Genomic DNA, 144,179 nt, shown 5'->3' with positions numbered 1-144,179 from the left:
GGGTCATATGGTAGTTCTATTTGTAGTTTTTTAAGGAACCTCCATACTGTTCTCCACAGTGGCTGTATCAATTTACATTCCCACCAACAGTGTAAGAGGGTTCCCTTTTCTCCACACCCCCTCCAGCATTTATTGTTTCTAGATTTTTTGATGATGGCCATTCTGACTGGTGTGAGATGATATCTCATGGTAGTTTTGATTTGCATTTCTCTACTGATTAGTGATGTTGAGCATTCTTTCATGTGTTTGTTGGCAGTCTGTATATCTTCTTTGGAGAAATGTCTATTTAGGTCTTCTGCCCATTTTTGGATTGGGTTGTTTGTTTTTTTGTTATTAAGCCGCATGAGCTGCTTATAAATTTTGGAGATTAATCCTTTGTCAGTTGCTTCATTTGCAAATATTTTCTCCCAATCTCAGGGTTGTCTTTTGGTCTTCTTTATGGTTTCCTTTGCTGCGCAAAAGCTTTTAAGTTTCATTAGGTCCCATTTGTTTACTTTTGTTTTTATTTCCATTTCTCTAGGAGGTGGGTCAAAAAGGACCTTACTGTGATTTATGTCATAGAGTGTCCTGCTTATGTTTTCCTCTAAGAGTTTGATAGTTTCTGGCCTTACATTTAGGTCTTTAATCCATTTTGAGCTTATTTTTGTGTATGGTGTTAGGGAGTGATCTAATCTCATACTTTTACATGTAGCTGTCCAGTTTTCCCAGCACCACTTATTGAATAGGCTGTCCTTTCTCCACTGTACATTCCTGCCTCCTTTGTCAAAGATAAGGTGACCATATGTGCGTGGGTTTATCTCTGGGCTTTCTATCCTGTTCCATTGATCTATATTTCTGTTTTTGTGCCAGTACCATACTGTCTTGATTACTGTAGCTTTGTAGTATAGTCTGAAGTCAGGAAGCCTGATTCCTCCAGCTCCATTTTTCGTTCTCAAGATTGCTTTTGCTATTCGGGGTCTTTTGTGTTTCCATACAAATTGTGAAATTTTTTGTTCTAGTTCTGTGAAAAATGCCAGTGGTAGTTTCATAGGGATTGCATTGAATCTGTAGATTGCTTTGGGTAGTAGAGTCATTTTCACAATGTTGATTCTTCCAATCCAAGAACATGGTATATCTCTCCATCTATTTGTATCATCTTTAATTTCTTTCATCAGTGTCTTATAATTTTCTGAATACAGGTCTTTTGTCTCCTTAGGTAGGTTTATTCCTAGATATTTTATTCTTTTTGTTGCAATGGTAAATGGGAGTGTTTTCTTGATTTCACTTTCAGATTTTTCATCATTAGTGTATAGGAATGCCAGAGATTTCTGTGCATTAATTTTGTATCCTGCTACTTTACCAAATTCATTGATTAGCTCTAGTAGTTTTCTGGTAGCATCTTTAGGATTCTCTATGTATAGTATCATGTCATCTGCAAACAGTGACAGCTCTACTTCTTCTTTTCCGATTTGGATTCCTTTTATTTCCTTTTCTTCTCTGATTGCTGTGGCTAAAACTTCCAAAACTATGTTGAGTAAGAGTGGTGAGAGTGGGCAACCTTGTCTTGTTCCTGATCTTGGTGGAAATGCTTTCAGTTTTTCACCATTGAGGACGATGTTGGCTGTGGGTTTGTCATATATGGCCTTTATTATGTTGAGGAAAGTTCCCTCTATGCCTACTTTCTGCAGGGTTTTTATCATAAATGGGTGTTGAATTTTGTCAAAAGCTTTCTCTGCATCTATTGAGATGATCATATGGTTTTTCTTCTTCAATTTGTTAATATGGTGTATCACATTGATTGATTTGCGTATATTGAAGAATCCTTGCATTCCTGGAATAAACCCCACTTGATCATGGTGTATGATCCGTTTAATGTGCTGTTGGATTCTGTTTGCTAGTATTTTGTTGAGGATTTTTGCATCTATGTTCATCAATGATATTGGCCTGTAGTTTTCTTTCTTTGTGACATCCTTGTCTGGTTTTGGTATCAGGGTGATGGTGGCCTTGTAGAATGAGTTGGGGAGTGTTCCTCCCTCTGCTATATTTTGGAAGAGTTTGAGAAAGATAGGTGATAGCTCTTCTCTAAATGTTTGATAGAATTTGCCTGTGAAGCCATCTGGTCCTGGGCTTTTGTTTGTTGGAAGATTTTTAATCACAGTTTCAATTTCAGTGCTTGTGATTGGTCTGTTTATATTTTCTATTTCTTCCTGATTCAGTCTCGGCAGGTTGTGCCTTTCTCAGAATTTGTCCATTTCTTCCAGGTTGTCCATTTTATTGGCATAGAGTTGCTTTAGTAATCTCTCATGATCTTTTGTATTTCTGCAGTGTCAGTTGTTACTTCTCCTTTTTCATTTCTAATTCTATCGATTTGAGCCTTCTCCCTTTTTTTCTTGATGAGTCTGGCTAATGGTTTATCAATTTTGTTTATCCTTTCAAAGAACCAGCTTTTAGTTTTATTGATCTTTGCTATCGTTTCCTTCATTTCTTTTCCATTTATTTCTGATCTGATTTTTATGATTTCTTTCCTTCTGCTAACTTTGGGGTTTTTTTGTTCTTCTTTCTCTAATTGCTTTAGGTGCAAGGTTACGTTGTTTATTCGAGATGTTTCCTGTATCTTAAGGTAGGATTGTATTGCTATAAACTTCCCTCTTAGAACTGCTTTACTGCATCCCATAGATTTTGAGTCGTTGTGTCTCCATTGTCATTTGTTTCTAGGTATTTTTTGATTTCCTCTTTGATTTCTTCAGTGATCACTTCGTTATTAAGTAGTGTATTGTTTAGCTTCCATGTGTTTGTATTTTTTACAGATTTTTCCTGTAATTGATATCTAGTCTCATAGCGCTGTGGTCAGAAAAGATACTTGATACAATTTCAATTTTCTTAAATTTACCAAGGCTTGATTTGTGACCCAAGATATGATCTATCCTGGAGAATGTTCCATGAGCACTTGAGAAAAATGTGTATTCTGTTGTTTTTGGATGGAATGTCCTATAAATATCAATTAACTCCATCTCGTTTAATGTATCATTTAAAGCTTGTGTTTCCTTATTTATTTTCATTCTGGATGATCTGTCCATTGGTGAAAGTGGGGTGTTAAAGTCCCCTACTATGAATGTGTTACTGTCAATTTCCCCTTTTATGGCTGTCAGTATTTGCCTTATGTATTGATGTGCTCCTATGTTGGGTGCATAAATATTTACAATTGTTATATCTTCTTGGATCGATCCCTTGATCATTATGTAGTGTCCTTCTTTGTCTCTTCTAATAGTCTTTGTTTTAAAGTCTATTTTGTCTGATATGAGAATTGCTACTCCAGCTTTCTTTTGGTTTCCATTTACACGAAATACCTTTTTCCATTCCCTTACTTTCAGTCTGTATGTGTCTCTAGGTCTGAAGTGGGTCTCTTGTAGACAGCAAATATATGCATCTTGTTTTTGTATCCATTCAGCCAATCTGTGTCTTTTGGTGGGAGCATTTAGTCCATTTACATTTAAGGTAATTATCGATATGTGTGTTCCCATTCCCATTTTCTTAATTGTTTTGGGTTCGTTATTGTAGGTCTTTTCTTTCTTTTGTGTTTCTTGCCTAGAGAAGTTCCGTTAGCAGTTGTTGTAGAGCTGGTTTGGTGGTGCTGAACTCTCTTAGCTTTTGCTTGTCTGTAAAGGTTTTAATTTCTCCATCAAATCTGAATGAGATCCTTGCTGGGTAGAGTAATCTTGGTTGCAGGTTTTTCTCCTTCAACCCTTTCAATATGTCCTGCCACTCCCTTCTGGCTTGCAGAGTTTCTGCTGAAAGATCAGCTGTTAACCTTATGTGGATTCCCTTGTGTGTTATTTGTTGTTTTTCCCTTGCTGCTTTTAATATGTTTTCTTTGTATTTAATTTTTGACAGTTTGATTAATATGTGTCTTGGCGTATTTCTCCTTGGATTTATCCTGTATGGGACTCTCTGTGCTTCCTGGACTTGATTAACTATTTCCTTTCCCATATTAGGGAAGTTTTCAACTATAATCCCTTCAAATATTTTCTCAGTCCCTTTCTTTTTCTCTTCTTCTTCTGGAACCCCTATAATTCGAATGTTGGTGCATTTAATATTGTCCCAGAGGTCTCTGAGACTGTCCTCAGTTCTTTTCATTCTTTTTTCTTTATTCTGCTCTGCAGTAGTTATTTCCACTATTTTATCTTCCAGGTCACTTATCCGTTCTTCTGCCTCAGTTATTCTGCTATTGATACCATCTAGAGTATTTTTCATTTCATTTATTGTGTTGTTCATCATTGTTTGTTTCATCTTTAGTTCTTCTAGGTCCTTGTTAACTGATTCTTGCATTTTGTCTATTCTATTTCCAAGATTTTGGATCATTTTTACTATCATTATTCTGAATTCTTTTTCAGGTAGACTGCCTATTTCCTCTTCATTTGTTAGGTCTAGTTGGTTTTTATCTTGCTCCTTCATCTGCTGTGTGTTTTTCTGTCTTTTCATTTTGCTTATCTTACTGTGTTTGGGGTCTCCTTTTTGCAGGCTGAAGGTTCGTAGTTCCTGTTGTTTTTTGTGTCCGTCCCCAGTGGCTCAGTGGGTTGTGTAGGCTTCCTGGTGGAGGGTACTAGTGCCTGTGTTCTGGTGGATGAGGCTGGATCTTGTCTTTCTGGTGGGCAGGTCCACGTCTGGTGGTGTGTTTTGGGGTGTCTGTAGACTTATTATGATTTTGGGCAGCCTCTCTGGGTGGGGTTGTGTTCCTGTCTTGCTAGTTGCTTGGCATAGGATGTCCAGCACTGTAGCTTGCTGGTCGTTGAGTGAAGCTGGGTGCTGGCGTTGAGATGGAGATCTATGGGAGATTTTTGCTGTTTCATATTATGTGCAGCTGGGAGGCCTCTTGTGGACCAGTGTCCTGAAGTTGGCTCTCCCACCTCAGAGGCACAGCACTGACTCCTGGCTGCAGCACCAAGAGCCTTTCATCCACAGGGCTCCTTAATTTGGGCTGATTCATTGTCTATTCATGTATTCCACAGATGCAGGGTACATCAAGTTGATTGTGGAGCTTTAATCCGCTGCTTCTGAGGCTGCTGGGAGAGATTTCCCTTTCTCTTCTTTGTTCTCACAGCTCCCAGGGGCTCAGCCTTGGATTTGGCCCCACCTGTGCGTATAGGTCGCCGGAGGGCGTCTGTTCTTTGCTCAGACAGGACGGGGTTAAAGGAGCCGCTGATTCGGAGGCTCTGGCTCACTCAGGCCGGGGGGTAGGGAGGGTCACGGAGTGTGGGGCGGCCCTGCGGCGGACCTGCAGCGTCAGAGGCCGGCGTGACGTTGCTAGCCTGAGGCGCACCGTGCCCTCTCCCGGGGGAGCCGTCCCTGGATCCCGGGACCCTGGCAGTGGCGGGCTGCACAGGCTCCCCGGAAGGGGGTGTGGACAGTGACCTGTGTTTGCACACAGGCCTCCCGGCGGCGGCAGCAGCGGCCCTAGCGTCTCATGCCCGTCCCTGGGCTCCGCACCTCCAGCCGCGGCTCGCGCCCGTCTCTGGAGCTCTTCCAAGCAGCGCTCTTAATCCCCTCTCCTCGTGCACCAGGAAACAAAGAGGGAAGAAAAAGTCTCTTGCCTCTTCGGCAGGTCCAGACTTTTGCCCGGACTCCCTCTCGGCTAGCCGCGGTGCACTAACGCCCTGCAGGCTGTGTTCACGCCGCCAGCCTCAGTCCTCTCCCGGCGCTCCGACAGAAGCCGGAGCCTCAGCTCCCAGCCCCGCCCGCCCCGGCGGGCGAGCAGACAAGCCTCTCGGCTGGTGAGTGCTGGTCGCCCGATCCTCTGCGCTGGAATCTCTCTGCTTTGCCCTCCGCACCCCTGTTGCTGTGTTCTCCTCCGCGGCTCCCAAGCTTCCCCACTCCGCCTCCCGCAGTCTCCGCCTCCCGCAGTCTCCGCCTCCGAAGCTCCCCCACTCCGCCACCCGAAGTCTCCGCCCGCGAAGGGGCTTCCTAGTGTGTAGACACTTTTCCTCCTTCACAGCTCTCTCCCGCTGGTGCAGGACCCGTCCCTATCCTTTTGTCTCTGTTTATTTTTTTCTTTTGCCCTAACCTGGTACGTGGGGGGGTTCCTTGCCTTTTGGGAGGTCTGAGGTCTTCTGCCAGCGTTCAGCAGGTGCTCTGTAGGAGTTGTCCCACGCGTAGATGCATTTCTGGTGTATCTGTGGGGAGGAAGGTGATCTCCGCGTCTTACTCTTCCGCCGTCTTCCCGGAAGTCTGTCTTATATATCTTTGTTGCTTATTTATTTTATGTATAGTAGTTTGTATCTCAATCCCATACCCCTGTCTTTCTCCCCTTTCCTAATCCCAGTGGTAACCACAAGTTTGTTTTGTATATCTTTCTGTTTTGTTATGTATATTTGTTTTATTTTTTAGATTCCACATACAAGTGAAATCATAAGGTATTTGTTATTCTCTGTCTGACTCTTTTTCACTTAGCACAATATTTTCTAGGTCTATCCATGCTGCTGCAAATGGCAATATTTCATTCTATTTTATGGCTGAGTAATATTCCATACCACATCTTATTTATTCACCTGTTGATGGATATTTGGCTTGTTTCCATATCTTGATTATTGTAAATTGTGCTATGAGCTTTAGGGTGTACGTGTCTTTTTGAAGTAGTGGTTTCATTTTTTCTGGATATATACCTAGGATTGGCATTGCTGGATCATATGGTATTTCAATTTTTAGTTTTTTGAGGAATCTCCGTATTGTTTTCAACAGTGGCTTCACCAATTTACATTTCCTCCAGTGGTGTACAAGGATTCCCTTTTCTCCATATCCTTGCCAACATTTGTTATTTTTAGACTTTTTGATGATAGCCATTCTGCTAGATGTGAGGTGGTATCTCATTGTCATTTTGATTCACTATTCACTATATAATTAGCAATGCTGAGCATCTTTTCATGTGTCTGATAGCCATGGACAGGTTTTTTTTTTAAAGTATCTCTTTAGATCTTCTGCCCTTTTTTTGATTGGAGTTGTTTATTTTTGATATTGAGTTATATGAGCTGTTTGTATATTTATCTTTATATGACCTTGTTGGTTATATCATTTGTAAATATTTTCTCCCATTCCATAGGTTGTCTTTTCATTTTGTTGATGGTTTTTGTTGCTGTGCAAAAACTTTTGAGTTTAATTAGGTCCCATTTGTTCATTTTTGCTTTTATTTATTTTGCCTTAGGAGACAGATCAAAAGGTATTGTTACAGTGTATGTCAAAGAATGTTCTGCCTGTGTCCTCTTCTAGGAGATTTATGGTTTAAGGTCTCACACTTATGTCTTTAATCCACTTTATTTTTGTATACAGTATGAAGAATATTCTAATCTCATTCTTTTACAAGTAGCTGTCCTGTTTTCCTAGCACCACTAATTGAAGTGACTGTCTTTTCTCCATTGTATATTGTTGCCTCCTCTGTTGTAGATTAATTGACTGTAGGTGTGAGGGTTCATTTCTGGTTCTATATTGTCTTCCATTGAGCTATGTGTACCAGTACCATGATGTTTTTAGAACTGTAGCTTTGTAGTGTAGTCTGAATTCTAGGAGGGTGATACCTCCAGCTTTGTTCTTTTTTTTTTTTTTCAAGATTTCTTTGGCAATTTGGGGTCTTTGTGGTTCCATATGAATTTTAGGATTATTTGTTCAAGTTTGTGAAAAATGTTATGGGTATTTTTACAGGGATGGCACTAAATGTGTAACTTTTTTTGGGTAGTATGGCAATTTTAACAATATTAATTCTTTCAATTCAAGAGCATAGGTTGGCTTTCCATTTCTTTGTATTATCTTCAATTTCTTTCATCAATGTTTTATAGTTTTCAAAGTATAGGTCTTTCACTTCCTTAGCTAAGTTTATTCATAGACATTTTATTCTTTGATGTGGTTTTAAACAGGATTTCTTTTTTACTTTCTCTTTCTGTTAGTTCATTATTAGTGTATAGAAAAGCAACAGATTTCTGTTTATTAATCTTATATCCTGCAATACTGCTGAATTCATTTACTAGTTCTAATCGTTTTTCTGGTGGATACTTTAGCAGTATCATGTCATCTGCAGATAGAGTTTTACTTCTTCCCTTCCAATCTGAATGCCTTTTATTTCTTTTTCTTGTGTGATTGCTACGGTTATGACTTTCAGTACTATATTGAATAGAAGTGGCAAAAGTGGGCATTCTTTTCTTCTTCCTGAATTTAGTGGAAATGCTTTCAGCTTTTCACCACTGAGTATGATGTTAACTGTGTGTTTGTCATTAATGGCCTTTATTATGTTGAGATATGTTCCCTCTACACCCACTTCAATGAGAGTTTTTATCATGAATTGATGTGGAATTTTTTCAAATGCTTTTTCTTCATCTATTGAAATAATCATGTGATGTTTATCCTTCCTTTTGTTAATGTGGTGTATCACATTGATTGATTTGTGAATATTAAAACATTGTTGCATCCCTGGAATAAGTCCAACTTGATCATGGTGTATGTTTTATATATTGTTGGATTTGGTTTGCTAACATTTTGTTGAAGATGTTTCAGTAAAAGTTATTGACCTGTAATTGTTTCTTTAAGTGTCTTTGTTTTGGTATTAGAGTAATGGGGAATGATAGAATGAATTTAGGAGTGTTCTGTCCTCTTCAATTTTTTGAATAGTTTGAGAAGGATATGTATTTGCTCTTCTTTATATGTTTGGCAGAATTTCCTGTGAATCCATCCAGTCCTGGACTTCTTTTGGTGGGACTTTTTTTTTTTTTTACATCTTTATTGGAGTATAATTGCTTTACAATGTTGTGTTGCTTTCTGCTGTAAAACAAAGTGAATCAGCTATATGTATACATATATCCCCATATCCCCTCCCTCTTGCATCTCCCTCCCACTCTCCCTACCCCACCCCTCTAGGTGGTCACAAAGCACTGAGCAGATCTCTGTGCTATGCGGCTGCTTCCCACTAGCTATCTATTTTACATTTGGTATATATGTGTATATATGTCAATGTTACTCTCTCACTTCGTCCCAGCTTACACTTCCCTATTCCCGTGTCTTCAAGTCCATTCTCTACGTCTGCATCTTTATTCCTGTCCTGCCCCTAGGTTCATCAGAACTATTTTTTTTAGGTTCCATATATATGTGTTAGCATATGGTATTTGTTTTTCTCTTTCTGACTTACTTCACTCTGTATGACAGACTCTAGGTCCATCCACCTCACTACAGATAACTCAATTTCGTTTCTTTTTATGGCTGAGTAATATTCCATTGTATATATGTGCCACATCTTCTTTATCCATTCATCTGTTGACAGACACTTAGGTTGCCTCCATGTCCTGGCTATTGTAAATAGTGCTGCAATGAACATTGTGGTGCATGACTCTTTTTGAATTATGGTTTTCTTAGGGTATATGCCCAGTAGTGGGGTTGCTGGGTCATAGTCCTATTTTTAGCTTTTGAAGAAACATCCATACTGTTCTCCATAGTGGATATATCAATTTACATTCCCACCAATAGTGGAAGAGTGTTTGGTGGGAATTTTTTAATTAAAAATTCAGTTCCAATTCTAGTAATTGATCTGTTAAGATTGTCTGTTGCTTCTTGATTCAGTCTTAGTATGTTGTATGTTTCTAGAAATTTGCTCATTTCTTTTAGGTTGCCTAATTTGTTGGTATATAACTGTTCATATTATTCTCATGTTTTTTGTATCTCTGTGGTATTGGTTGTTATTTCTCCTCTTTCATTCTTTATTTTGTTTATTTGGGTCCTCTCTTTTCTTCTTAATGAGCCTGCCTAAAGATTTATTAATTTTTTTTTATCCTTTCAAAAAACCAGCTCTTGTTTTCTTTGATCTATTCTATTGCCTTTTTGGACTCTAGTTCATTTATTTACTCTCTGGTCTTCATTATTTCCTTTCTTCTTCTTACTTTGAGCTTGTTTGTTATTTTTCTAATTTCTTTAGGTGGTAGGTTAGCTTGTTTGTGATTTCTTATTTCTTTCTTTCTTTTTTTTTTTTTGAGATTTCCTTATTTCTTGATGAAGGCCTGTATTACTACAAACTTCCCTCTTAGAACTGTTTTTTTTTGTGAATGTCATAGATTTTGGAGTTAGTTTTGACATATTTTCTGATTTTGTCTTTTATTTCTTCACTGATCCATTGTTTTTTTGATAGCATGCTGTTTAGTTTCCACGTTTATACTTTTCCCATTTTTCATTCTGTATTTCATTTCTAGTTTCATACAGTTCTGGTTGGAAAAATGCTTGATATAATTTTAATCCTCTTAAATTTACTGAGACATGTTTTGTGGCCCATGATGTGATCTATCCTCGAGAGTGTTCCATGTGCCCTTGAAAAGAATGTATTCTGCTGTTTTTGGATTGAATGTCCTGTAGCTATCTATTAAGTCCATCTGTTCTCTTGTGTTATTTAAGGCCACTTGTGCCTTATTGATTTCCTGTCTGGATGATCTGTCTATTAATGTAAATGGGGTGTTAAAGTCCCCTTTTGGGCTTCCCTGGTGGCACAGTGGTTGGGGGTCCGCCTGCTGATGCAGGGGATGCGGGTTTGTGCCCTGGTCTGGGAGGATCCCACATGCTGCAGAGCGGCTGGGCCTGTGAGCCATGGCCACTGGGCCTGCACGTCTGGAGCCTGTGCTCCGCGGTGGGAGGTGCTGCAACGGTGAGGGGCCCACATACTGCAAAAAAAAAAAAAGTCCCCTTTTATTTTTGTATTATTTTCAATTTTTCCCTTTATGTCTATTAGTATTTGCTTTATATATTTAGGTGCTCCTGTATTGGGTACATACATATTAATGAGTGTAATATCCTCTTCTGGTACTGATTCCTTTATAGTAATATAATGCCCTTCTTTGTCTTTTGTTACAGCCTTTGTTTTAAAGTCTATTTTGTCTGATATCAGTATTGTTACCCCTGCTTTCTTGTTATTTCTGTTTGGATAAAATATCTTTTCTATCTCTACACTTTTGGTGTGTGTGTGTCTTTAGCTCTGAAGTGAGTCTCTCTTATGCAGCATGGAGAAGGGTCTTGTTTTTTGTTTTTGCGGTATGCAGGCCTCTCACTGTTGTGGCCTCTCCCATTGTGGAGCACAGGCTCCGGACACGCAGGCTCAGTGGCCATGGCTCACGGGCCCAGCTGCTCCGTGACATGGGGATCTTTGTGGACCGGGGCATGAACCTGTGTCCCCTGCATCAGCAGGCGGACTCTCAACCACTGTGCCACCAAGGAAGCCCGGGTCTTGTTTTTGTTATTCCAATCAGACACCCTTTGTCTCACCCTTCATCTTTTGATTGGAGCATTTAGTATGGGAACCATTGTTAACAACCTGAGCACTTTCCATGTGCTCGTCACCATGCAAACAATTTGTAGGCCTCACCCTACCAAATTATTATGATAATTCTATGTAGTAATACTATCACTTTTCCCTAACTTGTCCAAAGAGTTAATAAGCTTTAGAGTTAATATGGGGAAGAGATATAAAATAATTCAACAATGACTCGAAGGCTCATCTTCTAATAATTAAATAATTATTCTATGTATTTGTATGAAGAACAACAAGCTCGTAATAAAGCCTAAGAAACAGTGTTTTGTTTTGGAAGATGATGCTGGTTTGGGATAAGTTAGGTAATAAAGAATAGAGGTATAATGGAATATAAGAATTTGGGGAAATCCAAGGACTTTTGGAGATGTTGTAGGTGGAGGAAACAAATAAGTACCCAGGTTGAGATGAGAGACTTGCCTTAATGAAAATCAGTGAAAAGACAAGCACTCAGAATCAGGAAAACTCTATCCAGAGACATTATTTCCAATCCCATTAGTCACTGGAGAGTTTCTTAAAAGAATATACCTGCCTGTTCTCAATAGCTGACTTTTTGGGAGAGAGACCAGGACATCAGTATTAGAAATAAAACTAATCAAAGCAAAGCTGTTCATTTGATTCCAAAGTACAGATGATTAAAAACTTCTGCCTTAGATTTACTCAGTGATATTCAAACTAAACTTCTATAGGTTCCATAAGGTGCCTGAAGTTTACTGAAGAGTAGGTAGGAGTCCACATTATTCATTCTTTTTAGTTTCATTGGCTCCATTTTAATATGTTTTATATATTGGACCTCTGTATAAGATTTCATTTGAAAAAACAGGTTTATAGTAAAAAATAATTCAAAACAGATGACTTTTCATCTTTCTACCCCCTCAGTTTAAAATAGGAAACTGAGGTGTAAAGAGGCTAATACAGAGGCTGCCACAAGATATGTTCAATTTAAGAACATACAGCTGTGGCTTTGATCAGAGACCCTAAAGATACCCAGAGATGAGGCTAAAGCACTGGACACTGCAACACTGTTGCAGTTCCACCCAACTTTTCCATAAATGTCCTAATTAGTAATGACAGCTGAAATAACAGAAAAAAGCGCACACCTAATTTAGCCTTGGGCAAGTGTCTCTAATAGATGGAAATTTGCATCCAGAAGCCTATATGAGAAGTATAGTATTTAACTTTTAAGTCTTTGAAAACTTCTTTCACATCTAGGGAGAAGATGGAATGGATGCTAAGTACAAGTTTGCCGTATCCACCACACCAGGTTCCACCATGTTACGATTCTTGCTCAATGTCACATAATTTTTTATAACAGGCCAAAAAAGATTCATGAAAAAAGCAGAAAAATAACTTAGCAAAAAGGATTTGGAAATGGGTGAGAAAACAAAACTGAGAGATTTTAAAACATTGCAACTGAAAATATTTGAAGAAAGTGAAACAATATAAATTAAGAGACATACTAGAAAGTTAAAAGGGCAAAAGAGAAAGTTCTGTAAGGTGTTTATTTTCATTTACTGGTATTCTGTTATTTGCCATTGGGTAAAACCTCATCACAGGGACAAGATCTGATCTTTCATCTTATAATTACCACTGAGAAATATTGAAGATAAAATGTAAGAAAATATTTCCATAACTGTATAGTTCAAAGATGAAATGAACCTTAAATGCTCTTTTATCTACCTTTACTATTGCTAAATTATTATCCTGTCCATGCTTGATTTATTTAAATGTTTACTGAAGGAATTCTATATGCTAAGCACCATGTTTGGTATTGAGGACACAAATGTGAAGAAGACAGATCTAGTTAGTACTTGCTTCATGGAAGTATATTCAAGTGCAGGAAACAGAGAAGACAAGTAAAAGTATTATAAAGGAGAAAAATAGGGTACTTCCAATAGAGAATGAATGGATAAGAATTGTGAATTACTTTAGATAGTGTGGTCGGGGAGTGATGACAGATCAATATTTGCAGTGGTGAGAAATCACTGTTTCCAAAGGTATCCCATTCCTCGTAAAAAAAAGTATGGGACTTCAAGATACCAAAGTCCAGATGGCTTAAACAGATTATAACAGAGTGTGGCATGGGATGAAACTGGAGATGGCCTTGAGAAGCATATTAAGAAGTATACACTTACTGGAAAAGTAGTTAAGAGTTGAATCTTAAATTTGGCTTGAATTTTTAAAGATAACTCTTATTGTGTTATAAAGAATAAGTTTGAGAGAGGCATGTTTTTGTAATACAGGTGAATAATGATTCAGGCTTGGACCTAGAGTGGTGCCAGTGGAACTGGAGGTAAGTGGATTGATATGAGATATATTTAAAAGGTAGGACTTAATGATTTGTTGCAAGTAAAGGGTACGGGAAAAAAAGTAGTTGAGAATGATCCCCAGGTTTTTGATGTAAGCAACTGTCCTCTCAACAGTGGTGCCATTTATTGGTTGATTGGTTGTAATTTATTGTATGTCAATTATACTTCAATAGATAAAACTTTAAAAAGATAAAAGGTTAAAAGAAGATGCTATTAGAGAGTAATTAGGGCTATGACAGTGATATAGCAGGTAAAGTGATTGGCAGTGCCTTGAGAGAGGTGCTATATACTTGATGGCAGGGGTGCCATGTAGGCTGTTGTGTAGTTGAGGCAACTTTGATAAAGTGAAACATATGAATTTTTACCTGAATGATGATAAAAGGCCAGTTTTACAAAATTTGGTGAGTATTTTTCCCAAGTTGAAAAAGCACTTAGGGAAAAACGCCTGTGGCAAGAAGAAACAGAAAAAAAGACCAAAATTGCTGAAGTCTGGGGTTGGGAGTAAATGAGATCAGACATAAATGCAGGAACAAAAACAGGTGGAGTCTTCTAGGATGTGGAGTGATGCCGTTTACTGATTTTTTTAAAAAAAATTCTGTAAATGTGTAAATTTTTTCAAAAAAAGAACAAAACCCAAAACAAACAAAAAATCTGGAGAACAAATTTAGATGAGTTTAATCATGTTAAGTCCAAAGTACCTGAGAGGCAATCCAAGTGAAATCACCCAGGGGGCTGTATATGTACGTATGACCCTGGCACTTGGAAGAAAGGTCCAATTGGCACATAGATGTAGTAATTAAACCATGGGAATTGAAATTGGCAGAAAGTGTATAGAGTGACAAATGTTTCTGGGACAGAGCGCTTAGGGATCCAGCAAATTTCAGTGAGTGATAGAGGAACAGCCAAAATCAAAGGAGAAAAAGCAGGAGAGGGTGTGTCATGGAAGCTAAGGGAGGAGAGAGACAACACTCAAGAGGAATATATATATCAGATGGTGATAACTGTTATGGAGAGACATTAAGCAGGTTAAAGAGGGAAATAGGAAAGCTGGGTGGGGAGAGCACATTGTTTTCTTTTTATATGCAGGGACAAGGAAGGCTTCACTCACATTTGAGTAGAAATGTGGACAGAAGGGATAGTCAATAGTGTCCAATATTACTGAGAAATTAAGCAAGTTATAGGCTGAAAAGTGGTGATTTTGCCAGCTGTTTTATGTGATGGGAAAATATGCAGCAGTTAAAAATGCTTTTGAAGAGTAAATGACTTAGAGAAATTACTATAATTGCAAGTGAACAAAAAGCAGAAATTTATATGTAGTATTATTCCAAATATGAAAAGTAATTTAATTTCCAGAAAGAAATATCCTGTTCTCAGGACATCTCTGCATGGTGGGATAATGGATAACACTTATCATCATCTATACTTTGTTCAAAATTTCTGCAGAAATGTTTTAATTAAAAAGAGTAAAATAGCTTTATTTTTCTGTTAACAAGAACATGCTAATGAAAGATAAAGAAGAAAATAATTATTCAAAAAGCTACCACTCAGATGTAAGTACTGTTAACATTACAATATCCAAATATTTTTCTACATTTTCTAGATAGATGGAGAGACAAAGATATATGAGCACAAAAAAACTTGTAAAAAAAGTATTATTGTATTTGCTGTTAACTGGCTTTTTTCCTTCCTACATGTCATGAGGCCCTTTCCATTATCAATCAGTATAGATCTTACTCTTTTTAATGGTTATACATTAATGTATTTAACTAAGTCCTTATAACTGGACATAAACATTGTTTCCAATTTTTCCAAATTTTGTATATTCTTTTATTGTTTTCCAGGATAAATTTATAGAAATTAAATTGTTGGTTTTGGTATGAATTATTAAGCTGCCTTCAAAAAATGTAAAAGGTTAATCACATTGAATGAATTTATTGATCATTTCATCACTGTTATATTAGTTGCTCCATTTTGAACCTCTTGGACTTTATTTTCTTTATCTCTAACATAGAGTTGATGATGGTAGTAGTTTTTTCTTATCTTAATGAATTGAGGTTTTAAAATAGTAATAATATATAAGGATTTTTTAATCATAAAGCACTGTGTCCATTTTAGCAATCGTAGAAGGTATATTATGGAAATAAATTGAATATTTCAGCTCTTCTTTAAAAGAAAACAATGTAGAAGTCCAGTTAAAATAATTTTTTTTCAGAAGCCAAAAAGCTCTTAAACTCACACTTCCAAGTTGATTTTCATTCAACATTTTATTATTATAAAATATTTAGCATATAATAGCTGAGTAAAAAGGTGCTGCCTAAGAGCTCAGTGTTGGTAAACTAGCAGTTGTTTTAGGCTTCATGTCTCAAAATATATTATTGCCTTCCCATATTGCTGTAGGTTGAATTATGTCTCCCCCAAAATTCATATATTGAAGCTCTAACACCAGTATGGCTGCATAAGGATGTAATTAAGGTTAAATGAGGTCATAAGGGTGGAACCCTAATTCAATAGAATTAGCATCCTCCTAAGAAGATGCCAGAGAGCACTCTCTCTCCCATTCCCACACCTTGCCCTCCCTGCCCTCGAACCCCCAAACATATGAGGAAACAATGATAAGGCAGCTGTCTACAAGCGAGGGAGAGAGCCCTCATCGGAAACAGAATCTGTTGGCATCTTGACCTTGGACTTCTCAGCCTCCAGAACAGTGAGAAATAAATGTATGCTGTTTAAGCTACCCAATCAATGGTATTTTGTTATGGCAGCCCACATAGACTAAGAAACATATTTCTTTTTTTATCATTATGATAGCCTTTAGGATGAGAGGCTCAAAATTTCCAGTTAATCAAAACTGAGGCCTGATTTCCTTCTGCTGTGTGTGTAACCCTGCTGAGGTAACTTGTGACTGTTGAATATTAATCTTGTTTCATAAATGGTTACATGATATCTCTCAAATATGCAGTCTTGTCAACCAAACAGAAAATGGAAACCCTCAATTTTCCTGTATCTTTTTTGGCATATAGATTTGTACCATCCTTTAGTCTTGTTGAGAGTTCTCTGAAATTAACATTTGGGACAGGTATTCTAGATTTCAATTTGTCCTGTTTCACGTTAGGAATATTCTTCTCCTTTTGTCCCAGAGAGGACAACAAAATAATGGTTACTGGCAATCTAGACTTTCTGGCTCAGTGCCAACAGAAAGGAACACAGCAGAGTCTTCTGAGCAGTTCATGGTAACCATGTATAAGTCCTTCAGAACCTTTGTAGCAATCCTTAATTCTATGGGAGTGCTGTACGCTCTCAAAAAAAAGCTAGAATTCTTAAGCTTCATTAGTGGAAACATGGCTTCCCAAACTCAAGTTGGAAAAATTCTGAACAAAACACATTGAATGAATTAGTCCATACTTATTTTTCACAGAATCTGTATTTGTGAATTTGTTTACTAAGGTTAGTAACCCCCAAATCAAAACTAATGGCCCATTCATGGGTATGTGCATGTGCAGAGCAGCAAAAAAAATTTGTCATCTGACATGTATAATCCCTGATGAAGTGGAACACGGTGACACCCTATCTTGTCTCAGTTCTCATACTGTAAACTAGTGTCCTTTTCAGGATATATTTAGTGTGTTTTTTGCAATTTTGTGCTTTTTATGGGTGATTTTGCTCTTTAAAATGGTCCCTAAGTATAGTGCTGTGTACTGTTCCTAAGTACCTTACAGAGAAAATATGTGTTAGATAAGATTCATTCAGGCTATGAGTTATAGTTCTGTTGGCCATGAGTTCAATGTTAGTGAATGAACAACAGATATTAAATAAGGTATCTTAAAATAAGGTGACACCCTAAGGTTATGTATTCATCTGTTGGTGACAATAATGTGACCAGAGGTTTGCAGAAACCTAATGCTATATTTCTCCTAGGGACAATGATATAGTATTCACTAATTCAGTGTTTGAGAAACTTTAAAGAACATAACTACCACCAGTAACAAAAATCAACTAGATGTAGATATGTAGCAGTGAACTAAAAAATTAGAATCTATAATGGAATAATGTGTGCTATTACAGATTTTTTTATAGTTTGCAAATTATAAGTTAAAAAATTTAGTACAAAGATAAAAGACCCTCCTGCTCATTATTCAACTCAAAGTATAGGTTTGACTGTAGTGCTTTTTTTTTTTAGACCAAATTAAAATTTAATATGACATCAAGTTGCCACCAAACATGCAAATATCAGTTATTTAATTAACACCCAAACCTGATTAGACAGAGCTACTGAGAGAAATACTCCAGAAGACAGGCATACAACTCAAGTTCACATCAATGACCTCATTGAAGGGTGAGTGAGCCCTACTGTAAAGCTCCTGCAACTGGTTACTGGTAGGTCCAGTCACAGGGGAGAAGGCAGCTGGGTCTCTGGCTGGTTCCCATCCCTTGGACAAGTCCTGTTTCTGGGTGTCTGGACAGGAGATTGGAAAGGAGAGGGAGCCAGAGAGAGAGACAGTGACAGAAACAGACAGAGGGAGAAGGAGAAGGGGAGAGAGAGAGAGAGAAATAGACTGAGAAGCTAGGCCTAAATAGAGTCAAAGAAGCAGAAATACAGACAGGAAGATATCAAGCAGGAAGAGAGAACATATAGAAGATAGAGTCAACAGAGAAAGAATGAGGAAGCCAGACTTATTTTTAAAAAGAGAGAGAGTTAATCCAGGAGAGAAGATGACAGGTAAGGACACAGAAAGAAATAAAAACCAAGAGAACAGGGAGATGGCAAGACAGATCAAGAGATACAGAGAGGTAGAGAGAGAGTCAAAGAGAAATACAGAAGGAAAGGCATCCCTCTGACACAGGGATGCCTGCTGTCAACATCCTGTGGTGCCCCGGGCTCCCTGGAGGACCACTGGCCCATTCACACCTGGAACTAAGTGCTCTCTGACTGGCCAGCCAAGGCTGAGTCACCTGGGCCCCAGCACTGGGGCTCATCCTTACCCAGCCCCGTTTAAGCTGCATTCCCAGGGCTCTTCCAGGTATCTGGCATGTAATAGATGCTCAACGGACGGAAGAAAGGGGGAGAGAGAGGGATAGAGAAACAGAGGAACACAAAGAAAAGGGATTCTCACAAACTCCTGGGTGGGAGGCCACTTGCCCATCCCACTTTGTGAAGGAGCTGAGGTTCACAGCGGCTTAATTATCTGTCCCCAAGTCATACGGTGGGTGAATCACACACATTCCAATCCTTGGGCAGATGACATGCACACACTTTCTTCAACCATTCATGTTTCATTAGATTTCTCTCTCTTTCCAGACACTTCTCGGAAGTGCCTTATTTTTGATGTTTAATTCAGTTGGAACTATAAATTGAAATATTCCATTCCTCTGTATTACCTACCCATCAAATATAGGTGTGGCCCTTAAGGTTTAACCTCCTTTCCTTTTCTCTTCTATTTCCTATCATTCTTTCCAGGGTGATTTCTCATGGCCTCAAATACCACCTTCAAGTCAGAAAACTAAAACCAAAATTTCCAACCATGACATCTCTGCTGGCTCTGGACCTGAATCTCTAAATACCTGTCTGACTTATCCACAAATGTCCCTGTCACAAATCATGCTCAACATGTTACAAACAAACTCATTTTCCCCTGCATGAGCCATTGTTTTCTGCAATATGTAACTTACCTGAAGTAATGAGCTTTCTTCCTTATTATATAAAGTTTATCCTCACAACAATCTTCTAAGTAGGTGCTGTAGTATGGATGAGGGCAGGGTTGTACAGATGACATGAATTAGTCTTGAAATCATATTTGGTTCTGATACTTACTGTGTGGTCTTAAGCCAATTACTTTTTTTTGAGCCTCACTTTCATGGACAGTAGATACAATGTAGGTTTTATTATCGTTCTACTTGAAAGTATGGTAGGTACCCAAAGTGGCAGCATCAACAGCCCACAGGGACTTGCAAGAAATACAGAATATCAACTTTACCCTAAACTTGGTGAATCAATACCTGTGACTTAATATGATCTTCCCAGGCAAATGGTTTGCATATTTAAATTTGAGCATCGCTGGTCTTGCCCACCCTTGCTAATACAAGGGTGTCATCACCTTCAGGGGAGTAGATCATTCAAGAATAGAAAAAGTCCTGTCTATAACTTACTAGAGCTACTGTTCCAAGTATTGCCAATGCTCCTGTTTATCCACCCATTATCAACTATATATAGCTGCTGTAAATGGATCTTTGATTTTAACCAGAAACCTTGAAATATCTAATTTAAATTGACTCCATGTTTATTTTATTCACTAGAGAAAGGCTCATTCTTCATTTACCATTTTAAATTGTACTCCCTCAACATTTTAAAATTTGGATTGTTCAATCTGAAGTTTTCTTTGTGTCCCATCCTTACAAGGAAAAATAGAAGTACCAGTTCTCACCTGAAATATTTGGAAAATGCAACCAAATCTTTGATTCAAATAGGGATGCCGCAATAGCTTACAATTCAAGCACAAAATCTCTCATACAATAACACTGCTTAAGCAAAACTGTTTCTAGATTCTAATACTACTTAACATTTATTAAACATTCATAATATACAATGCACTGTGTGAACTGAGAAGGCTTATAGATGCTTAATAATACATTTTATAATATAATCTTGTGTTGCTATTATCCTGACATACCACATTTCTAACAAGCTCCCAGGCAATGCTTATGCTGCTTTTCTGAGGACCATACTTTTCAATAAAAAGATTGTGGAACAAGAAGTATTACACGGAAGTCTGAGAAAGGAAGAACAAAAACAGTGATGGGGAGGAGGGCAGTAGGTGGTGGTGAGAGAAGAGAATTTGGCTTCTCTCTCTTTGAGAGTCAACTGTTAGCTCCTTAGAATCCATTATGGTAAAATTCAGTTGGGAAAAATCTGTCACTAAGAAGTTAACCATGGCACTTAGAATAGCTTATATTGAAGTAAATCCACTACTTAGAATTGGAAGGTAGCAAAATTTAGAAAGTCCAGTAACTATGTCTTTCTTATGTGCATATTCCATTCTTCATCTAGTGTTTTCATTCCTAGTTCCTTGACTTTTGTACATCCATCACATAACATATAACTCATAATGTCCTTATTGTTGCAGATCCTAAATTATCACATTTATTATAATCTCCTCTTTGACCCAAAGGTAATTAATAACATTAAAAAAATTCCAAATATGTGATTTTTCAGCATTTGGATTTAGTTCCTAGGCTTTTTTGCAATGTGATCATTGTGCTTTCTAGAAATATATTAAAGTTTTCCCTGCACCTTAATATGTCACTTAGAAATGTTTCAGGAAAATCTGAAAAGAACGCAAATACACACACCTTTGAATTACTTAACTACTCCTTAACTATCTCAACTTTTCATTTACTTGACTTATTAAAGATTGTAAGTACTGAAGTCATAGTCCAACAATTTTTGCCATGTGTATTTTCTTTAATTAAAGGATTACTTTATTAATTTTAAGTACCTAAAATGTACTAATTTAAAATGTACAATTTTTTAAAACATATATACATCAGTAAAACTATCACTCACATGAAGGTATTGAACATTTATTTTACATATGAATGCCATGTTATTTGCCACATAAAGCCTCTTAAATGTTACCACCTGTACTGTACGTTTTATAAATATGTTATAGCTTGAGTTCTAATAAAAATATTGCTCCCTACTTCCATTTCTATGACTTAACGTTTCCATTATCTTTAAACTCTTTTATCCTTTGCTTTATACAAATGTGAGTATCCAGGGTTATAGATTGATTTTTGACCCAATTTTAATCTCTTTAAATAGGACTATTTAACCTGTTTACGAGTGTGATGACTCATCAGTACCTGTGTCAATCTATCTTATGCCAATTTTAATGCTTCCTTGTTGTTTTTCACCACTTCCTCTATAATCCAAACAATTGGAATATGTGCTCTATTTTTATTTGTAACACATCTCATTGTCAAATTCACTTACAATGATCTACTACTACATGAAGCAGTAGGTATTGATTTTCTGAGGGCAAGATGCACATAAAACAAGGTTTTAATTCATGATCTCTCCAATGAGTAATTAAAAAAATTTTATTTGTACACTACCAGTATTAGCATTACACACAAATTTGCTACTTTTCCCCCTTCTATAATTAAAACTAGGGAAAACAAAACTGTACTGACTGGTTTTCCCATTTTGCCAGATTAACATTTGGTATGCCTTTATTCTACAGGTTCTGTGCACAGTGACAAAGTCCTTTTATTTTACTTATGTTTAGCTTAAGAACATGAATATCTTTATCTACATTGCATGCTAAAAATAAAACAGTATTTATTTGCTCTATATATTGAACGTTTAGCATGCCTTTTCACAGTTTATAAACTGAAATTTTAGACCCAACTTACAAATTTTAGCATTTAGTTTTATAACTCTACCTAACAATGTAACCTTAATGCTGTTTAACTAATGCTTACCACTAATTTTTTCATACAATTGCCTCCTTTTATGTTATTTTAATTCATGTTCTTTGTTGGCTGCAGTACATAATTCAGCAAATTTTTCAAGGATGGTACATACTTTCTCAACCCCTGCGTATCTGTGAATGTCTTCTAGTTGCCTTGGTACAGAAATAATTTGGCAGGGTATATAATTGGTTTAAAATTATTTTCCCTTAAAACTGTAGATATTGTTCTACTGTTTTCTGGCATTTACAGTTGCAAGAGAAAAATCTGAGGTCAGCCTAACTGTTGCTTTCTTTTCATTAAATTTTAATGGTACCCTGTGAACTTTTTCAATTTGCAGATCTAGCTCCTTCTTCAACTCTGGACATTTTTCTTCAGTTAGTTCCTTATAGTTTCAGCTTCATTTGCTTTGTCCTCTGTTTCAGGTATCCCTATTCGACGTAGATTTTATGTCCTGGGCAGGTGCTCTAGGTCTCTCTTCTTCTCTTTACTTGATTTCTTTTCTCTTTTTTTCTGCATGAAAATTTCTCTTGTTTTGCGTTAACTTCAGTAATTCCATTTTGTGCCCTATGAGGCTTGCACATTTCTGTTATCTCTATGAGCTTCCTGATACTTTTCAATCTCTCTGGCAATAGCCTCTTTATCATTGAGCATAGGTCTTTAGGCTCCTGTGTGATATGATACTCAATCCTTACTACCTCATCTATTTCCACCGCTATATTCAAGAGGCGGCATTTTCTCAATTACTTAGTTGTCTTTCTTCCGAAATGCGGTATTACGACCTTGAAAATAATAAACAGAACTTAATTCCCGACTGTTTGAATCAGCACAAAGATTCTCACCGATAATTATTCACGGTTTTATTGAAATGTTTTATTTTTCCTTCTTACCTTTTGAATAGTACTTCTTAGCAATGGGACCAAAAGTGGTCCCATTAAAATAGATGTTCCGAAGTACCGAACAAAACAAAACAAACGTCCAAAACAGTGCTCCTACGTCATCTCTGCCCGCCTCACGTCAGGGCCAATAGACTGGTGTAGCTTTATTGCTGAAGGGGCTGTAGCGCGGATCAATTGCAAGGCTGCAAACTTCAGCCTGCTAAGACAAACCCCAGCACGCCATCGCGCTCCACCCCCGCCCCGCCCCGCCCCGCCCCAACCTGCCCCGCCCCACCCCGCCCCAACCTGCCAGGCCCTGCCGCATCAGCGCGGGTCACGGGAGTGCGCACGCGCAGCATCCGGTTCTTCTTCCTCCTCTCTCCGATGACTCAGCTTAGATCCGGTACCGCCTTGAAGGCGGGGCTGGATCCTAGCTGCGGCCAATGGCGCACGGGGTGAGGGTTGAAGGGTGGAAGGTGCTCCTTGCCGGTTGTGCTGGTTCCTTTCAGCAGCTGTGCTGGGTTACCTGGTCGTCATGGAGGCAGTCTTGACTGAGGAGCTTGATGAGGAGGAGCAGCTGGTGAGAAGGCATCGCAAAGAGAAGAAGGATTTGCAAGGTGACGGGGGAATGGGAACCTAGAAGTCGCCAGGACCCAGGGAAGGGTGCGTGGCGGGTCGCTTCTGGGAAATCTTGAGGGGTTTCTGATCTGGATCCTCCAACGCTTTTTCAAAGTAGCCAGTGGTCTCTTCCTTCCCGCCTTTCCAAGATCCCTTAATCCCCCAGACCTTCAGAAGCTTCCTCTTCTCCGGTCCGTCGCGTTCCCCCTACCCCGCGCCGCCGCCCGGGTGTGGGTTTCTGAAAACACCGGGAAGCCACCGTCTTGGACCCAGACCCCCTTTCCTGTCTCCCCTTCCTGTTCCTACCCTACTTGCCGACACTTGCCCTACTCGGTGCGTTTTGAAATATCTCACCTAAATTTTGAGGACTCGGAAGGGGTACTTGAAAGATTTAAAAATCTACTTTTTTTTTTTTAAAGTTTTTCCACCTCCCACACCAAACAAACTCACGGTTATGTTAATAAAATTTTTCTTTTTTTTTTTTGAGGGGGTGTCTTAGCTTCATCTGGACCCTTCTCTGTAACTATCTGTTGTGTAATTACTCTTCTTGCTTTCATAATTACTTTTTCTAAACTCTTCACCGTTTACCATCCCCTTATTGTTACTATTTCATATTTATTCTTAATCCCAGGGTTTATGACTTAATGGTTTTGGTGTCTTTTCAGCCAAAATTCAGGGTATGAAGAATGCTGTCCCCAAGAATGACAAAAAGAGGAGGAAGCAACTTACTGAAGATGTTGCTAAGTTAGAAGCAGAAATGGAACAGAAACATAAAGAGGAGCTGGAGCAATTGAAGCAGACTTCTAAGGAGAGTAAAGTAGGTGAAGTAATGTTTCTCTTTGTCTACCTTTGAAAGCAACTGCCACTTCTACTACACTGTTTATTATATAAAATCATAAAATCGGAGGGAAAGAAGTCACTTAGTCACGCTCATGCCATCACCTTTCACTGATATTTTTCCAACCAGGTTTACATGGTAGTGTGTTTTTTAAGGAAGGCCAGCAAAGAAAACTATTGCCCCAAAGATGAACAGATTGATAAAATGGACTAAAGGAAGCTTTACCAAATGAAAGTTGGAAGACCAGTCTCCTAGTCTCAGAATTGCCATTAAATAGGATTGTAACCTGGGCAAATTTACTTAATCTTCTTGAGCATAAGTTCTTCACATATCATATGATACCAATAGTACTGCTGTTTAAGCACAAGATTTTTTTTAAGAAATGGGATAACAAATGTGAAATCATTTTTTAAGTTAAAAGTGCTTTATGAACAAGTTGTAAAAGATGAAATTTACTGATGTTTCTTGGGTAAATTGTAGCATGTTAACTGTCATCATTTTAGCTAATATTTATTTCATCATTGTAGCCATACACAATGTGTTGTATGCCACACACTTTGTTTAATATATTACATTAATTTTCTCATAATTCTCATAATAACACACTATAAAGTATTACCTCTGAAGTAAGTGTAGATAATCCCATTTTTCAAATGGGAAACAGACTCAGAGAGATTTAAAACTTTGTTCTAAATTTATAACAGCCATTGAGTACCAAAGCCTGAATTCAAAATGAGAGCTGTCTTACTCCAGAATGTGAATACTGAATTCTGTTATAATTTTATCTAGAGTGGTAGCTTATTACATGGGTTTTAGATACCAAAGATCACAGACTCCATAACCTCATTCTCATTATTGATAGTTAGAAAGTTCTTATGTCTATGCAAAATTTTATCTACCATAAATAAATTTTATTTTATTTGGTTCATTTTTGGTCTGCTGTTGACGGGGAAAACAGCTTGTCTGTACTGATTTACAGTTATTGTATTAAACATAGTTTTATTTTCTTTAACTTTTTTGTCAAGAGCCTGGCTTTCCGTGCCTTTTATTTCCAAGTAACAAGGCATGATGCTCTAGGTGTTTGTGTTGTTACAATCATGGTATTCCTAATTGTCTCCCTATCTTTTCTATTAGTGAGATTTGTTTGCTCTCTCAGGCCTTTCAATTTTGAGATTTCTTTCCTAGTTTTCCAAGGACAAAAATGTTTAATTGTTAAGCTACATATTGTCCAACTGTTAAAATACAAACTCTCATTTTACTTTATCTTTTTTTTCTTAAACTGAAGCCTGTTTTCTTTCTGAATGTCACCTGAATTCTTTTGTCACTGCTTTCTCCTTTTTTTTCTAGATGCTTTTTTGTATCTTGCCTGTTGTCAGTATGGCAGTTTGTAAAATTAGCACATTCCTCTGAAAAATATAAGAATCCTAATTTCACTAAAGTTGATAACTGCTCTTTGAAGTCTTAATCTGATTTTGATATTTTAATCATTTGGTCCATAGCCTTAGGGACTGCTGACTCTGGTATTAGAGGCCTTGATATGTTTCATGTATGTGTCATACTAAAAACTAGCTTAACTTATACTTGTGGTAATAAACTACTAGCTACTAATCCTGATAGTTTTAAGTCTAGCAGTTTATTCTTTAGCAAACACATAACAGCCATTTGTTGATTAAGATTAGTTGTAATATCCTAACAATAATTATAGATTAAATTTTCTACCTAAAAGTTTTTCAGTTTGTAGATGGGAAAGGATAGAAAAATCTCAACTTCCTACCAGGGTCAAGAAGCAGTGCTCATCAGGTTCTGGCTAATTAAGATAGAGAAAGGCCTTTGCCACCACATTTGAGGTTATGAAAGTAGTAATGACAGAACCTTACACATTCTATAAGTATAACATTTAGAGAAGGGAAGGGTGGAATGCTGAATGAGTTGTGGCCCTTATAGGAAGTATTTAGATGAATGGAGTAGGCATTCTAAGAAGGAAGGAAACCATGCAGGAATGAGCATTGTCTCTGAAGAGCTATAAGGAAAGTTCTTGGGAATCTGACAGTTCTCCCTTAAATACAGAGAAAGTAGACAGAACCATGTCTCATTTAGTATTGTGCTGTATCTAGTGCTGTTATTCAAATTTGAATTGTGGGATGACACATATTTGTGACTTTTGATAATAATTTAATAATATAATACTTTGAATAATAACTTAAAGGTATTTTTCATTAACTTGTTAATGTTTTTTGTTTCCCTCAGATAGATTCTGTTGCTGTCAATATTTCAAACTTGGTTCTTGAGAGTCAGCCGTTTCGGATATCAAAAGCACAAAAGAGACGGGTATGAAAGTCACCTAGTATTTGTTAGTGCTGTGTGTGTAATACTATCTTAGGTGTTGTATTGGAAGTGAATAGAAAAAAAATGGAGTTCCTTGCCAGAGGACCTGAACTAATATTTATTAGGCTTTAGATTATATGAAATCTCATTTAGTCCCGACAGTAATCCTGTGAAGTAGGATTTCTTATCCCCATTTTATAGAGAAGAAAATAGCCCTGAAGCAGTATAAAATAACATGTCCAGTTTGCAGTTCTCATAGGAGAGTGGGGCTAGGAAAGGGGATGTGCAAAGGATAAATTTTTTTTTTTTTTTTTGCGGTACGCGGGCCTCTCACTGTTGTGGCGTCTCCCGTTGTGGAGCACAGCCTCTGGACACGCAGGCTCAGCGGCCATGGCTCACAGGCCCAGCCGCTCCGCGGCATGTGGGGTCTTCACGGACCGGGGCACGAACCCCTGTCCCCTGCATCAGCAGGCAGACTCTCAACCACTGCGCCACCAGGGAAGCCCACAAAGGATATTTTTTACAAATATGTTTTTCCAGACTTAATTCAGAATTTGAAGAGTGTGAGCCCAGGTGATACTGATGTATAGCTTTGGTTAAAAACTATGGTATTAAGTGGTAAAATAAGAATTTGAATCTAGAAGTTAAGCAAGATATAAAAATATCAGAATTATGTAGTTATATATGTATTGGTTAGTTGTGATGAAAATTCAGAGAAGGAAAAATTCATTGTACTAAGTGTTACATAGTTGGTATTTAAGGAAATATAGTTATTTAGTTAGGATATTTAAAGTCAGTGAAACAGCATGCACAAAAACAAATATGGGAATGAAATTTTGCCTCACCAAAGATCTGTAAGGAAACTGATTTATTGGACGTAATAAGTTTATGATATCAAAATTATGGGCGTGAGATTAGATAGGTAAGGGCTTTTGAAAAAGAACAAGGGGTTTAAATCCAATCTTTCTTTCCCAAATATTGTTATTAACACTTGATGTTTTCTAGGATTTAAATGTTTAAACGAGCTTTGCGTCTTATAATTTAGTACATAATTTAATAGAGCATGGAATTTGGTGTCAGTCAGATGGAGGTTTTAATCCCATTGTGGTGGCTTTGGGTAAGATTCTTAACCTTTTTAAGCTTCAGTTTCACATGTATAGAATGGGGGAAAATAATACCTACTTCATAGAGTTATTGTGAATATTAAATAATTTACTGTTTCCAAAGCCCTAAAACAACATTTTTACTATGATTTGGGTCAAGTGATAGTATTGTTCACTGTGTTAAATACTGCATAGTACACCTCTTAAGAAATTCAACCTAAGACAAGTTTTTTTGTTTGTTTGCTTGAAAGTTGCTTAAGTTGCACCTTGTCAAACATTTCTCATACTATTGTAAAATTTTGTTCTTGAGTAATTATTATAACTGTGAATTTCATAGACTGATGAAATTTAGGTTTCATGGTATTTTGGAGGTTATTTAGTTCACCACCTCTATACTTATGATATGTATTCTGTTATAGCCTTATTATTGTCATCTATTTTCTATAGATCAAAAGTGAAGGGCAGAAGTTTTGCTTGGCAGAAACATAACAAAATATTTGTTGGAGTTGCCTCTACCTAGTAATTGCTATATCTTAGAGTAGCAACTATTTAATTCTGGCAAACATGACACAACTCTTTCCTGTCTTTATCAACACTTGTTCACCCTACCTGGTCCCTTAGGCAACAAAACAAACTAATTCCCTTACGTTTCTCAAACATTTTGTTACTTTTCTCCTAAAATATTGTATAGCTGAAATGTGTACCTTTTCCAGCTATACTCTCAAAAAATGTAGTATCTTTTATAGTCAGCTGCTTGGCAACACTTCTCTGCTGAGTCAACACTTGGCAGAGAAAACACCCTATAAGTAATGGCCAAAGTTTCTTATTGCTTTGTTATATTAATAGGATTTGGGGACAGAAAACACTGAAAGTTTATAGTATTTAAGAAAATGGAAACTGAAGACAGGGTAGATAATTGGGTATTAGACTTATGCCAAACCACTTTTATTTTCCCCCAGAGGCACCAAGGAATGAAAAGTCAGCTAACTAATGATGTCATCTATGGGAGAGATACAACTCTCTGGTAGAAAAACATGACAAAATGTTATGAAGGTTTATTATTGGAATATTGTAGAGCAAATCCCGTATTTTCAATCTAGAAAAGCATAGGGAGTATTTTATTTACTTCCAAGAACTTCAGTGAAAACTTATTGGTATGGTGGAAAGAGCCCAAAGTAGAACTTAGAAGAACTGGGGTCCAAAAATAAGAAATTTGAGAGCTGGAATGAGATCTAGTTCAATTTATTTTATAAATGAGAAAGCTGAGGCCCAGGTTGTCTCAGTGGCATGCTGAAAGTTTAATACAACCCCTGCACTAGTACCCAGCTCTTAAGATTTCTCTTCAGAGTTGTTTTTGCTGTATTACTATACTATTACCACATGGCTCTAGTTTTACTGACAATATATTTATGATTTATGTGCTATTTTCATCATACATACATTTTCACTAGAATTTATTGGTGCCATTCTACCTCCAGGACTAGGGTTGTAGAAAGGAAAGTGCCTCATGCCACTGGAAAACTCTGCATGGTTGGGAAAACAATGCAATGTGTTTCCCACCTAGTGCCCTGAAAAGGAAATACAATTGCTTTGTAATATTGAAGCAGAGCATGAGGGAAAAAATGAAATGATTGGATTAGTATTTTAGAGGCTTAAATTAAGGTTTTACAGATAGTATAAAGTTCCACTCTTCCAGGAACTAGTACCTGACGTCATTAACTCCAGCTCCCATCTACTCCAACTTTTATTCTGATTCAGGTGCCTGGATAGAAGGAGCTCTCTGTGTTGTCCTTGGTCCCTGCTCTGCTTCTAACCAGCTGTATGGCCTTTGGAAATCTTTCTACGTGCTGTTTCCTCAGAAGAGGAAAATGAGGGGTTTTGGATTAGATGATATTCAAGGTGCTTATCCTTTCTCTCCCCTCTGAAAATGTTTTTTATAGTCTTTTAAAAAGTAATAGTGCCATCTTGTGTTTTAAGATTTTATGCCACTGTGATCCACAGTTGTAGGTATGCAGTGAAATAAATTGTTTCATGGTATTTCTGGCATGGTTGGAGTTGGGAAGAAAAAGCAAATAGGTTTATGTTTTATTAAGAAGATAATACTGCTTTTGATTCAGGTAACTTAGAAATCACTTTAGGTTTATCTGGCACAGCACATAACAGGCATGTAGTAGAAGCAGGTGGCATTAAGTGAAATTGAAAATTGCCTTTCCATTCACATCTTCTGTCGTAAGGAAAGGTTAGATTGGGGAAATAAAAATCTTTACCTTTTCCTTCTTTTTCTTGGCTTATCTAAATGCTTCACTGTAGTTTGCTACCAATATCAAGATTTATGTTGATAGAATGTAGTTTAACAATTTTTATTCTCTTAAATTGAAAAGCACTTGCTCCCAGTATACAAGTAAAACATACCATAGAGAGTTAGAAAGATGTTCACACACACAAACATGCAGGCACACACACAAAGCAAAATAAACTTATTTTGTAATCCTGCCATCCAGAGAAAAGCACTGTAAATATTTTGTGTATCTCCTTCTAGTGTTGTTTTTTAAACTATGTATGCATAGACTTAATATATATTAACTGTATACCATCGTTTTGGCCCCCCAACCTCATCTTTTGACACTTTTATCTGGTACTCTAGCTATATGAACTGTGTTCAGCTATGAAACATATAGTGCTTTCTGTCTTTTGATCCTTGCTATTCCAAGTGTCAGGAGTTTTTTCTCTTTTTTCCCAACCTTCCCACTCTACTTCTTATCCACCCTTCATGTCACAAATCTCTCATTACCCTCTCCCCATCCCATTATAACATTTGAATAAGGAAAGCAAGCTGCAGAGTGTAATGTATGATAGGACTTTTGTTAAAATACTGTTTTCTGTACATTTTCTATGAGTACATCTGTATTTATTAAAATACATAGAAAAAAAATCTAGAAGGATACACATCAGACCTCTAGAGCAGGCACTGGGATTGGCAGGGGAACTTTAGATTATCTATAATATTCTAACTTTTTTATAGAGAAGAATATTTTTATGTTACTTTAGTTAAATGTGTGTGTGTTTGTATGTACACATTTTTTTTTTTAAAGCTGGATATATAGAGCTCCTATACCCTTCTAAAGACCTTAGCCATCTAATGCCTCGCTGGTGAGCTGGTGATTTAGCACATTAAGACCTCACTGGTGGAGTGATAAGTTAAAAAGTTTGGATTAGCTTGGACTTAAGTATGACAATGATGTTGCTTTAAGGCCTAGGACAACTCAGTCCTAAGATAGTACTTTGAAATCGGTAAGTAAAGTTTGTAGATACTTGGCATGTAGTTTTTTTTTTTAAAGAAGATGTTGGGGGTAGGAGTTTATTAATTAATTTATTTATTTTTGCTGTGTTGGGTCTTCGTTTCTGTGCGAGGGCTATCTCTAGTTGTGGCAAGCGGGGGCCGCTCTTCATCGCGGTGCGCGGGCCTCTCACTATCGCGGCCTCTCTTGTTGCGTAGCACAGGCTCAGTAGTTGTGGCTCACGGGCCTAGTTGCTCTGCGGCATGTGGGATCCTCCCAGACCAGGGCTCGAACCCGTGTCCCCTGCATTAGCAGGCAGATTCTCAACCACTGCGCCACCAGGGAAGTCCGGCATGTAGTTTTTAAATAGACTTCAAAGAAAAATTTGAGGGCTTTCTTTTGTCCTAGTACAGAGCTAGGTGCTGTACACACAGATGAGAAATAACATTTGCCTTTAAAGGAGTTCACAATATAGAAAATTCTACAAGTGATGAGATCATCAATATGATAATGCTTGTGGGAGATGGGAGAAAAATGTTTCTGAGAATTTTATATTTCATCCCCATAATAAATGTAAATTAGTCCTAATTATTAGGAATTAACCTTCCTACACTGTCCTCTTCATAGGACAAAAAAGCTGCACTGGAAAAGGAGCGGGAAGAAAGGATAGCTGAAGCTGAAATTGAAAACTTAACTGGAGCTAGACATGTAGAAAGTGAAAAACTTGCTCAAATATTGGCAGCTAGACAGTTGGAAATTAAACAGATTCCATCTGATGGCCACTGTATGTATAGAGCCATTGAAGATCAACTGAAAGAACAGGACTGCAGTCTGACTGTGGCTGCCTTAAGATGTCAGACTGCTGACTATATGCAAAGCCACGTGGAAGACTTTCTGCCATTTTTAACAAATCCTAATACAGGAGATATGTATACTTCAGGTAATTTATTTTTCTTTACTATGTCTTGTTGTGGCTGTGGTGGTTGTTAAATAAAGTGCTTCCTGGAACTGATAATAAAAATAACCTGAATGGTCCTTATGGGGGAAAAAAATCTCAACATTTAGGCAAAATTATTTTCTATAACTTTAATAGATACTAGCACATTTTGGTTTATTAAGATCTTTTAAGTACTTAACTATTTTGTAGTTAAAATATATTAATCTTTTATCTAAGATAGGAATAGGAATCATTATTACTATTTTTAAAAGTGTGTTAATAAGTTCTATTTCACAAAGTTAAGCTTTGACTAGTTTCTGGAAGTATAGGGCCTGAAGACCACCAGTATAGAATGATTAGGAAAACTAATTCCTCCTTTTATCCTGTAGTTTGGGAGATTTAATTTTATTCTCAATAAGCTATAATATTCAGGCAAAATTTGACTTTGCAAAACCAAAAACAGATGAGTTAATAACCTGCCTTATTATTCTCTATAATACCTTTGATAGTTGGGAAGGTAAAAAAATGTACAACGAGCAAATAAAGGAGAGAGCAAGTGAAAATCTGAAAAAGTTTCTTAAAGAGAAAGGGGAGTAAGGGAGAAAGTTAGTCCTTGAGATAAGACAGCAGGTGTGTCAGTATCTACTGGGAGCAAGTCATATGGCCAGGATGTATTGAAGAGGGAGGGGATGGTTAAGGGTGACTTGTTTAATGGAGTCCCCAACTGCTAGTTGTAGGGCAGTGGAGAGGAGGTGGCAACTCAGCATGGTGAATCAGAGAAAAAGACAAAAGACTTAATTACCTTCATTCCTTTAGACTTTAGACAATATTTATTGAAGGCCACAGTGTGGCAAGAACTACTGTAGGCACTGTTCTGAGCACTGGATATGAGACAGTGAATGAGACAGATACACGGGACATATTTTCTCCTAGATGCCCATAATTCTTTCCCCTTTCTCTAAACAGGAAGTTAGAGGTGTTAGTTTCCCATGTTAACTTTCTGTATAAAAGTGTGTATGCTCAAGATATGCCATTAAACTCTGCAGTTAGGTCTTTTATGTCCTCTCAGGACTGATCTAGGAAGACCCTTCTTTGGCTAGAACTGATACTGATAACAAATAAAGTAGACGTTTCCAAAATATGTGAAGGCACTATTTGATGCTATCACTGGGAAAGGAGTTTCAACTCATTTTACTTTTACTCTGATTCTCTTCTCACATTTCTTACAGTGTCTTATAGTGAACCTGATATTATAAAGGATGCATTTTTTAGTCTTTCAACATATTCCTTCAGATGCAGATTTGGACTTTAAAATGTGAATATGGTGGCAATCTTGGGGTCATTGCTTGGGTCAAGAGAGAGGCAGGCTTATAATGTAGTTGAGGTCGCTGGGCCTTAGGCTGAGGGAGAGAAGCAGAGATGAATTGCTTTGCTCTTCGATGGAAAGTTTGAGTGAATTAAATTTGGATTGGGAAATGGATTAAATTCTGGAGAATATAGGTAGAGAAGGAGGAAGTTCATAACTTGGGCAGTTTCATCAGAAATTGTGGGAGGTATAAAAGGGACTAACATGAGTTCTAAAAATTATTAAGTGCTATATTCTGATCTATTTTCTACAGAAGAGTTTGGAAAATACTGTGATGATATCATAAACACCGCTTCATGGGGAGGTCAGCTTGAGGTAAGTTTGTTATTATTCATAGTGGCATTGTTAAATTATTTTAAAAAATCCCTTCTGTAGTTTTCAGACATATTTCTCAGATGATCCAAATTTCCCTTTCAAGGTTCCTTTTCTTTATATATTTGCTGTTTCTCTACTGAAGCATTGAAAAAGGGAGTTAATATTCTTAGGCCTTTAATTTAAGTATGTACCTTTGGGAACTGAAGCACTATTTCATTTTAAATAGCCCAGTGTTTGATCATTGTGTTGGTGAGGCTAGTGTTGCATCTGCGTATTTCCATTTGTGATATTGCTACTGGCCATATATTTGAATTTATGGACATATGAAAGTGAAGATTTTACTCAAGTACAGTAAAATTTACCCAAGTGGCTCAACTGATGAAAATCACTATTGGAAAAGTAACATCTCTTACATCAGAAATAGAAAACAATATTTTAATGTGAGAATACACGTCAAATCCTCCCACAATACATCAATTACAATTGTGTCTTGAGTTCCTAGTCGATACTGACTGACTTGAAAGCAGTATTTGATGCATTAAAATTCACTTGTAAGAAAACAATATATTTAGTCACTTGTAGGGAGTTAATTACGATTTTTTTTAAGCTCTAATTATTTATCTTACTGTTAACTTTGTTTCATTAAAGCAAAATAAAACACCTAAGTGGTCCAAGTGGTGATGAGATAGCCTGGGGTATTAGAAGTCAGGGAGTAAGGGGGAAAGACTTGGGGCTAGGTTGTGGGTTTTTTTTTTTTTTTTTTTTCTGTGGTACGCGGGCCTCTCACTGTTGTGGCCTCTCCCGTTGCGGAGCACAGGCTCCGGACGCGCAGGCTCAGCGGCCATGGCTCACGGGCCTATCCGCTCCGCGGCATGTGGGATCTTCCCGGACCGGGGCACGAACCCGTGTCCCCTGCATCGGCAGGCAGACTCTTAACCACTGCGCCACCAGCGAAGCCCTAGGTCGTGGTTTTTCCTTGTGCTTCTCAGTTTTGTGACTTTGGGGGAGTCAGCCAACCTCCTGAGCTCCATTTTCCTTATTGAATGGGGATAATAAAACCCCTATGTGTATATGGTAGGCCATTTGTGGATATTAAATAAGGCAAAGAGTATATGCATAGAAGTTTGTAAGCTAAAGTGCCAGATAGATGAATCTAGCAGTATAATTAATATTATTGTGTAATTATGATTAGTCATCTTAAATAGTTTGTGGCTCTGACTATTTCACTTTAAGAACTATGTTGTTTGGAGATATGACATAATTGCTTCTTCAAAGTCTTTTTCTTAGCAGTGCTATATTTGTACCTCTTCTGAGCCACCAGAGGGAACTGTGTCCACTTGTTTTGTATGCCTCTCCTGGGTCTCTGAAACTCGAGAAGGTTACCTTTGTGACTACATTAGGAGTAATTAAAGATGCTTGAACTTTTTAATAAGAATCTCAAATTAATTTGAGTTCTAGAGACCTAAGTGACTCTTTTTAAATTGAGAAAAACCTTTTAAAACATCTTTTGAAGGACATTTTCTCATAAATTGTTTGTGAATTCATTTGAAATGAGTTTCTGTTTTCACAATGGGGTAAATTTAAATTATTAAAGAGAAATTCTTTGTATGATTTCTGAAGACTTAGATGGGATATTAAGATTTCCAGAGCTTGTTTTGCACCCTCCATTCCATGCTGCCTTTTAAAAAATGTTATTTGAGGTATAAGAAAAAAGTACCTCAAAGGAATATTTTACGAGATAGAACATGGGATTAAATTTGCTACTGTGTAGCACAGAACCTTTTCCATATTCTTGAATTAATTTCTTACCTTCGTTTAAAATTTCCTAAAAGGTCCATGTTCTGTTATAATGGGGCAGATAAACAGATCAGTGCATTATGACTGAAAACTGTTAAATGATTAATTTGTTTATGAACTTGAGCTCTAGAGTCAGACTTCTCAGTTCAGTTGCAAGTCATTTTGTTTCCTTGTGCTTGACTTCTGTTAACCTTTCTCTACCTGTAATTATAGTCTTTAAAATGTATAACAGTAGTACCTATCCCGTAAGGTTATTGTGAAGACTGAATGAATTAATACACATAAAGCACTTAGAATGCTTGGTCAAAGTAAGTCTAAAAAAATGTTACTACCAATATTCATTATTAACTATTATTCATCCAACTTTAAGCTCTAATTTTATATCATGTGTCATGAACTTAAAATTATATGTTAATCAGTTGGAAATTCCATGAAAGGATAGTGCAGTTCCTAAGCTCATTCTACTCATGCCTTGAAAATCATAGAGCAGTTGTTCTCAGCATTAGTACAATAGAGTCATCCGAAAAGCTTTTAAAAAAATAAACCTCCTATTCTTTCCTGCTTCCTCTGTCCTTCCCCTACCCCCTCTCAATTGTAATTGATTTGATCTGGTGCCTGAGTAACAGTATTTTAAAAAATCCTTTATTATGGAAATTTTCAAGGCATATTCAAAAGTAGAGAGACTAGTATAATGAATTCAATTTACTCATCCCCATGCTTCATTAACTATGGCATAGATATTTCCAAAAAGCTGTTGTACATCCAGGGCTTGAAACTTATGCATTTGATTTAGTAAACATTATATTTATTTGATTTTTAACAAATACGTGTTAAGTGCCCACTATGTGCTGGGCTCTTGGTGTACATTAAGGAAAAAGAGTAGATCCCTGCTCTGACTGCTTGCCCTATTCATGCATAAATTCAGTAGTTTATGATTTGAATAAGATTTACCTCTTTATTTCCCTTACTAATATATATATTGTTTGTTTGTTTTTTGGTTTTACATTTTCTCTTTTATAGCTAAGAGCCCTGTCTCACATTTTACGAACACCAATAGAGATAATACAGGCAGATTCTCCTCCTCTTGTAGTTGGTGAAGAATATCCAAAAAACCCATTAATACTTGTGTAAGTACCTAGAAATTCCTACTATTAATATTTTTCATGATTAAGACAAAAAGGATTATGAAAAAATTTTAGGTTATATATGTTGATTAATCGAAACAAGTCCATCTTCAGCAGCATTAATTATGCTTATTTTATGTAAAAGGCAATTACAGAATTAGAAAGCATTGTCAAAACATGTGATTTAGATAATTGTTTAAACCTCTAATGATTTAATCTTGTATATGAGTTAAGAATAAAGTCATTTCTAAAGGTTACAAAATTTTAGGATTAGCTCTCATGTTGTTCTGGTTTGACAGTAATGCTAAAAGTTTCAACAGGTGTAAAAGCTGAAATACATTCATGTTGCCTGATGGTTTATTCCTTAGAGATTTTTTTCTTCATATTGTAAAAACATGTTACATAATTGAGAGTTCTCTGAAACAGCATGGAGAGTTTGCCATTGGCTTTAGTGTTCATTAGCTAAGCCTACTAAGGTAGTCATTAATGGCTTGGGTTTAGGTAATAATTTAAGCTTGTTGAGCACTCAGCATCTCAGTTTTTCCTTTTTCACTCCAATGATTGTGTTTTACCTGACAAACTCAGCAGACAGAGTTATTGAACCAGATCTTACTGACTGCTGATGCTTTTCAAATAGTGTTGAACTTTTAAGTAATGAAGTCTATTGAATGATACCCTGTGAAGTGATTAATTCAAATTACTTGGTTTTATATACATAATAAACATTTATATACAGTGAATTGAATTACTTTTATCTAAATTACTTATTTCTCCTTTTTTTATTTCAGTTATATGAGACATGCATATGGCTTAGGAGAACACTACAATTCTGTTAAACGGTTGGTGAACACAGCTAGTGAAAATTGCAGCTAGTCTATAAAATGTTGCTGTTATGTTTTAGTACAGCGTGCTGATCTGAGTATTAATACCAAGTGTTGGATTGTTCTAAATGTTTCTGGAAAAAAAACAACTACCTTAAACCAGTTTTATGGCAAAGCTACTAACAGGTTTTTTAAAAATGTGTCAAAGATAAACTTTCACCAATGTCCCCTTAGTGGTGTTTTAAAAAACAGTTGTAAGTCCCTTGTGGAGAACATAATTTATAGACCAAGATGGTACCCTGTTTGCTGATATTTTTATTAAATATAGGATCCTGAACATTCTGTTCTGTGTTGAAATAGTTAAAAAATTTTTTTCTGCCTATTACTGAAAGCTTTCAGTAACCGTGTCAGTGTAATTTTTCTTGAAGAAGTGAAATGACTCAGTCTCTTTGACATTGCAATAATGTGGTGATGGTGATAGCAAATTTAATGAGTGCTTATAAATGAACGTGATTGCAGTAACTTTGGTGTTGATGGGATTAATGCTCTGACGCTTTTTATATAGCCCCATCAAAGTGCAGCTAAGAAGCTTGCTTTAATAAAGAATTAAAAAATATTTATTCAGATGGGAATCAGTTGTTATATTTTAAGAAATGAGACAAATTCATAGGTAAATATGTTTCCAATCAGATTTAAACCTCTAAAGAAGTACAGATGTCTTTTATTTGTATATAACTTAAAAAGACTCAGCAGATTATTGCTTTTCTAACTCATTTGTTATTCCTTTCTGTTTCTTAACTTCAGAATGGTTGTACCATCATTTCTTGATTATCTTCTTAACTATAAACTTTTATATCTTTGTTGTATTTTCTCCATCACTACTCAGCTACTTTGCTTGCCTTGCAGTCTTTTACACTAAGAAATAGTTTTTAGTTTCCCTTATTCTTTAACTTGTGAAAATTGAAGGAGTAGCAATATAAAAGGGTCCAAGGCCAAATTTACTTCAAATTCTTCCTCTTTTACAATTTGTCTTACAAGATCTCTCCCTTTGCTTCATTCTCTAGGATTACAGAATGCCTTCGTTAACTTATTTTGTTAGCCTTATTAATGTCACCTTTCCTCAAATATTTGAGAATATTTGTCTCAAGTATTTGGGCATTTTTTATGTGGCTGAAAGCCACTGTTGAGCCAAGACTGTATAATAAAATCAGTACAATACTTTTCAGTTGAATGATTTGTCTAGCTCAGATTTTAGGTTACTTGTAACAGTATTCTAAGAAGATAGTACCCATATGTACAAATGTGTCTGATAATTTGTTATGTAAGGGGGTATTATAAAAATGAAACCTTTCTGGTTTGATCTGTTTTTCTCAAATAAGAAAATAACTAGTAAGATTTTGCATCAAGTTTATAAAATTTGAATTTTTTCTCCATGAATGCGACTAATTTTTATAAGTAAATATTGGGTTTTATAATATTAAAAACAGGGTATCAGTATCACATGCCCAGCAGGTGACTGTGTGGGAACCTGGCAGGAGCTGTTCTGGTCATCTAGAGCAAATAAGTACTACATGAAGGTATTCAACTGCCAAAGATTAAAACCATTCTGCTTGCCAAACAAAATATATTCTGAAGGCTGCTTGCTTTGTAATCCTTGATCTGAATTTTTTGAGGGGTCTGAAATTTATAAAATAATGATATTGTAAAATACTAAGCAGCTTGGCTTTATTTTGAAGTAATCTGTTACTTTAAAAGAGAAGCATTAAGAAGTAATAAAACAAGATACAAAGATATCTAGTTATTATAAATTCCATCTATATTTAAAGTATTCTAAAATAACTTATTGGTAGCTATTTTTTTTCTAGCAGGATGAGTAGAATTGTCTTGATTGTAGATATATTTTTTAATTTTTATTATTTTTTAAATGGCCAATATGGTAATGAACAGGGTTTGTATGGTCAGCTTCTCTTCTTTCTTAAAACTTGAGATAAAAATTATTTTAGCTGTAACCTAAACACTAAAATTAAAGTCTTTAAAAAATGGCAGATGTTAACTTAATAGCAGCATATACTAATTTAATTTGCTGTATGATGCTGGTCTCTTAGGGAAGTTTGATAAGCTTTCTTTTGTCCTAACTCAGAAAAGTATATGTTAGCGTTCTGGAATATGTCTTTAGCCAAGAATTTTATCCACTTAAATATGTTTTTTAACTTATATAAAGCAAAAGAGAATGTGTGTAACTATAGTGAGCAATAAAATTTTGTTCATATTATCTGATGTTTGCTAAAATAAAAGATGAGTGAATTAAATCAACATTTGTTCAAATTGTTATTCTTTAATAATTTTAGAAGTAGATAAAACTTTTGTTTTAGAATTTTATTCAGCTTTTATTTTGTCCTCATATATAATTGAAAATAATAGTCACAGATTCTAATATTTATAACATTTATATTATTTTATTATTTTAAAATTATGAAAGGCAAATTAATTAGAAAAATATCTAAGACTATTGGGTGTTAAAGAAGAAAAGAAAAATGAATAAACATCTGTGTGTAAGAATATGAAGCAGTAAGAAGGAAATCTGTGCAAATTAGTGCTGCCACATATTTGTTAATACATTGTCTTGGTATAGATGGTCATGAACTAGCTGAAGGACAGTTTTTTTCTGAAAATTTAGTTTGTAATTTCATACTGTTTTTACTTTTACTGAACAAATGAGAGAGGGATGTTTCTTCATGTCCGTGTGTTTTTACATACGTTGATTCTTCTAAGTCTTGTTTGAAATATATCTTTCTCTATCTTATGGAAAAAGTAGAACTCACAGGGTTTCTAATTCATTTCTTAAAGTAAGTTTTAGAAACATCAGTTCTTGTTCTTTACCCCATCTTGTTCCCTCCTGTAAGACCTTTGAACTGACATTCGGAGTTGGGTGCAACCTGCTTCACCTAGCTTACTGTCCCGGTCTCAGCTTAAATAGCACCGACCTAGGTAAGCTCCCCAGAGTTCTCCTACCTGGGCTAGGTTAGGTACCCCACTTGATGCATGTTGCTTTCTAGTAACTATACACTTATAATTAGTTATTTACATTTAGTTGTTTATTATTATTATTGTTGTTATTATTTCCCCTTAGTCTTTAAGTGCTTAGAAACAAGGACTTGCTGATTACTATTAAAATATGTAGCACATTGCTTGGCCTATATATTAAATGCTTAATGTTTGTTGATTGTTGTAAGATCAGCTGAGAGGATAGGATATGACTCTGAGGAGTTTCATTAGGCTAATGGGCTGTTAGGAATAGGACAAGATAGTGACTTAGAATTCTGCTTGCTCACAGAAGGGCTGCTTTCTAATTTATATTACCCTTGGATGAATTCTTAAGTCTTCTAGTTAGTTGAAAGGAAGAATGGAACCCAAGAAAGGAAGAATGGAACCCAAGAGAGCTTTCTTTTTTCTTAACTTCTGATAGTGTGTTACGGTTAATTTACCTTCATGTGTCAATTATGACAATTTGATTTTAACGAATCTAAAAAATATAATGGTCCTCTAAAATAAGTATACAGACCAAAAAGAAAACCTTGGTTAATATACTGACCAGGAAGAAGATTACAGTTGTCTTATTTCATTGTAATCAGGATGACTAGTATACCTTACTGAAACAAATTACTGCCTTTGTACAAGCCTGCTGAGTTTATTATTTTTCTGAACAGGAATGACTTATAATCTTTCTCCTGATTTTGCTTAAAATACCAACCCCTGCCTTCTGTAAGGATTAAATAAGTCCACTTATATAAAGAACTTAGTACACTGCCTGACACAGTAAATTCTCAGTAAAGGTAGTTATGTTTTCTTTTGTACAGCTTCACATAGACATTTAAATCAAGATCTTCACCTTTTGTTAAATCTAAAGTGTGCAAGTACTACTCTTGGGACTGATAGAAGGTGCTAACATATGCCTCTTGCACCAAGGACTTGTCTCCCTGCTGTGTGTTAGGTTGAAGTAGTGGTGGATAAGGAAGAGGATAGTGGAGCTAAGGTCCAGCAGGGGTTGGTTTGCCCAATACCCTGTTTTCATAGATAATGGGGATGAGACTTGAAGAGGTTAAGAATGGATAACTTGCTAAACCATACTGCTAGTAAATGGCAAGGCTGACCATAGAAGACAGGCCTTTGAGAATCCAAAACCCTTTAAATATAAACTTCCATTTCCATATTTAAACAGAAAACCAAGAGAAATACAATACCCTTGTTTATTACAGAAGAGAGAATTTCTACAGTAGATTTCTAGTGCATGAAGCATCTGCTTATGTTTGGAAACTTCTACCTGTGCCCCAAGTCTCAGACCACATTTTCATCACAAAATAAGCTTGCCAAAACAAATCAAATAAGTGTATTGGTTTCTGCCATAACCTGTATTTATGAACTCCAGTTTTCCATGCATTTTTGTAGCATTCAAAGCCTTTTTAATTTGTCATAGGGACCCCTATAAGAGTAGGAATTACCCAGGTTCTCTGTATTATAGAGTATAAATAAATGGAACAAGCCCTCTCTGTGTTAATAAAATTAGTGAATTTTTTAACTTTAAGGTCCTTGAGATTCTAGAATGCTGTATAGTTTAGCATTCTTATAGCACTTTATCCTTCCACAGTAGTTTACAGTCATTAGTTAGATATTTCTCACACATCTCGGTGGAATAGTTTGGTATTCTTTCTTGTTGTTTTACTGATGAAAAGACAGATATAGCTTAGTTTGACTGACTTATTTAAGTTTCCATAATAAGTCAATTGCGCCGTTTAGATTAACATTCAATTTAAGGTTCCTTGTCCTGTGCTGAATTCACAGGATGATGCTGTCTCAAAACCTGGTGATTTTTCATCAGATTATCCTGCCAAATAGATTGATTTCTGGTTGCTAGGAAAGCTCTGGATGCTGACATTCCACAAAGCTAACACATACAGCAAAGAAATTAGCAACCCTTTCAGCTGGGCTTCCATAGGGAATGCGTTTAAGATGCAGGTCAAAACTCAAAACGTTGAAATGGTAAACCCCATCTTTTTTACTTTTCCTATGTCTTCATAAAGCTGGACCTGTGCCACAGCCTGACCCTGCCCAACTCTTATTTCCCCACTCACATCCTAAATTATGGTTCACCCCATCTAATGTACCTATGAGATCAGGTTCTAGTCACAATCTTACCCACATTATGCTTTATCATTTCCTCTCTATCCCTTTTTCTCTTTCACCTAGAATAGTACAGAAGCCTCATAATTGCTGTCCCTCCTCCAGTCTTAACTCTCATAAACTCTCCCTTCATGCTGCTGTGAACTGCCAGAAATGCAAATCTGGCTACTGTTTTCCCTACCTAAACTTTCCAGTGGCTCCCCATTCCTATGGGATGAAGTCCACATTCCTTATTGTGGCATTTAAAGGAGGTCCTTCACGACTGGTCCTACATACCTCTCTAGCATCAACTTCCATCACTCCTTTCTTTAGACTTACGCACTAGAATTATTTATATTCCCCATGGCCCTGTGTATATCATGCCATGAACATTTTTTCATGCTCCTTTTGTTTAAATTCTTTCCCCCCTCACATTTATTTCATCAACTAGTTAGTCCTTTTAAACACATTATGACTGGACTCAGCAGTCAACAGCAGGAAATCTTCCTTGAACCAACAAATCAGATTCTTTGCCACTTTGTGTATTTATTTAAATTAGCATTTATTATATTGAAATGTTGGCTTCATGAAAGAAATGACCTATCTTGTTCCTTACTATGTCCCCCATGCCGCAGTGCTGTAATGTTGCCTAGGCATGTAATGGGCACTTGATAAATATGTGATTATTGTAATATTTGCAACATATACATATACCAAAGCATTATGTTGTACACCTTAAACTTATGTACTTACAATGTTAACTGGAAAACTTACAATGTTAACTGGAAAGCTTACAATGTTAACTGGAAAAACTGGAGGCATCTAGTGTTAATATCACGCATCCTGTTTCTAGTCTACTGGCTCACTTCACTAGTGTGAACTAACAGTTGAGCCTGTAGCTTCTCCCACTTCTGTTGGATATTTCCTTAAGCATCTCAGTTCTGGGGCAGGCATAGCACCAGACACAAAAGCAACAGACCTACACAGATGGTTTAACCAGCTTCTATAATTACCTAAGGTCAAAGTCTATATGATTCCTAGTTGGTCTTTTTCTCTGATTGAACCCTGATACAGAATTTGCTGCTATAACAAATTATCTAAACCACGTAATGGGCTTTGGGACTGGGCCTCAGGTGTAAGTAAGAAAGGCCTTGAAGAGATTGTTAGCAGGGGCCTGTTGTCAGTCCAGGAGGCTGTTGGTGAGGGTTTAAAGGAATATGAGGAAAATGTTATTGGAACCTGGAAGAAAGGTGACTTCTCTTACATAGTAGAAGAAAGTTTAGCAGTGATGCCAGCAGCATTAACATGGAAAATAAGAAGTATATCTCATCAACTGGATGATCTACCTAAGGAACTATCTGGATTCTTCTAGCTGCCTATAGTAAATGACGGAAAAGACAAGCAAGATGACAAATTATTAAATATAAATGAGCCACGAATTTTGGGGTTTGAAAAACAAAACAAAACTTTCTCATTCCTAGCCTCTCCAGACAGTAAATGATGCTAAAATTAAGGAATGAATTCCAGATAGGGAACTGTCACGAAAATGAACTCCAAAGATGAAGCCAAAGGCATGACTGTAAAACGCTTTGTTAAGACCTCAGGAAGATTAAAGACATTTTCTAAACAACAGGTGAGAGAGCTTCTAAAATTCTTAAGGCTATTGTCCAACAGTAGTTTCACATGGGAACCCAAAATAGAGAAGGGCTATTGCAAAGAGATTTGGGGGTGTTGCTTTTGTCTGATGGAGTGAATTATGAACTGTTTCAAGGCAAATATACAAAGTTTTTAAAGGGATTGTATCAGTTTGGGTCAAAAGTGACAGTATAAAGTGAAAAGATGAACCCTCATACATTGCTGGTAGCAATATAAACTGATGCAGCCACTTTGGGAAACAGTCTGACAGTTCCTCAAAGGGTACCATATGACCTCTCCTATATATATGCCCAAGAGAATTGTACACAAATGTTCATAGCATTATTTGTAATAGCCAAAAAGTAGAAACAATCTAAATGTAAGTCAACTGATAAGTGGATAAATATAGTATAGCCATATGATTGAATATTTTTAGTCAATAAAAAGGACTGAAGTACTGGTACATGCTATAACATGGATGAGCCTTGACAACATTATGTTGAATAAAAGACATATTATATGATTCATCTATATAAAATGCCCAGAACAGGCAAATCTATAGAGACAGAAAGGAGAGTAGTGGTTACTAGGGCTGGGTGGACGGGAAGAATGGGGAAGTGATTGCTAAAGGATCCAGGGTTTCTTTTTGGAGTAATAAGAATATTGTAAAACTGATTGTGGTGATGGTTGAACAACTTGGTGAATATACTTAAACCAGTGAATTATACATTTAAATGGCTGAATTGTATGATATGTGAATTATAATTCAAAGTTGTTACAAAAAAATAAGAAAATGAGGAGAGGCCTTTGGACTCCTCTATGGACAGGAAGCAGTCTGAGGAAATTCAGCAAACATGGGCTGTGTTTTATGGAAAGAGAAAAACAATTCAAGAGCCCTAATCAAGGAACTGACAACATATATCTAGCTGGGTTCCAGAATTGCTATGATCCAGTGGCTGCTTTGTGCCTCTAATTTTCTCCTTTTTTGAGTGGAACTGTCTATTGCCTGTTCCATGTTTCACCAGTTGTTAAATTCTGGTTATGTGGGGACAGATATCTTGGCTCTTTAGCTCATAGGTCTTCAGATCAAGATGAACTGTACTTGAGCTGGACTTAAGGAACTGCCCCTGAGAAGCCACATTCACTTTGTACCTGATTTAGATGACAAGATTTTGGGATTTGATGCTCTAAATAACTGAAACTTTTGGGGAGGTGGGCTCTTGGTAGAAGGCAACTCTATTTTGTGTGTTGGAGGAATGTATGTAACTCATGGCCGGGGATAGACTGTTTTGGGTTTTAAGACATGTCTACTTACCATCAAGAGTCTGGGTCTAATTCTTCTTCCTTTGAATATGGGCTGGCCTCAGTGACTTGTTTCTAATGAATAGAATGTGGCAGAAGTGATGCTGCATGACTTCTGAAGCTAGGGCAATATAACTTCTGCTCCATTTTCTCTCTTGGGATGCTCTCCATTAGAACCAAGCCACTGTGTTGGGAGGAAGCTTAGGCCACATAGGAGAGGCTACAGGTAGGTGTTCTGGCTAACTGCCCTAAAGTTCCAGCCAACAACCAGCACCTACCACCAGATATGGGTGAATGAGCCTTTAATTTCTGCCCCAGACCCCAGCTGTCACCAAGAGGAACATTGACAAGCTGTCCCCATTGAACATTAAAATAAATGTTTTAAGCCATTAAGTTTCACAGCAGTTTGTTATTTAGCAATAAATAACTGGAACAGGCAGTATTAATAGGATTGACTGCATATTGGAAGTAAGACAGGAGGAGGAATTAAGAATGTTTACCAGATTTTCTGTGTTAAGCAAATTAATAAAAAAGCAGTATTCGATTGTGGTGGCCTCTTTACCCATTTAAAGCATGAAGAAATCACCAGTGTTTAGATAGTGTCAGCTGCGGTACAGGCCATACAGTGTTACTTTAGAGGAGATGAGTGTCCATGAGACTTTTTTTTAAAAAAAAAAGAACCAAAGCTTTATGATCACTTTGTTTAGATAGTAATAGCATGATTGTTCTTAGGAAACTAAAAGAATATCAAAACAAAGACATTGGAAGATAGGTTTGGAAGAGATAAAAAGAGCAGTGATTAAGTATCTGAAAAATGATTTTATCATTTTAGCAATTGGAAATCTATTAATCAGCACCTCTTTTTTTACTGTTATATTGATGTTCATTATAATAGCCTGTTATAAATTTAATGATTCTTCTTTAGGACTTTGGCACTTGCTTTGCCCTCTTATTGGAAAAGCTCCTGTCTCTAATAGTATCCTCGCAGTAAAGCCTTCTCAGGTCATCCTAAAATTGCAAACTCCTCACTCCCACACTTCCTAGTTTTTTTTTACCTGTTTTTATTATTTTTTCCTAAGCACCCAGCGCCATCTAATGTACTAAGTTTACTTATTTATCTTGCTTTCTTTTCTCCCCTTTCTAGAATGTAATTTCATTGAGAGAGGGGTTTTTGTCATTTTAATTCACTCCTCTATCCCCAGTGTCTGGAACAGTGTCGCACATAGTAGCTACTCCTAAATGTTTGTTGAATGAATGAATAAAGGGATTTGTGAATTACAATGGAAGATGGAATTGTGTTCTGACTACTTTCAATGTGGAATACATTTTACAGTATTCATGTTTTTGAAAATCAGCAGTCTAAATGTGATATACATATGTAGCCCAAATGCCTCCAAGCCTCATAACTGGCCCAAATGGGGTTCTAATCAAATATCATTGGCTTCATCTCCTCTCCCGTAACTCTTTTGTCTTTGTCCGAATCTTTCACTTGGAAATTTTCCAATATTATACAAAATATAATAAGAATAGTATAATCAACCCCTATGTACCCATTACTGAGCATCAATAATTACCAATGTTTGGTCAATCTTATTTGATCTGTTTCTTCCACCCACGTTTCTGCCCTGCTTATTTAAAAAAAAAATTCAAGACATCATGGCTTTTCACTTGAAAATTCAGATGCATTTCTAAATGTTAGGTACATTAAAAAAAATACTACCACCATGTAATTATTACACATAACAGAAGTAGCAGTTCCTATCATCTGATACCCAGTCCATGATCAAATTTCCTCAGTCGACTTAGAAATATTTTTATTCAAATAAGGATCCAAACAAGATTCACAAATTGCATTTGGCTGTTACTTTTCTTAAGTCTCATTTCATAACAGTTTCCCCTTCTTTTTATTAATGACATTGATTTGTTGGTTAAACATTGTGTCATTTGCCTTGCAGAATTTCCCGTGTTCTAGATTTGGCTGACTGCTTGTCTGAGATTAATTTAGCTTGTTTTCTAGTCCTCATATTTTCTGTAAATGGTATTTCGATATAGAAGCATGATTAAACTCAGATTCAGTTTTTAGGCAAGAATATTTTATAGGTGGCACTGTGTAATTTTTACTGTATGACATCATGAGACTTAAAAACAATATATGATTGTCTCAATTTTAGTGGTGCTAAAATTGATTAGTAGGTTATTAGCCTGATTTCTTACTTGCAAATTTCCTCATCAACCTTTCACCTAATGCTTTTAGCACCCAATTATGATCTTTACGTATATCCATTATTTCATTAGATTTACCAAAATGGTGATTTTTTTCTAAATCATTTTTTTTCTTCCTCGTTTATTGGCTTCTATTTTTCTATGAGTAAGAACTTTATTAGGTTACACCAAAATGCAGTTTGTACTGGAAAAGCAGAATAAATGCTTCATTTTTTTTCCTTTATCATTTTTCAGTCTTATGAGTTGGTTCCCTAGCAAGTCCCAAGGTAGTCAATGGGTTTCTTTTATTTTTATAATACCATTATGAGTTCTTAGATTTTAATTATTTTGATGTTTCGGTCCACTCATCATTCTTTCTGATACTCAAATATTCCCATTTTAGACTAGTGGGAGCCCTTAGAAGTGGCTTCTGTGTCCTTTGATGTGATCTCATTAGTCCTTGGTAACTTTTGTCTCTGGCACAAGATATTCTAGGCTCATCTTGTACATTTCCTGCCCCAAACCCAGAATCAGTTATTTTCCCTCCGTACCTTTTACACAGGAAACTATCTAATGCCTCCCACCTTCAACATGGTAGATCTCAGAATGTTTTTGTTTCCATGACACACCAATTCTACAATTAGAGGTTCTAAAGATGTGTAATAAGGAAGCTATTTCTCTTCCAAGCCCATGGCTGAAAAGTTGTTAATAAGAGCACTGAAAGGTGGTAAAAGCACTAAAATTGTTACCTTAAATGGAAAGAACATGACAAAGATGCCCTCAATGTTAGAAAAACTGCCTGGCTTGAAGACTCTACACCTTCAGAATAACCGAATCCCCAAAGTGTGCCCAGAGATAAGCACCTTGACCCAGGTGAGGAACAGCATTATCTTTTTCAATTGAGGATGGAAAATAGGAGGAGAGAAAAGAGTTGAGAAAACAAGAAGCCTTCAGTCTCTGGAGACTTAGCTCCCTGGAGACTAATGTGGATGGTTGCTGGAAAGGGATCAGAAGGCTTTCTCCCTTAGTGAATTACATATGGTAGGGAGAGAAGATGTTTCAACTTATCCATGTGTTCTATGACCCACATTTGGAATCAGAGGGTTAGGTCTCTGCTATACTCATCTTTCTGGAGGCTGCCATCTGGAAAGGGGTGGGGAGCCTGGATCTACTTGTCTACCTTGGGGGTTCCATCTGGAAGTGGGTTTGAGGATCCTGGAGATGCTGTTCACCCTGGGGACCATCCTGAAGCTTTTGCATATGGAATGAAGAGATATTTCTGATGTAAGAAAGGAGTTCTTTTCAATTTCCTGGAGCAGGCTGAACATTGAAATGGAGTGTTGGCAGGAAATGGGAAGGAGGGAACATTCATTTTTTCTGAAGTAGTCTTTAAAAGAAGGTTAGTATTTTAAATAAAGAATATCCTTAAAGAACAACAGGATGAATCCCAGATGCTTGTGTTAAACATTTCTGCTGAACAATGTGAAACTCCAGCTGCTAAAATCTTGAGGTTGGGAGAAGGCAAGGGATATTAACTTTGCAGTTTTCTTTTTCTTCACTTCTAAACTGTCATCAGCACTGAAACAACCTTATAACCAGCCAAGTCATTGTAGTTCATTATAGTTCATTACTTTTGAGTTCAGAGTTACAAAAAAAACAAAACAAAACTCTAGTTTCTTACCTTCACCTACCTCATTTCCTCTTAGGTTTCCAAAATTATTTGAGTTTGTAGTCTGTGGCCATATCTTTCCAAGAAATATGGTAATACTCAAAAACTCCCCCTTTAATAATAACTTCCAAAAGTGCATTTGTAGAACAGATTTGGACTTTTTTTCCCCTGAATTTTATTTATTTATTTTTATACAGCAGATTCTTATTAGTTATCTATTTTATACATATTAGTGTATATATGTCAATCCCAATCTCCCACCCCCCCACACTGCTTTCCCCCTTTGGTGTCCATAAGTTTGTTCTCTACATCTGTGTCTCTATTTCTGCCTTGCAAACCCGGTCATCTGTACCATTTTTCTAGATTCCACATATACGCATTAATATATGATATTTGTTTTTCTCTTTCTGACTTACTTCACTCTGTATGACAGTCTATACATCCATCCACGTCTCTACAAATGACCCAATTTCATTTCTTTTTAATGGCTGAGTAATATTCCATTGTATATATGTACCACATCTTTATCCATTCATCTGTTGATGGGCATTTAGGTTGCTTCCATGACCTGGCTACTGTAAATAGTGCCGCAATGAATATTGGGGTGCATGTGTCTTTTTGAATTATGTTTTTCTCAGGGTATATGCTCAGGGGTGGGATTGCTGGGTCATATGGTAGTTCTATTTTTAGTTTTTAAAGGAACTTCCATATTGTTCTACACAGTGGCTGTATTGGTTTACATTCCCACTAACAGTGCAAGAGGGTTCCCTTTTCTCCACACCATCTCCAGCAATTATTGTTTCTAGATTTTTTGGTGATGGCCATTCTGACCTGTGTGAGGTGGTACCTCATTGTAGTTTTGATTTGCATTTCTCTAAATATTAGTGATGTTGAGCAGCTTTTCATATGCCTCTTGGCCATCTATATGTCTTCTTTGGAGAAATGTCTATTTAGGTCTTCTGCCCATTTTTTGATTGGGTTGTTTGTTTTTTTAATATTGAGCAGCATGAGCTGTTTATATATTTTGGAGATTAATCCTTTGTTGATTCATTTGCAAATATTTTCTCCCATTCTGAAGGTTGTATTTTCATCTTGCTTATGGTTTTCTTTGCTGTGCAAAAGCTTTTAAGTTTTATTAGGCCCCATTTGTTTATTTTTGTTTTTATTTCCATTACCCTAGGAGGTGGGTCAAAAAAGATCTTGCATGATTTATGTCAAAGACTGTTCTTCCTATGTTTTCTTCTAAGAATTTTATAGTGTCCGGTCTTACATTTAGGTCTTTAATTCATTTTGAGTTTATTTTTGTGTATGGTGTTAGGGAGTGTTCTAATTTCATTCTTTCACAGGTAGCTGTCCAGTTTTCCCAGAACCACTTATTGAAGAGACTGTCCTTTCTCCATTGTATATGCTTGCCTGCTTTGTCATAGATTAGTTGACCATAGGTGCATGGGTTTATCTCTGGACTTTTATCCTGTTCCATTGATCTATATTTCTGTTTGTGTACTGGTACCATATTGTCTTGATTACTGTAGCTTTGCAGTATAGTCTGAAGTCAGGGAGCCTGATTCTTCCAGCTCCATTTTGTTCCCTCAAGATTGCTTTGGCTATTTGGAGTCTTTTGTGTCTGCATACAAATTTTAAGATTTTTTGTTCTAGTTCTGTAAAAAATGCCATTGGTAATTTGATAGGGATTGCACTGAAACTGTAGATTGCTTTGGGTAGAATAGTCATTTTCACAATATTGATTCTTCCAATCTAAGAACATGGTATATCTCTCCATCTGTTTGTGTCATCTTTGATTTCTTTCATCAGTGTCTTATAGTTTTCTGAGTACAGGTTTTTTACCTCCTTAGGTAGGTTTATTCCTAGGTATTTTATTCTTTTTCCTGCAGTGGTGAATGGGATTTTTTCCTTAATTTCTTTTTCTGATCTTTCTTTTTCAGTGTATAGGAATGCCAGAGATTTCTGTGCATTAATTTTGTATCCTGAAACTTTACCAAATTCATTGATTAACTCTAGTAGTTTTCTGATGACATCTTTAGGATTCGCTGTGTATAGTATCATGTCATCTGCAAACAGTGACAGTTTTACTTCTTCTTTTCCAATTTGTATTCCTTTTATTTCTTTTTCTTTTCTGATTTCCATGGCTAGGACTTCCAAAACTATGTTGAATAATAGTGGTGAGAGTGGATATCCTTGGGATATGGACTTTTCTAATGAGACAGAGGAGTTTCTTTGCAAAGGAATTTAAAATTTGACTGAACCAAGAGCCAATTCTCCACCTCTGCTTGAATTTTTTTCCATTAAAGTAACAGTGCATTGTTTTAAGAAAATCAAATAATATAAAAGGTTTATAATAAAAAGTAGCTCTCTTCTGTTCCACTCCCTCTCACCCACAATTTTGACCTCTATTTATAACCACTTTTAATTTTTTTGTTTTCTTGATTTGTCCATTTTAGATATCACACTCCTTCATCTTCCAAATATATTTATATTAATATGTTTAGTTTCTCCAGTTATCTTTTATATTTAATATTATTACACCTTTGTTTCTTTTTTTAAGTTAATTTTTACTGGAGTATAGTTGATTTACAATGTTGTATTATTTTCTGCTGACAGCAAAGTTAATCAATTATACATATACATATACCCACTCTATTTTATATTCTTTTCCCATCTAGGTAATTACAGAGTATCAAGTAGCGTTCCCTGTGCTATACTGTAGGTTTTTATTAGTTATCTGTTTTACATATAGTAGTGTGTATGTGTCAATCCCAATCTCCCAACCTTTGTTTCTTTCTTCATCAACTACAATCTCTTTTTATTCCCCACTTGGTAAGATGGCAATGTTGGCATCTGTAATCCAGTTTCAGCTCTCCTTCCCTCCTCCTCTTCACAAATTATAAACTTCTTACTTTTATGAGATGTATAGTATTTATAATCTATTCAGTTATCACCATGATTAAATCTTTGTCTCATGGAGAATTCTAAAATTCTAAAACATATACTGTTAATAAGTAAATCTCATTTATATGGAACCAATTAATATACTATGATTATATTTTCTTCCTCATATACCATTTTTGTTTCCTTGGGGTTTCTAATTGTCTTTCACTTATTCTTGTGCCTTTGCCTTTATCATGGCCTCATTTTATTTTAAATGTGATCATATTACATACCCTATCAAATGTGCTTTTTCCTTGAGTAACTTCCTTCCAGGAGCCTCTGTCCTCCTGCCCCAATTTAAGCTGCTTACTATCTAGGTTTGCTGAATACTGTCAGCCCGGATATCCCTTTGCGGCTCCTGACTTGGACCCATTGTTACCTAGAACCATGTTTTCCCTCTTTTTTGGTTTACTCACTTATTTTGTAGAAATAACTCTCCAGATAGCACCCTAGTCTAGGTATGTGGTAATTAAATTTTTTGAACTCTTGCATATCTGAAAACATGTGCATCCTTCTCTCCTGTTTAATAGTTGTTTAGTAAAAAAGTTACAGATTGTAAATTATACTCCCTCAGGAAAAAAAGCCGAAGAGTCTGATCATTATCACTTTGTCTTCTTGTGGCTCCCGCATTACTCTCCTCCTCATCCTTTGACTATTTAGGAGAGATCCTAAATTTTGACTTCCCAATTCAATTTCCTTAAACAGGGTGTTGGCTCAGCTCAGCCCTTACTTTGAAAGAAGAAGTCACATTTTACTTTTAAAGAAGAATTCAACTGATTAGAAACTAGGCTTCTTGTGGTCTATCTTTAAAGTGCTTTACAAGTCAGACTCAGGCTAATGGCATTATTGTTTCACTGCTATGAACTAGCTATTTTTTTCATGTAGAGTTTCCAATGTTGTGGAGTTTTGAAGAAAATCTGTTTTCCCTTTATAATGGGAGTTCTAGAAGCAGCTTGAATAAAATGTGCTAGAAACCCTCAAAAGATGGATAGAGATTATTTACACAGTTCAGAAATACTGCTCATTCTCCCAGCTGCTAATAGAAAGGGAAGACAAAACTCTCAGAAAAGAGAGAGCTTAGAGAGCTGCAAAGAGCCCTGGAAGAGTGTCTGCAAGTCCTGATACTTCAACCTTTTCAGCCACTCACCAACTAAACATAAGATATTTAATCTCACTGGGTCTCAATTTCTGCCTTCATTTATTCAAAGCCACACTTAAGTATTGAGCACCATCTATGTCTCAGGTAATTTGGCAATTAAAAAAAAAAAAACAGATGAAAATACCTGCCTTCATGGAGCTATGTTCTAGTCAGAAGAGATGCAAGAAAGAAACATGCAAAACAGGTGGGAGGTAGTATTAGTGCTAAGGAGAAAAATATAGCAGATAAAGCAGGCAGGGTGCATTGCGGCATTCAGCTGAAATGCTGCCAAGTATCCTTGTGGTCTTCATATCTTGATGATACTTATGTCATAGTTCAAAGATGATCATGATTCTTACTCTAACAATTTTCTATAAAATCCCCGAATGTGTTTTTTAAAAGTTAGTTTGAATTCTTTCTTGTGGTGCTACAGGTCGTGCTTTCAATAATGATTGAAACTCCCCCTATCTTTTTTTTTTTTTCTTTTGGGTCTATACTCTGCTTGACTTTTGGGTTAGTCTTTCTTTTATCATTATAGGAAGTCCAGTTTGCCCCAATATACTGATTTTTTGGGTTATATTTGCCACAGAATGCACAGCATTAAAATAGTCTTGATATTTAACTTCCTAAAACAAAAGTAATACTTAGAAAATTTTTGCACTCACAAAATGGTATCAAATGGAATAACGGCATCCACCATACACTGAGAGCCAGGCACAATGCTAGGAACTCTTTGTTCATTTTCAAGGAAGTTATAATTATCACTCTCATATGGTTAATAAAATTTATAATTCAGAAAGGTTAAGTCATTTGCCAAGGTCAACCAGTGAATACATGTATAAAATGAGGTCTCTCTCTTTTTTTTTTTTTTTTTTTTTTTTTGCGGTACGCGGGCCTCTTACTGTTGTGGCCCCTCTCGTTGCGGAGCACAGGCTCCGGACGCGCAGGCTCAGCGGCCGTGGCTCACGGGCCTAGCCGCTCCGCGGCATGTGGGATCTTCCCGGACTGGGGCACGAACCCGTGTCCCCTGCATCGGCAGGCGGACTCTTAACCACTGCACCACCAGGGAAGCCCTGAGGTCTCTTTTGAGGTTGTTTTCAGCTGTATTGTCTTATTATTCTATACACTTAGTGTGAAATTCACCAGGGTGTGTTGTTCAATTTATAGTTCCTAAAAACAAAAATTGGATTGCCTAAAGGTGGCAGGTTTGAACAATACATGAATTGTTCCCACTCTCCATTTGTTTAGATATCCATTCTTTTGACAAATATTTACCATTCATCTTCTTGTGTCTATGGTGGTCCTGAGGACACAGATGTGAAAAAAAAGTAAGGTCTTTGTCTTCATTTGGGAATTAAATTAAATGTTAATATATGTAAGCTCAATGCCTGACACTGAAACTCTGAAATAAATTAGAGTTGCTATTGTGGTCTAACTAGCAACATGAAACTTTGAAATAAATTAGAGTTGCTATGGTGGTCTAACTAGCAACAATGATAAAATGGAAGGAGATTCTTTAGAGAATACAGATTCTATTCTTTTTTTCTTTGCTAATTTGACTAATGAAACTGGAAATTTTCACTCACTTCTAATGACATGATAAAAATGGATTAATGTCCTATAATTTATGGTGAATGCATTTGGCCTAGGACTAATGAAGTGCTGGTATATCAACAATTTTCAAAGATGCACTTTATTATAACTCTTGAGGGTGGAGACCTTTGTCTTGTTCCTAGTGCCTGGCACTTAGTAAACCATCGAATGTCAGTTTGAGTGAAATGGGATGTAAGCCATTTTCAAAGTCCAACTTAGTCAAACACAGAGCTATCATGATAGGTTTAAAATCTCCAAAGAAACAAATAGCCATTATCTCTAATTGTGTACAGCATTGTTGACATGCATCATAAAGTCCAATGGTAGTACAGCAATGTTCACCTTAAGTGGTTCACACGTGTAGCTGCCCAGGACAAAGATGTGGTCTGCCATAGCTTTTTATTTGACCATAAACAATTGACAGTAAATAAAGGCAACTCTAAGCAGAGTTGGGTAGTCTGTAAATTGTTATTGCATCCCTAGTCTCTCCTTTTCATACTTTTACTGTCCTTTTGGATGACCCCCTAACCCAATCACCCCCCTCCCTTCCTCCTTCCCTCCCTCCCTTCATGCCTTCCTTCTTTTCTATGTTTAACAAATAGTTATTGTACCTGCTAGTAGTAGACTAGCACTCTGCTAGATGCTGATAATACAAAAAGGAATGAAAACATCATGTGTCCCAACTCTCAGGTTTAGTGGAAAAAGGTAATCAAATATACAAATACATGTAAAATTATAATTGTGAAAAGTGTCATGAAGAAGAATTATATTGTGTTATGAGGAGTTGTAGTCAGAGAAATCAGGGAAGGTAGACCTGAGAAGTGCAACTGAGATAAGATCTGAAGGATGGGAGTTATGCAGAGGAACACAAGAGGAAAAGCATATGCAACAACTTTCCCAATCTCTTCCTCCTTGGGCATTCTGGGTCTCACTAAGTCTGGCAGAGAGAAAGGATCTGACATTGTTTGTACTGTTTGTCAGCATCAAGCCTGTCCTTTCCCTGTCCCATCCACTGGAAATGCGCTCTTCCTCCATCAAGTAGGTAACGCCTCCTGTTTTCTAAGCCTGGCTTTGCTATAAAAACAGAGCCTTCTTATACTTGTTTATTGTATCCTGTCCTGGCACACAGACACCTAGTGAATTCCTTCTCTCTACACTACTTTCATTCCTCCTTTGCCTCTGCTTTTATGCCCAAGCCTGCATTAAGCCTCTTGAACCCCTACTGGAACTTCTGCTTCTTCCTCTAGCTGTCAGATGTCTAGAAGAGCCCCAACCCTCTTCTCTGACTTGCCAACTGAGCACATAATCTCTCTGTGCCTCCCTTGATTTATCTCATGTATAGTGTCTTAACCATGTTGGTTACTCAGAAAATTTTAGCCTCTACCCCAACTCAAACATCCAAATGCTTAGTTTTTCCAAACACTTGAAAGTTTTACATTTTACTTGAATGAGTTTTGTGTTGCAATTCCCCTTTTCCAAGATTTGAAACTCTTATCCTTGCTTCTTTAGTCTTTCCTTTAGAAGCTTCTGACAGGATGCTAAAAGGTAATGCCTTGTTAATGCTTCTGCTGTGAATGCCAGAGATTCCTTGTAATACTGTTGAGTAGGAAGTGCCAATTTCATGACACTGGGATTAATTTTGGGTTCTAAGGGAACAGGTCTTAGGGGTCACAGGGATTCTCTAGAGATTAGATGGACCTTGAAACTATTTCCAATGAAACTATAATTGTTTTGAGAAATCTGACTTGATGTATTGGGTTGGCCAAACAGCTCTTTCATTTTTGTTTCTGTAAGATGACTCTAGTAGCACTTAGTTGTCTTTAACTTCATTCAAGACAACTTTGTTAGACTGTATTGTGACAGCTGTAATATCAGCGTGCATTAAAAAAAAAAAACTTATCAAAATTGGTGATTTTTTACCCTCAGAATGGGAGAAAATATTTGCAAACGAATCAATGGACAAAAGATTAATCTCCAAAATATATAAACAGCTCATGCAGCTCAATATTAAAGAAACAAATAACCCTATCAAAAAATGGGCAGAGGGTCTTCCTTGGTGGTGCAGTGGTTGAGAGTCCCCCTGCCGATGCAGGGGACACGGGTTCGTGCCCCGGTCCGGGAAGATCCCACATGCTGCGGAGCGGCTAGGCCCGTGAGCCATGGCCGCTGAGCCTGCGCGTCCGGAGCCTGTGCTCCACAACGAGAGGGGCCACAACAGTGAGAGGCCCGCGTACTGCACACACACACACAAAGTTCCTGAAAAATTAAATAATAGTTTTGAAATTACCCGAGAATAAGCATGTAGAAAACAAACTATGATTGCTAGGGTGGAGGGGGGGAGGGATAAATTGGGAGATTAGGATTGACATATACACGCTACTATATATAAAATAGATAACTAATAAGGACCTGCTGTATAGCACAGGGAACTCTACTCAATACTCTGTAATGGCCTATATGGGAAAAGAATCTAAAGAAGAGTGTATGTATGTATATGTATAACATTCACTTTGCTGTACACATGCAACTAACACAACACTGTAAATCAACTAAACTCCAATAAAAATTTTTAAAAAATTGTCCATTAAAAAAAAAAGAATTAGTAGAATGAGCCTTAATGCTGCCTTGTCCCACATACCTTGGCCATATACATAACTAATTAAAAAATGTAAATGTCTTATTTTTCTTTTATTAATTTGATTCAATTATTTTATTAAGTAGTTTACAGAATGTGACACTATGTTATGTACTATTTAGGTACAGTGAATGGAAATATTCCCTGTCTTTTAAGGAATTTAAGGATTAATATTTCAAATACCAGCTCAAACATATTTGTACATGTTACAGGTGAATGATTTAACAGTTTGTTCCAAAATGGTATCACCAAGCCATAGTTTAGTTTAGAAAGACTTCCCGATAAAAATGGACATTTGAGCTGGTATTTTTTTACATAAAAAAAAAAATTTATCCAAGTTAGTCATGGAAATCATTTTAAAAGTCAAAAAAGTAATTGAAAGATATAATAAATAGCATAGAGTTTTCTAGTGATAATTAATAGCTACAAGCACAGCATAATTAAATGTTAGGTTACCTGGTCCAAGTTCTAGGCATACATATGATAGGTATCACATTGAATTGATTATAGGGGTTATTGAGAATGAGCAGATGGTTAGAATAAAGAAGGCATGCAGCCCATTAGAAGGAAGTGAATCCAGCTGGGTAGATTGGCACTGACTGAGCTCAATAGATACTTGATTTTGAAAAAAGACAAATGGTGTGGAGCCATAATGAGTATCTTCACAGTTTGAACCATTAGCTTATTAAAGAAATGATCTAAGCAGACAGCATTCAACTAACATTTATTGAACAGCTATTGTATTCCAGACACTGTTTTTTGAATGCTGGATGAATTACAGATACCCTATCATTGCAAAATTTCCAACTTTATAGTAAAGGTAAGATATATACATGAGTCACTGTAATACACAGCAGAAGATAATAATTGGCCATAGAAAGTACACAGTGTTATGCAACTACAAAAGGAAGATGGCTTCCTGGAGAAGGTGATATATTCCAAGGGGGAGCATTAAACACAGAAATCCATTATAATATTTGGAGAACCAAGGTATAGTGATAGTTTAATGGAAAGAGAATCCTGACCACATTATCACTGTAGAAATAATAAAAAAAAATTCCAGCAAAATTAACTGATTAACAGAAAGTCATTATTCCTGTGGCCAACAGAATAACAGAGATAATTTTCTCTTTCCTGAAAATATCATTCATAAGTGGCTGTGAATTTAGAAATCTTTGAAAAAAGGAGTTAGAAATCATTAAGAAAACAGGTTTAAAAATTGAAGACTGAGTCAAAGTGTCAACATATATAATATATGAAGCATTCCTAGCATCATGTATGTCTAACATCTTGTTCCATGGTCTTCTCCTGAGTCTAAAAGATTATAGTTAGTGTTTCATAATATCCACTATTTGCCAGGTACTTCATTATATTGTCTCTAATCCTTAAGGCAGCCCTGAGAAGTTGATGCTAGTATCTCCATTTTAAAGAAAAGAAAGGGAGACAGGAATTTGAATGACTTTCTTAGGATCCCATAGTGAGTATATTGCATAGCAGATGGTCTCCAAAGCCTGTGCTTTTGCCTACTGCAAAATACTGACTAAATGGTGTAACCCACAGAACAAGAATATTTAAAATGAGAAATCCATATATTGCATACAATTCTATTGTGTGTGTGTAATGGGTGTATGTATGTATGAATGAATGTATATATTATGTCCATATATATGATCATTCTGAGCAACAATAAATTCTTTTTAAAAACAGTTTAAAGTAAATAGTGTAATGTAGAAATTAAGAGTATAGGCCATTGAGTGAAGCTATGTTATTTCACCATAAATCACAGCCTGTACCTCAGATCCCTTTTCTGTAAATTAAGGGTAACTTGAAGTCCACCTGAGGCAATGTACAAGGTTGCATGGCACAGTATTTGGCATATATTAAATTCTATTTAAATGTTAGTCATTAGTATTAATAAGTTAATCAGTACTTTTTCTTCTCAAACTTCTTATCCTCTTCTCTCTTTATCCAAAGATTGCTACACATTAAATCTAGAGTCTATAACCCAAAGGCATCAATGGACACTGACATGCTTACCTCATATCCAAAATGTAAGAGGAAACACACACGTCCATTTCAAGGCAGGCTACAGACAGGTTATAACTTAGAGGTATGAGTAGGCCAATGCAATTAAATAAATCAAATCAAATTTAGGACGAGTTGGGATACACAGACACTATTTGGGACAAGCATACAAAGATGTGGAAAAGGCCACAGGGAGACAAGAAACATTTAGGACATACTAAGTAGGGAAATTCCTCATGGACTGATTATTTGGGCAACTCTTTATATATAATCCAGTAGGACAGGTAAAAGGAGTTTAAATGATAAAATAGCCCGTTCTTTACATTCTTAAGTTAGGTAATGCCATAGGCAGGCAGTAATGAGGATTAGTGTTAGGGTAATTGCAATGAGAGTTGAAAAAGTTGCATCTAAGAGGCATTTTGAGAATAGGACTTGGTTACTGATTGAATTTAGGTGGCGAGAGAGAAGTTCTAGGTGATTCCAAAGTTTGGCTACCATATGATTATGAGAAAGATGAGTGCATTAACCAAAGTGGGGAGGGGAAAAACAGATCTCATTTGTCCACTGACATTGTCTAGTTCAGATTCTGAATTTAGAGTGACAGCATCACATCCACCTATGTCTCTTGAGCCAAAACCAACAAGATGACATTTTTACAGGGATAACTGTAAATTCCTACATTTAAGTTAAGAAAAGCATTCAATTGCACAAGTTCAGGATGCGAGTTATCTCCTTGAGAGTAGTTTTTTCTTGGCCACAGACAAAATTAATTATGCACCAACCATGTGCCCCATTTCTGAAAGAGTGCATGTTGTAGCCATGTTAGGCTGCAACAGAAGTGTAGTCATCTGCCTGAGGCAGATTCCATGGTCCCAACAGATCTATGCTATGAGATCACATTTCCTGTCTCACTCTAGGTACCATGTTTCTAGAAAGGAGTACTTAGAAAAATTAGAGTGTAACCAGGACGGTAAAGGGTCTGGAAATTATGTCCCGAGGGAAATGGTTAAGGAAGAATCGAACAAATTCAGGGGAAGTCCCTGCTCTTATCCAAGGCTATCACCCATTTGTATTTTGGATCCTATCCTTGCTCGTCTACTAAAGGATTTTGATTCTGCAATTATCCCTGTCCTTATATCATTAGTTTCTCACTATCTATAAGATTATTTTCATCAGCATATAAATAAGCTGTACTATATTTTATTTTAAACAAAATACAAACCCTCCAGCTCCCTCCTAATTTTCTAGTGTCCCTTCATAACAAAAGTTCTTTAAGAATTGTATTTTAGTCATTGTCTTCACTTTCTCACATTTTCTCCACAGCATACTTCAGTTTCCTCCTCAGCACTTCACCCCTGTTATCAAGGTCACCAATAACTTTCATGTTGCTAAGTCCAGTGGTTACTTGTATGCTTTTATTTTACTTAACCTTCCTTTGGGATTTGACTCGAATCTTCCTCCTTAAAATAGGGGTGTGTTGGGAACCCCTGGATTAGAGGATCTAGAGGATCTTTCTAACTCCTTTCATGTATCCTTCCTATGTCTGACCAATCTGATGTTAGTAGGTACATAGGGCAGATCTTCCCTACCCTACCATATCATGTCAATAGTTTCTCTTATGAACTTTGTGATCACAGAGTGATGTTAAAGGCCACCCTCCCACCCCACCCCCATCCATGTATTATAGAAATCTTATTGGCCTAAGTGAAAAAGCTCATTTGGGATTAGTATGACAGAAGGACCTCAGATCTTCAGCTAATTTCTGATTTCAGGAAATTAGCCCCTTTGCTGAATTTTTAATGTTAGGATACTCCTGAGTTGCTCAAGTGACTTATGAATGGATCATTAATTGTGTTTTTGAGAACCCGTGAAATGGTTTGTAATACAATTTTAATGAAGTTAAGTACTTTAATTGAGAATTAAATTGTGCTTAAATTAACATAAACTGTTTGAACGTGAACTCAAATGACCTTTATTTATATAGATAATCTTAGGTACATGTGAAATAATTAAGATTATTTGATTTTTTTAGGTTGTATGTATCTCAACGAAGGGGCTTAATTATTTCTTTTTTCTCATGTAAAGTGGATAATGTACGAGTTCATTAAATCTCTATATGTTTGCAGTTGACAGCACTAAATCTGGGAAACAACCTTTTGGAAGAAGTTCCAGAAGAGATGAAATACCTTACATCCTTGAAGAAGCTCCATTTATTTGGAAATAAGATTCATAGATTTGCATCTGGAGTATGTGGTGAGTCAAAGACGAGCATAATTATAGTGTCAAACTTAATTTCCTTATATTGAACAATTTGAAAGTAAAGGGAAAAAGGAATTTCATGTTTTAATCTTTTTTGGTTGGAGATATTTACACTTGAAATTAGGGAATTTGGGGAACAACTTTTTTCCCGACTACCATATTATATATTTCTTTACATATAGATCTAAAAAAATAAATAAGCATTAGTGTTAGTAAATTTTCCCCTTTTCAGAATCAGTGTACATTTAGACTCTCAAATCTGGGCACCCTTTCTCTGGCCCAGAGAGAAAACTAGTTGAAAATCAAATCAAGAAAAGCTCTGCACAGCTCTCCTTGTTCTTTACACTTTTTACACTGTCTCAAACACTAAGTCACAATCTTTGCTCAGGATGTTAAGCATAAATCAACATGGGGAGAATTTTAAAGAAAAGATATGAGATTCAATAAATGGCATTTTTTATTTTTTTCTTTGTGTTTCCCTTAAACTAATAATTTCTCCATTTAATATGACATTTTTCCTATTTAATATGGGTAAAGTATGCTTAAGGACAGAACACATGACAGAGATCCAGATAATTTTTATAGGTTCATTAACTCATGTAAGGCATTTTACTACTTTGTGTCCCCAATAGTAAAATTAGAACTATATAATAGAATTTATAAAGTTCTGTGAACTTTTGAGGCATGGGTGCTATATATTATCATTGTTATCATTGAGCAGCATTTAGTAAGGGTATTATTTCATGGGCCCTCGGTTAGAGGTATATAGGAAAGAGCACAGGTAGATTCTGGTACTATCTCTTTAAAGTACTTTAAAATATTAGCTCATGTATCTTGCAGAAATATTTTTCCACAAAAAATGAAACTCAAGTGCATAGTCCCCTAGTACGTCGACTTTGTCTTGAGCTCCCTGCAGAAGCTGGTGACCCAAGAGGACCTGCTCCCCACTAAATACAGCAAGAGAATTCCCCAGCTCCTTCCAGTCTCCGGTGAAGATCAGCAAGTAGCTGTTTCACGCACCAGCGCCCATCTACTTCTTCCACTTCAAGGAGACTCTGGCTCTGGAATAGAGTTGAACACACTCTACGTCCACTTCACCCTCTTCGCCAGGGAGTTGTGGGCCGTGGTGCATTGGCTGGTTTCCCATGCGGTTTTCCTGTTTGGTGGATGAGTTCGGCTTGTCAGGAAGACCCTTTGGTCGTCATTCATGCATTTCACAAACATTTGTGGGACTACGGTTCTGAGTTTCAAAAACAAAACTAAAACCCTGGGTTCCAGTGCCTTTTATAATAGTTTCTGGTTCCAGTTTGTGGTGAGTTTGGCCCTCTATCCTCAGGTGCCAAGACTTAGCTTTCTAACTGGGATAAATTATGCCTTTTTGATTAAGCTAATCTGAGAGGGTATCAGTTACCAGCAACCCAAAGAGCCTTGGCCAAGGCAAGAAACCAGAAGGAAAACAAAGGTGTACAGAAAAGTGACTAAAAATTATTTTCTAACGGATATCTAAAGTGACTAAAATTGTTTTCTAACAGATGGCTTACAAAATTTGATCCTGCTTAATCTGAACAACAATCAGCTTACATGGATTCCTCAAGAAATCAGCAGGTAATTTTGTTTCTAGTGAGAGCTGGTTACCACTACTCCCCACCATGCCCCCACCCCCAAACTGCCATTTCTCCCCATCCTGGTCATTTTAACATGGTATGCTTAGCCTCTAGTCCTTGTGGGATTTATACATAGCAAAGAGGCACCTGAAGGACTGAGGCAAGCTACTGATTTTAAGCAGACGATTCTTTAAACACTTCAGAGAAATGAGAAACAGCATGACTTGGTAGTCTAAGTATAAAAGTGAGGGTTTGAAACAAAGTTCTAAAGTTGATTGTGTTATTGATTTCCTAACTGGGGGGTTCTTGGAGCTTGCTCTGTTACAGAATTGGGGACATTAAACTTTACTGTAAAACATTTTCAGCTTGATGGAAAAGGTAATACGAAAGCAAAGACTTTAAAACCAACATGTCATTTTCATAAAAAAACACATTTTATTATCATTAACAAAAACAAAATGCTATTTTTCCTTATCCTGCACATTTGCACAGATGGGCTGCTGTTACAGTGACTTTCTGGAGCCAGCTGAGGGCCTTGTCCTTCTGCAGGCAAAACACCCTCTTGGGCTTTTCTTCTGACAGATGGAGACAGAACCCTACTCAGGTTTACTTTGGAGACTCTCTTTATTGCCTGTCAAACAGAAACAGATGTATTACAACATAAGAACATCCAGATTTTTAAAGGATACAAAACTATTAATAGTTCTCAACAAAGGGCTTTCTGCAACACCTAAAGTCTATTCCAATTTACTTGTCTATACCTCTAGCTAATGTATTTTTCCCCAGATAGATTTTTACAGAAAAAGTAATGTTTTAAATCAGAGCAACTAGAAAAAAATTTGAAGCTATCTAATTTATGAAGAAGAGGAATATTTATGGTAATGAAAATGCCAATAGTTGTCTGCTTACTTTTTCACTCATTCAGCTTATCAACTGATTTATGTGTTGGTCATGTAATGAAAAAAGGACACCTTGGAAGATCTGGTGAACTAGGTTCAGGTCATAACTTTGTTCAACTAGCCTTATGACCTTGGCCAAGTAATTTAACTGTCTTGGACCTTGGTTTTCTCATCTCTAAAGGAAGAATTGTGAGGAAATGAACTTTGAAATTCTTGCAGCTATAACATGTTATGATTTCACAATTTAGTAAACTTAGCTCTGTTTGGAGAACAAAGTACAATATTGTCTTTTGTTAAATGTATCCTTAACTATTTTAAGTGCTTTTTTATGTTATTGTAAATGGAATTTTGAAAACTTTTATTTTCAGTTGTTTGTGACTACAATATAGACATAAAGTAGATTTTTTTAATAGTGACTTTGTAGTCTGTGACCCTTCTTTTAGTTCTAGTAGGTTTGTTTGTTTGTTTGTTTTTGCAGTACCTCTCTTTAACATTTTGACTATCTTTTTAATTTTGAAATACTCTCCTCTCATACCTTTAGAAATTCCTTGTTAACCAGGTTCATCTATTTTTCTGCTCATGCCTTCTCTGGGTGCCTTTGGTTTTCATTTGTTTGTCAGATGTTCATATTTCTGAAGAATCTTTCCATCTGCTTCCTCTCTATCTCCTTCTGCTCTTTTGTAGTTGTTATTCTTTCTGTCAGTCTCATGTATTCACATGGCTTCCACGATAGAATTCATAGAATCTTCCCCCAAATCTCTTTTACTAGCACTGACTATTGTTGTAAGCAACAGTCCCCCATTTTAAACTGTCTAGAAATGTCACCTCATTATGTTACTAATTTAACTTCAACAGCTTAAGAGCATTATAAATCTTCATTCTTAGCTTTGCAAGAAGACACATCTGCATTTGAATCTTGACATGGTTTTCTGATGTTTAAGTTGGGCAAGTTATTCACTGACTCTGATCCTTTATTTTCCTCATTTCTGGATTAAGGGTGATAACTCCAGCCTTAGGGTTGTGCTGTAGATTAAATTTAATGCACAAGTACGTAGTTGGTGCTCAGTAGTGCTAATTTGTTCCTGCTTCTTTATTCAAAACACTAATATTTTCTCAGTTTGTTATGCCTTCCTGTTGCCCTAATTTTACAGGTTCTATTATTCAAGGCCAAGTTCAAAATGTTGTTTCTTCCGAAATGCTTCTGAGGGACCTCAGGTACTATATCTGCAATTACAGACTCAAATCTTAACCCTTTTCTCCTTGTTTGTTGGCATTTTCTATCCTCATTTTATGGCTCTATCTAATATCTCCTTCTAGACAATGATATACATAAAGACAGAATTTGTGGCTGATCTGTCTTTGCATCTTCCGCAGCAACTAAGTGGTACAGGATGTATAATCTATATCTAAATCTATACCTGTCTATATCCATGTGTGTGTATATGTTCTCCTTTGTCCTCTGGCTTCCTCTTCAGCATAGCTACTGTATATGTACAAAGAATAAAGATAGAATTTTTTTTCTTAAATATAAGTTTTGATTAGATAAAATTTTAACTTTTAACATAAACCATCTGATTATAAAAATCTTTAAAAGTTAAATTACAACAAAGTTTTTTTATGCTCAAATGATTCATAGTAGTTGTGAACACTTGACTGAAGAAAAGCTCAGGTGAGCTACAAAAAATATGAATTGATACATGGCTCTGATAAGTGGGGTCTGTACAATGGACTTTCTTATTCTTGTGAATTTCATTCATACACTTTGTTTATTTTTTAGATTAAAAAGCCTTACATATCTGAGTATAAATCATAACCAGCTAGCCAGCATTCCTAGAGAACTTTGTTTCCTTAAGAATCTTTCTGAACTTCAACTTAACTACAATCAGCTCATTTGTATACCCAAAGAGATTAATTTCTTGAAGAAGCTCCAGAAGCTTCTTCTGGTCAGGAACAACATTGAATCTTTGCCAGAGGTAAGCAAAAGATGGAACCAAATTTTCTTTTGTTGGTGAAGAACTCATTACACCATGATAAGGAGCAGTTGTAGAATAGATTTGGGCATCTGAGTACAAGAGGTCATTTGCTTTCCCTCTGATTAGGTATAATCAGTTCCCAAATCCCTATGACAAAGGAAGGTTATAACTTGGATTTTTTCACAAAGCTAGGGATGCCAGATTTAGTAAATAAAAATACAGAATGCTTAAATCTGAATTTCAGATTACCGATGAAGAATTTCTTTTAGTATAAGTATGTTCCAAATATTGCATGGGACATACTTATATGTGTTAAAAATCTTATTTTTTTTGTCTGAAATTTAAATTTAAGTGAGTGTCCTGTATTTTATCTGGCAACTCTATATACAGCACAAAATATTAGTACTTTTTGGTTTTCAAGTATGTGCTAGATATCTTCAATTTTTTCTTTACATCCACTCTCCATCCTTTTCCAACCTGCTCTGTGCCTGGGAGACTGACCCGTATGGGCATCAATGAGCTCCTTTGTCCTCAGGCTTCCTCTAGGATATGGCCAATGAGGGGCAGTAGCAGGAGGTGAAAGGGCAGGCGGATATTGAGTACCATATAGTTTTCCCCTGGTGTTCTCTCTAATAGGGTGCTGTGAGTTGCCTGCATGCTTTTCTGGAGGGTCATAGCAAATGTCAGGTGAATCTCAATGGACATTATTACATTCCCTTGACTCTTTAGGCCTGTGGTATTAAAGAACTCCCTGCTGTTGCTAGCTTTTGGGAACCTTGTGGTTTTAGGGAACTACCTTTCTTGGTTTAGGGAACCTCGTTGATTTCCCTGAACCCTGTCAAACTTTTATAAATAGTGGCTTTATTAAACTCTCCTCAAATTTCCCAGTTTAAGAGTACCGGTTCCTGTTAAGAACCTGTCAATGGGTTTACCTTCCTTACTTATGCAAATTAGAATTAATTTGATAGGAGGAAATGCATGTCTTACAGTAACTTGAGGAATAAAAAAAGCAGATTAATTCCTACTGTTTCACTTTTCTCTCAAGAAGATATTCCCTTGGGACTTCTCTGGTGGTCCAGTGGTTAAGAATTCACCTTACAATGCAGGGGATGCGGGTTTGATCCCTGGTCGGGGAACTAAGATCCCACATGTTGTGGGGCAATTAAGCCTGTGTGCTGCAACTACTGAGCCCACGCGTCACAACTAGAGAGCCCGCCTACTGCAACTACTGAGCCCGTGTGCTCTGGAGACTGTGCGCCACAACTAGAGAGAAGCCCGTGTGCTGCAATGAAGAGCCTGCGCTGCAACTAAGACCCGATGCAGCCAAATAAATAATAAATGAATAATTTTTTTAAAAAAGAATATATTCCCTTTAAAAGTTCTGTGCACCCTGTAATGTGATATGTAAAAATATACCAAGGTATAGGCTATAAATAAGTATATTTCAAAATTTTTATTGTTATATTCCTTAAAAATTTGACTTACTATAAACAAGTAAGAAAATGTCTTGGAATTACAGATTAAACCTATTAAAAGCATGTCTCCCTCATTTGAGGGAAAAGCAATAACAGCAGCAATAGGATCATCATGAAGCATTACATTACTTAGTGTTCATAGCAACTTTATAATGTATCTCTTATTATGCCCATTTTAGAATAAAGATCAAAGAGGTTATGTGACTTGAACATAGTTTGCAAAAGTCAGAAAAAGAGCTCAGATCCATGTCTGTCTAACTTAAAAGTCTGTATTTCAAATCAATAGTCTTACCACAATTTTATAAACCCAAGGCATTTAGACTTTAAAAAATTTGAATGCTAGTAAGTCCTGTCCTGAATTATCATGTAAAGAATGCCTATTATCATTTATGTCCTTGTACATTTAATACGTTTCAGTCTATCATTGTTCTTTTTGGTCTGAATTATAAATGATAAGACATTACAGAAAATACTCATTTGTTTTGTTACTAAACATATTATGAATCATTTTCTGGTACATTATAAATTATGTGTATGTCTGCACACATGCATATGAAGGTATATGCCCATCCAGTCACATCGGGCATGTGGCTAGACTAACAGATTTCCCTTATAAGGAAAAGGTTGTGTTAGCACAATGCCACACAAAAGGTAGATGTGAAATAAATACCAGTGGAATTGTTGATAGATATAGCTCTCTAAGATTACGTCTGTGTTCTGTCTCCCAAAGGTTCTTTCTGTTTTAATGATAGAAATGTCTACTAAGTGCTCACTTTGTATTAAGCCCTTTAGTAAGCACTTTTGATTAGTAATTTATTTAATGCATTCAGCATCCATATTGAAGATAGTGGCTTCCATTAACATTTCCATGTTACAAATGGAGAAACTAAAGTACAAAGATTAAGAAATTTGCCTATAGATATATAGTAAGTGTTGGTGAATTTGAACCTACAGATATTTACTACAAATAGTCTAGTTCTTGGTCACCATGTATGTTGCCCTGGAGTGGTCAGAGGAAATGGAGAATTGAAAGAATCTGGTGATCCAGACCTAGTGATCTCCCTGGGGAGATATACTGAAGAATTGACCAGGTAATTAGGAAAGGTGGTCAACTTCATCAAGTTTAAACTTACAAGAAATGTTTGTGATTCTACATATTAGACTTTTAAAAAGCTCTCTCCCTCTTTTGTTTCCTGACACAGGAACTTTGTGATCTTTTCAACCTAAGAATCCTAGACATAGCTGGAAATGTTATTCAGATATTTCCACCAGGAGTAAGTAGAGTCAACTTGAAATATAATTGAAAAATAATTTTGTTTATGCTATTGGGAATAGGAAAAATAGGCAGCCAGTAAAACCTATAGTAATTGGAACCTTGAATTACACAGATAACTCAAAGATTTGCTTTGTTCTGGAATTTCAAGACCTGTTCTTTCCCATTCCTTCCTTTGTGTTCTGCTTGTGTTCTTCCTTTGTGCCTGCTGAACTTGTTTGAACTGAGTGAACTCTGATTGTTATCATAAATATTTTAATATACTAGCTATGGTTAAGTGTTTTTTTAAATCATATACTGTTTTTGGTCACCTCAGACTTTTTGAAAATATTACGTTCCAGAGCGTATTTTTATCCCTTGCAATTAATCCAAAAGAGACACCACTATTAGTTGTTTTTAAGCCATAAACAGTGAAAAATGCACTTTTTTTCATTTGGAGATGAATTTTGACTTTGCTTTATTTCAAATAACTGAGAAGCAGTTGGTCTTAGCAACTTTTAACTTCTGGGAAAGAAAAGGCAGTTTTTCATGTTGGCATGAGCATGTTTCCACTGCAAGGTAATAATTAGAAGCCCATCAATCCACAAGGTATTCAATAAATAGTTGTCAGTCCATTAATTACTTTTTCTGATTGATCAACACAAAATTGAGATTTCAGTCCTTTTTACCCACTGAGCAATATTTTACACTGAAGATGACTCAAATAGGAAAAATGAGTGTAATTTCTGTGTTTTAGAAAAAATGTAGAGTTTTTTTTGTGGTAAATTATACATAACATAAAGTTTACCATTTTAACCATTTTTAAGTGTACAGATCTGTGGCACTATGTATATTCATGTTGTTGCATAACCATCATCACCACCTGTCTCCAGAAGTTTTCTATCTTTTCAACTGAAACTGGACCTATTAAACACTATAACTTCCCATGCCTCCCTCCCTCTAACACCTGGCAACCACCATTCTACTTCTTGTCTCTAAGAATTTGAGCACTCTAGGAATCTCATATGAATAGGATCATACAATATTTGTCCTTTTGTGACTGGCATATTTCACATAGTATAATGCCTTCAAAATCTGTATATGTTATAGCCTGTGTCAGATTTCCCTCTTTTTATGGCTGAATAATATTCCATTGTATGTATATGACACATTTTGTATATTCATTCATCTGCCCATGGACAATTGGGTTGCTTCCTCCTTTTGGCTATTGAGAATAATGCTGCTGTGAACATGGGGTACAAATATCTGTTCAAGTCCCTACTTTCACTTCTTTTGGGTATATACCCAGCAGTGGAATTGCTGAGTCATATGGTAATTCCATGTTTTAGTTTTTTTTAAGGAATTGCCAAACTGTTTTCCAAAAGTACAGTTTTGAATGTTTAATAAGCACTGGATGTTGTTAATGTTGACCTGGTAAATGATGCAAGATTTTTTTCATCCTGCTACAAGATATTATTCGTGTCTTAGTTCTCTTTTTCTGCCCTATGATGCCTTCTCTGATTGCCAAAGCAGCCTTCTGATGCTAGTTCTTCTCTGGTACCATTATAATTTGTACATACCACAAAGTAGAGTAATTCTTTTTAAGTCTGTCTTCCCATTAGACTGTAATCTTACAGAGGAAAGGAGTACTCTTTTTAACCTTTATACCTGCAGTGTCTTAAATTTCAATTGAATAAATGTTAAACAAATAAATAAAAATAATGTTCTTAAACTACATTCAGTATTTGCCTTCGTAGTATCGTGAATTCACAGTTTCTTCTACAGTGATTCTGTACTTACAATTTTGATAAAACACCATTATTTAGATCCCATTAATTTAGAGTAATTTTGGCAGAATCTGAATTAGTATCACCTTTGTAACATCTATTTCAGAATTTTCTGAAAACTCTGAAGTAAGATATTCTGTGAATTCATCTGAGCTTTGGTCCAACTGGTTCAAGTTAATAAAATTTCCACATTTTATTAGATGGGACAACTAACGGGGAAATGATGAACACAGAGGATAAATGACTGACTCTAGGTTATGCCATGATTATCAGTGAAAGAGAGTAAGTTTCAAAATAATGGTAGTGCACTTTAAAAACAATTAGACCATCCTTTTCAGGAAGCAACATAGTATAGAAATGAAGAACATGGACTTTGGGGTCATATACACATGAGTTTAAAGTTCTAATTTTCTATTTACTAACTTTGTAATCTCTAACAAGTGGCTTAACTTCTCTGAGTTGCTGTTTTATTTGTCAAATGGGTATATTAATACCACTAACTTTAGGAAGGTTGTTAAGTTACATAATGATTTAAAGCATTTTGTACACAGTCGGCATTCAAGGAACGGAAGCTCTAATGATTATATGTTGTATGTACAATATATACCAATAGTGAAATACTACTAATATGTATAATTATAGTGATCATCCACTGTCTACTAGCATTAATAGGAAGAATTAACCTTGTGAGGTGCATGTTCTAAAAACTTATTTTTATTATAAAATTTTTCAAACATACATAAAAACAGAGAGAAAAGCAAAAGGCAATTCCATATACCTATTGCCCTGAAGTGTAGTATTAACCCAAAGATTTGAAAATGTGCTCTGTAGAAGTTTCTTTAAGTGGCTTATTGTTTACAGCTATTGCTTTTTGTTTTTCTTTTTCTTTTTTTAAATAGGGCTTTATTTAAGTCTGTTGCTATTTTATGACCTGAAACTTGGTGTGCTATTTGGAAAATGCAGTTGTTTCACAGAAGTTTAGTTTTTATTCATATGGCTTTTAAATATTTGAAACTGAATTTTCACCAGGATTTTTGTATAAGAGTATACATTAAATGGAGATCTGCAGTAAGACAATGGGACTGTTATAATTATTTGTTCATATGTGTTGAATAAAAAGAATTTCTAGATTATTAAGAAAAATGCCATCATGATCAGATAGTGAGTTAGCTGTATTAGAAGTGCATTGGTCCTTTTATTACCATGTAGTCAGATCTAGTACATTGAGACTTTAATTTCTTTCCTTATCTCTTTTTTTCTCTTCTTGATTTAAACTTAAAACTTTTTTTGAAAGTTGTACAAATTATACATTCTTCTTAAAGTTTCAAACAACAAAGAAATACAGAATAATAATAAAAGTATCCATTCCAGGATGTCTACATGTGTGTTCTTTAGAAAAGTCTGTTAAAGCATATATATATTTTTTAAAGAATTTTAAGGGAGTTTATTGCCAGAAAGTGCCAGCATCTGAAAAGAGAACCATAAATGCTCCTAAGCAAAGGTAATCACCATCCTTTCAAAATATGCCAACAGGCAGAGAGGTGCCAAAGCAATGTAGTTCCAGAAAGGGAGTCTTCCTCCTGCTTCCTTGAGGTGTGGCAGGAAGGTCCTCAAAATCAGGCTGTCCCCTAAGGACTTCATTCTAATACAGAGCAGGAAGTCACTTCACCTCTCCATGGCCCTTCTCCTTCTTTATCTTTCAAATGGAAGATCTTTTGGTGATAATGATATTGTTTATCCTTTCCTGTGTATTGTGAGCTTGTTGGGATGATCACATTCATCATTTAGCTGGACCATTTACCATTTGCTGGACCATGAGGATCCACATTTGAAACCCACCAAGAGGAATTCACAGCCCATGGAGATCTTAAACTCAGAGCACAATTCAGAAACTGGACATGATTTTGGTGTCTTTCTTTGAGAAGAGGATGATACATTTTCAGTTGGGCATAGGTATTTGAATGAGATTAGATGTGCCATTTTTGGAATTAGATATATGGAAAAAAGAAAGTGTGTGGATGTGGGCACTGAAGAAGGTGGTTAATAATGAATAATACGTTTTTCACGTAATGGTATGTCTGGATTGGTTTCATGATACTTAATTTCCCAGTATAAATTTTCTTATTTATTTATTTATTTATGGCTGTGTTGGGTCTTAGTTGTGGCACACGGGATCTTTCGTTGTGACACATGGGATCTTTCATTGCAGCACACAGGCTCCTCTCTAGTTGTGGTGCGTGGGCTTCTCTCCAGTTGTGGAATGTGGGCTTCTCTCTAGTTATAGTGTGCAGGCTCTCTAGTTGTAGTGTGCAGGCACCAGAGCACATGGGCCCTGTAGTAGCAGCACGTGGGCTCTCTAGCTGTGGCATGCAGACTCAGTAGTTGTGGCACTCAGTCTTAGTAGTTGTGGCACTCAGTCTTAGTTCCCCGACCAGGAACTGAACCCGTGTCCCCTGTATTGGATGGCAGATTCTGAACCACTGGACCACCAAGGAAGTCCCTGAATTTTCTTTTTAAAGAAGTACCATCCAAGTATGTAAAAGGTGTCATTGGTAGTAGAAAGATCAGTAGAGAGAAAACAAAACTCTGGGGCTGATTTCTTGATTTGATATACCATTGCACAATTTGAGGAAATTTTCAGTGCCTCAGATAAAATTATTTGATATCCAATTCCTATCTAAGACATGTCAAACTTATTCATTTTAATAGTTTACAAAGTGTCCTGTGCTTCTTGGATGAATAGGGATTGTTAAGATTTTTTTTAAAATAAATTTTTTTTCTCCCATTTAGTTCTCTTGTCTTCAAATAACCTGTGTAAATAACATTTTTCTGATCATAGAAGTAATTAATTCATTGTAGAAAATCCAGAAAATAAACAAGGATAGAAAGAACCAAATATAAGGTAGCTTTAGGTTTGTCTCCCAAAGAGTATTTATTGCTGGTTTTTTTTCCTCAAGTATCTTATTTTTATATGTGCACTTAAAAAATTGAAAGCATATTTCATAAGAAATATGTATCCTGTTTTTTCTTTTAACGTTATATATTGAGCACTTTCCTTAAATGAAAGTTCTTAAAATATGTGACTTTTAATGACTGGGTGCCCTTTTACCTTTTCTAATCATATGTTCACTTTTTCTTACATTTTTTATTATATTGATGGAATTGGATGTGGATTTTGAATGAACAAGCCTTTGAGGAAAAGGATGATCTGAAACAAAATGTCTTTTATTTGTATCTCTTTTGGGGGGAGTAACAATTTTGAGACATGGCCTGTGATGGATAGTGAACCATAAGGAAACATTGCCAGTTGCTCAGATAGGGGGAAATAGTGATGCTTGGTTTACGAGTTTCCTAGTTTTGCTGTGATGAAGTACCACAAACTGGGCATTAAAATAACATGTCTTTGTTTTCTTATAAGAACACCAGCCCTAGGATTAGGGCCCACCCTAATCTAGTATACTCTCATTTTAACAAATTACATCTGTAAAACCTCTTTCTAAATAAGGTCACATTCTGAAGTTCTAGGTGGACATACATTTTGGGGGTATGTCTCATTATATTTGGGTAGAACAACTCATTATATCTGGGTAAAACAATGAGTTTTAGTATTCTATCTAGCACCTGTATGTGTGAGAGATATAACTCTCCTAAGTGAGGCTTATATGACAATTCAGTTCAGCCAAGCTAAACTCTCTTCTGTGATTTGGTCATGAAGATTTGAAGAATTTCTATCCTCAGGAATTTCTGGGGAGACAAGTAAACAAATATGAATGTTGTCCTGTAAGAACTTTGGATTTCGTGTTTGAAGTGGGCCTTAGAGAGATCATAAGAAAAATATAAAGACAGAAATTTAAAAGTAGAAAAATTAAAGAAAGTGGCATTAATTATCTTGGAAAGAGAAGGGAGGTAGGTAGGTGCTAATTTCATTGTTGAGTTCATTATATGAAGGGAGACAGCAACCAGCTGCCTTAATAACTTTTTTTTTAACTTTTAATGATGGAGAAAAAAAAACCCACACTGTGATTTGCTGCAGAAGGGCTTTGGATTAAGATATTATAGAGGGATTTCTAGGAGGAAAGGGTTACCAACCTCTTTCTAGATTCTAAAAGAAAGAATAGAAAACTCAGTCTGAAGTAGTTATGATTCAGCCATTTCAACAGGGAGAAAAGTAAGTCACTGAGTTTTTTAGTTACCTTGAAGCAATTTTATATATATATATATTTATCTTTAAGAAAGATTTTTCTCTGGCTCCTGTTTCCCTCAGGAGACTGGTTATTTCTCAAACTGCAGTCATTTGAAAAAAAGTTGACCTGACAAAAGTGAGAAAAAGTTTTAATGGTCATCATCAGGTGGTATATGATGTTTATTTTTGATGTGAAGTATAGAACAAAATATTATAACAGACAAAACGGACTTTAAAATAAAGACTATTACAAGAGACAAAGAAGGACACTACATAATGATCAAGGGATCAATCCAAGAAGAAGATATAACAATTGTAAATATTTATGCACCCAATATAGGAGCATCTCAATATATAAGGCAAATACTAACAGCCATAAAATGGGAAATCAACAGCAACACAATCATAGTAGGGGAGTTTAACATCCCACTTTCACAAGTGGACAGATCATCCAAAATGAAAATAAATAAGAAAGCACAAGCTTTAAATGACACATTAAACAAGATGCACTTACTCGATATTTATAGGACATTCCATACAAAAACAACAGAATACACTTTCTTCTCAATTGCTCATGGAACATTCTCCAGGATAGATCATATCTTGGGTCACAAATCAAGCATTGGTAAATTTAAGAAAGTTGAAATCATTATCAACTATCTTTTCTGACCACAAGGCTATGAGACTACATATCAATTACAGGAAAAAACTGTAAAAAATACAAGCACATGTAGTCTAAACAATACATTACTAAATAAGCAAGAGCTCACTGAAGAAATCAAAGAAGAAATCAAAAAATACCTAAAAACAAATGACAATGAAAATACAACAACCCAAAACCCATGGGATGGAGCAAAAGCAGTTCTAAGGGAGAATTTTATAACAATACAATCCTACTTCAAGAAACATGAAACATCTGAAATAAACAACCTAACCTCACACCTATAGCAGTTAGAGAAAGAAGAACAAAAACCCCCCAAAGTTAGGAGAAGGAAAGAAATCATTATGATCAGATCAGATATAAATGAAAAAGAAATGAAGGAAGTGATAGCAACAATCAATAAAACTAAAAGCTGGTTCTTTGAGAAGACAAACAAAATTGATAAACCATTAGCTAGCCTCATCAAGAAATAGAGAAGACTAAAATCAATAGGATTAGAAACGCAAAAGGAGAAGTAACAACTGACACGGCAGAAATACAAAGGATCATGAGAGATTACTGCAAGCAACTCTATGCCAATAAAATGGACAACCTGGAACAAATGGACAAATTCTTAGAAAAGCACAACCTCCCAAGACTGAATCAGGAAGAAATAGAAAATATAAACAGACCAATCACAAGCACTGATATTGAAACTGTGATTAGAAATCTTTCAGCAAACAAAAGCCCAGGACCAGATGGCTTCACAGGTGAATTCTATCAAACATTTAGAGAAGAGTTAACACCTATTCTTCTCAAACTCTTCCAAAATATGGCAGAGGGAGGAACACATCCAAACTCATTCTATGAGGCCACCATCACCCTGATACCAAAACCAGACAAAGATGTCACAAAAAAAGAACACTACAGGCCCATATCACTGATGAACATAGATGCAAAAATCCTCAACAAAATACTAGCAAACAGAATCCAGCAGCACATTAAAACTATCATACACCATGATCAAGTGGGGTTTATCCCAGGAATGCAAGCATTCTTCAATATATGCAAATCAATCAGTGTGATAAACTATATTAAAAAATTGAAGGATAAAAACCATATGATAATTTCAGTAGATGCAGAAAAAGCTTTTGACAAAATTCAACACCAATTTATGATAAAAAAAAATCTCCAGAAAGTAGGCATAGAGGGAACTTACTTCAACATTATAAAGGCCATATATGACAAACCCACAGCCAACATCATTCTCAATGGTGAAAAACTGAAACCATTTCCACTAAGATCAGGAACAAGATAAGGTTGCCCACTCTCACCACTATTATTCAACATAGTTTCGGAAGTTTTAGCCACAGCAACCAGAGATGAAAAAGAAATTAAAGGAATCCAAATCGGAAAAGAGAAGTAAAACTCACTGTTTGCAGATGACATGATACTATATAGAGAGAATCCTAAAGATGCTAGCAAAAAAACTACCAAAGCTAATCAATGAATTTGGTAAGGTAGTAGGATATAAAACTAATGCAAAGAAATCTCTTGCATTCCTATACACTAATGATGAAAAATCTGAAAGAGAAATTAAGGAAGCACTCACTTGTACCATTGCAACAAAAAGAATAAAATAACGAGGAGTAAACTGACCTAAGGAGACAAAAGACCTGTATGCAGAAAACTATAAGACACTGATGAAAGAAATCAAAGGTGATACAAACAGATGGAGAGATATACCATGTTCTTGGATTGGAAGAATCAAAATTATGAAAGTGACTATAATACCCAAAGCAATCTACAGATTCAATGCAATCCCTCTCAAACTACCAATGACATTTTTCACAGAACTAGAACAAAAAGTTTCACAATTTGTATGGAAACACAAAAGACCCTGAATAGCCAAGCAATCTTGAGAAAGAAAAACAGAGCTGGAAGAATAAGGCTCCCGGACTTCAGACTATACTACAAAGCTACAGTAATCAAGACAGTATAGTGCTGGCACAAAAACATAAATATAGATCAATGGAACAGGATAGAAAGCCCAGAGATAAACCCACACACATATGGTCACCTTATCTTTGATAAAGGAGACAAGAATATACAATAGAGAAAAGATAGCCTTTTCAATAAGTGGTTCTGGGAAAACTGGACAGCTACATGTAAAAGAATGAAATTAGAACACTTCCTAACACCATACACAAAATATAAACTCAAAATGGATTAAAGACCTAAATGTAAGGCCAGACACCATAAAACTCTTCGAGAAAAATATAGGCAGAAAACTGTATAACATAAATCACAGCAAGATCCTTTTTGACCCACCTCCTAAAGAAATGGAAATAAAAACAAAAATAAACAAATGAGACTTAATGAATCTTCAAAGCTTTTGCACAGTAAAGGATGCCATAGAGAAGAGAAAAAGGCAACCCTCGAATGGGAGAAAATATTTGCAAATGAAGCAACTGACAAAGGATTAATCTCCATAATATACAAGCAGCACATGCAGCTTAATACCAAAAAAACAAACAACCCAATCCAAAAATGGGCAGAAGACCTAAATTGACATTTCTCCAAAGAAGATATACAGATTGCCATCAAACACATGAAAGGATGCTCAACATCACTAATCATTAGAGAAATGCAAATCAAAACTACAATGAGATATCACTTCCCACTGGTCCGAATGGCCATCATGAAAACAATCTACAAACAATAAATGCTGTAGAGGGTGTAGAGAAAAGGGAACCCTCTTGCACGGTTGGTGGGAATGTCAATTGATACAGCCACTATGGAGAACAGTATGGAGGTTCCTTAAAAAACTAAAAAATAGAACTACCATATGACCCAGCAATCCCACTACTGGGTATATATCCTGAGAAAACCATAATTCAAAAAGAGTCATGTACCATAGTGTTCATTGCAGCACTATTTACAATAGCTAGGACATGGAAGCAGGCTAAGTGCCCATCGACAGATGAATGGATAAAGAAGATGTGGCACATACATACAATGGAATATTACTCAGCCATAAAAAGAAATGAAATTGAGTTATGTGTAGTGATGTGGATGGACCTAGAGTCTGTCATACAGAGTGAAGTAAGTCAAAAAGAGAAAAACAAATATCGTATATTAACGCAAATATGTGGGATCTAGAAAAATGGTACAGATGAACTGGTTTGCAAGGCAGAAATAGAGACACAGATGTAGAGAACAAATGTATGGACACCAAGGGGGGAAGGGGGAGGGTGGGATGAACTGGGAGATTGGGACTAACATATGTGCACTAATATGTATAAAATAGATAGCTAATGAAAACCTGCTGTATAGCACAGGGAATTCTACTTCACTTCGCTGTGCAGTAGGAACTAACACAACATTGTAAAACAACTATACCCCCCCCCAAAAAAAATCTCTGGAGTGCTTGTTAAAACCGAGACTTCTGGGCCCTACCCCTAGAGTTTCTGATTCAGTAGTTTGGAGAGTCCAGGAATTTTCATTTCCATTAATTTCTTAGGTGATCCTATTGCTTTAAGCCTGTGGACCACACTTGGAGAGCCACTGGTCTGACGTATAGAGCTGTGGTAGTGCTTGGACTTGCACTCAAGATTTTTGCTGCAAGCCCATATTAGAAGCCTGCCTCTGAGAGAAAATAAATGCTGAGGAATCTATTTTTTGTCTCAGGAGTGACAGGCAGGGGCAATCCCTGTTATGTTACACAAATAAATAAGACATTTCTTTCATCTCAGTGAGTAATTTGGGTTCTGAAGATTTCCCTGTGTCCTTGACTAAAATGATACTCAAGGAACTATAGAATTCTTGTGTACTCTGGAAAGTACTTTACATAGAAACTAGGATTTTGGTATGTGAGCACAAGGAATGCCTATAAAGTTGGAAGCTGAATCCTCTTCAGCCACTCTGGATGTAGTTGGTGCATATATGCCGTTACATAACCTCTTAAATATGTATTCATCAATCTAAAAATTGGAGAGGTTTCTAGCATGTGACTTTAAACACTAAGTTTTATTTTGGAGAAAGTTTGGCAAGGCCAAATCTTTACCATGTAACTTTTAGTTGTTTCTGAGTTTTGTCTTCATAAAGTTTCCTATTTACATTGGATCTAGAAGTGAAACTCAGGTTTAGCTAAAACATTTACAAGGACATGTATAAATATGACAACTTGTGAGAAGCACTTTGTGGTGAATAGACATTGAAGAAATGTTCTTAAAAGATATAAATCACAGCCAATGCTACATTTTCTAAAGTTGCTGCTCTTTCAATTTCAAATTCATATTAACAATATTCATTTGAATCTGTGCTCTCCATAAACAGATTCTGTGTCAGAGTTAAGAATCTAAAGTATTTGTATATCCTAAAGTTGTGTGGGAACATAGTGTTTTTATGAGAAAAATTATGTTTGGATTATTTAAGGGGGATAATGGTTATAGTACTTAGTCCATTTCATCAGTGCTCCTTTTTTTCCTTCAGGAAACACCAGAGTTATCATAAATCAAATTTGAGAATAGTGTGAGCACTTTCCCTTTTACAGTTTGAGAAACACAGGAGAGAAAAAAAAATGTAAGCAACTTTCCTAGAAGCACAAATCGTTTGGATGAAGAGAAGATTTGAATATACTGTTCCCAAACAAAAATTAAATATGCCTAGATTATCAATTTACCAGTTGTGTGACCCTGAGCACATAACTCAATTACTCTTTGCCCCCCCCCCCCTCTTTTTCGCTCTGTAACTTGAGGATAGTAATAAACAATTGTATCATAACATTGCTGGGAAAGTATATGACACAACAGTTGGTGCTTAGCAAATATAGAACAAACAAATGATTAAATGAGATAACATATATAAATCCTTTACTAATGCTTGGCCCATGATAGATATTAAATGTTATTTTCTTTTAATTTTAAAGTTTGGTCTGAGCTACCTGCTGCTGAATCCATCCCAAATGCAGGGATGTCTTTCAAAGCCACGAGAGCACCTGCAAGTTTCTAACTTGCAATTTGCAGGGTAAAAACTGTTCTGTATGCAAGGGTATAGGGGGAGGGGGGGAGTGCAGTCTCTGTTAGCAGCACACTATTTTGGGTTATTTTCCTCTACAGTCCAATACATTCTTCTGGCCTACTTTAATCAACAAAGTAGTACTAATAAACTATCTCTCTGAAAGAGGTCCCTCTTTCCCTGGATCTTAACCTTTGATTCTCTGTTTATTTCTGTCTCATCCTTTCCCCCTTCCTCCTGGCTGACTTGGTTTCTGATTGTCAAACGAGATCCCGCTGAAAACAGGACCCCTTGTTAACTGAATTCTCCTTTTCTTAGACCCTTTACACAACTTGTCACCTACTACTTATCTCTATGTCCTTTCCTTCCTTGAATACTTTTAATTTAAAATGGTTTCTCTGACATAGAGAATGGACTTGAGGACATGGGAAGGGGGAAGGGTAAGATGGGATGAAGTGAGAGAGTGGCATGGACATACATACCCTACCAGATGTAAAATAGATAGCTAGTGGGAAGCAGCCACATAACACAGGGAGATCAGCTCCATGCTTTGTGACCACCTAGAGGGGTGGGATAGGGAGGATGGGAGGGAGATGCAAGAGGGAGGAGATATGGGGATATATGTGTATGTATAGCTGATTCACTTTGTTATAAAGCAGAAACTAACACACCATTGTAAAGCAATTATACTCCAATAAAGACGTTAAAAAAATAGACAATTATTATTGAAGATCATATGTGATCAATTATGTGGAGATCATAAAAGAGAAGGGAAGACTGAGGAATGGTCACAGGTTGGAGAGACTATGGAGACATGACAACTACATGCATTGTGTGATCCCCAGACTCAACCTTGGACTAGGAAAAGGAAATTAGTGGGAATATTGGTGAAATTTGCATAAGGCCTGTGTATTAGTACAACCTATAGTATTGTATCTGATAATTCCCTGGCTTGGGCCATGTACAGTGCTATGTAAGATAGTGACATTTGTGGAATTTTAGTGAATGGTTTATGGGACTTCTTGGTACTTCTTTTGCAATGTTCTGTTATTCTAATGTTGTTTCAAAATGAAAATAAAAATTAAAAGTAAAAAAAATAAACAAAATGGTTTCTCTGTTCATAAGCAATGCTGATTGATTTTTTTTTATTGAAGTATAGCTGATTTACAAAGTTGTGCCAACCTCTGCTGTGTAGCAAAGTGACTCAGTTATACACATAGACTTTCCTTTTTTTATATATTCTTTTCCGTTATGGTTTATCACAGGATATTGAATATAGTTCCCTGTGCTATACAGTAGGACTTTGTTGTTTATCCATCCAATATATAATAGTTTACATCCCGCTAATCCCACACTCCTAGTCCTTCCCTCCCTTACCCCCCTTCCCCTTGGCAACCACAAGTCTGTTCTTTATGTCTGTTTCTGTTTTGTAGATAGGTTCATTTGTGCCATATTTTAGATTCCACATATAAGTGATATCATATGGTATTTGTCTTTCTCTTTCTGACTTACTTCACTTAGTATGATAATCTCTAGTTGTATCCATGTTGCTGCAAATGGCATTATTTCATTCTTTTTTATGGTTGAGCCATATTCCATTGTATATTTGTACCACATCTTCTTTATCCATTCATCTGTCAATGGACATTTAGGTTGCTTCCATGTTTTGGCTATTGTATGAATAGTACTGCTATGGACATAGGGGTGCATGCATGTTTTTTTGTTTTTTGTTTTTTGTCTTTTTTGCAGTATGCGGGCCTCTCACTGTTGTGGCCTCTCCCATTGCGGAGCACAGGCTCTGGACGCTCAGGCTCAGTGGCCATGGCTTACGGGCCTAGCCGCTCCGCGGCACGTGAGATCTTCCCGGGCCGGGGCACGAACCCGTGTCCCCTGCATCGGCAGGCGGACTCTCAACCACTGCGCCACCAGGGAAGCCTGCATGCATGTTTTTGAATTATAGTTTTGTCAGGGTGTATGCCCCAGGAGTGGGATTGCTGGATCACATGGTAATTCTATTTTTACTTTTCTGAGGAACCTCCCCTGTTTTCCATAGTGGCTGTAACAACTTGTGTTCCCACCAACAGTGTAGGAGGGTTCCCTTTTCTCCACACCCTCTCCAGCATTTGTTATTTGTAGACTTTTTTTTAAAAATAAATTTATTTGTTTGTTTTTGGCTGCACTGGATCTTCGTTGTTGCATGTGGGCTTTCTCTAGTTGTGGTTAGCGGGGGCTACTCTACATTGCAGTGCATGGGTTTCTCATTGTGGTGACTTCTCTTGTTGTGGAGCATGGGCTCTAGGCACACAGGCCTCAGTAGTTGTGGCACTTGGGCTCTGTAGTTGTGGCTCACAGGCTTTAGAGCTTAGGCTCAGTAGTCGTGGCACATGGGCTCAGTTGCTCCATGGCATGTGGGATCTTAGTTCCCTGACCAGGGCTCGAACCTGCATCCCCTGCAGGTTGGCAGGTGGATTCTTAACCACTGCACCCTATAGAACCTGGTTTAGTGTTGCTCTTGGCTTCATATTTGTCTAATTTCTAAAGCCTAAATATTTCACAAATGTTCTAGTGCCTTTTGCTTCTTTACTTTTTTGTGCTTAATCCAAAGTCAAGTGATGAAAGCCATTTTATTTTTGTATGATTCTCATCGTTTCCAAATGATCTCAACTGGCTTCAGTAGAATTATTTCCAAGTATGAGCAGTTACACAAAAATATGTTCACATACACACAGGGAGGTCATTTAGCTTTGGATTAAGATAAATATTTTTGTGAAATAGACTGGACACTTTGAGAATTGTTATATACAGTTTCAACATGTCTATAACCAAAAATGTCCTTGAGTGGTCAAAAGCCCAAGACAGTTGTGGGAAAGGCACTTGGGAAAATGAAATTGTGATGTTTGACTTGTACCAAAATTTCTATCAAGACTTTTGAAACTCTTTTGCAAGTATAAAAGTGATATTCAGGAGGGCTTCCCTGGTGGCGCAGTGGTTGAGAGTCCGCCTGCCGATGCAGGGGACATGGGTTCGTGCCCTGGTCTGAGAAGATCCCACATGCCGCGGAGCGGCTGAGCCCGTGAGCCATGGCCGCTGAGCCTGCGCGTCTGGAGCCTGTGCTCCGCAATGGGAGAGACCACAACAGTGAGAGGCCCGTGTACCGCAAAAAAAAAAAAAAAAAAAAAGTGATATTCAGGGAAACATTCATAAAGCTGTGGACAAGAACGTCTCCAAATATCTCCACATTCTAGTGATTTGGTTTGAAGTATTCACTCTGCTCAAATAGCCATGAGATATTCCAGTTGTCTACCTCCATCCCCTTTGCTTTTCTGCCTCTTTTGAATAGCAACATTAGAGATCAACTTTTTTCTTGTTCCATGTCTATAGTTTATTTTCTGTCTCAGTTGAATATTAAGGAAGACTATACCCTATCCTTGAAGCTTATTACATCCTCTCTAAAATTTGACTTTAATTTGAAAATAGTATATTTTTCCTTGTCAGTGCTGCCTTCAGTGACTCAGTTTATTAGGAGATACACATTTAAAACAACATTCAATTACCTTTAAAAAATGGGACACAAGTCAATGCTTGACTAATGAAAACTGCTTGTGGGCTCTATCGTTTTATGTAAGTGATGTAAGCTTAGCTAATATAGAATTAGTGAGTTCCAAAACTTGACTACATGCTTCGCCTGTCACTACTTTTACGAGAATGAGATCATGTTTTCTGCTTTCTTATATGGGGGGGGGGGGGTGCAGTGGGCAAGGAGAAGGGTGTTGGATTATATGTGATTGCTTCTTTTGCCATTCTAATTTTAAAATTTCATGAGATAGATGTTTTGAAATGAAAAACATAGAGAAAATCCATAAAATATTACCCTGGATGCCATGAGGGTTTTGTTAAAACTCTGATTCAAAAATTGAGGGCTTAAAAAAATCTAAGTTAGGGGGTATAAATGTTTTTCCCTGTTTAGCTAAATTAAATAATCTGGGTTCTGCCTGTCAACTTCTGTATGTGCTATGGAATTAAAGACAGGCTGGTCCTGGATGCCTGTAAGTGCTTCAAAGGACCCTATTCCACATTTATGGTGGTTGGTGAACAGTGTTTAGCTATCATTTAGTTATTCTTGGAAATGTTTTTCTTCTAGTCAAGTATATAAAGAAAATGATTCAAGAAGTAAAAGTGACGCTGCTTATCTTCAAAATGGGGATTCCAAAATGTAAGCTACACCCACTTCACTTGTTGGGAGAAAGGGAGGTTAAGGTTATTTGCTCATAAAGAGAGTCAGAGCTGCTATCTTTTATGCTTTGTGATAAAAGTGGAGTTTAAATGACTTCAAAATGGTGCCAATATTTTTCAAGGAGTAAACCTAATAAAAAATGAGAAAAATTGTAAAGAAAGGCTTTGATTGAAATCCAGTAATGCAGCTCTTATGAAGCCTATTTAGGCATTGGTTTTCATTTAGATGTTGAGTCCTTTCTGTTGACCCCTCCTCCGCATACCCATCAACAATGTAAATGTAAGCTCTATGAAACCCTGGTTTTAGGGATTTTCTATTTATTCTTCTATGGTTTTCCAGGCTATAATTCTTATAAAATATATCGTTATCAAATAGATTTTAGAGTACATAAGAATCAGTGGTGCTTATTAAAATTTTGATGCCTTGGCCCATGCCCATATATTCTGAATATGGCTAATGCTTTTTGCTTTAAAGTTTAGTTTTCTTATATTAATTTAGCTATATCAGCTCTATTTTGATTCATATTTGCAGGATACATCTATTTTAATTCCTTACTTTCAACCTTTTTCTATCCTTAGGTTTTAGATATATTCCCTATAAGTAGTATATGACTCTTCATTTTTTAAAGTCCAGCATGATAATATTTGTATTTAAATTGCAGCATTTAGTTCATCTGAGTTTAATGTAATTGCTGATTTATTTGGGACTAAATCAATTTATTCCTATATATATTTAATTTGTTCCACTTGTTCTGTATTCCTTTTTCTAACTTTTCTTCTTTCCTTTTGAAATGATTGGATATTTTTACAAATCCATTTAAAAATATGTCTAAGGGAATTTTGTACAAACTATTATTTTTAATTGACTACCTTAAAATTAAAAAAAATATTACTTGCTTTATGAAAGTTAATTATTAATTGATACTTATACTCTTCATTTTAGACAATGCAAGAACTTTATGACAGTTTTAATCTATTTACTCACCTCCATTCTTTGATATTTGGTGTGTATTATAATTCTTTTTGTATTTTCAAAGATTTTGTTATTATTTTACACAAATAATATTCAGTTAGATTTATCTGCAGGTTTAACATTTTTGTTGTTATTCATTTTTTCCTGTATCTCCAATCTTCCTTTAGGGATCCTATATTTACCTTCAGTTCAAATTACATTTTTTAGCCGTTCCTTTAGAATGAGTCTACTGATGGTTTATTATTCCAGTTTTGGTTTGGGTTAAAGTATTTTTATTTTAGCCTATTCTTGAAGAATAATTCTTACATGGTATACAATTCTGAATTGACAATATTATATTTCACTAATTCCAAAATTTCATTTCACTATCTTCTAGCTTCCATCTTTGATGTTGATAGGTCTGCTGCAAACACTACTGTTTTTCCTCCTTAATCTGTTTTTCTTTTCCTGGCAGCTTTACAATTTTTTACAATTTTTCTCATTATCTTTATATTCTGCACTTCAATTATGATGTGTGTAGGTGTAAATTTCATTTTATTTATCCTGCCTGGAATTTATTTGATTTCTTAAATATGTAGATTGATATATTTCATTATTTTTGAAAAAGTCTTAGTCATTGTCTTTTCCAGTATTGCTCTGCCTTCCTCTCTCCTTCTTTGGTAATTCTAATTCCCTATATGTTATTACTTCTCACTTTATCTTTTTTTGTCTTATCTTTCCCTTCTCTGTTTTTGATCATTTTGTCTCTCTGTGCTTCATTCTAGATAGTTCCTCCTGATATATTTCACAGTTTAATAATTTACTCTTCACCTGTGTCTAATGTGCTATTTAAATTTTATTGATTTCAGTTTTATTCAGTGTTACAATTTCTGGTTGGTTCTTTTTCAAATCTACTACATTACTTTTTTTTTAAGATTTATTTATTAACTATTTATTTAATTTATTTTTGGCTGCATCGGGTCTTAGTTGCAGCATGCGGGATCTTTGTTGAGGCATGCAGAATCTTTCGTTGTGGCGTGTGGGCTTCCCTCTAGTTGTGACGTGAGGGTTTTCTCTCTCCAGTTGTGATGCGCAGGTTCCAGAGTGCATGGGCTCTGTAGCTTGTGGCACACAGGCTCTCTAGTTGAGGCATGTGAGCTCAGTAGTTGTGGCACGTGAACTTAGTTGCCCCGTGGTATGTGGGATCTTAGTTCCCCGCCCAGTGATTGAACCCGCATCCCCTGCATTGTAAGGCAGATTCTTTACCACTGGACCACCAGGGAAGTCCCTACTATGTTACTTATTATATTTTTCAGTTATCTACTGAAATTGTTAAGCCTGGCTTTTATTTCCTGGAACATGTTAAGTGTAGTTGTTCTAATATCTGAGTCTGGTAGATCCAATATCAGAGAGTATTTTTGGGTTGATTTCTGTTCTCTGTTATTTGTGAAGTTTCATTTATCCATATCAGAGTTCTCCAGAGAGACAGTATTCAACACAGTGCACCATATTTTCTTCTCATATGCTTGTTTAGATTTGATTGCGTCCTGGACATTGTATTTGAAACATTATTTTTGAAAATAACTTGAGACCTCAGATGTAACTTCCTAGAGAAATTTTCATTTGCTTTTGCCATGTGGAAGCAATATGATACCTCTTTAGTAAGATGGTGACATTAATAATTTGGTACTACTTTAGTCTAGTTTCAATGCTTAAGAGTCACCTAGAAAATTCAAAGCTGGGCTTCTATCTGTGGGGGGCTGATTTACTTTTATTCTTATGTGAAAATCCATTTCTGGTCTCAGTGTGGTAAAGTGGTTTTAAATGTAGGACTCATTTCTCTAGATATCTGTCAGCTCCTAGATTTTGTCTTGGTTATTCCTGATGGTCTTATTAGCTCTTTGATGCCCTTAAGAAGATTTTTAATATATTTTTACTTATGTAAAATGTACTGGGAGGTTTTGTCTGAGTTACCTTGTTTTCCGTTACTGAGAATTGGGCATTTTTGATAGATTTCATTAAGATACTGAGAAAACTTAAGTAACTTCATTCTGAAAAACTTACTTACCTTCCTCAATAACCTATACATTTCCTTTTCTTTAATGAGCACTAACCTCTGCTCATTTCTAGGACTGTTCTACAGGTATCAAAATTTGAAGTTGCAAAACACTCTTACTCTGGCTCAAACCATTCTCTTGGTGACGCATAGGTACTAGGTCTGGTTCTGGTGGCATAGGTACTAGGTCTGGTTCTGGACACATAGGTACTAGGTCTAGGTCTGGTGGCATTATTGTCTCCTTCTCTCCTGCCTCTCTGAGGAATAATAATCTTCTCTCTGATTTTCCTATTGCTGGCTCTTTTGTATCACAACAGGTCTCAGGTCAAATATTAACTCTTCGGAAAAATCTTCCCTGACCACCCAACAAAGTAGCCATCTATCTCATCATTCTGTTAAAACAGTTTATGAATTTTCTTTATGGCACTTACTATTGTTATAAATATGTTTATTTATTTATTTGTTTACATGTTTATTGTTTGTCTTCATGCTCCATTCTTTTATTCCCAATGGAATGTAGTTCCCATGAGAACAGGACACTTGCCTGTTTATTCATTGTTATATCCTTATTGCCTAGAATAGTACTTGGCAAGTAGTAAGCATGCAGTATATATTTGTTGAATGAGTAAGTGACTGAAGGGCATGATCTTAGCCATTGTTTGATTTTCCTACTCTTCTTATAATGCCTATAAGTCACAAGCATTGAGAAGGTCTCAATAAATCTTCTGTTTGGTGTGAGAACACTTATCTGCATTTTGTCCCTAAACTTCTACTTTATTTGCTTGGTCAGATACTGCTTTCCTGCTCCATTTATCCTCCAGAGGACTCTGTGTTCCTGTCTTCCAGACTTACTTAAGGTAAATCTCTGTTTAATAGCTGCATTACATTTCTATTAAAGTTCTATTTCCTTTTTAATTTTAAAAGATAATAAAAATTATAGAAGCCCTTTAATAATGTTTTTGACTTGGATGCCAAGAAGTTCAGAACAAAATTTAGAGATTACAGTTTTAGAATCATCTTTTCCTATATTTTTGAACTCTAATTTTATTGGCATTAATGTATAGGTCTTCCTTATATAATAAACCATCTAAAGTTCTTGGAAGATAATTGAGAATATATTAAAAGACAAACAAAAATAAAAACTCAAGTTCTGACTGAGAAGGTATCCCTAAGAACCTAGGGGCAGGACAGGAATAAAGACACAGACGTAGAGAATGGACTTGAGGACATGTGGAGGGGGAAGAGTAAGCTGGGACAACGTGAGAGAGTGGCATGGATTTATATATACAACCAAATGTAAAATAGCTAGTGGGAAGCAGCCACATAGCACAGGGAGATCAGCTCGGTGCTTTGTGACCACCTAGAGGGGTGGGATAGGGAAGGTGGGAGGGAGACGCAAGAGGGAGGAGATATGGGGATATATGTATGCATATGTATAGCTAATTCACTTTGTTTTAAAGCAGAAACTAACACACCATTGTAAAGCAATTATACTCCAATGAAGATGTTTAAGAAAAAAAGAATTTCAAAGCTCTCTATATAAAATTGCATGGCATTTCAGAACATTTTATTTGTAATCAGCAATCAGGGTAGGAGGGAGGAGCATCAATTTTCTCATTATTCCTAGGATTTTTGTGAAGTGAGGATCAAATAAATTTATGGAAAACTGCCTGCTACTCCAAAAATTTAGCTTTCTCTTGCTTTTTCCTCTAAGTGCCATTAAGCAGAAAATCACACTGTAGTGTACAGAGAAGGCATAATGGTGAAACAGGTATAGTGATTAGTGACACTAAAGACAGAAGGTTCTAGAACATAATAAAGGGAAAAAGTCACTTCTCTATCAAGAAGACAACTACCCAGAAGTGTCAGAGAACTAGGCCCAGAAGGCACATAGTTCATTCTTTTGTTAGAACTAGTGCAGTTTTCCTTTAGGAAATTCTGGCAAGAAAGTTCCATGGATAATTAGGGAAAAACCATCAGGGATAGGCAAAGGCCATCACAGGAGGGATATACTCGGGATTGTTAGTGAGAGTTTCATCTACCTAGGTCACAGATGTTTGCTAGAAACAGTAATATGCCAAGGGAGATATATAAAAGTTACTATATAAAAACAAACAATAATAAATAATATTCTTTGAAAAGTATGTGGTTGGTTTTGTGCTAATCACTTTAGGACCATCATCTTATTTAATCCTCATTATAGTTCTATAAACTAAGTACTATTACTATTGACATTTTACAGATGAGAAAATTGAGCTTTGGAAAAGATTAATGTACTTTTCCCAACATTATATAGCAGAGCTGAAATTAAAACCTAGATTGCTTCAAAGCCAAAATATACTTAATTACTAGTAGTACTTTTAGAAACATACCATGCCAGATTATCGTATATTGTTCCTGTTTGTTAAGATTGTATGGTCTTTTAATTACTTTGGAAGGCATGGCTGAGCTGAACTAGCCAGAGAAAGGATTGATCTCTGAACCCTCTTTCCCCTGCTGCCTAGCCCCCTATACTCCTATAGTCTCTAGCTTACTTTAGAAAACTGAAGTCAAGACTCCCGGAAATGTGTTCTTTAGGGGAACTATAAACATAGGTTCATTTGAGGTGAGGAGTTGAGATTAGCAGTTGACTCTGAAAGCTCTTGCTGAAACAGACTTTTTGTGCCTGGTAATTAGGAGGAACAGTTGGTAGCATCCGGAGTCCCCCCCTGCAAAAGGAACCTCTAAATTTAACTGTTGAGAGGAGGAAAGGATATTGGAGCTGGACAGTATTTTCAGACACCATATCTGAGAGTCTGTTGCTGGCATTCCTGGCATAAAGGGGAACTTCAAAGAGATTGCAGGTGTGTCTTTCTAGGAGGATACACTTAACAAGAAAGCAGAGCTATAAGTCAAGGAAATAATTACAAACAGAAGACACTGTGTTAGTAGAAGACTTAGACAATTAAGCTGTGCAGTGGAAGTCACGGAACTGACTCAAAGGTGTGAAGACAGTAGGTGACACTGAGGAAAGTTGAATGTGTCACTGTGGGAAGACTGTGAGGCTTTTGATATTGTAGTTTTTTGTTTCAAAGTATAAAAGTTTTGCTTACTTTCCCTTTCTTATGTTTTAAGTAGGGTGTTGGTGCTAAGCTCTTAAAATCGCTTGGTGGCTAGATTCTTCCAAGTGTTTGAGTGGTTATCTGTTCTTGAGACTTTCTTCCATGTGTATCTCTGTCCCAAGAATTACAGCTGCATCAAGTCACATGCACAACTCTAATAAACACATGCAGTTAATAAGTATGCCATTTCCATGTAATATTGGAGATATATATATATATATATATATATATATATATATTTTTTTTTTTTTTGCAGTATGCGGGCCTCTCACTGTTGTGGCCTCTGCCGTTGCAGAGCACAGGCTTCGGACGTGCAGGCTCAGCTGCCATGGCTCATAGGCCTAAGCTGCTCCGAGGCATGTGGGATCTTCCCGGACCGGGGCACGAACCCGTGTCCCCTGTATCGGCAGGCGGACTCTCAACCACTGCGCCACCAGGGAAGCCCTATTGGATATATTTTGATCTTTCTTTTTTACATTAGTGGAAAAGCATGATGGGTGAAAACAGCAGACAGACAGAATCTGGAACCAGACAAGCCTGGCTTTGAATTCTGGCTCTGACACTTATGTTTGATTTCCTATGATTCCCACAGATAACAGGCCATTGCAAGAGATACCTGAGTTGGCCATAGAAGAAGACAGGTTTTTCTTGGTGGATTTACAAGTTAGCTTTCCAAGGGAAATGTGGTGAGTCAAGGTTTTGGTAGTGACTTCTTTTTTAGGTCATAACAGAATGAAGAGCAGCTAGTGTGCTGTCTTCACTGGAGGCAGCATTGTGTAGTAAAAGACACATGAACTTTCATGGACTGTATGTGAATTCCAGTTTTGGAACTTCCTAGTTGTGTGACTATAGGCAAGTTTTCTAAAGCCCTGAACTTTAGTTCCCTTATCCAAAAAAAATGGGATATTAATACAGATGATACTGGCTGCTATGATAAATGACTGTGCTAGCAAATATAAATCACCAGAAACATAACTAGTGCTTTATGTGTTATTTTAGTCCTAATTCCTATCTTTGCCTATCACCATCAAAGCACAAGAATGTTCTCCCACCCCATACACACTATTACAGTGATATGAGACTGCCACCATGATGTTGAGGTCTTAAGATAAGTTGTGCTAGAAAGTGTAATTATTGCTTCCTCCCCTACTTTTTCTCCTAGGGTTAGGGTTCCTTACATATTCCTTACATATACCTGGGTCAATCTGACCCAGACTGTGAACGAATGAATGGGAAAAAGGGTTGGGAAAAAATTGAACACCGGATGAATATTGTTGAAAATCTAATTTAATATTAGAAGTTTAAAAAAAAACTGTATGGCAGGAAGATGAATTATAATCTATGTTCCTGGATCAAAGACATACTCTGTAAAGCAAGAATAAGATAAAATAAAACAAACATATATCTAGTGTTTAATATTAGAGTGGAAGCAGCCACTTAATGAAATTCTTTTACAGCACTCCCATATAATTTTTATTCAGGTATTCACTGTTTTAGAATACAAGTTCCATTGAATGTCTTTTGGGGAATAACAAATAGAGTCAGTCCAGCACTAACTCCTCCTTGGAGTAAGCCCAGGACTGCCAACCATGAGCTGTCTTTCAAAGGTTCTGCTCCGGCCCATTTTCATAGACACAGAGCTGGTTATAAATTCTGTTGCTCTCTTTCCCCACCTATATCCCAGTGACCTCGCCCGCTTTGCTTGTTGAATAGTCACAATTTTTAGTTTTTATTTGCTCCACCCTGGTTGAGCTGTGATTCTTGTTCAAAGATTTAGAGATTTGGAAATTTGGGAAAGCAAAAGAAGGGCATCATGCTGAAAACTCAGTGAGTTCCACAGAAGCAGCCAAATAAAGACTGCTCATAGGGAGAGAAATCTGGATAGCTCACGTATGTGCTTTTAGCATTAATAGAGACAAGGAAGTGGGGTGGGAAGGAAATATCCAGTGGTTTGCTGGCAAATGTTTAGTAACCAGCTCTCTGGTCAGGGAAGGGAGCCCTGATTTGTGGAATCTGCCAGTTGCTGGGAGTAAATATTTCCAACATAGACTGTTTCAAGTTACCAACATGATATCACTTAAAGCTAGGTTGCAAATTGATGCTCATAATTAGCTCTCCTGAGCCAATACCAGTCAGCACATCAATAGTAGTAGCCTTGGCACTGCTGATTGAGTTAAGGAGGATCTGGTATGAATTTTAAAAGATAATGTCTTTTGTGTCAGAGTTTCTTAAAATATTAGCTTTGCCACTTATTAGCTGTCTAATCTTGGGTAGAAACCCTTAAATTCCCCAAGCCTAATTTCCTCTTTCAGTATTTCATTTATTCAGTATGCATTTGCATGTTTTTGTATGCCAGGAACTGTTCTAGACAATCTGAAGACAGAGTTGAATAAAACAAACTCCTTACCCTGTTAGAGCTTACATTCTAGGAGGGAAGACAGATAATAAACAAGTAAACAAAAATATTATAATTTTAGGTAGTTTATAAAGAAAACACATAGGGCACTGTAAGCCCAGGAGAGGACATTTTGTGTGTTTTGTGCACCTCTTTATTCTGAGTGCTTACAACAGTGCAAGAACAAATCAGGACATAAAGGAGGGGTCTGCTACTCTAAGTGGTACTGTCAAGAAAGGCACTTTGAGGGGCTGATATGTAATCAAAGAGACTTAAGTGCTTTTGGGTAGCTGGTTGAAGCTCCCATCTCCAACCTTCTTCTCTTGAACTACTTACAGGGGGAGTGGCCATGTGTCATAGCTCTGGCCAGAGAAAAATGAGTAGAAATCTTTTGGGTGAGACTTCTAGGAAAACTTTTATTTTCCCAGTAAAATTGGACAGACTTATCTGGTTCGCACTAATCTCTCTTACCTCTCGCCAACTTAGATCTTTCCTTCTCTAAGTTGCTTGGACTTGATTGAGAATTATCAGCTATTATGAGACTATAAAGTGACAAACATGAAGATAATATTATAATGCATACTCAATATTATAATTTATTAATATATCTTAATTAATTCATATTCTTCATATTATAAAGGACTCAATAATTGATAAAAAATGGTTAAATATTTTTAACCCCTAATTTGTGCTTTATTACAGGAGTCATAATAATGTGAATGATTCCAGAGTCAACTTTAAAAAACTTTAAGATCTTGGGGTAATGTTAATAGCTATAAGTGTACACTTCTTCAAAGCTTTAAACACATATTTGCAAACAAAAAGCAATACAATGCTTAGAAAAAAATCTAGCACTTTATAAAATATTCTTTTTGGTCTAGAAAGTTCAATATAGAAGCGAGCTATTGAAGAGCAAATGATAGAACTTTCTAACACAAAGAAACATGTGTACATGTATGTGTGTGCACATGTATAATTAAAAAATAAAAGTAGTGAATACTTTTATTCTAAGTTCTAACCAAGAGAGAGGTTATAAGAAAAAAAAAAAGAATTTGAGTTTTATGTTCTAAAGCTGAACCAGTGTTTCTCAGCCTTTTTTTCATTGTCCTCCTCACCTCCAGGAGCATTTTAGACATTTTTCCCCCTAATAGCCCTTCCCCAACCCCATTAAATTTTAGTACCAGATATATACTGTATATGTGTTTATACTGTCAGGCAGTATTGAGCTTTGAGGGCCACAACCCATTGCAATATGTAATATTTTTATCTCCTCCCCCCAAACCAATTTTCACCTCCTTGGGGGGTGCTGTCAGCTCCGACCCTTACTGTTGAAATGTATGAGCTGAACCAGCACAGGACTTGACAAAGTATTTCTTACATTCCTACTTTTATACTTCATGGGCAAGATACGTGGGAGAGTTTTCAAACTTCTGAGAAAATCTTAGAATCACCACAGATGTTGAGATAGCTTTCTTGAAATCCTTGAAATAGTTTTAGCCCTGGGAAAATTTTATTCACTTCGGGGTAGTTGTATTTCCAGTCTTTTAACCCAGTATAGGATGAGTCTGTGTCTGTTGCTGCCATTCCCAAATTTATCTTCTGAAGGTTTGCAGATTGGTAATCAGAATTAGGATAATGTAAGTTATATCATTCCTGGAAAAACATTTAAAAATTTCTTTTCACTGTGGTTTATTTCTTCCTGTTCTTCCAGGTTTTTTTTTTAAAGTCTGTGAATGCATGTGTACACATGCACATATAGTTTTTTTCCCCAAAATGGAGTATTCACACATGTTAATGTGTTAGTATTATTAATATTATTGTATTAGTGTATTATTCATGTAGGTGTTTCATAACATGCCTTTTCAGTTTTTATTGTAAACATTTCCCCATGGTTTAAAGTATTTTCCTATATCATTATTTCTAATGGCTGCATAGCATTGATATTGTATATATTTAAGCAGTCCTCTATTTTTTGACAGGTAGGCTATTTCAAACTTCTTGCCACAATAAAAAAAAAGCTTCAATGAATGCCATTGTAGCTAACCTTTGTACAGGGCATTGATTACTTCCTTAGGAAAGATTTCTTGAAGTGTTGTCGCTGGATCAAAACTTGTGCATGCTTTTACTGACTTGATAAATATTGCCAAATTTTGATTCAGAAAGCTTATATAATTCAGCATTTCCAAGTTTTAAAATTGGTTCTTATTCTTCCTTTGAGCAAGCAATGTTTCACATATCTAGTTTGAAGATATTAATTATACTATTTATTTTACAGTCCTGTCCTATTAGTTTTATTTCCTGGTATAAATTCTTGCATCTGTTATCTCTAATGATATTGGCACACTGATTATCAGGTAATTTCATTTTTCAATTTTCAGCTTATTTAATTTGAGACACTCGAGATTACCTGAAAGACTGCCAGCTGTCTTTTCAGTTCAAGTTATGGGAGAAGAAAAAGTTCTTACAGGAGCTTGCATTGGTCAGTGTATTGAGAGTGCAAAAATGGTTGGATATTCCAGCAGGTATACTGCATTCTGATAGGTCCTCAGTCTTCCCTGGTGTTGCTAGCCCCGCAGGGCCCAATCTCACCTTTCCTCTAGTCTTTCTATAATAAATTTATTTATTTGGCTGCGTTGGGTATTCGTTGATGCACGCAGGCTTTCTCTCTATTTGTGGCGAGCGGGAGCTACTCTTCACTGCCGCGTGCGGACTTCTCATTGCGGTGGCTTCTCTTGCTGCAGAGCACGGGCTCTAGGCACACGGGCTTCAGTAGTTGTGGCACGTGGGCTCAGTAGTTGTGACTCGCAGGCTTTAGAGCGCAGGCTCAGTAGTTGTGGCGCACGGGCTTAATTGCTCCACGGCATGTGGGATCTTCCCAGACCAGGGCTCGAACCGTGTGCCCTGCATTGGCAGGCAGATTCCCAACCACTAAGCCAACAGGGAAGTCCCTCTTTTTTTTTAATTGGGGTATAATTGTTTTACAATCTTGTGTTAGTTTCTACTGTACAGCAAAGTGAAGCAGAGTACCCTGTGCTACACAGCAGGCTCTCATTAGTTATCAATTTTATACATATTAGTGTATATATGATAGTCCCAATCTCGCCATTCACCCCAATCCCCTTTTCCCCCCTTGGGGTGCATAAGTTTGTTCTCTACATCTGTGTCTCTATTTCTGCCTTGCAAACCAGTTCATCTGTACCATTTTTCTAGATTCCACATATATGCGTTAATATACAATATTTGTTTTTCTCTTTCTGACTTACTTCCCTCTGTATGATGGTCTCTAGGTCCATCCACATCTCTAAAATGACCCAATTTCATTCCTTTCTATGGCTGAGTAATATTCCACTGTATATGTGTACCACATCTACTTTATCCATTCATCTGTCGATGGACATTTAGGTTGCTTCCCTGACCTGGCTATTGTAAACAGTGCTGCAATGAACACTGGGGTGCATGTGTGTTTTTTTTTTTAACATCTCTATTGGAGTATAATTACTTTACAATGGTGTGGTAGTTTCTGCTGTATAACAGAGTGAATCAGCTATACGTATACATATATCCTCTTATCCCCTCCCTCTTGTGTCTCCCACCCACCCTCCCTATTCCACCTCTCTAGCGGGACACAGAGCACTGAGCTGATCTCCCTGTGCTATGCAGTGGCTTCCCACTAGCTATCTATTTTACGTTTGGTAGTGTATATATGTCAATGCTACTCTTTCACTTCGTCCCAGCCTACCAGTCCCCCTCCCCATGTCCTCAAGTCCATTCTCTAGGTCTGCGACTTTATTCCTGTCCTTCCCCTAGGTTCATCAGAACCATTTTTTTTTTTAGATTCCATATATATGTGTTAGCATACAGAATTTGTTTTTCTCTTTCTGACTTACTTCACTCTGTATGACATTCTCTAACTCCATCCACCTAACTACAAATAGCTCAATTTTGTTTCTTTTTATGGCTGAGTAATATTCCATTGTATATATGTGCTACATCTTCTTTATCCATTCAACCGTCAGTGGACACTTAGGTTGCTTCCATGAACTGGCTATTGTAAATACAGCTGCAATGAACATTGTGGTACATGACTCTTTTTGAATTATGGTTTTCTCAGGGTATATGCCCAGTAGTGGGATTGCTGGATCATATGGTAGTTCTATTTTTAGTTTTTGAAGGAACCTCCATACTGTTCTCCATAGTGGCTGTATCAATTTACATTCCCACCAACAGTGCAAGAGGGTTCCCTTTTCTCCACATCCTCTAGAGCATTTATTGTTTGTAGATATTTTTATGATGGCCATTCTGACCAGTGGGAAGTGATACCTCATTGTAGTTTTGATTTGCATTTCTCTAATGATTAATGATGTTGAACATCCTTTCATGTTTTTGTTGGAAATCTGTAGGTATTCTTTGGAGAAATGTCGATTTAAGTCTTTGCCCATTTTTGGATTGGGTTGTTTGTATTTTTTGATATTGAGCTGTGTGAGCTGCTTGTATATTTTGGAGATCAATCCTTTGTCAGTTGCTTCATTTGCAAATATTTTCTCCCATTCTGAGGGTTGTCTTTTCATCTTGTTTACAGTTTCCTTTGCTGTGCAAAAGCTTTTAAGTTTCATTAGGTCCATTTGTTTATTTTTGTTTTTATTTCCATTTCTCTAGGAGGTGGGTCAAAAAGGATCTTGCTGTGTTTATGTCAAAGAGTGTTCTGCCTATGTCTTCCTCTAAGAGTTTGATGGTGTCTGGCCTTATATTTAGGTCTTTAATCCATTATGAGTTTATTTTTGTGTATGGTGTTAGGGAGTGTTCTAATTTCATTATTTTACATGTAGCTGTCCAGTTTTCCCAACACCACTTATTTAAGAGGCTCTCTTTTTTGCACTGTATATTCTTGCCTCCTTTGTCAAAGGTAAGGTGACCATATGTGCATGGGTTTATCTCTGCCATATGTGTGTGGGTTTATCTCTGGGCTTTCTATCCTGTTCCATTGATCTATATTTCTGTTTCTGTGCCAGTACCATACTGTCTTGATTACTGTGGCTTTGTAGTATAGTCTGAAGTCCGGGAGCCTGATTCCTCCAGCTCCGTTTTTCTTTCTCAAGATTGTTTTGGCTATTCAGGGTCTTTTGTGTGTCCATACAAATTATGAAATATTTTTTCTACCTCTGTGAAAAATGCCATTGGTAGTTTGATAGGGATTGCATTGAATCTGTAGATTGTTTTGGGTAGTATAGTCAGTTTTCACAATGTTGATTCTTCCAGTCCAAGAACATGGTATATCTCTCCATCTGTTTGTATCATCTTTAATTTCTTTCATCAGTGTCTTATAGTTTTCTGCATACAGGTCTTTTATCTCGTTTGGTAGGTTTCTTCCTAGGTATTTTATTCTTTTTGTTGCAATAGTAAATGGGAGTGTTTCCTTACTTTCTCTTTCAGATTTTTCATCATTAGTGTATAGGCACGCAAGAGATTTCTGTGCATTAATTTTATGTCCTGCTACTTTACCAGACTCCTTGAATAGTCCTAGTAGTTTTCTGGTAGCATCTTTAGGATTCTCTATGTATAGTGTCATGTCATCTGCAAACAGTGATAGTTTTACTTCTGTTTTTCCCATTTGGATTCCTCTTATTTCTTTTTCTACTCTGATTGCTGTGGCTAAAACTTCCGAAACTATGTTGAATAATAGTGGTGAGAGTGGGCAACCTTGTCTTGTTCCTGATCTTAGTGGATATGGTTACAGTTTTTCACCATTGAGGACAATGTTGGCTGTGGGTTTGTCATATATGGTGTTTATTATGTTGAGGTAAGTTCCCTCTATGCCTACTTTGTGGAGTGTTTTTAACATAAATCAGTGTTGAATTTTGTCAAAAGCTTTTTCTGCATCTATTGAGATGATCATATGGTTTTTCTCCTACAATTTGTTAATATGGTGTATCACATTGATTGATTTGCATATACTGAGGAATCCTTGCATTCCTGGGATAAACCCCACCTGATCATGGTGTATGATCCTTTTAATGTGCTGTTGGATTCTGTTTGGGAGTATTTTGTTGAAGATTTTTGCATCAATGTTCAGTGATATTGGTCTATAATTTTCTTTTTTGTGTGATATCTTTGTTTGGTTTTGATATCAGGGAAATGGTGACCTTGTTAAATGAGTTTGGGAGTCTTCCTTCCTCTGCAAATTTTTCGAAGAGTTTGAGGAGGATGGGTGTTAGCTCTTCTCTAAATGTTTGATAGAATTCGCCTGTGAAGCCATCTGGTCCTGGACATTTATTTGTTGGAAGATTTTTAATCACAGTTTCAATTTTAGTACTTGTGATTTTTTTTTCATATTTTCTATTTCTCGCTGGTTCAGTTTTGGAAGATTATACCTTTCTGAGAATTTGTCCATGTCTTCCAGGTTGTCCATTTTATTGGCATACAGTTGCTTTTAGTACTCTCATGATGCTTCCTATTTCTGTGGTGTGTGTTGTAACTTTTTCATTTCTAATTTTATTGATTTGAGTGCTCTCCCTCTTTTTCTAGATGAATCTGGCTAAAGGTTTATCAATTTTTTTTTTACCTTCTCGAAGAACCAGCTTTTAGTTTTATTGATCTTTGCTATTGTTTTCTTTGTGTGTATTTCATTTATTTCTGATCTGATCTTTATGATTTCTTTCCTTCTACTAACTTGGGGTTTTGTTTGTTCTTTTTTTCTCTAGTTCCTTTAGGTGTAAGGTTAGGTTGTTTATTTGAGATTTTTCTTGTTTCTTGAGGTAGAATTGTACTGCTCTAAACTTCCCTCTTAGAACTACTTTTGCTGTGTCCCATAGGTTTTGGGTTGTTGTGTTTTTGTCATTTGTCTCAAGGTATTTTTTGATTTCCTCTTTGATTTCTTCATTGATCTCTTGGTTATTTACTAGCATATTGTTTAGCCTCCATGTGTTTTTGTTTTTTACAGTTTTTTTTTTTCCTGTAATTGATTTGTAATCTCATAGCACTGTGGTCAGAAAAGATGCTTGATATGACTTCAACTTTCTTAAATTTACTGAGGCTTGATATGAGACCCAATGTGTGATCTATCCTGGAGAATGTTCCATGTGCAGTTGAGAAGAGAGTGCAATGTGCTTTTTTTGGATGGAATGTCCTATAAATATTGATTAAATCAATCTGGTCTATTGTATCATTTAAAGCTTGTGTTTCCTTATTAATTTTCTTTCTGGATGATCTGTCCATTGGTGTAAATGGGGTGGTACAGTGGTTAAGATTCCACAGTCCCAATTCAGGGAGCTGGGGTTCAATCCCTGGTGAGGGAACTAGGTCCCACATGCATGCTGCAATGAAGAGTTCACATGCCACAACTAAGGAGCCTCCAAGCCACAACTTAGACCTGGTGCCAGTAAATAAATAAATAAAAACTTTGGACTTCCCTGGTGGTGCACTGGTTAAGAATCCACCTGCCAATACAGGGGACACAAGTTCGAGTCCTTGTCCAGGAAGATTCCACATGCAAAGGAGCAACTAAGCCCGTGCGCCATAACTACTGATCCTGCACTGTAGAGCCCATGAGCCACAACTACTGAGCCCATGTGCCTAGAGCCATGCTCTGCAACAAGAGAAACCACCACAATGAGAAGCTTTTGCACTGCAATGTAGAGTAGCCCCTGCTCATCACAACTAGAGAAAGCCCGCATGCAGCAATGAAGATCAAATGCACCCTAAAAAAAGGCCCCCACTATTACTGTGTTACTGTCGATTTCCCCTTTCCTAACTGTTAGCATTTGCCTTATGTATTGAGGTGCTCCTATGTTGGGTACATATATATTTATAATTGTTACATCTTCTTCTTGGATTAATCCCTTGATCATTATGTAGTGTTCTTCCTTGTCTTTTGTCACACTCTTTATTTTAAAGTCTATTTAATCTGATATGAGCTCTGCTACTCCAGCTTTCTTTTGATTTCCGTTTGCATGTAATATCTTTTTCCATCCCCTCACTTTCAGTCTGTATGTGTCCCTAGGTCTGAAGTGCATCTCTTGTAGACAGTGTATATATGGGTCTTGTTTTTGTATCCATTCAACCAGTTGACTTTTGGTTGGAGCTTTTAATCCATTCACATTTAAGGTAATTATCGATATGTATGTTTCTATTACCATTTTCTTAACTGTTTTGAGTTTGTTTTTGTAGGTCCTTTTCTTCTCTTGTGTTTCCCACTTAGAATAGTTTCTTTAGCATTTGTTGTAGATCTGGTTTGGTGGTGCTGAATTCTCTTAGCTTTTGGTTATCTGTAAAGCTTTTGATTTCTCCATTGAATCTGAATGAGATACTTGCTGGGCTATGTAATATTCGTTGTAGTTTTTTTCCCTTTCATCACTTTAAATATGTCCTGCCATTCCCTTCTGCTCTGCAGAGTTTCTGCTGAAAAATCAGCTGATAACCTTATGGGGATTCCCTTGTATGTTATTTGTTGCTTTTCCCTTGCTGCTTTTAATATTTTTTCTTTGTATTTAGTTTTTGATAGTTTGATTAATATGTGTCTCGACGTGTTTCTCCTATCCTGTGTGGGACTCTCTGCACTTCCTGGACTTGACTGGCTATTTCCTTTCCCATGTTAGGGGAAGTTTTGACTATAATTTCTTCAGATATTTTATCATACCCTTTCTCTTTCTCTTCTTCTTCTGTGACCCCTATAATTCAAATGTTAGTGAGCTTAATGTTCCAGAGGTCTGTGTGAGAGCCCTCCATTCCTTTCATTCTTTTTTCTTTATTCTTTTTATGTTTCCACCAATCTATCTTCCAGCTCACTTATCTGTTCTTCTGACTCAGTTATTCTGCTATTGATTTCTTCTAGAGTACTTTTAATTTCAGTTATTGTGTTGTTAATTACTGTATTTTGCCCTTTAGTTCTTCTAGGTCCTTGTTAAATGTTTCTTGCATTTTCTCCATTCTATTTCTAAGATTTTTGGATCATCTTTACTGTCATTACTTTGAATTCTTTTCAGGTAGACTGCCTTTTTCCTCTTCATTTGTTTGGTCTTGTGGGTTTTTACCTTGCTCCTTCATCTGCTGCATATTTCTCTGTCTTCTCATTTTAACTTACTGTTTTTGGGGTTTTCTTTCCACATGCTGCAGGTTCCTAGTTCTTCTTACTTCTGGTGTCTGCTCCCAGTGGGTGAGTTTCATTCAGTGGCTTGTGTAGTCTTCCTGGTGGGAGGGACTGGTGCCTGTGTTCTGGTGGGTGAAGCTGGATTTTGTCCCTCTGATGGGCAGGGCCGCATCTGGTAGTGTGTTTTGGGGTGTCTGTGAGATTAGTATGACTTTAGGCAGCATGTCTGCTAATGGGTGGGGTTGTGTTCTTGTCTTGCTAGTTGTTTGGCATGTGACGTCCAGCTCTGGAACTTGCTGGCCATTGCATGGAGCCGGGTCTTAGTGTTGTGATGGAGACCTCTGGGAGAGTTCTCAATGATTAATATTCCATGGGGCTGGGAGTTCTCTGGTGGTCCAATGTACTGGACTCGGCTCTCCCACCTTGGAGGCTCAGGCCCTATCCCTGGCCCAGAGCACCAAACCCCACAAGCTGCATGGCATGGAAGAAAAGGGAAAAGAAAAGGAGAGAAAAAAAAGAAAAGAAAATGAACAGACAAACAAAACCCCAAGACAAGTGGTAAAAGCTAAACTGAACAGACAAAAACACGTAAAGAAACACACACCCACACTGAGAAAAAGAAATAAAGAAAAAGAAAAAGAGAAAACAAAAAAGAAGAAAGCAACCAAACCAATAAACAAAGCCAATAATGAAAACAAACACTAAAAACTAAACTAACAAAAACAAAAAATCTAAAACAAATCAAATGCAGAGCAAACTAAAAAAAGGAAAGGAAGCATAAAAGAAACACAAAAATGATAAAAAAAAAGTAAAAACAGAAGAAAGAGGAAAATAAAAAGATAAATAGAAAACAACAAAGAAGTAAAGTAAAAATAGAAAAATGTAAAATTTAGTTAAAAATAAGACAAAAACAAAGCAAAACAAAGGAAAAAAGAAAAACAAGGAAAAAACACAATATAATGAAAAAGTACAGTAGAATAGGAAAACAATAAGATAAAAAACATATTAAAAAATAAAAACATAAAAGAGGGGGGCTTCCCTGGTGGCACAGTGGTTGAGAGTCTGCCTGCCGATGCAGTGGACACGGGTTCATGCCCCGGTCTGGGAGGATCCCACATGCCGCGGAACAGCTGGGCCCATGAGCCATGGCCACTGAGCCTGCACGTCTGGAGCCTGTGCTCTGCAACGGGAGAGGCCGCAACAGTGAGAGGCCCATGTACTGCAAAAAATAAAAAAAAAATTAAAAAAAGCATAAAAGAGAAAAGAAAAAGTAAATTAAAAAATTAAAAGAATAATAAAAAAAGAACAATAATAGAACAAAATGAAAAAAAAGAGAAAGTATATATAATAGTAATAGTAGTTATATCTTCCTGTGGCCTTGGTTGTCAGTGTCCTTGCCCCCACAGTGAGCCACTGTTATTCCCTGCCTACCCAGGAATCCTCCAATACTTCTAAGTAGGTCTCTGGCCCTGCTGTGGGCACTGTGGGACCAGCTCAGACTCTGATCTGGCCTTACCTCCCCCATGTAATTGCTTCCAAAGTCCACAGTTGCTCCCAAAGTCCACAGCCTCGATTGTGGGAACACTCATTGTCTATTCATATATTTCACAGATGCAGGCTTTACCAAGCCAGTTGCAGGGGTTTAATCTGCTGCTCCTGTGGCTGCATGGAGAGATTTCCCTTTGGTCCCACAGCCCCTGGAGTTCAGCTTTGGTTTTCACCCTGCCTCTGTCTGTTGGCCACCCTCAGGTGTCTGTTCCCTGCCCAGGCAAGAGGCTGTGTAAGCAGTGGCTGATTAGGGCTCACTTGCTCTCTCAGGCCAGGGGAGGGGAGGGAGGGATACGGCAGTCACAATTGGGATATGCAGGGAGTGTCTGTGGCGACAGAGGCTGGTGTGAAGTTGCTACAGCCTGAGGTGCGCCTTGCGTTCTCCCAGGGAAGTTAGCCCCGGATTGTGGGACCCTCAGCAGTGGTGGGCTGCACAGGCTTCCGGGAAGGTGTGGGCAGTGACTTGTGCTTACACACAGGACACTTGGTGGCAGCGGTGGCAGCCATTGCCCCCCTCTCATGTCAGAGATAACAGCCATGGTTTGTGCCCACCTCTGGAGGTCACGTAGGTGGTGCCCAGCTGTCTGTGAGCACACGGAGCAGGAAGCTCCTATGGCGGGCCCACCCCTCTCCTCATGCAGACCACAACAATAGATTCCTGACTCTCCGGCAGGCCTGGTTTTTTTCCCGGACTCCCTCCCAGCTAGCTGTGGTGCACTAGACCCCTCAGGCTGTCTTCATGCCACCAACCCGAGTCCTCTCCCTGAGGTCTGACCTCCAAAGCCAGAGCTTCAGCACCCATCCCCCACCCGCCCCGGCAGGTGAACCAATAAGCGTCTCACTCTGGTGAGACCTGGTTGGCACTGATCCTCTGTGCAGGATTCTCTCCACTTTCCCTCCACACCCCTGTTGCTGCCCTCACCTCTAGGGCTCCCCTCCCTCCCATCTCCTCCAGTGAGGGGACTTCCTAGCATGTGGAAACTTTTCCTCCCTCACAGCTCCCTCCCAGAGGTGCAGGTCCTTTGTCTCTTTTTCTTCTTTTGCCCTACCCAGTTATGTGGAGAATTTCTTGCCTTTTTGGAAGTCTGAGGTTTCTGCCAGCATTCAGTAGGTGTTCTGAAGGAGTTGTTACACATGTAGATGTATTTTTGATGTATTTGTGGGGAGGAAAGTGATCTCCATGTCTTACTCCTCTGCCGTCTTGAAGCTCCTCCACCTTTCTCTATTCAAAGCACTGTTCTCACCAGGCTATAGGTGTGTGGGATTCAGGGAAAGGAGCTATAGGAGTGGGAGGTAGAGTGTGGCCATGGGGATGAGAGTGGGTAGGTGAGTTCATGTGTCTTCCTGCTTCTGAAAGAGTACAGTAATATTGCTGTTTGTTGTTCTACTATCCCATACTTCTCTGGAGGCCTCTACTACCTCTGTGTATTGAGTTACCTCAATTCCATTTCTTTGTAGGAATTCTTCCTTTGGCTTCCATGTTCATCCTGGGTTGATGCTTCCTCCTTCACTTGATACTGTCTACACATAGTTTCTCTTCCTGTGAGAATTTATCGTCCTGTTTTTAAGTGGTTATTTATTTTCTTGAAAGTTATCTTCTTATCATTTCTAGGATTTGGCTTGGGAGAGGAAGAGTGCTAAATGTGCTTAGTTTTGCCATCTTGAAACTAGAAGTACACGTATCAGTTTGCTAATCAGATTTGCAGCATATGAAATTGCCTTTATCCTTGTCTGGTAGAGCTTAAATGAAGCAAAGTAATGAGAAAAATGGAAGACAAAATATTAGCTGACCCTAACAAGACTCTTCTGTTGAGAGAAAAGTAATAAATATGACTTGCCTACTTTAGACAATGGACTACATGCTGGTGTAGTACCTCATTTTTCTAGGATGTCTCATAGTTTACCAAGTACTTTATACATTCCTTATTTGATCTTTAAAATCCAGTGAGATGGATATTATCATATCTATTTATACATGGAGAACAGGCTCAGATATCTGAATGACTTGTATGGAGGGGTTGTGTGGATGAAATGGATTTGAAACCAGTCCCCAGCATTTGAGCCCAGTGTTTTCTCTATTCTACTATTAAGTATAGATGAAGTTATATGAAAAGCTTAAAAGAAAAGAATGTTTGGTTAAAACAGCAGTCACTTAAGAGAAGGTAAATAAAAACAGTCAAGAATCCCTTGAAACAGTGATATTTAATATGAATGAAGAAGAACAAAGATATATCAGGAGGAATTAAAGGTGTTATGCCTTTGAGAGGCTTTATTTAAAACAACATTGGGGCTCATTTGGAAACCAAGGGAGAAGCTACAAACTGACGTTCTTTCTGCGTTCCCATTATGAATCTGGTCACTCAAACTTTAATTTCCTGTCAGAATAAAAAAATAGAAGATCAAAGATCTCACAATTGGTTTTCAGACCATAAACAGCTTTCACAAACTCTGAATATCTTTCTTCTAGTTCAGTGGTCTGAATTGTTGCCTGGTCTGACTAAATTTTAAAGTGGAATTTTTCAGTTTAAATCATAGACTATCCCAGGGCAGGGGTTGGGAACTTTGATTTCTTTGTTACTGCCTTTTATAGTTTGCTTACTACTACTTTCTGCTTTTTCTCTGTAACCAGGTCTGTGAGGTTTAGAAATATGGGTGAAAAAGCGTCTCTAGATATATGGCTCCCCTATCCAGTGGAGAGGTACTAATTATATATTTTGCTTTCAAAACCTGAAAAGAAGATTACTTCTAAAGAGTGAGTGACTAAAGTTTGGAAGTCTTGTCTAGATTTAGAGAAGTAAGAGGTAGATTTTTGTGTTTTGCAAAGGAGGATTCACAGAAAAGCACATAAGAAGGTTACTTTGAGCAATTCAGAGACATTAGAATTGTCTATCTGCTGATGGTAGAGCAAGAGAATTCTATGATGTTGAAATTAATGTGCATGTTTTCTTTTGGTTCTTTGGCTGCATTTTAAGTGGAGTTTAATTAAAGTTTCAGAAGGAAGAGTAAGGAGGATCTCATGGGGATTCAAGCAGGGAATATGGTAAGGCTGGGCAGAGCTCAGAGATACTGAAGCAAGTGTGTGGTTCTCAGGTCAACAAGCTTCTGGGATTCTTAGCAGCATGAACTGTTAGTTCATCACACTTATTATACTGTTGGAATAATGTAGCCATATTCCAAATGCTTGCTCTACTTATACCTTGTTTCTGTTCCCCTTTAACATCAATCTATACATAGCCCACTGTGGACTCTCCAGCTCCTTGCCATAATAGTTGTTCTGTTCCAGTTTCCAGAGCTAAATGGCAAATTTCCATGTTTCTTGGTTCAAATTCCACAAAGAGTATATGATTAGGAATGGAAAGACCTGAACAGATTCAAGAGACATTTACGAGGTAAATTTGAAACAGTGATGGGCTTGTGAACTTTCTATAGTCTAAGATAGAAAACACTGGAAAAAGACCAACTCTAGGAGGGCAGATCATGAGTTCAATCTTGGACACAGTGAATTTAACATATATTTAAGATATCCAAGTGAAGATTTTGAGTAAACAGTTGGCTGTAGGGTGTGGAACCAGAGTCATTGGCATAGAGATTTCATTGAGTCATAGAAATGGTTAAGATTGCCAAGGGAAAAAAAAATAAAGTGAAAAGAGAATGTGCTAGGCTCAGGGGAGAACTATTTCATGGTTGGGCAAAGAAAGATGAGCCAACAAAGAAAACATGGAGTTGTGTTGACTAGAGGAGAATTTCCAGCAATCACTGAGGGCATATTGGAAGTTAGTGAAGATGAATTTATTGTGATTCTAGCCTGCCCTAAGGTGTAACTGCAAACAGCACTTATTTGCTTGTGTACAGAGACAGGGAAAGCTGATGGCATGGATGACCCAGGCTTAGGTTTTGCTAGACATAGAGAGTGAAAAGGCAGAATACCTGAATATTACATGTGTAATATAACTTATCATACATTTTTTTAATATAGGAAAGGATTTTAAAATTTTAAATAATTCTGAGAAACACATATCGTGTATACATATTTGCTCCCATTTCAAATATTTTTTTGGATGAATTCCTATCAGTAGAATTAACAAAGAGTACAAACAATTTTCACACTTTTAAATGACATTGCAAATTTTCTTTTTTTGCAAAAAACAGATTGCCCCAGTCTTGTTTGTATTGGGGCAGTGTGCGTTCGACTTTTTATTCTTTGCATTTTGACAGGCAAAATGAATGTATTACCCAAATTCTTGGTTTTTGTTACTCTCTTTCAGTTACTGTGTCTTGAGTAATTTTCTTTGGTTAAGGTACATAGCTCATGCATGTGAGAATGTCTTTCCATTGCCTCTGCACATTAATGAAAACTTGTCTGGTTATCAAATCCTTGGGTCATAAATGTTTCCCCTCTCAAACTGCTAAACATATGATTTCATTTTATTCTGAGTGTTAATGGTATGGACAAATCTGAGACAAAAGTGTTCCAAGAAGAGGGAAGTGCAAAGGTCCCAAGGCAAAAAACGCTTGGAAAGAAAGCCAATGTTGCCAGAGGGGAGAGAGAAATAAAGAGAGAGGGAGAGAGAGAGGGAGGGAGAGGAGGAGGGAGGAGGGAGGAGGGGGAAGGGGAGGGGGAAGGAAGAGGGATAGGCAGAATGGTAGGATATAAGGTCAAAGAGATTGTACAGGGTCCAATCATAACAGAGTCCTGTAGGCCAGCTTGAGGGCTTTGCATTTCATTCTGAATGAGAAATGAGATGGTTTTGAGCAAGGTAGTGCTGGATGGTTTTGAGCTAGGTACTGCTGTGATCTGATTTACATTGTAAGATCACACTGTTGGAGGTGGAACATACAGGGCAGAGTGGAAGCAGAGGCCTCTTCAGTCACCGGTTCTCAGGTGGTTCAAGGATAGAAGTGGGGTCTTAAGCAGGTATGGATGAGGATTGTGAGGCAATAACAAATAAGTCCTCCCAGATCAATTTTCCTTTTTACAATGTTTAAATCAAGAGGCTGAAGAGGATGCTGGAGCTACTGTCCCATCAGCTATAAGGCCCAGGATATTGAAGGCAGGGAGAAGCATGAGCTTAAGGGCCTTCAGCTGCTTCTCCCTAGCCACCAAAATGAGGAAGGGGTGTGTGTGTGTTTGTGTGTGTGTGTGTGTGTGTATGTTTAGATCCTGGGGGTTCAGTTATCTCCTTCCCTCCAGATTTCTCTTGGCAGCTTCTCTTCAACTCCCTCCGGGGGTCTTCTCTTGGGTCAACTATCCAGCAGATACTGAAGGATTCTTATTTTAGGTCACTTTCTGCCTATTTTCCCTCCCACTCATGCACAGTGTGTGAGAGAGGAGTTCCCACAACAGAATTTTTGGCTTCCTTATGTTCAAATGATATCATCAGCTGAATCACTCCACAGTTCTGATTAGATATCAAGTTTATCATACATTTTCTTGAATTTCTCATTGGTCACAGATCTTATTCATGTCCTTTTTTTAGAATTGCTAATTATATGTTTTTGGATGACATAGTCCCAACACTTAAAACCTTACCCTCCTCACAAGTCAACTGTTAGCATATTTATAAATTCCAATTCTTGCTAAAGTGTAACCCTGTGAGCTTTGAGATGGTCTGAAGGGTCCATGGTTATTTGCCATCACCTATTTATCAGTTCTGTTTTTGAGCTCATGTGAAATCTCAGCCTCCCTTCTCCTTGTTTACATTAACAAATTTCTTCCTAAATTAGCCCCCTTCTGATCTCCCTCATTACTTAAGGCTGGCCTGAAGCAATAGAAGGGCTTGCTGAACTTATATATTGTTCCTGAGTCCTGGGGCTTTGCAGGAACACTTATAACAATTGACCAAGTCTGGAGAAGAAGATCTTTGCAAATCCTGAGTGCCCAGGGAGAGTTGTGTGTGATTGATTATTTATTGGGCCTCAGCTATGTACTAGGTACTGAATTTAGAGCTAGCATTAAATAGTCACTTAAGATATAGCTCTTAAAGAGACTAAACCTGAGAGATGAAGACAAACTTTTCAACAATGATTGTCTCATAGTATTTACAGGTGGTATGATTAATTAGGCCTAAGGAGATATAGAAACATTTGATAGAAGTTGCAGAAGCTTACAGGGGTGATATTTTAGTCGTGAAGAGATGATCCAGGAGTGGACTGAGTAATGGGCACAGCATGAGTAATAATTGTAAGTTAAGACACAGGCCTCTTATGAGACCCCTAAGTACTACAGGATGGCTGTTGTATAAGGGTGAAAGTAGAGCTTACTAGGATATATCGTTAGAAAAACAGGCCAAGAAGAACCAAGTATGATATACTAGGGCTTTTGAATTTATCCTATGGACTAAAGGGAGCCTTGAAAAGTTTTAAGCAAGGTTGTATTTTGACTAGCTTCTCATTTTAAAAGACCACTTTGGCAGCAAAAGTTTGCACTGAGACCAATATAAGTACTATTGCAATAATTCCTGTAAAATGAGGGCCTCAATCAAGCCAGAGGGATTAGTGGCTGGGTCAGGGAGTAGGAGAAGAGATTGTGCAGAGGTGGCGAGGAGGTGGGTGGATAGGGGGATGGAAAGAAAGGATAAATTCTAGAAGTTTTAAGAAGGTAGAATTGACAGGACATGGCAGGAGATTTGATGTGGGGAAAGGAGCAAGGAAAACTGTGGGAAATTAGTGTTCAACTTTTGAATGTTAGAATTTATGGTGATTGTGGGACTTCCATCTAAAGATGTGCAGTAGGCAGCCAAATATTTGAGAACATTACTCAAGAAGTTGTTTTGTAAAGGTGGTCAATATAAACAACTTAGGCTCAAAGTTCCTTGATTTTAATGAGCTTTTCAGGTCTTCAGTTCAGCAAACCACCATCACAGTCATGTCTAGATCACAACATCATCTTCAGCTGCTCTAAATATGAAGAATTAAAGTCCAGTATGGCAGTTTGACCCCTGGTTCCTCCTATGTTCCAGCTCTCTTATTGCTTTATAGCCATATCTTTCCTTTTAGATCAGACTTCATGTCGCTCTACATCTTCTTTTACTCATAGTCCATCAAAACTTCGTACTATTTCTTTTTCTATCTGGTCTAAACCATAAAGGACCCAGTCCAATTCAGTTACTTTTTAATATGTATGAGCTCATGCCCTTGCTTTCTGACATATACTTCTGCAGATTCTTAATGTTGTATCTAGACTGCTGGGTGTTAAAGGAGAGCACACAATCTATGGACAGGGATTGCCACAAATGTGTGTTCCCTCAGCACCCCTGTATAATATTTTTGCTTGTTGCATGCCAGGTTCATTTTCCAAAACCTATTCGATACTTTCACCACCTTCTTCATGCCTCCTTCCATATCGACACCTTGCTTCACAACTCAATTAGCAAATGGTCTTATTCTCTATTTCAAAGACAAAATTGAAGGGATCATGTCTGATTCCTTCACATCCAATTCCACACCTTCAAACTCATTCATGCCTGCATCTTCTGGCTGCGGAGGAGAGGATAATTCAAAGATGTTAATTTCCAAAAGTCTTTCTGTGTTCTTCACCTGATCGTTACTCTTTCAATTATTCCTTTCTCCTCTAAATTAATTTCTCTATGTTGGTACTTACCTTCTACATGATCAAGTCTTCACGTTAAAAAAAATAAAAACCCTCATTTGAACCGTCATTTCTCTTCAGCTGCAAGTCCCCTTTCCAGATAAATGGTCAGTGAATGTTTATGACCTTATACCTCTAAACCAGAGTTTTCCCAACTTCAACCCTCTTTTGGGACTGATAATTCTTTGCTGTGGGAGCTATCCTGTGCATTGTAGGATGGTTAGCAGCATCCCTGGTATTTACTAAATAGATGCCAGTAATACTGCCCCCTCCCCCAGTTGTAACAATGAAAAATATCCATAGACCCCTGAGAGGGCGGGAGGGACAAAATTGTTCCTGTTGATATTAAACCCATAACACTGGTAGTTTGAGTAAGCCTGTGCAAAGAGACTCTGAAAAGCTGTAACAACATTTTTTTTTTTTTATTTGCGGTACGCGGGCCTCTTACTGTTGTGGCCTCTCCCGTTGCGGAGCACAGGCTCCGGACGCGCAGGCTCAGCTGCCATGGCTCACGGGCCCAGCTGCTCCGCGGCATGTGGGATCTTCCCAGACCAGGGCACGAACCCGTGTCGCCTGCATGAGCAGGCGGACTCTCAACCACTGTGCCACCAGGGAAGCCCCGTAACAACGTTTTATTAGCAGAAGAGATTATGCTACTGGAGTGATGAGACTAGCAAAGAATATTGTTCTATTAAGAAGCTAGGCTGGCAGGAAACCTGGTAGTGCATATAGAGAAGGTATTAAAAAATGTTGCTCTGGGGAATATTCAGAGTGGACTTTGAGAGATTGTGTGACTTCAGGTTATTGAAACTTACCTGCTGCAAAACACATGTTAATGAATTTCTTTATTAATTTCTTTTCATTAAGATAATTTCTTTCTGGTATATTATGTGTAGTAAGTTAGCAAGCTGGGTAACTCACTACCATGTTTGATGGAAGAATAGTGATAGGATTTGAAGGAAGAGAAACATGACCCCTAAAGAAAAATGTATGCCCTTTGAACTGTGGTCAACTTTGAAATGAGTTTCACATATGTTAATGCTTTTGCAGATACCAAGTTAGTCAAGTTTGTATCATATTTTTATAAAAGGAATGTGAGTTAAGGTATAAATTACAGAATGTTATTCTTTAGAGCCAGAAGGAAAAAATGATGTTTCCATTAAGCAGAAGAAGTGCTCTTTTCATTTCAGCACACCCAGCACTGACTTGTGGCTACCATTAGGTTCAACTCTCTAGGTTGCTCCTTGTTGGTGGATAACATAGGAAACTGAATTAAGAAAGTCAGAATGTCTGTAGGTGATTCCAATGTAGCCTTAAACTCTTTATTTTATTTTTAAACCTTGTCTATGTTGTAGAAATTTCGTGAGACATTTAGACCTGATGACATGATGCCCTGGAAAGATGTTTTAAATCAATTATTTTTAATTTGTTGAGTGCTGTGTTTCAAACCATGGGCTGAAATCAAGGAAATCTCTAACTCTTCCATAACTGTGAGGTGCAGTGGTGTAACGCCGCTACCTCATCCTGGCTCACAAGAACCAATTTTCAACATCTCTTCCCAACTCTGTGTTCAGTGACTGGAATCAGCTATGGTAGGAGTATTTACACCATAGAATCAAAGCATGCCACAAATCAGGGCTTTTTTTTTTTTTTTCTTTCCAGAGAACTGTTTTATCTGCACACCACTGAAGATAGGTCTTATTGTCCCAATTTCACAGCTGAAACTAAGTCTCAGAAAAGTAACTCCCTAAATGAGTTTAACTTTGAAAACCACATGAGCTCAAAGTCATGTGAACTCAAGGGAGTCAAGGTGTAATTTTTTTTTTTTTCTGCTGGCACAGTTTTTTTTTTTTTACCCTGTTCTTTTTTTTTTTTTGGCATATAGTTGCTTTACAACGTTGTGTTAGTTTCTTCTGTACAACGAAGTGAATCAGCTATATGTATACATATATCCCCTCCTTCTTGGACCTTCCACTCCCCCTGCCCAATCCCACTCATCTAGGTCATCACAGAGCACCGAGCTGAGCTCCCCGTGCTATACAGTAGGTTCCCACTAGCTATCTATTTTACACATGGTAGTGTATATATGTCAATCCTAATCTCCCAGTTTGTCCCACCCTCCTCTTCCCTCCCCCATATCCACATGTCCGTTCTCTACATCTGCATCTCTATTCCTACCCAGAAGATAGGTTCATCTGTACCATTTTTCTAGATTCCACATACATGCATTAATATACAATATTTGTTTTTCTTTTTCTGACTTACTTGACTCTGTATGACAGTCTCTAGGTCCATCCACATCTCTACAAATGACCCAATTTCATTCCACTTTATGGCTCAGTAATATTCCATTCTATATATGTACCACACCTTCTTTATCCATTCATCTGTCTATGGACATTTAAGTTGTTTCCATGTCCTGGCTATTGTAAATAGTGTTGCAATGAACATTGAGGTACGTATGTCTTTTTGAATTATGGTTTTCTCAGCAATCCCACTGCTGGGCATATACCCTGAGAAAACCATAATTCAAAAAGATATAATATGAACATAAGAGAATTACTTTTTTTCTACTCAAGGGGTAGAATCCAGCTGAATTTAGGTTTTCTTCATAGGAGATTCAATATCCTTGTGAATTATATATTTTTCTTTTTTCTTTTCATTGTACACAACAGAGAAATCAACTGTACTTCAATATAATGATAATTTTTTGATGTTCCTCTGTTTCCCTTACCTTCCTCACTGATCATAAATGAATGGATCATAAGACAGTATTTGAGACCTAAATTTTTGGTGTATATTAGAGTGTTGTTTTTCATCATACTTGGTTCCTAACAAACGTATTATTTGCAAACTGTTCCCAGCATTTTATTAATTAACCTCTCTTCTATTACTAACAATTCTCTGATCCTGAACAACTTTTCTCAGCTGTCTAGTATGGGGGATGTCACCAGTGACCTCTAAGGTCATTGCCATCCATGCCAACATAAAGATTCTTATGCTTCTTATAACTAGAGTACACCCTGCTATTAAAATACTAATGTGGAATATGTCATAAATAAAGTAATTTTAGTCTAATTTTATTGACGATGTAGGCTCAGAAATGAAGTTTATTTTGTTGTGTAGTGAAGTTTTTATTTTGTTTTGAAAGTTTCAATACCTGAAGCTGAGGGAGTTCTACTGTGAGGGAAACCCACTGTTCCTGAAGCAGCCAGTTAATGCTGTAAAACACGAGGACATCTGGAGTCTACAGGTGAAGCCTTATAGCATTCACACAGGTCTTCAAACTAAAGCCATGATTTAAGTTTTAAAGAGTTTTCTTCTAAAGCATTCTTGCCAAGCCAGCGAACGATCCATACAACCATGATCCATTGGCATTGTGGACCCTAGTCATAATCTTTTTGACTTGCTTGCAGAATCCATTGTAATCCTATCTGATTTCCAGAGTGACCAAATTCAGAGACATTTAAACATTTTATTGGATGAAAACATTTTGTTGAAAACAAAGGAATTTGTTTTCACTTTAACCTCCAAGTATTTTTTCAGTATTATCTAAGGATATATTTGATTAGTTCTTACTGGGGTGTTTTGTCTCTTCCATCCCCTTTTCACTTGTCCCTACTCCTAGTGGATAAATGAATATGATCCAGAAACTGTGTTCCCTTTAGTCAACAAGTTGATGATATTAAAGGAAGGAATAGGGAAATACATTACGAGACTCTCTTTGTGAGTATTTTAGTGATAGATGAGTTAAAGATTTCAGATCTTTCCACATTTGAGTATGAGTCTCCATTGTGAATTTGGACTCCTCAGGTCCTTTTAGGTCTGTAGCTGAACATGCAGAATTGTCTTAAAACTTTCAAGAATTGCATAGGATTCAAGTTGCCTGGTTACAGGAAACAACCAACCTTGTTTGACAATTTAGTTTAAAAAAATAACATTTCCCCCTTATTGCACAAGTAATATATGGTTAATACAGAAAAGTAGAAAATACAGATGAGTGAGGAAGAAAATATTAGTTATAATGCCATACTTATTTAAAAATTTATTATAAAAGTAATACAAACTTATTTAGAGAAATTAGAAAAAAGGCAATAGAAATTGATAAAAAAAATACTCAGAAATCCAATATGCAGAGTTACAATCACTGTTCTCTCTGACACTTATTCTGCTAGAACTTTCCATAAATCCTGAAATTTCTGTTATCAAAGATGATTTCAAACTCCACATACTATTTAGAGACTCGCTTTTTTTACTCAAAATATTGTGAATATCTTTCCAATCAATAAGAAATATACCTATGACATCTTTTTTGATGAATACATAATAATATTCTGGTATATGATTACACCATAATATTTTAAACTACTTTCCTACTGTTGGCTGTTTAGATTATTAATAATTTTATAACTTTTGGGCCTTTATAAACAAGGCTACGATGACTGTCCTCTTCTTATGTCTATATTATCCCTGTGAGTGAAATTCCTGGGCCAAAGAACTTTCATCTTTTAAAGTCTGATTAGCTCTTTCCAAATTCTTTTCCAGAGAATCAATCTATATTTCCACAAGCAGTATTATTTCCCACTCTCAAGTCAAAAAAAACTTACTTGACTTTTAATTGTAAATAATTTAAAAAACTGAAGTATTTAATTTGTTTAATTACTTGTAACCTAATTATCTCCTTGAATCAAGTATTTCAGAATAGTAGTAGTAAAATAATAACAATAATAATAGACAGCTAACATTTATTATGCTTACCATGGGCAAGGCATTGTTCTAAGCATGTAATAGGAATGAAATAATTTAGTCCTCCATTAACGCTTGAAAGGTAGGTACTGTTATTGTCCCCTTTTATAGATAAACTGAGACTTGGAGAGGTTAAATAACTTGTCCAAGTTCACAGAGCTAGTAAGTTTTGGAATGCTGATGCCATTCTAAGCAGTTGTGCTCCAGACTCCATGCTGCAGTATTGCCTCAGAAAGGGGCTGCCAGAAACTGAGGGAAAGGGAAACAGGGGTAGTCTCTGGTTGGAAGAGGTTCTGGTTTGTGGAGGGGACTGGATGAGCGGTTAACCCAATGTGGCAGGTGTCTTACAGGGAGCACTTGAGAGCAAGAATGTTACCTTGTGCCTGGGACCCAGGAGCAGGGTGAGAGAGTAATATTTCTTCCTTCTCATTTCAAAACTAAGAACCCAGGAACACAACAGTTTTGGGTTTTTGTTTTGTTTATTTAGTAGAAGTAATGATTTTTACTTACAGTATATAAATGACTTGGGTATTTTTGAAAGTATCTCTAAGAATTTTTCTTAGAAAGGCAATAAATTTATTATACATTTTATATTTGTACTTAAAGTAAAAGCCATTTCTACTGGATATTTGGTTAACGTTACTGATTAAATTACTTGGGCTGTCAAAAAACTATAGGGATTGTTTCAGGCTCTGCATTAGTTAAGGATTTTTAAAGACTTTCCTCACCTCAGAGATTTGTGAAGTAAAATTTAATATTGATAACTACATTATAACAAAATATTAGCTAGAATATACTGCATCAGCAGATGCCGGACTGAGTTTTACCTGTGTTATGTAATTTAATTCTCTGAACTCTATGTGATAGTATTGGAAAAAAAAATCCCTATTTTACAGGTGAGGTATCCAAGATCAGAGAAGTTAAGGACTTGTCCAAATAGGGTCACACTAATAGGGCACAGAGCCAGGATTTGTACCTATTTATCTATCTGACTCTGACTCAGTATCTTTGCTCTTCATGCTACATTTTAATGCCTATCATACAGTAACAATTGATCATATAATAGTTCCAAAGTTCAATATTCCTTCTACGGATTCACATTTGTTTTTACATTTTATAATTTTTTATATTTATATAAATATAATTTGTATATGGATAATTTTATAATTCAAATGAAATCATCATATGTAAGGAAAAATAAAAGAAACACCCGAAACTAATTTTAATCTATGATGGTTTAAACATAGAAATAATCTCTGACCTACATATAGTTATCTAACAAATACTCTAACAGAACAGCATATAAACTATTTAAAAGGAACAATTTATTTATCATAGAAGATTTCTTGACTTTTAAATAATGCCGAGATTAGGCCATCATTAAGTTGTGTATCCTCAAAAACTGCATTGCATGTATCTTTACGAGTTTTCCTGAAATTTACTATTGCTCATGCCAAAAGTATCTTATTTTATATACACTTGTATTTTCAAGTAATAACTTTATATTTCAATGATATATGTCATTCTTCCACAGCAACACATTGGCAGCAAGTAGGAGAAGGATATAAATAATGGGTAATGTAAGAGTTGTCAAGAGACATACTGAGTGCGACAAACATGTTTGGTTCCAGAAATCATAAATGGAAAAAGTGAACTGTATGAATTGTGACCTATTTATTCATTCCATGTACTTCAGCAAATTCTACCACCTGCTATTTTGGGGTTTGAATTCTTGTCTATTAGTTTTCTGAGGCTTTATAGTGAGACTAGCCGTTGAATTCTGGTAGATAAAACTTACCTCTAAAATCAGTGTTTCATTCAGAATCACAACCTATGCTTTGTGTAAGTAGAGAGAGGAGTGATAACAAACATCTAATTTAGGAGTCCTGTAATATTAGTGTGAAAGGGTAATTCTTTCAGAAAGGATGACCTCATTATGTAACCATCCCCGAGAATAAGCTGAAGTGTGTAGGAGGTTATGCTGTTGAAGGATCAGGCAGTTAGGAACCAATGCTCAGGGCTGTTTTTGTATAATGGCATCTTTCCCAGATGTTTGTTAAGTGGAATGGATAGAGAAATAAGGGAAAGAGACACAGGAATTTATAGGATTTTGTTATTATTTAAAAGATTTTAATTGGGATAGATGAGTGAAAAATTATGTCTGTATGTATTGTGTTGGCCAAAAAGTTCCTTTGGTTTTCAAGTAAAAATAATTTTTCATTTTACCCAAGAACTTTATTGAACAACGTATTCGCCGTTTTGTTCCACTACTTTCTGCCATTTTTTAGGCAACTTCATAATTCCATCTTCCCAAAACTTTTTATCTTTTTGAGCAAAGAACTGTTCCAGGTGCCTTTTACAGTCTTCCAGGGAATTAAAATTTTTTCCATTAAGACTATTTTGTAAAGACTGAAATAAATGGAAATCCGAAGGTGTAATGTCTGGTGACTATAGCAGATGAATCAGAACTTCCCAGCCAAGCTGTAACAGTCTTTTCCTGGTCTTCAAAGAAACATGCAGTCTTGCATTATCCTGATGGAAGATTATGTGTTTTCTGTTGACTAATTCCAGACCTTTTCATTGAGTGCAGCTTTCAGTTCGTCTAATTGGGAGGAGTACTTGTTGGTATTAATACTTTAGTTTTCTTGAAGCTCCCTTCCAATCCCACCATATACAAAACATCACCTTCTTTGGATGAAGACTGGTTTTTGGTGTGGTTGGTGGTGGTTCATTTCACTTGCCCCGTGATCTCTTCCATTCCACATTATTGTACAGTATCCATTTTTCACTGCCTGTCAAAATTTGTTTTAAAAATGGAATGTTTTGCTACATTTAAGTAGAGAATCACATGCGGAAATATGGTCAAGAAGGTTTTTTTCACTTAGCTGATGTGGAACCCAAACATCAAAGCGATTAACAACACCAAGCTGGTGCAAATGATTTTCAATGCTTGATTTGGATATTTTGAGTATGTCAGCTATCTCCCATGTGGTTTAACGTTGATTGTTCTCAATTAATTCTCGATTTGATCGCTATCAACTTCAGTTGGTCTACCTGACCGTGGAACATCGTCCAGCGAGAACTCTCCAGCACGAAACTTCGCAAACCACTTTTGACATGTTCGATCAATCACAGCACCTTCACCATACACTGCACAAATCTTTTTTTGCATTTCAGTTGCATTTTTACCTTTCTTGAAATAATAAAGCATTAGATGCTGAAAATGTTGCTTTTTTTCTTCCATCTTCAGTATTAAAATGGCTACACAAAAACTCACCAATTTTGGTAAGTTTTATTTTAAATGCACGCTGATATGACAGCTGTCACAATACAATCTAACAAAACTGTTTTGAATGAAGTTAAAGACAACTAAGCACTACTAGAGCCATCTTACAGAAAAAAACAAATGAGCGGTCTGGCCAACCCAATATGTATGTATGTAGGTATGTATTTCCAAAGATTCCTATCAGAACCTGATGTGGACTACCTTAATACCACTGGGAAATCTTTCACTTTGGCCAGGAAAAACGTCTTATACACTATTAAAATTCATGCAGTGTTTTTGTAACATTTACACAGAACTTCGTGCTATTGGCACAAACAATGAGGGGCATTTAATGGAGTAAATCAAATGTTTATTTTGTTTGCTTGGTCAGTGAAGATATAGTTATGTATTATATATATATATATTTTTACTTTAAGCTGATGATGTTGATGGTCATCGTGACCATCCTCACCACCCCTTTTATTATTTAATATTATAATATTATTATTATCTAAAGTGAAGTATCTGGAAATATTTATGTGGGTAGGTTTAATACATACCAAATTCAGAGATTTGGGTAATAGAAATCTGTACTCTTTACCAGTCTGTCTCAATTCAGACAATGCAGTAGATAACTTAGTCCAGTGCTTCTCAAACTTTAACATACATACAGAATACATACAGAATACCCGGGGAACCTTGCTAAACTGCAGATTCTGGTTCAGTAGGTCTGAAAGTGCAGCAAAGTCTGAATTTCTAATAAGTTTCTAGGTGATTCAGATTCTACTGATCCATGATCTACAGTTTAAGTAGTAAGGGTTTAGAGCTTAGTAAATATGACAGACTCAGTTTTTGGGTCCAGTCTGAATATTTGTATTGTCCTTGCCTATTGTAATGAGAGGTACAAAATTTGAACCTAAACTTTATCTAATAATGTAAATTTATTGTAACTTGAATTCCTGTATGTCAGAGACATAGAGATATTACAATGGAAGTAACTTCCTTTTCATATAATGTTGAACACTAAACTTACAATGCCAGTCATTGACAATATAATTCATTATATATACTATTGAAAACTAATTTAACAGAAACTGAGGAATAAGCCAAAAATATAAATTAGTGAAATGGGAATCAATGTAATATAAACCAGTTATTTTGAGAATAATCTGAGGAACCATATTCTTTTTTAATCTAGGAAATAACATCAAGATTTATAATGAATCAGCTAGCAGAAAAGGATCCTTTCCTAATGCAAGCCATAGAATGGTACCCACAGGTCAGGAACATAATCTCGCAGGGAAGAAAATGTGCAATATGTGGAAAGTCCTTTTTAACCACATGGCTGGAATGTGTTGAGTTTTTTCCTCCATCAAAGGTAAATGGTGTTTTTTGTGTGAATATGAGCATAAGACCTCCTCTTAGTCTTTGTCCTTATCTAAGTCGACCAGTACTAACTTCATTTGTATCTAAGAATTGACCTCTATGATGATATAATGGGTTTTTTTCCCAGCTTTATTGAGATATAATTGACAGATAATATTGTGTAAGTTTAAGGTGTACAATGTGTTGATTTGATACATTTATAAATGCAAAACGATTACCACCATAGAATCAGCTACTATCTCCATCCTGTCACATAGATATCATTTCTTTTTTGTGGTGAGGACATTTAAGATCTACTTTCTTAGCAATGTTCAAATATGTGATACAGTATTATTAGCCATAATCACCATGCTGTACATTAGATCCTCTAACTTGTTATCTTATAACTGGAAGTTTTTACAGTTTGACCAGTATCTCCATTTCCCCCAGCCCCCAACCCCTGGTAACTACCACTTTACTATTTCTCTAAGTTTGTCTTTTTTAGATTCCACATATGTGTTATTGTGCAGTGTTTATCTTTCTCTGTCTGATTTATTTCACTTAGTATAATTCCCTCAATGTCCATCCAAGTTGGCATAAATGGCAAGATTTCCTTATGTTCCTTGGCTGAATAATATTCAATTGTTATATATATATATATATATATATATATATATATATATATATATATATATATATATATACATACCACATATTCTTTATCCATTCATCTGTTAACAGACACTTAGGTTGTTTCTATATCTTGGCTATTGTGAATAATACTGCAGTGAACATGAGAGTGAAGATATGTCTACTAAATCCCGATTTCAGTTTCTTTGGATATATAATAAGAAGTGGGATTGCTGGATCATATGGTAGTTCTATTTTTAATTTTTTGTGGGACCTGCATACTGTTTTCCATAGTAGCTGTACAAATTTGCATTTCCACCAACGGTGCACTAGGGTTCCCTTTTCTCCATCCTTGTTAACACTTGTTATCTCCTGTCTTTTTGATGATAGCCATTCTAGCTGGCGTGAAGTGATACCTCATCATGGTTTGGATTTGCGTTTCCCTGATGATTAGTGATATTGCATACTTTTTCACATACCTGTTGTCCATTTGTATGTCTTCTTTGGAGAAATGTCTATTCAGTTCCTCTGCCTATTTTTAAATTGGGTTGTTAGATTTGTTGCTATTGAGTTGTGTGAGTTCTTATTATATTTTGATATTAACACCTTGTTAAGTATATAATTTGCAAATACTTTCTCCCATTCCATTGGTTACCTTTTAATTTTGTTGAGTTTCTTTTGCTGTGCAGAAACTTTGTAGTTTGGCTTAATCCTACTTATTTATGTTTGCTTCTTTGCTCGTACTTTTGCTGTCATATCCAGGAAATCACTGCTGAGACCAATGTCAAGGAGTTTTTTCCCCTATGTTTTCATCTAGAACTTTTATGGTTTCAGTCCTTAAATTTGAGCCTATAATTCATTTCAAATTCTTTTTTTGTGAATGGTGTAAGATAGGGCTCTGATTTCATTCTTCTGCATGTAGTTATCCAATTTTCCCAACCCATTTATTGAAGAGAGTATCCTTTCTTCATTGTGTATTCTTGGCTTCCTTGTCAAATATTAGTTGACCTTATATGCAGGGGTTTATTTCTGGACTCTCATTTTTTTCCCATGGGTCTATGTGTCTATTTTTATGCCAGTACTGTGCTGTTTTGACTACTGTAGCTTTGTTGTATAGTTTGAAGCCAGGAAGTATGATATGTCCAGCTTTGTTCTTCTTTCTCAGGATTGCTTTGGCTATTTGGGGTCTTTTGTGGCTCCATATAAATTTTAGGATTATATTTGCTATTTTTGAAAATATCATTGGAAATTTTGAAAAATGTCATTGGAATTTTGATACAGATTGCATTGAATCTATAGACTGCTTTTGATAATATGGACATTTTGACAATATTAATTCTTCTGATCCATGAACATGGGATATCTTTCCATTTGTTTGTGTCATCTTCAATTTCTTTCTCAAAAGTCTTGTAGTTTTCCATGTACAGATTTTTTTACTCCTCAGATTTATTCCAAGAACTTTATTGTTTTTGATGCTATTGTGAATGGGATTGTTTTCTTTATTTATTTTTCATATATTTTGTTGTTAGTGTATGGAAATGCAACTACTTTCTGTATGTTGATTTTGTATTCTGCAACTTTACTGAATTTGTTGATTAGTTCTAACAGTTTTTTGGAGGAGTCTTTAGGACTTTGTATATATAAGATCATATCATCTGCAAACAAAGATAGCTTTACTTCTTTCTTTTCTGTTTGGGTGCCTTTTATTTTATTTTTTAGCCTGACTGTTCTGGTTAGGATTTCAAGTAGTATGTTGAATAGGAGTGGTTAGAATGGGCATCCATTATATAGAGAGAGCTTAGCAGAGTGCTTGGTACATATTTTATTTCTAAGAATGACTGATGAATCACAAGAACTGGATTTTAAAAAATTGTTTTTTAACTTTTTCTTTTATTTATTTATTTTTGGCTGTGTTGGGTTTTCATTGATGCACATGGGCTTTTATTAGTTGTGACGAGTGGGAGCTAGTCTTCATTGCAGTGCACAGGATTCTAATTGTGGTGGCTTCTCTTGTTGCAGAGTGTGGGCTGACACAGAGGCTTCAGTAGTTGTGACGTGCAGGCTCAGTAGTTGTGGCACATGGGCCTAGTTGCTCTGTGACATGTTGGATCTTTCCAGACCAGGGATAAAACCCATGTCCCCTGCATTGGCAGGCAGATTCTTATCCACTGCACTACCAGGGAAGCCCAAGAACTGGATTTTAATACCAGCTCCTGTGTTCTATTAGGTTATTAATATGTTACATCAAATGTATTGTAGAGAAAAATCTGGCAGAGCTGTTGCCAATGAGGGATAATGTCAAAGTGAGATAATGGTTGAGGAGAAATTTAAAAGTTAAACCAGTTGGACATTAAACACCAAGAGATAAGAGAGACCATCAGTGGAAAATGAAAATTGAAATGTATGTTGGTTCTCAAGATGGGAATACATCTGTAATCTTGATTGCTTATGTAATCTATCTGTGAATTATTCACATCACCTTCTGGAATAGATTGTTATATTCCAATCTATATTCTGGAGTAAATTATTACACTAATGAGTATAACACGTCATATTATTTGGCAAAAGTTTCCAAAACACTCTACTTTTCACTGGCTATGACATGAACACCTTCAACAACTTGCCATGTTCATTTTTTCCCAATGAATATCTTTCTTGAGAAAGATGTTCTTGCTCTGATAGATTCCAAGTCAAAATCATCTGATGAGCTGCTAGTCTCATTTCAAGTAGGGTAATTGCAATGTTATAATAGCTCTGGCCCTCCAGGAACTTACATATTCCTAGGAGAAGTGATATAGGAAGGTAATTGAAATCTGACAAATTGGGCTTGATGACCAGCCCTACCATTTACCACCTGTGTCACCTTAATTTCCTCTTTGAAGCTAAGTTTTCATCTCTAAAATTGGTATAAAAATAGTACCTCTCTCACGGAGCTGTTATGAGTGAGACATGAGGTAGACAGTGCTTAGTACAGCAGGTGCTTAATAAAGGTAGTACATAGTAGCTACTTAATAAGGGTATTCTTAAAAATCAATACCTTTAGACAAGATAGAATGATTATATTCTTGTGATAGGTATCGTGATAGAGGTGTGCACAGGGTGCATGAGAAGAAGGAATCTCAATTAAATGGGAACATTCTCTGGTGTATCCCTGAGTCCTAGCACAGTGATTGTGCTTGGTACTTGGAGAATACCTAATACACATTAAAATTATTTTAATAGGCATTGCTTGTAAATGTGCTTTGAATGACAGGGAGGCATAAGAATAGATAAAGAACCAGTGGACAGGCATTTTAGGTGCAGGAACTGCCTGTTCAAAGGTAATATTGTACAAATAAATTGTACAGTGAGTACAGGGAACTCACTGAGTGTGAAGTATGGGAGATGAGGTTAGAGAAAGGTATGAAATCAGGATGGCTCTTGTATGTAAAGTTTGAACTTAATTTCAAAAGCTACTATATTAGTTTGTTACAGCTCTCATAACAAAGTACCATAGACTGAGTAGCTTAAACAATAGAAATTTATTTTCTTACAATTCTGAAAGCTAGAAGTCCAAGACCAATGTGCCAGAAGGCTTGGTTTCTTCTGTGGTCTCTCTCCTTGGCTTGTTGATGGCTGTCTTCTCCCTCTGTCTTCATATTATCTCCCTTCTCTACAAATGTGTGTCCAAATTTCCTCTTCTTGTAAGTACAGCAGTCATATTGAATTAGGGCCCACCCTAATGACATCATCTTAACTTAATTGCCATTTTAAAGACTATCTCCAAGCACAGTCACATTTCGAAGTACTGGGGGTTAGGACTACAACATATGAATTTTGGGGAGGATACAATTCAGCTACTTATAGTTGTCGAAGCTGTGGAGTAGCAAGATGAGGCTTTGTTTGTTTTCTGACAAAGAATGGTTGGAGCTGGTGATTTGGATTAAAAGATTGTTTATGTAAGTGTGACACTTGAAGCCATGCCTGAGGAAATTTACACAGTGAAGTGAGAAGGCCAGAAGGACAGAACCCTTGAAAACAACAGTATTTAAAGGGTGGGCAGAAGCAGGAGTCAGCAAAGGAGAATAAGAAAATGCAATCAGTGGGGGAGGGGCAAAACCAGGTAGAGTGCCCACAAATTTTAAAGCTATCAAAGACAGATGTGCAAGAAATAAGTTTATTTTTACTTTTTCTTCTGCTGGATCCAAAGGCCCCACCTCCTAATACATTAGTCATGACGATGTCAATATAGGAACTTTGTGGGGGACACAAACCTTCAGCCTATAGCAGAAGGCTTAAGGGAAACTTCCCTGAGAAGATGACATTTGAGTAATGTGAGTCCCGGTCCTCTTTATTAACTTTGTGACTTATTTTTCATTGTCTCCGTTCGCAGGTGAGGCAACTAAGTTAGTTAAATAGTTTCTTCACAAATTTAATATCTATGAAATAACAGAATTAGAACTTTAGTTTACACCTCCTGATACCACCTTCAGGTCACTTTTGCTGCACTGTAGATTGCATGCACGTTTTTATTTTGAACCACAAGAGAAAGTGTAAATAAATTCATTGATTGGTGGTGATATCAATACAATTATTCAAACAGCTGCCTTCTTATGTTTAAAAGACTATCATGTGAAAGAGATATGAGGCTTTTCTTCTCTTGACTTGTGGAGTGGAACATAGACTGACTGGTATTCAGGCCACATAAATGGAAGAATTTTCCTTCAGGATTTCACCCACACACACTCACACACACACACACACACAAGTGTGTGCACAGCTTAACATTAGTCATCACTGAAGAAACAATAAGGATGGAAGAAAGAATAGGAGAATAAAGAGATTTTGTATCTACATAATTTCATTTTAAAAATTAAAAGTAAGAATACATTTTAATCAATTAAATATGTCTGAGTGCATTATAAAAACTGCAACACAGTGGCATAAGAATATAGCATGAGATAAAAACATAATGGTTAAAAAATCCCAAAAGATTCTGTAGGTTGTCTTTTCATTTTGTTTATGGTTTCCTTTGTTGTGCAAAAGCTTTTAAGTTTAATTAGATCCCATTTTTTGTTTTTATTTCAGTTACTCTAGGAGAAGTATCCAAAATGATATTGCTGTAATTTATGTCAAAGAGTGTTTTTCCTGTGTTTTCATCTAGGAGTTTTATATCATCTGGTCTTACATTTAGGTCTTTAATACATTTTGAGGTTTTTTTTTTTTTTTTTTTTTTTTTTTGCAGTACGTGGCCCTCTCACTGTTGTGGCCTCTCCTGTTGCGGAGCACAGGCTCCGGACACGCAGGCTCAGCGGCCATGGCTCATGGGCCAAGCCACTCCGTGGCATGTGGGATCTTCCCGGACCGGAGCACGAACCCGTGTCCCCTGCATCAGCAGGCGGACTCTCAACCACTGCGCCACCAGGGAAGCCCTTGAGTTTATTTTTGTGTGTGGTATTAGGGAATGTTCTAATCATTCTTTTACATGTAGCTGTCCAGTTTTCCTAGAACCACTTATTGAAGAGGCTGTCTTTTCTCCATTGTCTATTCTTACCTCCTTTGTCATAGATTAATTGACCATAGGTGTGTGGGTTTATCTCTGGGCTTTCTGTCCTGTTCCATTGATCTATATTTCTGTTTTTGTGCCAGTACCATACTGTTTTGATTACTGTAGCTTTGTAGTATAGTCTGAAGTCAGGAAACCTGAATCCTCCAGTTCCATTTTTCTTTCTCAAGATTGCTTTGGCTATTCAGGATCTTTTATGTTTCCATACAAATTAAAAAAAAAATTTTGTTCTAGTTCCATAAAAAAGGCCATTGGCGATTTGATCGGGATTGCATTGAATCTGTACATTGCCTTGGATACAATGGTCATTTTGACAATATTGATTCTTCCTGTCCAAGAACATGGTATATCTTTCCATCTGTTTGTGTCATCTTCGATTTCTTTCATCAGTGTGTTATAGTTTCTGGAGTTCAGATCTTTTGTTTCCTTAGGTAGGTTTATGCCTAGGTATTTTATTCTATTTGATACGATGGTAAATGGGATTTTTTCCTTGAATTTTATTTCTGATCTTTTGTTGTTAGTGTATAGGAATTCAGGAGATTTCTGTGTATTAATTTTGTATCCTGCAACTTTACCGAATTCATTAATGAGCTCTAGTAGTTTTCTGGTAGCATCTTTAGGATTTTCTGTGTATAGTACCATGTCATCTGCAAATAATGATGGTTTTACTTTTTGTTTGCCAATTTGGATTCCTTTTATTTCTTTTTCTTCTCTGATTGCCATGGCTAGATCTTCCAAAACTATGTCGAATAAAAGTGGTGAGAGTGGACATCCTTGTCTTGTTCTTGATCTTAGATGACATGCTTTCAGCTTTTCACTGTTGAGTATGATGTTAGCTGTGGGTTTGTCATATATGGACTTTATTATGTTCTCTCTATGCTCACTTTCTTGAGAGTATTTTTTTATCATAAATGGATGTTGAATTCTATCAAAAGCTTTTTTGGCATCTATTGAGATGATCAAATGTTTTTTATTCTTCAATTTGTTAATGTGATATATCACACTGACTGATTTGCAGATGTTGAAAAATCCTTGCATCCTGGGGCTAAATCCCATTTGATCATGGTGTAGGATCATTTTAATGTATTGTTGGATTCGGTTTGCCGGTATTTTGCTGAGTATTTTTGCATCGATTGCAGCACTATTAATAATAGCCAAGACATGGAAGCAACCTAAATATCCATCGACAGATGAATGGATAAAGAAGATGTGGTATGTTCATACAATGGAATATTACTCAGCCATAATAAAGAATGAAATAATGCCATTTACAGCAACATGGATGGACCTAGAGATTATCATACTAAGTGAAGTAAGCCAGAGAAAGACAAATATCATGTGATATTGCTTATATGTGGGATCTAAAAAACAATTATACAAATGAACTTATATACAAAACAGAAACAGACCCACAGACACAGAAAACAAACTTATCATTTCCAAAGGGGATAGGCGGTGAGGGGAGTGATAAATCAGGAGTTCGGGATTAACATATGCACACTACTCCATATAAAATAGATAACCAACAAGGACCTACTATATAGCACAGGGACCTTTACTCAATATTTTGTAATAACCTATAAGGGAAAAGAATCTGAAAAGATGGACATTTATGTTTGTATAACTGAATCACTTTGCTGTATACCTGAAACTAACACAACATTGTAAATCAACTACACTTCAATTAAAAAAAGAAAGAAACAGAGACCTGGGTGTGAATTCTTATTAACGGAATAAAATATTAAAATATTGAAGAAAGACTTGATCCCTCACATTGAAAAAGCACACTGAGTGCCAGGTAGAATAAGAATAAATACATACCTAGACACATTTTGGTAAAAATGTACACTACCAAAGGGAAGCTATTTAGAGCAAAAGGTAAACTTTTAAGAAAATAGATCATCTACAAAGAAATGACAATGAACTGAAAGCAGATTCCAGAAAAAAGATAGCATAATATCTTCAGTGTAGAAAGAGAAAATAGTTCAAAATATAGAGTTATATTCCTAGATAAGTTGACAGGCAGAGTACATGGAAGTGTTGGAAAATTGGGGAGAAGAAAATTTTCTAAAGGAAAATTGCTGTGAAACAATCACTGATTCTAACCTTTAAAATAATCGAAAAAGTTAAACAAGTAACAGTAAGTATATGTAGTGAAAAAATGTGTCATGTAATTCCATGACAATGGAATTACAATTAGAATAAGTGTATAGTATGAATTTATAAATTATGCTAAATAAATATAAGGATATTTAAAAATGCCTAACAATTGGATAAAAATTTAGGTTGGAATATATATTACTAGATGCTTGGCAATCAAAATATTATTTTTAATTATTTTTAATTAATTAACTTATTTTATTGAAGTATAGTTGATTTGCAATACTGTGTTAATTTCTTCTGTACAGTGAAGTGAGTCAGTTATATATATATATATATATATATATATATATATATGTGTGTGTATATTTCTTTTTTATTTTTCATATTCTTTTCCATTATGGTTTATCAGAGGATATTTAATATAGTGCCTTATGCTATACAGTAGGATCTTGTTGTTTATCCATTCTATATATAATAGTTTGCATCTGCTAATCCCAAACTGCCAGTCTATCCTTCGCCCCCACCCCCCTTGGCAACAACAAGTCTGTTCTCCATGTCTGTGAGTCTGTTTCTGTGAAACATTATTTTAATGGAGTTGTTTAGTTCCCTGTTTCTAGAGTGAGAACATACAGAAAATACATAGAGATGATAATCAGATTAACCATGTTATTAAAAAGTTGCTTTTACATACATTTAGGATTTTATGCTATTTTCCTATTTAAGTAAAGGGAGAGTATACAAAGACTAGTTTGCCTAGAAGCCTTCCTTTCTGTTAAAAAAAATTCAGCTTTTTATTATCTTTTCAGGATGCTAACCTTTAGAGTTTAGCATGAAGGAAGAACCCAATTTGATAAGGCCAACATCTAGTTACCCTGTTGTGCTTTACAGAATGTTCTGTCTCTGATGGGTTTGTTATCTGAGGGCACAGTTGAAGAAGGGAGACACGATGACAAATGGGACTTTGTTCTCGATATAAAAGGCTAGACACAACAAAATATCCAATTGTAATTGCTTCTATTCAGGTGAATGTGAAATTATGCCATGCTTATCTTATGAATTAGTGAGAAGAGGATTGGAAATAGTTGATGAAACATTTTACACAATCTCAAATATTAACTTTTACCATAATTCATTCAGATGCTTTTGTCTTTTTCAAATGTTATAGCCCTTGCCATTCAGTTAGTCCTTAACAATTACAGAATTGTCAATAATTTCAATATAATTGATATTTAAGTATTAACTACTAATGATATAATGCTTCAAAACAGCAACAAAAATTAATCCTTTTTAGTTACTACCAACTTGGGTCATAATTGAACCAGTGACTTAGAGGTTACTAAATAGTCTCATAAAATTCTTTCCAAATACTTGAGTGATCCAGTGCCCAATATATGAATTTGATATTTTCATTTCACGTAGTTACTCTAGTTGAATGTAACATTTCCCTAGATTCCTTTAAAGTTGTAGAGTTTAGGGAGGGAACAGTATGGAACATGAACTCTCAGCCCTGTATTGAATGATGTAATGTAATTAAAACTTCATTCAAAAGAGATTAGGTTGAGTAGGTTTCACTATAAATGAGTGAAAAAGCTGATCTACTTTATGAAAATAAATGAAAAATTGCAGCCTTAATTCCTTTTTTATGACAAGCTGTCAGTAATGAAACATAAGATTACATTTAATAATTTTACTCACTACTTACAGAGCAAAATCTTGCTTTGCAATAAAAAGTTATTACTGTTTATATACCACTGACATTCATTTATGAAACTGATCATTTCAACCAGTCAACTGTGAAAATAAATGTAGGTCTTAAAACATGCAATGGTTAGTTAATTTAATGTAAATTGAACACCTAGAGGATCAGAAGGCATCACATTTCTAATTCTAAACAATCTTGAAAATAATGTGTATTTATTGTTCAGAAAAATTGAAATGGCATGAATGATTCTTATCATTTTATTCAGAAAACAGCAAAACAATTAGAGTATAAATGATCTCGCACACTGTCTCTTGATTGCTTCTACTTCTATGGGAATTCACTGAATTCCCCTTTCCCTTTAGGGAACTCTCCCTTTTGTTCTTAAACTGCTAGGTAGAGTTAACAGTTGTATTCAGTATATATGATTTTTTTTTTCTGCTAAAGAATCTTAAGATGTATTCACTGCAGCGCATTTATCTGAAGCTGTGCATAACCAAAATGTTTGAACCTCCCACGTGAAATTCAGAGGACACTGATTATGCCAAGATGGTGATGAAGAGCAGGATCACTTTGTAGTAGAGTGAATGCTGCATAGCTGGATGGGTGGCTGGAACATGAGCAGGATTTTCTTTCTGGTTTCTGCCCTTACTACAGTCCAAACTACCCTAAGGGTGGAATTACCATATATAATGTATCATCTAAGTCAAGAGGTGTTTGAGAGTGAAGGTGGGCAACATTATTAATAATTGGAAAATCATCAGGAAGCCAGGACTGTCCTAGGCAATCCTGAATGTATGGCTACACTTCCTAAATGGAGCAGTTAACTTTAGAGGAGTGCTCATTGCTGGTGCTTATCACTGATGGAATAGAGGAGTTGTCATTCTGAATGTTCATCTTGTATTTTTAAATTACTTTCAGTCATTCCATAAATATTTGAGAACCTGTTTAAAGCAGGGAACTCTGGGTGCTAAGTACAATGCAAATAAATAGGGAACCTAGTTTGTCCCCATGGCTAAAATCCAAGAGTTTAAACTCTGTAAAGATGTAACAGACACTAGTTATAAAAACAAAATGTAAAATGAGACCAATTGCTTTAGGGCTTCAAAGTGTGAGGTGAGATCGCTGTAGGTTGTCAGGCCTAGGAAGTGCCCAGGCAGATGCTGGAACTTGTGCAGGGCCTTGACATAGATAGAATTCAGATACATGGAGAAGGAAGCTGAGAAAATATTTTAGGAGAAGAGAACAATTTGGAGAATGAGTCATGTTCATAAGGAAGTAAATCAATTAAGTTTGTTTTTGCCTGGGAGTGGGAGAAAGACAAAAAAAAAAATTAGGGTCAAATTCTATGAACCTGTCAAAGGATAGAATAAAGAGTTTGAACTTGATCCTGTTTGGAAATGGAGTCCTCCTGAATGTGTGGGGACAAGTCAATGATACAAAAAAAAGATGTACTTTAGAAGGAATCATTTGGCCGTACTGTGCTGGGTTAATTGTAGTTTGAAGAGAAGAGAAACTGAGGAACAGAGACCTGTTAGAGTGCTTGCCTAGTGGGGTATAAGGGGTAGCAGTAGAAATGCAAGGAAAAGAAGCACCATGAGGGAGGAAGGACGGCAGAACTTGGCGATTGATTGAATGTGGGAAACCTCAGAGGGTGTGAGGGAGAAAACCAGAAGATTCCACATGGAACTGATTTGGGAGGCAGGAACTCAAGTTTCATTTTAGACTTGTTGAGTTTCAATTGATGGGTGGATAATTCAAGTGAATATGTTTAGCCATCAGTTGGAGATAGACCAGAACAGCAAAGCAATATGCTTCTTCTATGCTTTATTTGAAAATATGTGCACTTTCCAATAACTGTTCATTCTTGCAAACAGTTCTGCAAATTATTATTAAACTATAATCAAAACACTACATTGGTGAAAGAAGCTGGGAAGCATACTATGACTAAAAATAATCTAGAATTTAGTGAAATTATATTCTAGTCATGTCTCTGCCTCGAACTATGAGGTCTAAGGTAAGTCACCTTACTTGTCATTATATCTGGACCAGTTTCCTCATCTGGACAATGAAGTGATTAGACCAAAGTCTCTTCTAGCTCCAGAGTGCCTTGATTCCATAATGGGAAGAGGGGCTCTCATAGTCATGCCTTTCTTGGTCCTGTTAATTTGGAACATGATGCTAGTGTTAATTTGGAACATGATGCTAGTATTACTTTTCTATTGCTGCTGTAACAAATTTCTATAATCTTGAAGTCTTAAAAACAAAATTTATTATCTTATAGTTTAGTAGGTCAGAAGTCCAATATGAGTCTTACTGAGCTAAAATCAAAGCTAAAATCAAAGGGCTGCATTCTTTTCTGGAGACTCCAGGGGAGAATCCATTTTCTTACTCTTTCCAGCTTTTAGAGGCTACCCACATTCCTTGGCTCATGGTCTCCTTCCTGCATTATCAAAGCCAACATTGGCAGATCTAGTTCTCCTCAGACCCCATCCCTTGGACCTTCTCTTCTGCCTCCCTCTTCCATTTTTAATGATCCTTGTGATGAAATTGGGTCCAGCTGGATAATTCAGGATAACCCCCTGCTCTCAAGATACTTAAGTTATGTCAATCACACCTGCAAAGTGTGATTAACTTTTTCCATGTAAGGTAACATATGTAGTCACAGGACCTAGACATCTTTGGGGAGCCTTTATCCTGCCTACCATTATAACTTTTATTGAGAAAATAGGAAACCATCTATCTCTTCTTTCCTAGTCCTTGTGCTTCATGTAATATTGAAACTTTATCCAAAGATTTACTTTATACTGTATGATATAAATGATATACTGTATGATATAAATATATATGTAGTTAATTTTTGATTTCTCAAAGTTTAAAATATGGTAGTGATTATCACTTAGGCATATTTTAAAAACATCTCTCAATTCCACCATTCAACAAATATAAAACTTAGTAAACATGCATATTCAAACTTAAAGCACAAGACTACTTTTCCATAAAATAGCAAGAAGATTATAATCATATGTTTATTTGTTTCAGGAAATAATGCATTTCACTGTAAAGAGTAAAGAATGAAAATTAGACTTTATATAGCATTTCACATTTTAAAGCTTTGGATAAAAAGATATAAAAGTATGTCTAATCATAGACCAACTCCTTTGCCTCTTCTCTGACTTTGGCTTGACAGAAAGGATCTTTTAGTGTTTCAGTTTCTAACTGTAAACAATGACCAAAGCAGTAATTATCTTTGACAGAGTTGTGAGGTTTTGTTAATTGAGGTTTGTGAAGACATGTCTACTATAAGAATGTGTGTTGTAATTCCTTTGTAAAAGCTTATTTCAAATGGACATATTTTATACTGGTAGAAATATATGTCATACTGGAGATGATGCCACAAATGAAAATAGAAACTTAAATGGGTATCAAGAGATAAGGTATTAGAGACGTTCTTTTCTCATATAACATTATTGAGTTCGATGACTCTAGATGGAAAACTATGTTACCAAGGAATTATGATGAGTCCATTTTTCTCAGTAAAATTTCCAGGAAACAATTACTAGCCATGAGAGATATTATATCAGAAATAGTAATTATTAAGTTAGAGAATAATCACAAGCAAAGTTTCCTATTCAATACAAAGCTGATAATGGCCTTTGGTAAAATATGTTCCCAGCCAACATCATTCTCCATGGTGAAAAACTGTAACCATCTCCTCTAAGATCAGGAGCAAGACAAGGTTGCCCACTCTCACCACTATTATTCAACATAGCTTTGGAAGTTTTAGTTATGGCAATAAGAGAAGAAAAAGAAATAAAAGGAATCCAAATCAGAAAAAAAGAAGTAAAACTGTCACTGTTTGCAGATGACATGATACTATATGCAGAGATTCCTAAAGATGCTACCATAAACTACTAGGACTGATCAATGAATTTGATAAAGAAGCAGAATACAAAATCACTGCAGAGAAATCTCATGCATTCCTATGCACTAATGACGAAAAATATGAAAGAGAAATTAAGGAAACACTCTCATTTACCATTGCAACAAAAAGAATAAAATATCTGGGAATAAACCTACCTAAGGAGGCAAAAGACCTGTGTGCAGAAAACTATAAGACACTGATGAAAGAAATTAAAGATTACACAAACAGATGGAGAGATATACCATGTTCTTGGATTGGAAGAATTGACATTGTGAAAATGACTGTACTACCCAAAGCAATCTACAGATTTAGTGCAATCCCTATCAAACTACCAATGGCATTTCTCATAGAACTAGATCAAAAAATTTCACAATTTTTATGGAAACACAAAAGACCCTGAGGACTTCCCTGGTGGCACAGTGGTTGAGAATCTGCCTGCTAATGCAGGGGACACAGGTTTGAGCCCTGGTCTGGGAGGATCCCACATGCCACACAGCAACTAGGCCCGTGAGATACAACTACTGAGCCTGCGCGTCTGGAGCCTGTGCTCCACAACAAGAAAGGCTGCAATAGTGAGAGGCCTGTGCACCATGATGAAGAGTGGCCCCCTCTTGCCACAACTAGAGAAAGCCCTCGCACAGAAATGAAGACCCAGCACAGCATAAATAAATAAATAAATATATTCCTACTCCCAACATCTTCTTAAAAAAAAAAAATGACCCTGAATAGCCAAAGCAATCTTGAGAAAGAAAAACAAAGCTGGAGGAACAGGCTCATGGACTTAAGACTATACTGCAAAGCTACAGTAATCAAGACAGTATGGTATTGGCACAAAAACAGAAATATAGATCAATGGAACAGGATAGAAAGCCCAGAGATAACCCACACACATATGGTCACCTTATCTTTGATAAAGGAAACAAGAATATTCAATGGAGAGAAGACAGCCTCTTCAATAAGTGATGCTGGGAAAACTGGACTGCTACATGTGAAAGAATGAAATTAGAACATTCCCTAACACCATACATAAAAATAAACTCAAAATGGATTAAAGACCTAAATGTAAGGCCAGACACTACAAAACTCATAGAGGAAAACATAGGCAGAACACTCTATGACATAAATCACAGCAGGAACCTTTTTGACCCACCTCGTAGAGAAATGGAAATAAAAACAAAAATAAATAAATGGGACCTAATGAAACTTAAAAGCTTTTGCACAGCAAAGGAAACCTTAAACAAGACGAAAAGACAACCCTCAGAATGGGAGAAAATATTTGCAAATGAAGCAACTGACAAAGGATTGATCTCTAAAATTTACAAGCAGCCCATGTAGCTCAATATCAGAAAAACAAACAACCCAATCCAAAAATGGGCAGAAGACCTAAATAGACATTTCTCCAAAGAAGATATACAGATTGCCAACAAACACATGAAAGAATGCTCAACATCATTAATCATTAGAGAAATGCAAATCAAAAGTACAGTGAGGTATCATCTCACACCTGTCAGAATGGCCATCATGAAAAAACTCTACAAACAATAAATGCTGTAGAGGGTGTGGAGAAAAGGGAACCCTCTTGCACTGTTGGTGAGAATGTAAATTGATAAAGCCACTAAGGCAAACAATATGAAGGTTCCTTAAAAAACTAAAAATAGAACTACTATATGACCCAGCACTCCCACTACTTGACATATACCCTGAGAAAACCATAATTCAAAGAGTCATGTACCACAATGTTCATTGCAGCACTATTTACAATCGCCAGGATATGGAAGCAACCTAAGTGTCTATCAACAGATGAATGGATAAAGAAATTGAGCACATATATACAATGGAGTAATACTCAGCCATAAAAAGAAACAAAATTGAGTTATTTGTAGTGAGGTGGATGGACCTAGAGTCTGTCCTACAGAGTGAAGTAAGTCAGAAAGAGAAAAACAAGTACCGTATGCTAACACATATATATGGAATCTTAAAAAAAAAAAATGGTTCTGAAGAACTAGTGACAGGACAAGAATAAAGACACAGTTGTAGGGAATGGACTTGAGGACACAGAGAAGGGGAAGGGTAAGCTGGGACGAAGTGAGAGAGTAGCATGGACATATATACACTACCAAATGTAAAATAGATAGCTGGTGGGAAGCAACCACATAGCACAGGGAATTCAGCTCGGTACTTTGTGACCACCTAGAGGGGTGGGATTGGGAAGGTGGGAGGGAGATGCAAGAGGGAGGAGATATGGGGATATATGTATACATGTAGCTGATTCATTTGTTGTGCAGCAGAAACACAACGTTGTAAAGCAATTATACTCCAATAAAGATGTTTCAAAAAATATTAATGTAACTGGTGAATGACTGCTTGAAGCAGTCAAAATGTTTGAACCTATACAAAGATTACCATGAATGTGACAACTATAAATACAGATTGGTACCACAAATTTAAAAAAAGTTTAATAAAACATTGTATTCTAATTAACTAAACAATAATACCCTCAAGTAGGAGAATGAGGGACACAGACATTTTGTGTTTCTGCTTGCAACAAGAGCCAAAGGAAACTGCCCATACTATTTCTTAATGACCCAAGGGAAAATAGCTAAAATCACAGTGGAAATAGAAAATGCCTTTAGTAATTTCTATTATAAACTTTTCACCTCATGGAGAAACTGGACAAAGCAAATCTGATAGCTGTATGGCCACGTTTAATTCCTTGGTATATGTTTGTCTTTTACCTCCTCTGTCCTAGTTTCTTAAACAGAAGTTGAGTGAAGTTCATGTAGCATGGTTTATTTTAATAGCCCTTTAGTTCTAGATGAGATGGGTTACAGTAGTGGACAAGAATAGCTTGTTGGATGAGAGGGTTATCTACTATGTATACGGAAAAGGAAAAGGCCACATTTAGGTTTTGGCTTTTGTCACTAGTTCTTCAAGCACAATTTTAACATTAAGCCATTATAATCTAATTAATCAATATGATCTCATATAAAGTAGATCTGAAATATTATACATAATGTGTCTATCATTGAACAACTACTTATGAATTCTTTTTGTCCCTGGACTAATATGTTTATTGTTGATATCCCATGACTCAACATTTTATGATCCATTTATTGTTTATACTGTATTTTTTCCCCAGTTACCAAAGCACATTCTTGAATTACTGCTCTCATAGTTCACCTTTTCTAAATGTCCTTTCGTACCTTTTCCAGGTAGCCACATCCTGGACATCCCTCAACATCTAGTTCACCATTTTGTTATATTGTAAAGTCTTGCTTAATATGCAGCTTGTGGTGGTGTCTCCTTTCTCTGTACTCATATAGAACCTATCATTGTATTGAGCCTTATGTTTCTAGTTATTTTTTTGTTTGTTTTGTTTGTTTGTTTTTTGTGGTATGTGGGCCTCTCACTGTTGTGGCCTCTCCTGTTGAGGAGCACAGGCTCCGGACGTGCAGACCCAGCGGCCATGGCTCGCGGGCCCAGCCACTCCGTGGCATGTGGGATCTTCCTGGACTGGGGCACGAACCCGTGTCCCCTGCATCGGCAGGCGGACTCTCAACCACTGTGCTACCAAGGAAGCCCTCTAGTTATTTTTTGTGTTTATGTCTTATCTTTCCAACTAGATGCTGAAAGATTCTAAGAGGCAGGAATTGTTTGTTATATATCTTTGTATCTTTGCCACTTTGTCTAACAGGGTGCAGGTTTTTGGTTGCTTGTAATTTTTCAGAACTCTTGGTTGCAAGTTAAAGAAATGGAACACTAATTCAAGTAATGAAGAAGGTCCAGGGATGGGTCTGGCTAAATATTTAGTCATGCTGGATCAGGTATCCAAATTTTTCATCAAGAATTTGTCCTCCTGCTTTCCTTTGTCTTGGCTTTGCTCTCAGGTGAGAGCTCCCTAAAGTATGCCTTCTAGTAGTAGAGGAAGAGCTTCCTTCTCTCAGTAGATTCAGGGAAAGCTTTGGGGCTGATGATTATTGGTTTGGGGTCATGTGCTCGGCCTGAGTTACATGGTTATGTCTTGAGACGGGGGGGGTGGGATCAGTTGCCCTCTCTCTTTCATGACATTTGCACTGAAATTGGAGAATGGGAAGTTCCTTAAAGGAAAAGGTGGGCTTTTGTGCTGACAGATGGGAAATGGATGCTGACAGGCAAAAACAAGATGCCCATTGGGAATTTCAGTAAATGTTTCCTGGTTGATCACATAAACTTCTAGGAAAGAAGTCAGATTTGTAGAGATTCCATTTTTTCATCTTCATCCAAAATACTTGTTAGAATAGTGCCGTGTATTCTCTGAGCCCTTCCTAGTCACTTTTGGAGGTGGATGTAAATGTGATATGATGTATGACTTTGGCTCCCCATTGATTTATCACCAGAGCTGAAAGGTTATTACTCTCTCAAGGATGGATTAATAACTATGCTTAGGTGCTTGAACCTTTGAATAGGCCCTCAAAGTTCTTTTATGGAAGAGTGAACAGAACAATAATGAAATCTCTCACTGTGGATTGTGATGATGATAGCCCAGTGGGTTATGATAAAACTAAGTAGCATTATCAACAAATTAAACTGTGACTCTGTTTTGGATTCTCTCTCTGAGAGCTATGTTGTTTATAAACAACTTCAAAAGTTGTTTATAAAACATATAAATAGTAAGCTTTGAGGTTGCCATTATTTCAAAATAGTGGTCAGGACATGTATACTAAGTTGGCTGACAGGGTTTTTGACTGTCTTTTTTTTGTACATTGAGAAGTTAAGATCAGAGATATTTTAAGTACAAAAACTTAAGTCATATATTGGTCAACTTGCCTGAAACCCAGCCAGTGAAGATCTTAATGAACATTGCAGACAATGAACAGAGTATTAGCAAGATTAATTTCCATGAGAAATGGATGCTAGACAGGTAAAACTGAGATGTCTACTGAGTGTTCAATTAGTCTCTGCTGATTGATCAACTTAACATCCCTGTAGATCAGAATCAGGTTTGTGTGGATTCTGTATATTTTTTCACCTTCATCCCAAACACTTTACAGCTAGGCAATGTAATAATATCTTTGGATGAAAGAATAGATAATCTTTTATCATTGAATTTTGTTTAGTGTTGTGTATGCCCTTCTTAGCTAGTTAAGTTTATTTGTGTGTGGGAAAAGAGCAAATCAAGCATAAATACTTTAGTGTGTTCTTTAGAAACCAATGTTCTGAAATCTCTGAGATAGTTAATATTTATTTTATTCAAAAATATTTATTGAGTACTGCCTTAATTTTATTTTTAATCTTTACTTTTTAGAACTGGAAAATAAGCAGAAATCTACAGCTGGTACCACTTCAAATATTAATTTGTTCTTACAAATGTTTTAATCAACGTGACCCTAATGTCTTTGGAATTGCTCAAGTGTAGAGCAGGTAAGAAGCTCATTTAGAGCCTCACATGACTTGCCGCATCAGCTCTGCACAGTCAGATTATGCCCTACTTAGGATACCATACTCTTCTCTTTGTCAGTACCTTGAGTAAAGGAAGAAAAATAATTTAATTGTGAAGGTTCCAATTTAAGCATTACAGTCTACCTTTAGATTGTTTAGACTCTAAGTGTGCTGTTTCTTCTTTGACTTAAAAACAAAATAAAAAAGGAAAAATAAAGATCAATGTGGAAAATGAGTATTATTTTCTTCTGTCATTTTATGAATACCACCCTCCATTTCTAAATAGTATTAAGGACTTTGATGGGGACAAGTGTTTATTTTATGCATGTTTTGCAAATGAAAAGGAATCACTTTTTAGTGCTAGATAGTTCAACTATATTTGTATGATTTCATTTGAGTTCTTATTTTCTAAGTGTCACTAACATCTTTTTTTTTCTTTCTTTTATTAAGGTAACAGTTTGTAACATTAAGTTTCATGTATACAACATTATATTTCAGCTTCCGTATACACTGCTGTGTGCTCACCACCAAAAGTTTAGTTTCCATCCATTGCCATACAGTTAACCCGCTTTACCCATTTCACCCTCTTCCACCCCACTTCCCTTCTGGTAATCACTAATATGTTCTCTGTATCTGTGTGTTTGTTTTTGTTTTGCTTGTTTTATTTTATTATTGCTTGTTTTATATTCCACATGTGAGTGAAATCATATGGTATTTGTCTTTCTCTGACTTATTTCACTTAGCATAATATGCTCAAGGTCTATCATTGTTGTAGCAAATGGAAAGATTGCATCTTATATTTTATGACTGAGTAGTATATATATATATATATATATATATATATATATATATATGCTATTGTAAATAATTCTGCAGTGAGCATAGGGGGCATATATCTTTTCAAACCAGTGTTTTTATATTCTTCAGATGAATACCCAGAAGTAGAAGAGCTGGATCATGTAATAGTTCTATTTGTAATTTTTTAAAAAAATTTATTGGGGTATAATTGATTTACAATGTTCTGTTAGTTTCAGGTATACAGAAAAGTGAATCTGTTATACATAGACATATATCCACTCTTTTTTAGATTCTTTTCCCCATAAGCCATTACAGAGTACTGAGTAGAGTTCCCTGTGCTATACAGCAGGTCCTTATTAGTTATCTACTGTATATATATGCCATTTGCAGCAACATGGTTGGACCTAGAGATTCTCATACTGAGTGAAGTAAGTCAGACAGCGAAAGACGAATATCATATGATATTACTTATATGTGGAATCTCAAAAAAGGCTACAAATGAACTTATCTACAAAACCAAAGTAGAGTTACAGATGTAGAAAATAAACTTATGGTTACTGGGGAGTAAGAGGTATGGGGAGGGATAAATTGGAAGATTGGGTGTGACACATACATATTTTTAATTTGTTGAGGAACCTCCATACTGTTTTCCATAGCAGCTGCACCAATTTACATTCCCACCAACGGTGCATGGAGGTTCCCTTTTGTCCACACCCTTGCCAACACTTGTTTCTTGCCTTTTTGATAATATCGATTCTAATGGGTGGGAGGTGGTATCTCATTGTGGTTTTGATTTTCATTTCCCTAATAATTAGTGACATTGAACATCTTTTCATGTGCCTGTTGGTCATCTGTACGTCTTCTTTGGACAAATGTCTATTCAGATCCTCTGTCCATTTTTAAATCAGGGTTTTTGTTGTTTTATGAGTTCTTTATATATTTTGGATATTAACGCCTTATTTGATATATGATTTGCAAATATCTTCTCCCATTTGGAGGTTGTCTTTTCATTGTGTTGATGGTTTCCTTTGCTGTGCAAAAGTTTTTAGTGTGATGTAGTCCTTTTTATTTTTGCTTTTTTTTCCTTTGCCTGATGAGACATATCCAGAAAGATGTTGCTAAGGCCAGTGTCAAAGAGTGTGCTGCCTATGTTTTCTTCTAGGAGTTTTATGGTTTCAGGTTTCACATTCAAGTCTTGATGTTTATTTTTGTGTATGATGTAAGATAGTGGTCTAGTTTCATTTTTTGTATATGGCTGTCCAATTTTCCCAACACCATTTATTGAAAAACTATCTTTTCTCCATTGTATGTTCTTTGCTCCTTTGTTGTAAATTAACTGTCCATTTATGTGTGAGTTTATTTCTGAACTCTCAATTCTGTTCCACTGATCTGTGTGTATGTTTTTCTGTCAATACCATGAGGTTTTAATTATTTTTGCTTTGTAGTGTAATATGAAATCAGGAGTGTCATACCACCACTTCTTTTTCCTAAGGCACACTAACGTCTTATTGACTAAGATAAAACCTTCATTCCACTTAAAAATGAATAGAAGCTGAAAACCCAGGCTTGGTTACTCCTAACATCACTTTGTTCTTGCTTTTAAAGCTTTAAATTTTTTTTCCACAAGAGAAACTGACAGAAACCAGGGAAGTAGTGCTGGGGTGAGAATTTGACTCCTTTTCTCTGAAGGACAACAGGAAAGTAGGGGAAAAATTCTTATGAAAATATATATACAGTTTGCATAGACCAGTAGTTTTTGGAAGTGTGGTTCTGTCCAGCATCATCCACATCACTTGAGAACTTGTTAGAAGTGCAGATTATTTGTCCCCACCCCAGACCACTGAATCAGAAACTGGGGGAGTATGGCCCAACAGTCTGTGGTTGAACAGCTCCTCCAGGTGATTTTGATGCACACTCTTATTTGAGAACCCCAGGGACAGATTAAGATAAGTTTGCTGTGGGTTCAGAAAAGCAAGAAATTTAATTATAATTTATGTTTAAACCCCACTAGAAATATGTTTCTTCATGTACCTGTTTGGTGGTTCTTCTTGTGGAAAGCTGAGTGATTTCTCTTCTTACATGTATTTTATTACCATGTTACCTTCCTAACTAGGCCCTTTATTAGTTCACTTCAGGACATACTCCTTCATGCATCAGGGTGGCCTCTGGCATACCTGGGAAGCTAAATCAATGGAGCACAGCTGAGAGGCTATCAATTCCAAAGAAAGCAAGGGTCAGTCCCCACTGAGACAGAGTCGGGACCTCGAGGTAAATTTCTAAAGGCTCCATTAACCAAGAATGCATTTTAAACAAAAATAAAAAACAAGGTACAAATGAAAGTCACAGGAGTTCACTTAAAAATGAGTTACAGGAATGAACTGTATGTTTATTGAGGGAAAACTACTGAGAAAATTGATTTTGATTAGGGAAATATTTTTATACAACCTATGTTGTTGAAAAGAGTGTTTTGTTTACCATTTTAATCTCATGACTTCAGCGGCAATTTATGTGCTGTCTTCGTTCTGGGGAGAAAACTGTATTCATTTATCTATGTACTCATTTATTCAACAAATATTTCAGGTACTCTTGAAGCTCAGGGGAGATGAAGAGACTCTTGACTCTCTGCCTCCACATTTTCACCCCATCCTCTTCATATCTCAAGGCACTGAGACTTAGTTTCTGCCCTATTCCAAAACTGGTCTTTCAGAGGTCATCAGTGACTTGCTACCAATCCAGCTGCTCCTTATCTGGCTGTTCTTCTCTGTAGGTTTGGGCTTGATTGACCATCTTCTGCCTCTTGGAACTGTATGCCTTAGGATCGTTCTTTATTTCTCTGATGGCCTTTTCCCCATACCTTTAACTGAATTCT

The 144,179-nt window shown here is 36.5% G+C and overlaps 2 protein-coding genes across 3 annotated transcripts; both read left to right on the top strand.

Annotated features, from left to right (window-relative positions):
• The first annotated feature begins 23,397 nt into the window (after nt 1-23,397).
• Nucleotides 23,398-39,781, top strand: OTUD6B (OTU deubiquitinase 6B). Its single transcript, XM_082674858.1, has 7 exons — nt 23,398-23,563; nt 24,230-24,381; nt 26,650-26,730; nt 31,736-32,048; nt 33,665-33,726; nt 36,544-36,650; nt 37,436-39,781. Exons 1-7 carry the CDS (start codon nt 23,482-23,484, stop codon nt 37,518-37,520), a joined length of 882 nt encoding a protein of 293 aa, XP_082530984.1. The 5' UTR covers nt 23,398-23,481; the 3' UTR covers nt 37,521-39,781.
• An 8,661-nt stretch (nt 39,782-48,442) lies between these two features.
• LRRC69 (leucine rich repeat containing 69) lies at nt 48,443-140,489 on the top strand (the record flags this gene model as incomplete). 2 transcript variants are annotated; one of them, XM_082674784.1, is made up of 8 exons in its annotated part: nt 48,443-48,637; nt 61,897-62,023; nt 63,562-63,634; nt 66,310-66,505; nt 69,183-69,254; nt 114,968-115,069; nt 121,026-121,205; nt 140,379-140,489. In XM_082674784.1, 8 exons carry the CDS (start codon nt 48,455-48,457, stop codon nt 140,487-140,489), a joined length of 1,044 nt encoding a protein of 347 aa, XP_082530910.1. The 2 variants fall into 2 exon arrangements, with proteins under 2 accessions (XP_082530910.1, XP_082530909.1); XM_082674783.1 differs by lacking the exons at nt 61,897-62,023; nt 63,562-63,634; nt 66,310-66,505; nt 69,183-69,254 and having other exon boundaries at nt 48,455-48,637.
• Nucleotides 140,490-144,179: the final 3,690 nt, after the last annotated feature.

This window comes from Grampus griseus (assembly GCF_964374135.1).
Source record: "Grampus griseus genome assembly, chromosome: 17".
NCBI classification, from domain to species: Eukaryota; Metazoa; Chordata; class Mammalia; order Artiodactyla; family Delphinidae; genus Grampus; species Grampus griseus.
This window is presented reverse-complemented; position numbering and strand designations above follow the sequence as displayed.

What these genes read in the sequence shown, in the direction of transcription:
- OTUD6B (XM_082674858.1), top strand. Translation starts at nt 23,482, where the DNA reads ATGGAGGCAGTCTTGACTGAGGAGCTTGATGAGGAGGAGCAGCTGGTG. An exon ending in CAAAAGCACAAAAGAGACGG is followed by an intron (nt 26,731 to 31,735) that starts GTATGAAAGTCA and finishes TCCTCTTCATAG; the next exon opens with GACAAAAAAGCTGCACTGGA. An exon ending in CATGGGGAGGTCAGCTTGAG is followed by an intron (nt 33,727 to 36,543) that starts GTAAGTTTGTTA and finishes TCTCTTTTATAG; the next exon opens with CTAAGAGCCCTGTCTCACAT.